Source organism: Phaenicophaeus curvirostris, chromosome 7 (genome assembly GCF_032191515.1).
Source record: "Phaenicophaeus curvirostris isolate KB17595 chromosome 7, BPBGC_Pcur_1.0, whole genome shotgun sequence".
NCBI lineage: Eukaryota > Metazoa > Chordata > Aves > Cuculiformes > Cuculidae > Phaenicophaeus > Phaenicophaeus curvirostris.
This window is the reverse complement of record NC_091398.1, coordinates 32,231,712-32,372,912: the sequence shown is the minus strand read 5'-3', so window position 1 is coordinate 32,372,912 and position 141,201 is coordinate 32,231,712. Positions and strand designations below refer to the sequence as shown.

The 141,201-nt window shown below is 44.5% G+C and overlaps 6 protein-coding genes across 10 annotated transcripts; 4 read left to right on the top strand and 2 right to left on the bottom strand.

Moving 5' to 3' along the window:
• The first annotated feature begins 6,819 nt into the window (after positions 1 to 6,819).
• STEAP3 (STEAP3 metalloreductase) lies at positions 6,820 to 31,699 on the top strand. Of its 4 annotated transcripts, none has more exons than XM_069861481.1 (5): positions 6,820 to 7,064; positions 21,742 to 22,225; positions 22,686 to 23,213; positions 24,712 to 24,876; positions 31,337 to 31,699. In XM_069861481.1, exons 2-5 carry the CDS (start codon positions 21,743 to 21,745, stop codon positions 31,625 to 31,627), a joined length of 1,467 nt encoding a protein of 488 aa, XP_069717582.1. In that variant the 5' UTR covers positions 6,820 to 7,064; position 21,742; the 3' UTR covers positions 31,628 to 31,699. The 4 variants fall into 4 exon arrangements, with proteins under 4 accessions (XP_069717582.1, XP_069717583.1, XP_069717585.1 ...); XM_069861482.1 differs by lacking the exon at positions 6,820 to 7,064 and adding an exon at positions 10,475 to 10,516; XM_069861484.1 differs by lacking the exon at positions 6,820 to 7,064 and adding an exon at positions 14,799 to 14,817.
• A 10,582-nt stretch (positions 31,700 to 42,281) lies between these two features.
• Positions 42,282 to 53,288, bottom strand: C7H2orf76 (chromosome 7 C2orf76 homolog). Of its 2 annotated transcripts, XM_069861485.1 has the most exons (6): positions 53,258 to 53,288; positions 51,381 to 51,533; positions 49,624 to 49,674; positions 45,724 to 45,761; positions 45,515 to 45,596; positions 42,288 to 42,506 (listed from the first exon to the last, which is right to left on the bottom strand). In XM_069861485.1, the coding sequence occupies exons 2-6, from the start codon at positions 51,511 to 51,513 to the stop codon at positions 42,430 to 42,432; spliced, it is 381 nt and encodes a 126-aa protein (XP_069717586.1). In that variant the 5' UTR covers positions 51,514 to 51,533; positions 53,258 to 53,288; the 3' UTR covers positions 42,288 to 42,429. The 2 variants fall into 2 exon arrangements, with proteins under 2 accessions (XP_069717587.1, XP_069717586.1); XM_069861486.1 differs by lacking the exon at positions 49,624 to 49,674 and having other exon boundaries at positions 42,282 to 42,506.
• A 273-nt stretch (positions 53,289 to 53,561) lies between these two features.
• Positions 53,562 to 58,040, top strand: DBI (diazepam binding inhibitor, acyl-CoA binding protein). The gene is made up of 4 exons (XM_069861507.1): positions 53,562 to 53,644; positions 54,147 to 54,264; positions 56,932 to 56,994; positions 57,749 to 58,040. The coding sequence occupies exons 1-4, from the start codon at positions 53,636 to 53,638 to the stop codon at positions 57,820 to 57,822; spliced, it is 264 nt and encodes an 87-aa protein (XP_069717608.1). The 5' UTR covers positions 53,562 to 53,635; the 3' UTR covers positions 57,823 to 58,040.
• Positions 58,041 to 71,663: 13,623 nt separating this feature from the next.
• Positions 71,664 to 75,716, top strand: TMEM37 (transmembrane protein 37). The gene is made up of 2 exons (XM_069861479.1): positions 71,664 to 71,721; positions 72,375 to 75,716. The coding sequence occupies exons 1-2, from the start codon at positions 71,701 to 71,703 to the stop codon at positions 72,945 to 72,947; spliced, it is 594 nt and encodes a 197-aa protein (XP_069717580.1). The 5' UTR covers positions 71,664 to 71,700; the 3' UTR covers positions 72,948 to 75,716.
• A 3,472-nt stretch (positions 75,717 to 79,188) lies between these two features.
• On the bottom strand, positions 79,189 to 101,902 carry SCTR (secretin receptor). Its single transcript, XM_069861502.1, has 13 exons — positions 101,818 to 101,902; positions 98,127 to 98,253; positions 92,773 to 92,883; positions 88,522 to 88,625; positions 88,142 to 88,239; positions 87,060 to 87,192; positions 85,963 to 86,116; positions 85,811 to 85,871; positions 85,213 to 85,282; positions 81,741 to 81,832; positions 81,508 to 81,646; positions 81,256 to 81,297; positions 79,189 to 80,237 (listed from the first exon to the last, which is right to left on the bottom strand). Exons 1-13 carry the CDS (start codon positions 101,860 to 101,862, stop codon positions 80,061 to 80,063), a joined length of 1,353 nt encoding a protein of 450 aa, XP_069717603.1. The 5' UTR covers positions 101,863 to 101,902; the 3' UTR covers positions 79,189 to 80,060.
• A 2,714-nt stretch (positions 101,903 to 104,616) lies between these two features.
• Positions 104,617 to 128,690, top strand: CFAP221 (cilia and flagella associated protein 221). The gene is made up of 25 exons (XM_069861492.1): positions 104,617 to 104,699; positions 108,464 to 108,648; positions 109,118 to 109,218; positions 110,238 to 110,324; positions 110,431 to 110,526; positions 111,478 to 111,578; positions 112,734 to 112,837; positions 115,192 to 115,351; positions 115,881 to 115,998; positions 116,076 to 116,187; positions 116,409 to 116,517; positions 117,100 to 117,187; positions 117,435 to 117,524; positions 118,872 to 118,967; positions 120,206 to 120,296; positions 121,481 to 121,608; positions 122,051 to 122,131; positions 123,115 to 123,222; positions 123,366 to 123,542; positions 124,846 to 125,004; positions 125,413 to 125,507; positions 126,055 to 126,144; positions 126,347 to 126,466; positions 127,009 to 127,038; positions 127,649 to 128,690. Exons 2-25 carry the CDS (start codon positions 108,510 to 108,512, stop codon positions 127,770 to 127,772), a joined length of 2,604 nt encoding a protein of 867 aa, XP_069717593.1. The 5' UTR covers positions 104,617 to 104,699; positions 108,464 to 108,509; the 3' UTR covers positions 127,773 to 128,690.
• Positions 128,691 to 141,201: the final 12,511 nt, after the last annotated feature.

The following is a 141,201-nucleotide window of genomic DNA, read 5'->3' as shown; positions in this document are numbered from 1 at the left end:
CACTATCTATTTCATAGTATTGATAGATATGAATACCAACTGTGTACCTGTTATGAATAGATTATAAAATTTAAAGGACTTTTAATACCCACGTTTCAGCTATAAATTCACTTTCCTACCAAAATTTAATGTCCTTTGAATCCTGTGTCACTGCTGACATAAACAGCTCCTGTTTCTCCATTCAAAAGAGGCAAAAAAAACCATCAGTAATAAGGAATATAAAGGGTAGATTCATTTTTTTTCATCATCAGGATGCCAGAGCCAGGATGTAGAAACAGGACCTAGTGCCATGGCATGGCCCCATCGCCTGTGCTGCTGGGAGGCATCACTGCAGAGCAGCATAGAAACATCTATCCTTTTTTCATATTTACTAGGAAATCCAAGGGCTTTACAGGCATCATAACCACTGGGAAGAAACCATACAGGGCAGTAAGGGGCAGTTTGCGACTTGGCAGGAGCAGCCCTGGAGAGCAGCAGCTCCAAATACAAACAACACAAGTTCCCGTTAGAGATGAAGTCAAGCAAACAGGACAACTCCAGGAATCCTCAGCAAGGTCATCCCAGGACACACCATAACCACCTCTTGCACCTTGTTAATGAGTTGGGTAAATTTTGAAATCATATACTAGCTTTCTCACTAGCTACTTGTAAAGCACCCAGATCAGGAGGAAATCTGGGCTTTGCAGCCCACCAGGGAGATACCAACCTGTTGGGCAGCACGAAGCTCATTCCTGATGGGGAAGAGGGAGAATAGGCACCGTAGGGGATGAAAGGATGTCCAGCAGCATGTTGAGAGCTGGGTGCTCAGCATCTTATGCTGGTGCAAGAACAGCCTTGTGGGCTGGGACATGGTCCTGGTCTGCTCTGCTACTGTTGAGCTGAGGACTCACTGAGGTGCTTTGATATCTGCTTGAAAATACTTTAAAGCCCTTCCTCTTGATGGACACATTTGCAGTATAAATAGTTATGTCCTCTTTATTTCACTCTGAGGTTTAATTAATATATAAATCAAACGCTTATAAAACTCACAAATGCTTGGGAAGATGTAAAATTTAATTAGTTTGCCCACACAACTCCATATGTCAACTGTTAGCTCAATTACTCTTTGCTATGATATACTGACTGCACTTTCCCATATTAGTAATTTCCCTCTATCTCACAGTCATGGTTAATCAACACCCTGAACTCAACGCACACACTCGTGCTAAATTAAATATTAAGCACGAGGAGCAAGAGCCTCCTTAATGAAACCACAGCTGGATTTTGCTCAGAAATGAGATCCTCATGCAATATTGGGGCAGGTGATAATCTCTAGGGTGCGAGGGATGTTATTGCCCTGCTCCAGGATGCGCTACTGGACCAGCTTGCAGGAGGTGCACTGCCACACTCGTCCTCTTACATAGACAGCTGGAGAAAATACATACTTGTCTGTCTTTTTGGGATGAGAGAAGCATGGGGCAGATGTCAGTTGTGCAGGGACCAGAGGAGACAAAGGGAGAGGGATGAAGCACATAGCAAGGATGGATGGGAACGGGCAGGTAATAAATACACTATGATCAGCTCATGCTCTTGCAGGTGTGCAGCAGTTAAAGACAGTGACGAGCCACTGGTGTATACATTAAATACACATTGAAAGCACGTTTAGGTCAGTCCCCCGCGCTGGCAGTGGAAGTCAGTATGAACAAGCACTGCCACTGCATTTATTCCTATTGCAACATTTTCAAGTGATGATGAAATGTCAAAATTATCATCTGGAAAAGAGCCAACAATCTCACCACCACCCCTGAGATCTCCCTCCTCTACATCCTCAGCCCAGGGGCTCTGAAAGGTTCCCTTGGATCACATGCCACAGGCAAGCTCCGTGCTGAGCCACGCCAGCCTGCATGCCCACAGCTTTGTCCCTGAGCAGATATTGCCACAGGGAGACTTGGAAGTGAACTTTGCTGGCTCAACCATGGCACTTGGCATGCTTGGCTGCTCCCCACATGATAGCCAGCCAGTGGTATCACTTGGGCTCCCAGAGAGGTCTACCCTGCTGAGGCCAGTCCATGCCCACCCATGGGATGCAGGGGGATGTGACCATGGCACCGCAGCCAGTGGGACCTTCTGGTGGGGGAGGATGGATGTGGCTGCATATGCTGTAGCAGAGAGTGCAGCAGCCCCGTGAAAATGAAGAAAGTGAGGGGAGGGATGCACCAAACCATTTTGCTGCCTTCAGGAGAATTCCCTTGGAATAAAGGTGTCTCTAACCCTAAAAACGCCGTAAATTAAACCCATACTTTTCCCATTTGTGCTGCTTGCTTGTACTTAATATTTCTGTTTATGCTGTGAATACAGACTATTCCTTCTACGTAAAACTGGTTTCTTACCCATTGTGCTTCCAAAAGGTGGTGCAGGAGCAGAGCCTCCCCATGACCACTGCTTATCAGCCATCAGCACTGCCCGCCCCTGGGGCTTCTGCTTGAGCTATTTGCATCAAGGCTTTACAGTCCTGGAAACATTTTCACCCACTGTTGCTCCCAAAATAAGAGCCTGCTTGCCACTAAACCCCTGGTTTGGCTCAGGGTCTGGACTTTGCTCCCCTCTCTGTAAAGGAGCAGCTGCAGATGTCACTACAAAACCTGAGGTGATGCTTGGAAGCCGCAAGCCTTGGATCAAGCCCTCCTGTTTTACTGCATGTGATTCAAATTCCCCCCTAAGCCCATGAGACTAGATGAGAGCCCTATTTCTCCATGCACTGTGACTGCCTCCAAAAAATTACAATTTCAAGCATAAAACTACTTTGAAGGAGTGGTTGTTGGGGGGTGGGGGGTTAAGCCATTCTGACATAAACAGAATTGGAATCCATATGCAAAAGAAAATCATTTTCATCCCCTAACTTTTTTTTCTTCAGGCCACCAGCTTGTTTATTCAGCTCAAATTAGCTCTTCGGATTCAAGTCTCATTTTATTTAATCTTCTTTTTTCAATTAAATTCAATTGTCTGTGATCTTCTTAACTTCCTATGCTTCCTTACATGGCTAACACAGACAGATTTTGCATTTGTTCCTTTCACTTCCCTTTCTTTTTCAGGCTGGTGGTGTTTGGTTAAATGAAACCATCTTCTGGGAAAGACAGCCAGGTAAGAGCAGAGCAATCCTGAAGCACATCTGCGTTGCCCATATACAAGCAATGGCTACTAAAATGGTGCTGCTGGGAAAGGGAATATGCTTTCCACCATCCAGCTGCTTCTGCTTGATGTTGGGATGCTCGTGATCCCCATGAGCAGGGAGGAAACCCAGAGCTATGGGATGGTGAGGCTGGAGTGGGCTTTCCCCCCTCATCAGCCAGCACTGGGTTAGGGGAAAAGGAGTGTTTCTCTGCTTTTTAAAGTATCCCTTCAAATCATGGCTTTTATTTCTTTAGCCTTTCTAGAGGGATAAAATGAAGCGTTTCATGCAAAGCATGGTGTTAAACACGGGCTACAAGTACCTGGGGGAGTACAGACAAAGCCAGACTCCTGATTAAATGTCCAATATTCACTGCCCTGCAATGCCTGCAACTGAGCCGCAGGGTAGCTCCAAGCTACATATGTTTTTCTCTCAATAAACCCTTTCACAGAGCCTTCCCTAGGATACTCAGCACTCCAGAGACATGAGCACAGCCCACTGCCCCGTGTCGGGTCCAGACTCATCCCTCCTGCAAGCCATGCACCAACTCTGAAGTCCTACGTGGGTCCTACCAGAGCCCCTGGTCAGGATCAGAGGGGACCTGGGGAAAACCAGGGCCATTCAGTAAAGATGAAAAGGAGCTGTCTGCTGGAATGGGAATTGGGAGGACAATTTTGTCCATAGTTGTGAAGCACCTACGAAGCAGAGTGAGGAGGCGATGCTGTGAGATCCTCTCCCTCGGATGTGATGAAGGTATCACCCATCAAGAAGACTGTTGTCACTTCAGGCAACGCTTAGAAAGGGACAAAGTCAGAAAAGATGCAGTAATCAAAGGATAAACCTCAATATGTAGAGGTGATGTGTGTTGTCAGCCAGTTCTCTGATGTAAGAGTGTAAAAGGCACCTGGGAGCACCCTGCTCTGCCCAATGGCCAGCAGACCTGGCATTTACAGAGGAGATGCTCCTGTGGGATTTGCTCGGTTATGACATGAAGGGCGTTTTGTTGCTTTTATGCTGCAGCAAAGCCTGGCCGTTTCACCATTGTTGTCATCACGATGTTTTCAGTGCTTCCGGAAAGGTTATAGGAACCAGAGGACCAGTGATCAGGTGAGAAATTCAGTTTCCAACATCTTTTTTAAACACTAATAAACGCTTAGTCTCTCTTGTTATGACAAAAAGCTAGAAGCAGCCCCCAAGAGCATTTCAAAGACGTAAAGACCAGAAGGCAAAGAAAAAGGGCCTCCAATTTTATTATTTCATATAATCAGAATATAATTGGAGAGCAGACGCTGTCTGTAGCATGCTGCCATCAGGGACTTTGGATTTTTAATAAGAAATCCATGGGGGAATTAGATGCTGTTTCAGCGGTGTTGTGGCTGATTTCCAGTGATGCACCTGGAGCCAGAATCCATGCCCTGAGTTGCTGTACTTCTCTGAAAGAAAAAAATTTAGACACCATTTGTAAATCCCTACAAAAACTGGGTCTGCAGTGGCAACAGTGATAGCCCCTTAATTATAGCAGTGCTTGTGGGAGCTGTGATAATTAGGAGTTTCTGGTGTTCTGGAAATCAAAGTGGTTTCTATTCTCTTCTTTAATTAATTCAGGCTTTTATCTATGGAAGTGGAGATGAATTAAGGTCCTGCTTTGGGCAAAGTGCAATGCTGCTTGTGCAGCTCCAGCAGAGTGAAACCACTGGACTCCAGGAGTTGGGCAATATCCCTCATCCCTGGCCTCCAGTTCTCAGTATTTCAGGAAAATGAAGGGGAAAGGCCATGGGGTTACATGCCCTAAGCAGGACTTGCCATGTCACACGCATATCACAGGGACCTGCTGCATGGCGACATGTGTCCATGTATCCACAGCAGAGCAGACTCTGCCAGCAGGAATTAGTGCACAGCAGATAACAGACACCCAGCATTATCACCTCCCCACACTGGAAAGGGCGAGTCAAGCTGGGTAAAAATCATAGGTTTGGTATATGATTTTTTCGTTTGTTTGTTTAAAGCAAATTCATCTTCTAGGTCCCTTTTATTTTGCCCTGGAAGGGGTTGATCTTGTGAGGTTTTGTCTGGGAAATCACACTGGAAATCCATGTGACTGTTAGAAAATGACAGCGGTATGGAATTTGTGGTAAAATCACACGATACGACCAAAGCAGATGCCCACACAGCAGGAAATCACACATGCATGGATGGCAGAGAGAAGTTTTTAGCTGTAACCAAAGCTTCCAGCTGGTGGGACAACCTTGGTGCTGGAAACAGGAGCATTTGACACCCACTGGAGCTGAAGGTGGCAGCCCAAGCTAGTATACTGCAATTAAGCCACACAGCTAATTAATCAAATCCAGCCCTGACAATGTTATCAAGGAACTTCCTGGAAATGATCCTTTATGTCAACGTCTGGGTTTAGATCCAATAAATCAGGATCCATCCTGGACAAGCCATGCTCCAGTCTGCGGCATCTCCATGCAGCATCACTTCCCACATAGTGAATTCTGCTGCAGGTTCCCAAACCTTAGCGCTAGACTTAGCACTTAGACTTAGCACTAGAGTGGTGCCACAGAGCAGCTTTGTGTTGGCTTAACTTGTTCTCCCAGAAAGAAACCGTATTTCAACATCCATCCTCATCCGGTTTTGGTCTTTTTCTCCTTTTCCTACTAGATGGCGCCTGCACAAGAGGCAGGGAAGAGTCCAGCAGCACCAGCGCGGAGCATCCCTACCAGGTCTCCTCCGTGAAGGGCTGATAAATGGCATTTTTCTCTGAAAAGAGAGGCAGCTGTGAAAGCGATAACCTGCCAGGAACTGATTAGCAGCAGGAGGCTGTTTTCTGGCAGCACCGCGCTAACTGTGCTTTCCGACCAACTTCCCTGGGGGATGCTGCATCCACAGGGTCCCAACCAGAAACTGAATCTGCAGTCCCTGGATGTGCATAATCCCTTGGGGACACTAGCAGACTGAGCATCCTCCTGAGCACCCTGGCTGCAAAGTTGTGCTCAGGTGCTCAGAAGGATGCTCAGGCTGGAAGTGTCCGGCATGGTTGTGCAGGCATTTGCTCTCAGCTACACCTCATTTCAATAGCCTGGTCCAAAACCCACGTATTTCACTAATATTTCTGGATCATCCGCAGGAGACACGCAGCCAGTGTCAGGGAGCAGCATGGGTGTGGATTCCCCATCGACTTCAAGCAGTGTACAGCCATCAACACTGCTGCGCAGCCCATGGGTGGGAGGAGGGCTGCAGGATGTCACACATCCCTCCCCACTGAGGACACTCTGGGAGGGACATGGCTGTTTTGTCCTGCTTGTTAACCTGCCCACAAGCAGCTCCCCTTTCCTTGCTCCCTTCTTGCAGCTCCATGAGGATACAGACAGGTCTGCCCCCAGCACTGTCAGGACTCAGCATCACCCCTTGTACTTCGAGATAACCCAAACAGAGTCAAGGGACAACTTCTTCACCAAAAAAGATGCTGGCTTCAGAGCATCCGTCAACATCCACAGCTTCATAGAGCCATTACAGCTCGCCCTGTGCCCACCTTGGCAGCCTCCAGTTTATTCCCCCTGCACGTGTTCTCTATTTCACAACTTCAAAAAATTCATTTCTGGCCTTGGCTCACTGGCAATAATTAACCACATGTTATCAATTCCACCTCGCCTGCATTGTACAGGCACCTTTCTAGTTTCTCGGCTCCTATCTGGTCCCGGCAGTTTCAGGACTGCCAGACCATGTGCCCAGATGAAGCTCTGTGCCGGGAAACCCGCTTAACGCTCCTTTTGTAATTACAACCCAATTTCTCAATCCGAAAGGTACCACTGAGCCACAAGAAAGCAGCTTCCAGCCCAAACCACAGCTCTGGAAAGGCCCAAGGAGGACTTACATTTACCGACTGCTCTGCCACATTAGGTTTGGTTTGCAAACGGTGAGTGTCATTTATTACCCCTGGATTTCAGTGGAAAGCGGAGCCATTCCCTTGCCATGGCATTGCGGGTGGCAGGGTGAGATGGTGTCCCCAAGCTCTGCTTTTGGCACCAACACCCCCGTGATACACCCAAGGGAGCCAGCAAGGGGGAAGAGCACAAGGGGGCACAGAGACCACCACCTTGATATCTGCGTACAGTGATACCCAGGCATGCCCTGGGACAGGGGACAGCTACCCACCTTATCGATTAGGTGTGGGACTGAAGGCAAGCCGGTGCACCCCTCTGTGTGGCCATCTCAAATGGCTCGAGCATCCCAGCAAGAGCCCCGAGATCCAGTGTGGGAGGAGGAGGCCCCCCATGGCTCCCTGGCCTGGCAAGTCAGGAGCTGCCAAGGTTCATCTGCTCGCCCGTTCCGTGCTGCGCTGGCACACGGGCACTAGCGGAGCCTGCCAGCTCTGGCTCTGAGCAGATCCGAAGAGGCTGCCCATCCCTGCAGGGGGAAGGATGGGGAGGAGGCAGTGCAGGTGGCACCGCAGCCAAGGGGACGGCAGGGGCACGGCCAGCTGGGCACGGGGACACAGATGGTGCTGTTGGAGAGCTGCGGTTCTGACCACCAAGTAATAGGCCAGGAAAGATGACTGCTGGGACAAGAAGGGTCCAGCTGACACAGGGAAAACTCTCGATCAGCAAGGAGAAATGGGGGAAAAAAACCAGACAAATACACGGACAGAACAGCCAAGTTCAGCACAAGCCTGGCACACTGAGTATCTCTGGGTAGAAGATAAATGATGCCACCGTGCAAGCCCACCTCAGGCCACCTCAGCAGAAAGGTGATTTCCAAGGGGTTTATTGAGCAATTAAGAAAGCCAGTCAAGGACTGGGAGCTGAGGAGGCTTTAGCTACTTACTGACATGTCAGCTGGAAAAATAGAGCTGCAGGACTTAAACAACCCAGCAAACGGGTGGCCTGGACAGTGCTGGCCACGGGTTTGAGAAAAGGGAGGCAAGAATAAAATGAGTTCATTTGAAGGTGCTTGTTTGGCACAGAAATGTGGGGAAAGTGTAGGATATTTTGGTGAAAATTATGGGGGAAAAAAACTCCAATGTTTGCTCCCTATGAAAAGGAAGCAAAATCTCAAAAAAAAAAAAGCAGATTTCAGTGCTTTGGGTGAAAAGAATCCTAGAAGACTGGTCATTACCCAAGGAAATGATGGCAAAACCATAATGACAGCCTTGTCCCATCCAAAGGAAAGGTACAGAGGTGCAACCACAGCTCTACAGAGACCTGAAAGATCAAAGAGGGATGAGGCAAAATGACTTGCAATGACCAAGGCGAACAAGGCAATAAATCCAGGTTTTATAAATAAACTAAAAGGCAAAAATTGTCCTTTATGGAACACAGGAGTGCAGGTAACAAGACACAGAAAACACAGGAGAGTTCAACAATTTCTTTCCTTCAGTCTCCACAAAGGGCTGATTGTGGTGTATAAATTAAGTACCACATGAGGAGGCAGGGACCACACCAGGGAAGAAGGGAGCAAGGAGTAATCTAGGTCTCTCAGCTGCTTTCATTCGCAGATGGAATTCATGCAGGCACGATGAATTTGACAGATATCCCAACGACCTTCCTTCTCCTAACCACACCAACAGGTTTTCTCACACATCTCCAGTATTCCTCAACACCCAGGGAACTCACAGCATCTCAAAGTTTGCAGCTTGAACGCTCCCAGCTTCTGCAGCTTTCTCTTATCCAAGGTCCCAGTGCAAGGAGCCACCAGTGCAAACTTTGCCCAGCAATGCCATGTCTTTGCTGCAGCCTCACCATATCTATGAGGTTCTGTATCTCATTTCACGGAGGCGAGAGGCAGTGGGCGCCCCCACATCAGCGATGGTCCCGGCTGGCAGCTACCCCATCTGCAAGCAGCACAGAGGCTGGTGGCAGGGGCATCCGCAGAGAACAGCTGTGAGAATGAGCTGAGATGGTTATAACCATGGCCTGGGAGAGGGGAAAGACGCGGGGCTTTTTCCATCCCAAGAACACACATCCCGCGTGCAAGGCAGACACAGAGAGGACAACAGGCAGCAAAGATCAGGAGATTAGGAAAACCCTCCTGACTGCAGAGGCAGCAAAGTGTGTCAGGCTCAGTTCAGAGGGGCTGCACATCCCTCCACGCAGGCTTCAAAAACGGATTGCACCATCATCTCCACGGTTTGGGGATGGAGGAGACAATCCCTCCGGGTCCCTCTCCTCCAGGCTCTTCTCTGCTGAGTGAGTGAACCAAAGCTCCAGAGGGATATTTTTTTCAAATCCTTGCGGGTTTGACCTAGAGTTTGTGCCCAAAGACACTACTTTTAGTGCCAGCTCTCGGCAGCCTGAGAGCACACTAGTGCTGGACTATCGGAGCGGGGCCCTGTGGCTGTACTAGGGGTGGTGGCAGCACGACAACCCCTTCCCGGTGTGTGGCTAAGAACCATTATCTGCTCCACACCCCGCGGCACAGCTTTTAAGAGCAAGTGCACGGCCCCTGATAGCGTGGAGAGAGGCGCACCAAGCCGCACCCTCCTATTAAAATGAAACATTGGCTGGCTCTGAAATTAACTTATAAATAGAGAATTAGGGTCTGCTGCGGACTCCTGTCTGTAAAAGATAGTGCATTCGCTGCAGCCCCTCACCACAAGGAGGATGTTGAGGCTCTGGAGCGAGTCCAGAGAAGAGCAACAAAGCTGGTGAGGGGGCTGGAGAACAGGCCTTATGAGGAGCGGCTGAGAGAGCTGGGGGTGTTTAGCCTGGAGAAGAGGAGGCTGAGGGGTGACCTCATTGCTCTCTACAACTACCTGAAAGGAGGTTGTGGAGAGGAGGGAGCTGGCCTCTTCTCTCAAGTGACAGGGGACAGGACGAGAGGGAATGGCCTCAAGCTCCGCCAGGGGAGGTTCAGACTGAACATCAGGAAAAAAATTTTTCACAGAAAGGGTCATTGGGCACTGGCAGAGGCTGCCCAGGGAGGGGGTTGAGTCACCTTCCCTGGAGGAGTTTAAGGCACGGGTGGACGAGGTGCTGAGGGGCATGGTTTAGTGTTTGATAGGAATGGTTGGACTCGATGATCCGGTGGGTCTCTTCCAACCTAGTGATTCTGTGCTGCCCCCCTGTCCGAGTGTCTTTGCCCTCGGTGTGGCCCCGGGCAGGTGCAGCCAGGCGCGGGGATGACAGGGCCAGGGCTGGCGGGCTCACTGCGCCGCGACCACCGCCACGCGGCGAGCCTGGCTGAGCAGAGCCGGCCGGGCCAGGCTGTGACGGGCCATGCCGAGCTAGGACAGGCCGTGCCGAGCCGGGCGGGCCGCACGGTGCCCAGCGGAGCGCTGCGGGCACACGGGCAGGAGGGCGGAGCTCTGACATCACCGGCCGCTCACCGCCCCGCGCGGCTCCGCTCGCCTCCCGCCGCCGCCGCGCAGAGGTGAGCACCGCGGGGCACGGGGGCGGCGGCGCCGGGGCTCGAACCCGCGGCGCCGGGGCTCGAACCCGCGGCGCCGGGGCTGCGCCGGCGGGGGCGCCTGGGCTCAGGTCAGCGGGGCTCGGGTCAGCACGGTTAGTCACGGTTTGGCTCAGTTCGTCATGGCTCGGCTTGGCTCGGCTCGGCTCGGCTCGGTTCAGCCTGGCTCGGCTCGGCTCTGCATGGCTCGGCTCGGTTCAGATTGTCTTGTCTCGGTTCGGTTCGGCTTGGCACGGCTCGGCTCAGTTCGCCTCGTCCAGGCTCAGCTCGGCTGGGTTTGGCTCGGCTCAGCAGAGCCTGCGGTCGGGTTTAGGGCCCAAGCAGGGATTTCCGAGGGGCCCAGGGTGTCCCAGGTGGGTCTGTCCCTGGGGTGCAGGGCACCTCACACACCTCTGCAGGTGCGGAAAACTCCCTGGCACCAGGCGGGTCCGGCTGCTCCCAGACGCGCCCCGAGCACGGCGGGCTCTGCTTCCCCCTGCGCGCTCGGGATTTGGTCCTTGAGGGTGCTGAGGTGCAGGTGGGTGCACGGGTCCCACCGTCCCTCAGAGAGTGCTTTGCGCTTTGGTTTCACTTTTTCATTCTCTGCTCTACAAATACTTCGAGGTGAGCGGCTTTTTTCCAGCCAGGGAGAAATCAGCAACGAGAGATGCAAAAACTTGGGAGAAATCTTGGCCCACGATCCCCTGGAGGCGAGTGGGAAGCGACCGTGTGGTTTCTGTGCTGATGCAGGAGCTTATACAAGGGACAAGGGTTGGATGCTCTATGGGGGGGACTTAAGCACTTGACCCGTATCGCAGTAATAAAGGGTGAAAGCTGTGAAGGAGTCGGAGAGATGACTTTGTAGCAGGACTGTCCCACAGGTGATGTGACCTGGGGCGGGATGGTCCCCGTCCTGTGACCCTGGACAGGGTGTAACATCTGCCTGAAGCCAAAACATCCCCTTTGCTGAACAACAGGGAGATTGGGACTGCTGAGCAGGGGACAGACGGGTCCTGAGGAGCCCAGATCATTTCCCTCGGTATAGTCTAAATAAAACCAATTACATGGAAAAATGCCACCTGTGGCAAGAAACCAAAACTGAGAGACAGAGGGAGAGAAACGCCATAGACTACAGTATCAATATTCCTGTGGGCTCAGGAGATGGAGGAGTAACGAGATTTAAATATTATATCAACTTTTCTCCTCTTTTAAAATCGCATTTGCTATAAAACAAATGTACGGTAATAGGAGATCCTGTAGTCGCTGCACATATTTGATTTCCTCCATAATTGTTATGAAGAAAATGTTGATGACTCAACAACCTTTTGTTTAGAAAAAAACACACCAGACCCCAGGAAAAAGGGCTTTTTGAAAGCCTAATGATTTTTTTTGTTTTCCTTAGCTTTTTGGTTTTGTTTGTTTTGATTTTTATTGTTAGGAGTTATGCTTCGACTGTAACCTTGTAACATCACACCCATAAACAGAAGCAGGTTTAGATTCAAGGGAAACACATTTTTTTCCGGTGCTGGAAGAACTAGGCCAGCCACGCCAACTCTCTCAAGAGGTGGGGAATTCACTGGCAGCTGTGGTAAGAGATGTCACATACCAGGAGTTAAACCCACTGATTTGTTATCTCTAAGTTTACCATTACTCATTGGAATTAGCTTTTTGTTAAACCCACAATGGAGGCAAATGCTGATTATGCTCCAATTTTAAGTTACTGCTTCTTCATAAGGTAGTTTTCTCTACAGCCCTCCAGTGGATTAAGCAGCTTCCCATATTCATATAAGTGAAAAGTGGCTTAACTGAAAGGGTACAACATTTTGAAAGCATGATGTGGGAGCTCACATCCCATTTCTGAAAGCCCATGGGTACTTTGGGGCCTAAATCACTTGAGCATGTTGAAAATTTTGCCCAGGATTTAGGGAACCGAGACAGAAATTCCCCCCATCCTTTTTCCAGGTTCTTAGATTTTAAGTGAGTCTTTCTAAAATCTTGATTTTGGAACCACTTGCATATGCATTTCCATTCCGTTTGTATCAATACATTACTGTAATCTTTGGGAAGTGTGCTAAGAGCTCCCCATGGACCACAGGCTTCAAGAATCAGGGTCTGTAGATAACATGTCCACCGCAGAACAACACTGATACCAGCTACTGGTCATGTGCAAACACTAATAGATACAAATACACGTCAGTTACTCAGAATAAATTAACTTCTCACCACGAGGATGTGTTTACCAGCGGTGGGTGCAGGAGGCAGCGCTTTAAGAAACACATTAAAGACTATCAAAGAAGGCTCCCAGATGGACAGAACCAACCAGGCAGGTAGCATCAGTTCCCTCTGCAGCAGCCAGCGTAGCTTGGCACAGGACGGCTCTCCTGAGCGGTGGTGAAATACATGGGGTTAGTACTCATCCAGCACACATGGGTCTCTCTAAGCCATTGGAGTTCTTGGGGGAAGGCGTGCTCTGCACACCCGCACGTGCACCACACTTCCCTCCTCTGCTGCTGCTTTATACTGAGGTGTTCTTCCCAGACACGTCTCCTGCCCATGACAGCCACTCAGCGGAGCAAGCGTGTCCGTGGCATGCCTTGAACATGCCCTCAGGAATACAGCATGCTCAGGCAAAACAAGTGCTATATTCACAAGGCAGCGTGATCACTGTAGTCATCATCCTTCTATGGTCTGTTCCAGTGAAGCCATCTGCTGCCTTCTCTTGCTTTTCCTCCAGCTCTCGGGTCAGTAACATGCCCTTTTCTTCCTCCTTTCCTGTCGGTCTCATCACCTGCTTGAAGGAGTAAAGAGAAATGTAAAATAGACAGCCAGAATGGTGCACACACAGCAAGATGTTAGCAGCTTGGTGTCCCTCAGCAGAAGGGACCAGGTGAATTCGCCTCCCTGGGCTGACTAGTGAGACCCCTGTGCTCCCTGAGCAAAGACAGCTGGCTCTGCTCCCTGAGGTGTTGGACCAAAGACACATTTCTGCCAAACACAGGCAAGCAGGCAAGGGCAGGAAGGGGAAAGCAGAGTGCTGTGGGGTCCAGCATCTCAGGACAGTGAGTTGACCTTCGGTGGAGAGCATCTCTCTCCCACCCACCTGGGTCCCTGACCAGAACTACCTGGTCAGCAATTGCATTTGCCCCATGTTTCCCGGTAGCTTCCCAGGAGCTGCTGGGAAAGGCAGACGAGGCAGAATGTGGCCCTGCACCGGCCTCGTTGCCTTTCCTGGGCAGCAAACCCTGTTTTCATGGCTGTGTGTATGTTTCCACGCCTGGCTCAGAGGTACTTCTGTGCACTGTGTGCAGTGCCTGTGCTTTGAGGGAGAAAAGCAAGAGATCAGCAGGACCTGAGCTGACCCCATGCCATCAGTTGTGTCATCCCCCCACCCCAACCTGCCTTCCAGGCTATCTTCTCCCCCTTCGTGGTCTTGTGTATCCTCTGAGTCACCGTGAGAGGCGAAGTCAGAAAGTGTTGATCTTGGAGACCCTTCTAACAAGCGCTGCACCGTGGGAGTAGCCAATCCAAATATTTTCATGCACACACAGCATGATTCCTGTGCATCTTTCCTGGAAAGAAATAAAGAGCCTGCTAGCTCCCTGCTGTGAGTACTGAAGTTAGTTTTCACCATATCCAAAGCCCTTAAGCTCATGCCTCATCTATCACATGCTGCGTGGACAGGAGCAGGAGAGATCTTCCCCAGTTTGGTTCAGGCAAGAGCACCTTCTCCCATTGTGTCTGGCTACAGGGTGTTAGTAGCTTTCCCGAGAAGCTTTCCCTGTCCAGGCTTTTGGCTGCTTCTGTGCTCTCCCTGCGCTTTGGGAAGGGAAGGCTCAGAAATGGATGAGGTAGTGAGATAGTTGTTAACTTAGTGAGAGCAGAAAGCCAATTAAGACCCAAAAAACAAGGCAAGAGAAACCACGAAGGACTATAGCACAGCACCCGAAGTTCTGGTAAAACATCCCTTTATGCCACTTAAGAACTGTGAGATGACAAGCAGGGAAAATAACCTTATTTATAGCCACACCAGCCAGATAGTCATGTGTGCCATGTCAGCATCAGCACAGCACAACCAAAACTCTGTCTTGCTTCAGGACTGCGCTCTCCACACTCTTAAAATGAAGCCTCTGGGTTTCCCAGACTTTCAGAATACTATTTTATGACATTTCATTTCCGGGCAGGTTCTTCCTAGGCCTCTCATTATTCTGTCAACACAGCAGGCATAGGCAGTAAGATCTTTTAACAGAAGGAGGCTCTTCAGACAAGGACTTCACTGCAGAGAAATGGTAACTGCAAAGGGAGACCCTTTACCTTTGGAGACAAAATTTAGGAGAGGAGAGTTTGGGGCTACTTGTAGCAGAACCTGTTGGTAACTGTGCTTAAAAGTACATCGATTTGATTAAAAGAGCAAGTTTGTTTTCCAGTTCCATATTGTAGGTGGGTGATTTTTCTGCTTAGCAGTGATGTTCCCATTTAACCTTGGGAAGGGAAATTGTCCCTGCAGAGTGACCACGGGCAGATGTATTTCTATAGGAAAACTGTAGCCAAAATGTCTGACCTGTGTGGGAAAGAGACTACTTTGCTCCCGTGGGAGGTTCTGGTAGCCCTTTCTCCTTCCTTTCCCCTGTTTTGAAAGATGTTTTTGAGTTTTGTTCATGGTGAACATCCTGTGGTCAGGGACAGGCCATTGGCTTCACTGCTGGCTTCCAAAAACAACATCCTCAATAGTTATTAATGTTTAAACTGGAGTTTGTATGGGAGTGGGGAGGGTCAGGGCCTGTCACCCCATGTTTTCATTAGTGGGTGATGGTGTTGGGAGGCATGTACTGAATTTGTAGGTGACACTGAGCTAGGAGGGACTGGAAATGTTTTAGACGAGGAGAGACTAGGAATTAAAGATTGTGACAAATTGGAGAGATGGTCTAAAAAAAAACAAGTCACGTGTTAGGACTCATTGACCCTGTGGACACGGGGTGGGTGAGCAACCAGTCAGGCAGTGGCTGTGTGGAGCCAGAGGATGGAGTGATGGGCACCGTGGCCCATGAGTCAACAGTCAGCAGTTGTGCAAAAGTAAACAGCCTGCTAGGATGAAGAAAGAGAAGTGGTACATTGGGGGAAGTAGTGTCTCTGATCCAGCCAGTGGTTTTTAGGGTCTTGGTTGGAAAATGCAGTTCTGGGCGTCCTCCAAGAAAAATGAGAGCAAGGAAGAGAGGCTGAATTGTCAGACGTTGGGCAAATATCAGCTTTGGAGAAAGAGTTGGGTTTCACTTGTGCAGGAAAAACTGAAGGGAGATGTGAACCCCATTCTCCAAATGCAGCATGAGTCTTCAGAGGAGAGGGCAAGTCATTTGGCTTTGGGGGTAAGAGAGGAAGAGGTGAGGTTAATTGGATTGAGAGATAAAGAGGGGAAAGCTGGGCTCTTGCAGGAGCTTATGGAAGTGCTTTGAACAGAGAAACACCTTACAAATGAGATAATCAGATAAACACCTGCCCTAGGAGAGGGCAAGGGATGGGGAACTGTGAATGCAAAGTGCAGTGCGATGGAGAGCTGCAGCAGGGGGACATGCAGGGCTCCTGGCATTTCCTCATTCTCACAGCCTGGCTGGCATCCCAGGTAGGTCTGCAACGTGGCTTTTCTGGCTGAAGTAATACCAATGGGTGTTTTATTCCTTTTGCCAGTTCCTGGTTTGTGCTGTTGGGAGTTAACTCTGCTTTGGAAGGAGAACAATGGAAAGAGGCAGCAAGATTGGTTTCCCCTTGCTCCTTCCCTTGCCTGCAGGGCAGAAGGTTTATTTCCAGTCAGCCTGGGCAGGGCTGAAAGGTCTCCTGAAATATGCACTAGAGCTGGAATTAAAGTAGCTTTGGATAAGCCTTTTTCTTACTTAAATCTGTTCAGTCCTAGCAGGTACTGGTACTTGCTGTGCTTCTCAGAGGGACGCTCTAGGTGTGAGGAAAAATATTTCAATGTTTTATTTTCCCTGGAAAATAAATATTTTCCCTGTAGAAAAAAAAAATAGTATTTCAGCTCAGAGCAAGAGCTGAATGGAGACTTAAGGTGTTGAATGCTCCTCTCCAGATGGAGCTTCTTGAGGGTTAACGCAGCAGGAGAAACTAGCTGGCATGGCACTGAGCAGAGGGCTCTGCAAAAAAGAAGCTGTAGGGCTTCAGCTTCGTGGTTCAAAGGTCGCTCCATGCAGACTGAAAGTCCCCTGGGGGCAGAGATCAAGCAGATATAGGACCATGCTTCGTGGGGCACCAGCTGCAGCTGGCAGAGCCCAAAGGAACCGTCCTGGTGCAGAAAGCAGGACATTCCTCTGCAGTGACTTGACCAAGGGCTCTGCTACATCATTTGATATCTCTTGAGGCTTGCTGGTCTTTCAACCTACGTGCTCATTAGGGGATGTAGATAATAATCATGTGCTTTATCTCAAGTAACCCCCGGTGCAGAAGCTGAAGCACAGGCTGTGTGATGACTTGCAATGGTTTGAATCCGCAGCTACTCGAGACTCAGTTGTGGTCTGTCTAAACAAAACCTGACCTCAGGGGAAGATACAATAGTGGTTGTTTTAGCCGAGGTACTGCTGGCTCAGACTCCGTACATGAGGCTGAGCCTTTGTGCAAACAGAAACCAGTTTCCTTGCACTGGACAAGACCAATTCTTCAAGCTCCGTATGAGATTGCTGCCCTATTTTTCATCACAGTTTGACTCAATGATAGGTTTAAGGCATTTTTTTATTATTAGAATTCTTGTAAAACTAAGTTGTCTTTTATCTGATAAATCTGAATACCAAGGTAGTGAAACGGGTCTTGATTTTTTTGGCCAGAACTGAAGCCCGTGCTTTGCTGCCACAGGTTCATCCTTCCTCAGGGTTTGCAACTCAAACGCAAACAGAGTTACGGGAACTAGCTAGGCTATCCTCCTGCATCAGAGGTAATGAAAGGGGCCCAGAAAGGTGGTCTTGTAGTTAAAGACTTGGTCAAGGATATCAGGATCTTCCCAGGCAAACTTGCTCGAGGCATGTTATCATTAGTATCTCGGTCCCCCATGTCTGTCGAATGAGGATAACGGAGGATAACGGCTGAGCTGGTTCCCCGTTAGGGGTGGGGGATGATTGCTTGGCAGATTGACTCTGCTGTGAGCTCAGAGACACCTGAGCAGGCTCCTGCAGCCTGGCTCCATCCAGAACGTCTGTCCTGCTGCATAACCTGAGTGAGGCTGCTCAGTGTGGATGGAGAAGCAGAAAAAACTTGTTTGCCTGGCACACAGCCTAAGCTAACAGCCTCTGCCAAGCCTCAGGTGCAAAATATGTTGAATTATCCATGTTTTTTCTTCTGTGAGAGAACCCCCCTCCCTCTGCCTGGGCAACACAGATTTGACTGCTTCATTTCACCCAGCTTTTGTCTGTCTGATCCCATTCTTTGGGGCAGGAGGGGCCTTCTGGCCAGTTTTGGTAGGGTGCCTGGCAGAGCAGAGCTCCCTGCCTTGCTTGTTGCTCATCACTGCTCTTGTCCTGCAAATAATGGCAGTAATTGTAATGCAGTCATAGAGTCACCAGGTAGGAAAAGACCTCTTGGATCATCGACTCCAACCATTCCTATCTGCCACTAAACCATGTCCCTGAGCACCTCATCTACCTGTCTTTTAAACGCCTCCAGGGACTCAACCACCTCCCTGGGCAGCCTCTGCCAGTGCCCGATGACCCATTCTGTGAAAAATTTCTGTCTGATATCTAGTCTGAGCCTCCCCTGGTGTAGCTTAAGGCCATTCCCACTTGTCCTGTCCCCTGTCACTTGGGGGAAGGGCCAGCACCCTCCTCTCCACAACCTCCTTTCAGGTAGTTGTAGAGAGCAATGAGGTCTCCCCTCAGCCTCCTCTTCTCCAGGCTAAACAACCCCAGCTCCCTCAGCTGCTCCTCGTAAGGCTTGTTCTCCAGCCTCTTCACCAGCTTTGTTGCTTCTTCAGTTGTTGAACTGCATGCAGGAAAAATGTGATAGAGCTGGATATAGCATCCCCATGCAGTGATATAAGGGTGTCATTAGTAGTCTAGCTGAAGGGCAGCTTTACATTGTATTAGATATTCTAATTAGGGAACTGCTTCCCGGTTAGGATTGAAACTAATTTACTTCCACTGGGCTGTGCTTTAAATAATCTTGTAGCTTCCTCAGTAAGAAACCGATCTCCTTGACTTGCACATGCCATAACTCAGCAGGGGTAGAGTTTCCTTGATAGGGAAGATCAATAAATGAGGTTTGTCTAGGGCTAGCACGTCTGAGTGCCATGGTATCCACTCTTGGCCTCCTCTGCCTGCTGCCACGGTGCTTTGCACTGACTTCGGGTGGGTTGACCTTGCCGTGAAGAATTAGCTCTTGGAGAGCAAGTTTTAAGCAGGTAACACATTGTTCATAGTTGCAGAAACAAGCAGTGTGAACAGGATAAGACAGGTGAGGAAGTGGGAGAGGAGTGTCTGCGCGCTCCACAGAGATACAGCAGTGGAAAAAACTGTCTTGGTGAAAGTAGGATTTTCTCCTCTTTCCTCAGGAGGATTTTGATGTGTGGCAGTGATGGCAATGCGACCCACAGTGGTGGGGACCAAGCTGCCCTTCCACCAAGGGCTGTGCAACAGGGACGTGTCCAGCTCCAAAGCCCCAAAAGTCGAAGTGCAACTAAAATAATCACATCAAAATCCACAAATTACATTTTGAGGCTTCTTACGTTTTAACTATCCTGCTGACTTCAAAGGCCAGTTAATGCTATCATCCTTTTTAATCAAAATAACAGGAGACAGCAAAGCTGTTTATCTCCAAACACTGCCGACATCTCTCCGCGTGTTCAGTGGCAGTTACAGGACAGAGAAAACACACTACAAGAAAATTTGCTTGCAGCAAAATTCTTGTCCCCGTGGGAGCACGGAGAGAGCTTTTGAGGTGCTTTAGATTGATTATAAAATGAGTCTGCTGGTAGCAACCGCTTTGTCACCCTGAATGTTGATTTGTCTCCCCGTGGCTGAGAGCCAGAGATGCGTCTCTCTATTTCAGGATAACATTTTGTTCATACAGGTGGTGGAAAAAGGAGGGGGGGGTGTAGGAAAGAAAGCTCGTTAGGCTGAACAATAGCATTGGCTCTAGAACAAATAGTTCTGGTCACAAATAAATTTAGGTGGAGCAAGGTTTCTAAATAGTGAAGCAGTGAGCTTTTGATAAAGCCTCTGATAGGAAAGGGCCAGGAAATAAAACATAGTCTTCTCAGACTGAGCTGCTTTACTTTGCCTTAGGGGTTTGCGGTATGGCTGGTTGTGGATGAAGAGGACTGGTCTGTCCATATTGCTCTCCAGCATCCCTATTGATCTGAGCTCCACTTGTGAGGTTGCTCTTCACCTTAAGAAATCCCAGGCATTCCCTTGTCCCTCTTCACCTATGTATTTCTTTTCCAAGCTGGCCCTTGTCATCTCTCTCACTCTTTCTCTATGGCCCTCTTCTAGTTTTTCTTCTAGTTTTTCTTCTAGTTTTTCTTCTAGTTTTTCTTCTAGTTTTGTGATGGTTGCTTTGTGAGAGAGATTCTCCCCCAGTAACTCAGGCTGTTTGATATGTGCCTGCCAGGGAGCACCGAACTGGTAGTTTCAGAGTACTGTGGCCTTCAGATCTTTTTTTCTGGGTGGTTTTAACAAATTTATAACTCATTAAAGTATAAGTGGAGTCAGGGGTGGCTATGCCCATAGGCAGGTCTTGCTGTGTCTCAGTAGTGAATTTTGTTGCTCAGGCACTTTGAATGAAGAGATCCTTCTGCATGAAGATTGACTGTGCTAAACAATCATCACCCACAAGTTCCATCTTCCCAGTATTCACTCCCTTTCCCAGATTACTTATGAGCTTGTTGAAAAACACAGATCCTCAGGGAAATCCCTTGATAACCTCTTCCCATTATGAAAATAATTTATTTCTTCTTACCCTTGGTAACTTCCCATTGGTAACTTCCCACATTCGGAAGTGCCCTTCCCCTTTGCACCACTAATGCTCCAATCCCAGAAAAACCTTGGGTGAAGGACGTTTCCAAAAGCCTATGAAAAACACAGCATGTGCCAGGGACCAGATAAGAGTGGTCACCTGCACTTTGAAAGAACATGACTAGCTATAAAGCAAGATTGTACTCCACCAAAACCAGGTTGTCTTGGTCCCTAACACATCATGAGTTTGTTAATTATGGTCTTTATTATAATCTCTACCAGTGTGTCCAATACAAAAGCCAAATATCCTGGTGTGCAAGTTCTCTGGGCCACATCCTGAACCTTTTAAAAATCTGTCCTTAAGGAATCTGCCACTCCCTAAGGGCAAATTTACCATTTCTTAAGCTGGGAGGCAAATTTGAGTGACAGTGGCACAGCCTGTGAGCAGGCTGGCAGTTCCCTGCCAGGGTTTCATCTGCCCTCCAGGGCAGGCTGATGTGCTGCCCGTGAATTTATTGATCTGCTTAAAACCTCTCCATGGCCTCAATATCTAATCTGTTACAGAGAGCAGAGTGTTACAGGGCAAAATTCATTAACGTTTGTAAAGCTCATCAAGATATTTCATGAGCAAATCCCATCATGTTTTAATATATTTTTTTAAATGTCACGAGTAAGTTCTCATTACTCATTGAAGAGCTGAAGCAAACAGTGCTTACCAGACCCAAATATTGGAAGAGGGAAAGGCTGCAACTCTCTTCTTTTACCGCTTTTAGAACAGTTTCAGCTTAAACTCCCTGCCTTGATTCTGCTGCTCAAGATCAGAAGCCACCTCTTAGCTTTCCCAAATGTGGGCTCAGGGATCCCCAGGGACTCCTGGCCCTGGGCTTTTCAGAGGATGCCTGCTGGCTCCATGGGGCTCTGAGAGTTGCTGGTCCTAGTCTGTGTTAAGATTGCACTGGTAGCATGAGAGGTCAGCATAAAGAGCAGCAAAGTATGGATGAATGCAGCCAGCAGATGCTGGACCCCACAAACACAAGAAACCTCCCTAAAACCCTTCGACTCAGTGTGGTGTTTTGTCCCTCTCCAATGGTGCTTGTTCATTACTGCACATTTACTGGTGGCTTTGGTAGATGGGTCCTGGACTACTGGGACCAAATCCACGTGCCCTTCTGTTCAAGTGGCCTAACTGGCCTGTATCCTCATGACGTGGTCTGGGTCTCTGTAAGAGCTTCACAATGAACTTGCACTTCCCCTTGTTTTTCCTTCCAGGATGTCCGGAGGCGACATGGCCAAACCCTTGCTGGGCCATCGAAGCATAGAGGGTGACTCCAGCACCAGGCCAGCAGCGGGACGCACCGTAGGGGTGCTAGGGAGTGGGGACTTCGCACGGTCACTGGCCATCCGCCTGGTGTGCTCCGGCTTCAAGGTGGTGGTTGGCAGCCGCAACCCGAAGCGCAAAGCCGGCCTCTTCCCTTCTGCAGCAGAAGTCACCTTCCAGGCTGACGCAGTGAAGAAGACGGATGTCATTTTTGTAGCGGTTTTCAGGGAACATTACTCCACCCTCTGCGATCTGGCTGATGTGCTGGAGGGCAAGATCCTGGTGGATGTTAGTAACAACACTGAGATCAACCATCACAAAGAATCCAATGCCGAGTACTTGGCTTCCCTGTTCCCAGCCTGCACTGTGGTCAAGGGGTTTAACGTGGTTTCTGCATGGACGCTGCAGTCAGGTGCCAGGGATGGGAATAAGCAGGTATTGTTTTCTTATAACAAAGGCCAAATCCCAGTTGTTTCAGCAGCGGAGGTCTGGCAGGATCAGCAAACAGGCTCCAGGAAAAGGGGTCTGAGTGCTGGTTGTGGCATCCAGAGACCACCCCACAGCTTCTGCATTTCTTTGCTCAGAAGTGCAGTACCTCCACTTACTTCATGCTTTGTAGTCTTTGGAGTCTCTGCCTAGAGGTGAAAAGTTTCATTTAATTGTCTGTTTATCTAAACGCAGCCAGTAAAACAAACTGGTGGTGCATACATGAAAGGAAACCTGTCCAGGAGGGAGGGCTTTGGCAGCCCTGGTAATCCCCATCAGAAAGCCAGCAGGAAGCACGATGCTCAGTGGAATAATGTAGGCTTCCTTTAGCACAGCATCCCTCCCAAAGCACTTGTTCCCAGCACCCTGATCTCTCTTTGCCCTTTGTGTATCTTTCTGTTCATTGCAGGTTCTGATTTGCTCAAATAACCAAGAAGCCAAGCGCACTGTAGCAGAAATTGCTCAAGTCATGGGATTCACCCCCGTGGACATGGGCTGTATGTTGTCAGCCCGTGAGATTGAGAACATTCCCCTGCGCCTCTTGCCAGCCTGGAAAATCCCCATCTTTTTGGCTCTGGGACTCTTTCTTTGCTTCTTCACTTACAACCTGATCCGGCAGGTCATCCATCCTTACATCAGGGAGCAGAAGAACAAGTTGTACAAGATCCCCATTGAGGTGGTCAACACAACGCTGCCTTGCGTGTCCTACGTCATGCTGTCTCTCGTTTACCTGCCCGGGGTGCTGGCAGCCTGCTTGCAGCTCTACTATGGCACCAAATACAAGCGCTTTCCAGATTGGCTCGATCAGTGGCTCCAGCACCGAAAGCAGATTGGTCTCCTCAGCTTCTTCTGTGCGGCTTTGCATGCCGTGTACAGCCTCTGCCTGCCCATGCGCCGCTCCCACCGCTACCAGTTAATTGAGATGGCTGTCAAGCAGGTAATGTGGGTGCTCTTCATGTAGTAACCTTCTACGGACATCCAGATGTTGGGTAGCAGGCTTAATATCTTGGCCTTTGGATTCACTTGCCAAAGCATGTGTGGGACAGCAGGAATAAGCTGTTGTCTGTATAAGCACTTCTTCCATGAAGCGACCACACACCATGTGGCGGGTGTGCACCCATCCATGCTGAGAACCAGCCATCTCAGCAGGGTGTTGGCCTTGCATTTACAGCCAGGGCTATAGGATCAAACTCCCTCAAGCCATTGCTCCCCAGAAGCACAGAGAAAGCTTTGAAACCAGCCTTGCCCAGCACCAGGTGCATCTGAGACTAGGGCAGGAAAAAAGCTAAGAGGGGAAAAATCCAAGAGTGGAGGGAGCAGAGTTCCCCTCAGCCTTTCTCCCTAGATTTTGCTCACAATAATGTTTACAGTAGGTGCCTGCTGAGGTGACCAAGTCATAACCCAGGGGGGATGTTGTGTAGAAGGTGTGTCCTCATCACATTGTGCCTCTAGTTTAAAAAAACGATGGTGAAGAATTGGTCATAGTCTAAGAGAATGAGGAAATGGAAAAAGACTTTATTGCTTTACTGAGACTCTCGGTGGTGTTTATCCAGTGTGAGATTGCTACCTTAGGGTGATTCAGCCAGCTCTGTAACTTGGCAGTGCCATAAGAAAATGTGATTCTGTCCTTCTCCTGCCCCTGGCTTCTCGCTGCTCACCCTGCTCCCTCCTGGGATAGCACAAGCTTGGTGCAGCTGAATGGGGGACCTGAACAAGTTGTCCCACCACCAGTCTGCTTCCTGCACTGCGGTATTTGCCCAAGGTGCTTTGTTTCCAAGTGCTTGTCACAACACAGAGGAGGGGAGCGGGACAGCTGGTTTCAGCAGCAGTGCCTCTTCAAAGCATCCATCAAATGACACCCCAGCTTCTCAGCTCCAGCCTTGAGCTGGTCCTTCTCGAGTGCCACAGTTATACATTAATCTCAGGCAAGCATCCTGTGTTCATTTCCCCTCTGCCTCCTGTTTTCTAGCAACATCTTTGTTTAGTAAATTAAATCCATTTAATGGACTAAAGAGGACAGTTCTAAATGTTGTTCTTTGCCGTGCAGCATAAGACCCATCTTCCCTTCCATTAGCAGGAACAATTTCCCCCTTAAATGCACTTAAAATGAAGGTTATTAGGAGACTACTGCATATTCAAACATCTGTATTTGTCTTTCCAAATGTGACTTGGGGGCTTGCTGCTGTGGTTACAGGCTGTGGGAGCTGAGAGGATTCAACAGTTATTCCCAGCAGGCTGCAAATCAGGTCTAGCTTTTGCCAAATGGTGGTGGGATAGAAGAGCATTTCCACACCTCCCAAATAGACAAATAGTGCTGGAAGTGTGAATAGGACCCAGAGTCCATCCAGAAAACCTGCTTCCAAAACCAAAATAAATACAGATAAAACTGAGTTCCTCTGTTCCTCCATTTTAACAAACCTTCGTTGTCATGCCAGGCTGTGGAGAAGAAGATGAATATCTGGGTAGAGGAGGAAGTCTGGAGGATGGAGATTTATATCTCCGTTGGAATAATTGCCCTGGGCTTGCTGTCGTTACTTGCCATCACTTCACTTCCATCCATCGCAAACTCTCTCAACTGGAGGGAATTCAGTTTCATTCAGGTAAAGTCGACATTTCCCAATACCAGAGAGTGATTCTGCCATTGGAGTCAGGCCCTCATGAAGACCACAGAGGGCAGAGGTTCACGTGCTGTCCCAGCCTGTCCCTGCTCTGCCATGGCCACTGCAACCTGTGCATCGGTGTCAGGGGCAAATCCTGCTGCTCCACAGCTCCCTGTGCACCCTGGAGCTGTGGATCCCCCACCTGGGAGGTGACACTGAGCAGCAGTGGCATGTGGTGTGTTCCAGGGGGGGCTGCGCTGCTCTCATGCTGATGTTTGGTGGGGGAAGGGAAAATGGAATGTGTCATGGGCCCCCACGTGAGGATTAGTGGCAGGCTTTGCAAGAGGGAGTCTTTAATGTCTTGGCTGAAGTTCTTTCCCAACCTGCATTTAACAGCATTAGTTAGAGATCCTGAGAAAAAAAAAAGCAGCCTGAGCTTTGCCGGCATGACATCCCATGCAAAGTCTTTTCCTCTGTATCCATGGGCAGCGCTGCTGTTCACAGCTAAAAAACTGCTGAAATCATGCAAGGCAGAAAGCGTTGGGGTCATTCTGAGAGCTCAGGGTCGTTCCCTTCCATGGGCAAGATCCCCCTGGAGCCGGTCACACGCGTCAGAGATGGTGTGGGGGGTTTGCAGCAGGCTGGGGAGGGCAGGCAGGTAACCCACTGCGGGACACAGATCTGTCCTTGCATTTCAGGGAGAGTGAGCTTCTGAAAAGACAACAGTTGGGAAGGCCCCTGGGAGAAGAGTGCAGTGGAAGGTCAGCTTTGGCAGAGCTTGCATGCACCCAAATGTTCAGCAGACAGTTTTGAAATGACCTAGACCGGTCCATAAAAATGCCAGAGCTCAAGAAGCACAGAGACGTGGCTGTGGTTTCAGTGAGAAGTCCGTGCCTGATTCTAAAAGGTGAATTAGGAGCGCAGGGGTAATTTTCATTCAGTGGTTTAGGAGCCTTCTTCCCACTTGCAGTGAGGTCCAAGCTCCCAGAGGCCAATTTCCCATAGTGACCTGAGTTGACCATGCAGGACATCTACAAACCCCAAACTTGGGGGCTGTCGCATCAGGGATGTACTTGGAGCCAGGCTTAAGGCTAACTAATGGGGATGGCAAGGAACGAACCTTCAAGAATTCCCTGCATATTAGAGTTCAGTTTGAGGCTCAGTTCCCCAGATTCCACTCACCGTGCCACTGTTGTGTCCCATAGCCCTAAAACCCCTTCTTACTTGTGCCTCCTACATCACTGCTGCACACTGTGCACCAGGCTTCAAGTCCTGCTGCAGTGACCCATGTAGTCCCTGTGGAACCCAGTTCCTCCATATCTCCCCTGCAGAACCTCCCCCGCACATCACCTCTAACCTTTCAAAAGGGGAGGACCAAGTTCAGGGTTGCAGAGGTGAATATCATCCGGTCTCTCCTGTTGAAGCTCTTCAGCAGCATATAAATAATTCAATATTCATTAGAGCAGGAGTTTGAAGCCTGCTCCCTCACTTCCCCCACAAGTGCCCCGATCACCAAGTGAGCAAGTCAGTTCGTCCTTCTTCCTCTCCTCCTGTGGGCTAGCGAGTAATTATTTACACTGAGGAGAAGAGCCTCACCAGGAGAGCTTGACCCTAAGAGACTGTCCCTCGGGGAGAAGGGAGACCTGGCTTTAAATCCCTCTTTCAGATCAGACAAGCAGGAGCATATTAATTCTTGACACCATGTATTAGGGGAGGGCTGCAGCTGCTGGGACATTGGACAGATCGATCCTGGCTTAGGCGCCTCATACCAGAAATCCCAAACGATGGGAAAAAATCCCTTGCAGCCTGGAAGGAGGCTTTGATAGCCCCTGCATTCCCTTTGGCTCCCCAGGCAGCCTGGCAGCTCTCCTGGAGGGTGCTGGCGTTGTGTCATGTAATATATACGTTGTCACGGCAGGTAGTGCTGCCTTCTGCCAGAGCATGTAACACGACTGTCGCATCCACCCTTTGGGACCCCTTCCCGCATCAGAACTAAGGGTATGTCAGCACTGCAAGCAGATAAATATGTGATGGTCGGCTCCGAAATAGCTCTTGGCTGCCCCATATGGGAACTGGCTGGCTTAGTTAATGGAAAAGATACTCACACCTATTTCTGTCCGTGTGGGATAAAGCATGACAGTGCGACTTGAGCTCCCAGCTGATGTGCATGAGAGCTCACGTGCATGAGAGGCACGTCTGCTATTGTGCCCTGCTGTGGAAATAACATATAAAAAGAGCAGGTTACAGGTGTCTTGCTGCATTAGCTTCCGATTTTGGTTTTGAAGACTCTCTGAAATTATTTACTCTTCAATAGGTTGGTCATGCCTTTCTTGGGGAAATTAAGAGCAGATACAGCTACTGCTCCCAGGCTCCAGATGTTAAAATTCATGTAGTGCAATGTGATCTTCCCTAAATTAATGCACAGCGGCACAATGTAAATACAAGGGGTGAAGCATGAGGCTGCTTTCTCAAATATTGAGATATCTAGCACTTGACCCTTTTACAGTGCATCAGAGGCATCAGGGCTTCCTGTGCCTGGGAAAAATGAAAGATAGGGAAAATGGGGAGTGCAGCCACCCCAGCCAGATGTCTCCCAGAAAATGCAGGAATTTGTTGCCATCTCAGCTGACCTGGCTGTGTTTGAGAGAGAGTGTACCAAAAGCCGTATTTGAGAGAGGGCTGGGGCTTTGGACAAGCACGCGAGCCACTTTATACCTGGAGCTTCCCAAATGTGACATTTAGCAGCAGAAATGTGTGTACCTGTATTAGTGTCATGGGATACGGCCACGCTCTGAAGATACACATCTGTTGCCTGAAGGGCTGAAAATCCAGTTTGGACTGTTGTTAAGGTTTTAGGAAAAAGAACAGTTAATTTTTGTAGCAATTTCTGCACATATACAACTTCCAATTAAATACAGTTAAATTGGATACACAATTCCCCTGTATGTCCAGATTTGATTAACCAAAAATGTACAAGATCGAGACACTGGATAACAGGAATGATTTGTATGTAATTCAACTTACAGGAAACATTCTGAACGTTCCCCTGTGATTTACAAATCAACTCTAATTGGCTGAGGAGTAAAAATGTGTACGATAGCCTTTACCTTCCCAACCTGAGAAGTCCTCCTGGAATCTGAAGGTTGGATTGACCTGGTTTCTTTCTTAGCTCATATATCGCAAGATGCAAAGAATCTGTCATCAGACCTTTTCTAACCCTCCTGTCGATGAAGTGCGAGCTAGAGCTGCTTTCACAGCGCTAATGACTTCACGGGACTGATGGCAGCAGAAGTCAGAAACATATTTGGGTCAGGAAGGGGCTGTTTGCTTTGATGCTGCCCAGACATTTGTAAATGAGCCACATGCAACTGAATCACCTTCACTGATACATTACAGTGAGCCTCACAGACACCAGGGTGACGGGGGAGATATAAGAGTTAATACAGAACAGAAAATAGATGCAAACTCTGCATGAGGAAGACAACATCTTCATGCAGCCATCTTTCAGAGGGCTTTAACACCACCTTACACGGGTGGTGGCCCCATATTCCCCATGCTGTGACAGTGGGAAAAAAAACCCTGCCACTATTTAGAACAAAAAAAGAAAAAAACCCCAAAAGTTCCATAAGAAGAAACAGCGTTGAGAAAATAAATGAGAGCAGAGCTTCAAATCTCAGTGCAGTATCAGGGCTAAGCATCTTGGCAAATCACCCCCTACAGGGTGCTCAGCAGGCTCTACATTGTACTGTACTCATAGAATCATTGAGGTTGGAAAAGACCTCTAAGTTCATCCAGTCCAATCATCAGCCCAACACTACTGTGCCTACTAAACCACACCCCAAAGTGCCATGTCTACATGGTTTTTTAACACCTTCAGGGATGGCGACTCCCCCGTTCCCATGGGCAGCCTGTTCCAATGCTTCACCACTCTTTTGGTAAAGATTTTTTTTCTAATATTCAATCTAAACCTCCCCTGGCGAGTATATACTGAGCTATACATACCGAGCGAAGCTGCCATCAGCAAAACTTGGTTTTCACGCGTTTGATCAACCTCTACCTAGCTGACAGCTTGTCTGGTGGGTGCAGCCACGGGACCTTGCTGACCACAGGTCCTTCAGCCAGCCAATAGCATTAAGAATCCTGCCTCCCCCAGGCACCCTGCTCTGCCCCAGCACCCAGGTTCTCACAAGACAGCCCGACGTCTGTGTTACAAGCAGCTCAGCCCATTGCTGTGGTCTGAGGAGTTGCCAGTGCTCTTTCCAGGCACCAGTAACTTACCCGTGTTTTTTGCCAACTAGCGTTTTTGTTTCATGTGTCCCACTGCACACAAAGGTGAGTCACTGAGCGCCTGGGATGGTTTGTCACCTTTTGAACTACTAATTTCCAGTCCTGCTCTCCCCCTGGTACCAGCAGTGGCTGAAAGAGAAACTGTAGAGGAACAAACAAATTATCTCCAGCTCTGACATCTCTGCTAGAGCCCCTCTTGGGCTGACTCCGAAAGCGCCTTCCACCCAGGGCAGAAAGCATCTGCTGCCCTTGAACTTCACTCTGTCTCCCTTCCCCTGCCCTTCTTTACCGATGAGTCTCAAGCTGGTATGTCCAACCTTTTGCCACCCAGGGATTTTTTTCCCTGTTGGAGAAAAGCTCAGTCCTGGGAAACGATGCATGAGCTATCGGTCAGGTCCGGCTATTAGATTCTACTGCAGTCGTGACATATTCCAGCAAACTCCTCCTTGATTTTCCAAGTGAAACTAATCTTGACACTCTTCAGGTTTGCTGCTTGTTACCACTCCAGCTTAGGAATTGCTGTGGCTTCTGGCAAGAAGGACAGCTATCCCTGGAACGTGCAGGGATGCACGCAGGACTGAAGACAGTTCGCAGGTCTGCTCCCGACTCCTGGCATGACCTTGAGTAATGCCCAACTGTTCCATAACTGAGTTCCGTAATTTGGCAGGGCTCAGTTACACCCACATGACTGCCTGATAGCTGCTGTAAAAGTGAAGTACCTGGACCCGATAGCACGTTTTAGAGCTCTCCTTTCCTCCCCTCCCCAGTCCTCTTAGCTGCCTAAACCATCAGCTCTGAAGGTTAGAGACTAGGTTGTTGCTAACAATGTGGTTCACTTTAAAAAGTTGTCTGCGTTTTTAGTTTCCCAACAACGAAAAATAGGAAGGGATGCTTTGAATTGAGTAGTTTTCCAGTTCAATTTATTTTTCCGAGAGAAAATGATGAAACCTTCCTCCTCTCTTGCCCTCATGCCTGCTTTCCCTGCTGTGTCCTCCTTCCTGGACATAACTTCAGGATGACCATGTTTCTTGCTCATCTCTGATCTGCTACACCAAGCCATATAGTTTAACTTGGAAAGGCTTTCTTCCCTAAGTTAGGGACATCAGCACCAAAGTTTCCCTTGTCTAGGCATCTTGAAATTTGGTTATCACAGGCCTAGACCTAGCATTCAAAGTAGGGCATCCAAGAAATACACTACACCAATGCTTTTCTTTGAAATCATAGCAGCAAAGGCTGCATTTGGGATGCCTCCGGTGAGTGCCCAGCTCCTGCCAAGGGCCAGCAGGCAACAGGAGCTTGCAAGTTGTAGAGCTACCACCTCTGAGAAAGGCAGGAAGCCACTGGTGAGGGGACCACAGTTTAAAACCCCTCTTGAGAGCAGCCTCAGAGGGAGTTGGAAATATTCATGCAAAATGCTTGGAAACCATGATTTCAGCTGAAAATGGGGAAGTTCTTGTCTGCAGAACAAGGACTGGGTCCTTGCTGCCTCCCCGGGTGGATAAAGGGATCTTGACTCCCTGTATCAAGGACTTAAGTCTGTCACACCACTTGATGGTCTGGCTCACAAACCAACACGGAGCTGTAGGACAGAGAACGAAAGCCCTCAGGGCTGTTGCTCACCTCAGACCGGAGTATTTCTGTCTCTGCAATCTCATTTTCCTGTAGGTGACAGCTGTTACCTGAAGATATCTTTGCTCTGTGCAAAGCTACAGCTTCACCGACTTCTGACAGAGACAACTGCTGGTCCAGAGCCACAATGCTGATGCTTCACCCCGCGGGTCAGCAGCCTCTCGCCAGCCACGGACCCGCAGGCAGCAGAGCTGGCAGCTGCGGCTTGGGAGGAGCATTTGCGAGCTGCCTGCGGTTCTGTGCTCAGCAGGGGCTGGGGGCTGCTGCTTTGCATGGAGGCAAGAGCCCAGCTCTCAGCAGACTTGGCAGCGTCTTCTGGGAAGCTCCTGCTGAGCTTCTAATATCACACTTAACCTCTGATTAGAAAAAGAAAAATGCAGTCTGGCACATTACCCAGGAAAGGTTTCCAGTCGTGTTTTATTCTGTCCAAGAAATGCAGGAATACTGATTGCTTTTTCTGTGCTATGTACACTTACAGAACAGACTACAAATAAGACAGGCACGAGGTCCTCTCCTAACCGATGTGTGTTTCTCTTCCTTTTAGTCCACCCTCGGATTTATCGCCTTGGTAATCAGCACTCTGCACACACTCACGTATGGCTGGTCGAGGGCCTTCGATGAGAACCAGTACAAATTCTACCTGCCTCCAACCTACACCCTCACGCTGCTCGTCCCATGTACTGTCATCCTAGCAAAAATCATCTTCAGTCTGCCTTGCATCCAGCACAGACTTCTGCGAATCAGGAGGGGCTGGGAGAAGGGGAGATATGTGAAGTTTGTTCTGCCCAGCGCAACAGGGGAATATTCCAGTGGGGAGACCTCTAGCAATGTCTAAAGGAGCCCCAGTTGTGACAGAGGATTTCAAAGTGCTATTAACATTTCTATAAAGGTGTTTCTTTTTCTTAAACATATGTTTTGGTATGATTGTATTGTGGGTAAAAAATAAAAGTTGGTTACTTTAGAGAATGGATGACCATGAAACTAGTTTAGACAGTAGTAGTTAAATTATAATGCTGATGTTGCCTTAAAAAGACCATGAAAGCTGAGCTAACAGCACTTATATGCATGGGAAACCGATGGACTCTGTTAGTCCTACCAGTCACCTGCGGTGCTGACTGGCAGCTCCCCGACCAGTCCTTCTCATTTGCTTCCCCAGCCGCTCTCTTTTTTTGTGGGGTTTTTTTTCCCCCCTTTTTTGTTTTTTTAAATATGAAGTTGCACAGATTTTCTGGGCTTTGTGACAGCAAAGACACCCTGCCTCTTGAGTGTCTGGATCAACCAAGGCAGTGAGGTTTAGAAAAATTAATTGCCTCTGGTTTTGTTCTCCTTAATGAACTCTGTGGACAAGTTAGAACAGCAATATCCATGTTACAGAATCACAGAATCACAGAATAACCAGGTTGGAAGAGACCCACCGGATCACCGAGTCCAACCGTTCCTACCAAACACTAAACCATATCCCTCAGTTACGTACCATCTACAGATTTTACTAGCACCATCCAAACCTGATAGTAAGTCCAATTATCCCTGTTTTCTCAAATACAGACAGTACTTCTGGTCCTGCAAGTTGTGCCTGGTTCACATTTATAAGCTGCAAAAATAAGGCACCTTTACCAGCAGTATAAAAGCATTTGAAGAGAAGGATGTCCTTAACATCAGACATCTGGTCTGCTCTGCTGTTTCTGAGGTGAAAACTGCTGCTGCTGTATATTCTCTGTTTTCCTAAGCCAAAGTTTTAGACAGTATTTGATGGAAATAGCGTGAAGATAATTATCAGAAAGACCTGCTGCTTCACAAAATTGCAGGGAGAAAACTAAGGCCTTCCAGCTGGCCTGACATCAAATAAAAGGGTGAAGCTTGTAGAAACCATTGTCACCTGAATATGCCCATTTACGCAGACAAACAGCAGCTCTAAACCCATTGGTTTCACCAGCAATAACAAGATCTCTGAACCATCTCATAAAGGGATCAGCAAGAAAATACAGCAGTTCTGCATTTTGGGCTCAGTGCCTTGCACTTTCAAAAGTCACTTGGCTAGATCACAAAGCAGCTCTTCTGACTTCACACACACTTTGGACAAGGTACAGGGCAATGAAGATTTCTGTCCTAATTTCGTTTTCCACCTGTCACTTTCTATCCCTTCAAGCTCTTGCTCTTTATCAGAATAATGCTTTAGGTTTCGGACATCCAAATCACCAAACAGAGAATGGACGGCCATTCACAAAAACTCATTTAAAAGCAAGCCATCAGGATGACACGAGAAGACTACCTCAGCAAGGTCAGACACAAGGATAGCTTCATTTTCCTGCAGTTAAGTAAAAGACACTACTCAGTGTCAGCATCAAATGAGGTACAGTTTGTGGGACAAGAAAGCACTTGTTACTAGACCAGTTATTAGAAAGGTGGAACGGGGAGGAATGCTCAGCTCTGGGGCACACAAGCCCTTCTACAAGCCAGCATTGCTGCTGTAACTTGGATGACTTCTACAAAGATAGATCTTAAGAATTCCCTGTTTAGCCTCAAATAACTGCCATGAGTAATGTTCTTCAATATTGTCCATGCTGCCAGTGATGATACTGAGGGGATTTCAGTTTTTGCCATAGGCTCACACTAAAGTCTCCAACACTTTTTTTCACTGAACAGAAAGAAACCTTTATGAGGAAAATGCCCAGATTTCATAATCGGCTGATTTTTATTTTTTGTTTCAGTTCTGGTTTGGCAACAAAGGGAAGGTACCAGTCTTTCCCAGCGTCCCCTTCAGAAAGCTGTTCAGGTTTCCCCATCCAACCCCGCAACCTAGCCCAGATCAGCACCTGATCAAATCACTCACTAAGCAGATGGATTACCTGGCACTATTTATTTGTGGTTGAGCAGTAGGTTAAGTTTCAACAAGGATTTGAGACAAGTTTCACGAGTAAAATGCCACCCACTCCAGTTTAAGTCATCCTTGGAAAACTAGATTCAACAAGCTTGTTTTCTCAGTCTTCTCTTCCATTTCATCATCAAGGAAAGTCAACACAAAAGGACTGGCTTACACATTTTCTGGTTATAATAATGTATCCCAATGCCTCGTTCTCCCGTCTAAGCTTCTTTTCACATCTTTAGGTTAGGCAAGACTACTGCCTGGTGGCAAAAAAAGGAATTGGGAGACAGAGAAAGAAGCTCACAGGCTTTATCTTCAAGGGGAAAGGTGTGGCTTTATTGTGAGTCTGCACAGTTAAAGACTCACTTTTCCATCCAGCATAAGTAAGGCTTGCACCTTTGCTTTGTTTACAAGACTTTCATGCCTACAGACCCTTTCCCATAGATAAGTTTTCATGAGAAGAATCAAAGTCAGGCACTCAGACCTACCTAAGGAGCTGGCTTTGTCACTGAGTCAGCACGGTGCTCTTCAGATGGACACAAGCCCAAATGGACAGATGAGGCAGCTCAAAATCACTGCAGATACTGCAATTCCACAGCATCGAGAAGAAGGCTGGTCAAGTATCTTCAGGTAATGCCTGTGCCAACATCCTGTCCAGTCACTTACCATCCCTCTTAAAGACTGAAACCAATTCCTATAAATGCAGAACAGCACTTCAGATGGCACCCTTTGTAGGCATCTGGTCCTTAAAAATCTTGGACACAAGTCTGAGGAATTTCTTTTGATTCTGGAACACTGAAAAGTAGTCTGAGGAATTATTCAATTATCATTTCCCTATGCATTTTTTGATGTGGATAAGGGGTTTGGTGAGGTTTGCTTAGATGTGACCTATTAACTGGTTTTGTACTTGGAGTTTCTGTATATATATATATATATATATGTACACAAACATATATAGTATTGCAGAATGTATAGCTGGAATGTAAATTCTTTATATTTTCTGTATTGCCTACCATGTGCCTCTGGGATATGTAAGAGCCAACTGAAAAACTGTAAGGCCAGTTTTAATCACTGGCACTGTAGTTATAGAAAAAGATATTCTGAACTTGTCTATATAATGATATTGGAACTTGTTTGGGTCTTTTTTCCCTCCTCCCCCTAAACAATACTATTACTTTAATGTAGTTGTGTGATTACCTAGAATTTAACCGCTAGGAAATAAAAACCCACTACAGCCTAGCAGCTGGTAGGGTCTCATTATCAAAGCAATAAGTGAAAACAATCATTGCTGTAAAACGTGGTGCCACGGCTTCAATTACAGAGTTCTTATGCATGTGTGAGGGTACAAGTGTGCACAGACATACATTTCATTACAGGAGGCTAGTGATGTTACACAACCATTGTAGCACAAGAACAAACAGGCTTAGTTCACTAAACAAAAAGTGCTGTTGATACAGAGTTCAAGGAAGAGGGAGTTATGGACGAGAGTGTATGCAACTAGAAAGAAAGAAAAAAAGAGTTATAACTATCAATTTGTTCTCCATTTCTTAAGTCGCTTCTTTCTAGAAGTGGCACACCATATCAACCAACTTCTGGATCTGCAGCACTGCATTTTAATGAGCTAATTTGTAAGTTGATTTTAATGACTTCATTTAAATTCCTGTGCTGAAGATTAACCTCTGCAGGTACAGTTCTCTCACTCCTTCTGTTTTATAATACAAAGCTTTTAGCAGTACAATCGGTTTCTTACTCTTCAGGGACTTACTTGCAAAGTGATATATCAAACTACAGTTAAATCTTTAGGGGGATGCACTTGCTTCAGCACCTCTGTGTCATATATTTTCTCCAGTCTCTCCAAGATGGCCAGCGCAGCTGCATGACCCCCTACAAGCAGCAACAAAACTCTGGTGTTATCCTTGAGCTCAAAATTTCACACACTGAGCTAGTGGGATCTGCAGACTGTGCCTCAGGTTTCAGGAATGAGATTTGTTACACTAAGACAGTTTTCTTTTATCTGTTTATTGTGCCTTAATAAGTAGCAGCAGTTGCGAAGAATTTCTGCACAAGGTTTTTTAGTGCAAGTCAGGACCATGCCTATTTTAAAGCTGAGCATAGAGTACACAGCAGGAAGATACCATCTACGATTAGGGACAGTTCTTGTTAGCAGAACATGTGCAGAACTTTCCTAATTAAAGACTAAAAATAACTCTTGTGTATGGCCAGTCTGGAGGATCACGTTTACAAGCCACAGTATTACAGGAATCTTTCAGAAACTTAAAGTAGTACTACTGCAGTCAGCCTAGGAAGATAATCTGCTTTAGATTTAGAAACCTCAACACGGGAGGATCCAGCACAGCTGCTGTTCAGCTGGTTAGTTACTCTTGTTATCTGTTTCCTATATCTGATCCGCAATGAGCTAGCTTCAGCTGCTGCTGCCACATGCCAGCCTGCTGAATTAAAAAGCCAGCTTCAATAAGATGTCTGCACTTAAGCAGCGTTCTCATTCACGGCTCTAGAAAACACAGGTATCTGTGCAAGATTTGAGGCTGTTTTCTGCAAAAACAGGTTTATTTGATTTGGGAGGGGTGGGACAGGGGAGTAGTGTGAAGCGGTTTCTATGATACTAACTGCTAAGATATAAGGCTTTCATCTGTAGGTCGCTGCTTTGACTTCCAAAACTGACTGCTGTCCTCCAACTGGATGGATACAAATATATGGATAGAGCCAAAGGTGTGACTTCAAAGTTATGTGAAAAACAGACCAATACCACACCTTCCATTTTAAAAAATCTCTGTTCACTGAAGAAAAGGGGCTTCCCAAACTGACCTTAAGGAATATGTTCCCTGGGCTTTGGGTTAGAAAGCAGAATTAAATCTTCTCAAGATATGAAATCAGAGCAGACAGCAATAGTCCTTACAGTACTTGCTGACATTCCTGGTACACAACAGTGAGTCACCTGCCAGAGATCAGAAATGGACATACAAAGGTAAATTCTTATATTAGTCTGTCATACTGAGCTCTTGAACATATTGACTAATAAATGAAACTCACACTCTTCTGGCCAGATGCTTTTAGCCTACTACAAAGGAAAGAATCTATTGCTATCAGAGACAGGATGCTAGGTAACAGAAGGACCAATCCGTATCTCATCAAAAGTCTCATTATCTAAGGGAAGATGAAAGCTTTATGCCCCATCCTCTCCCCTACTGCAAAACCAGCCCAAACAATCACCTCTCCTCTTAGCTATTTGCCAGACAAGCCATGCTCCAAGAGGGGGTCCTGGTCCCCAGCGAAGTAGAACAGGGTGCAGCACAGAAGGATGAGAAGCAAGAGTAATACCACCCAAATAACCTGCACCCATACACAGAGTAGTCTTTTTTCCCCACAGACAGCACAGGACTGCACAGCTGCAATCTCCCATGCATCACCTCTGGACTGTGAACGGTGTTTGAGCGTTATACCGATAGTTTGGAATCAATAAGGAGTTCTGAAATACAGCAAGCAGCGGCAAACCCCTAGCATTACACCAGTACTATGAGGCCAGAAGAAAGGAACTGAAGAAGCAACCAAAATCAGAGGAACAGAACACTTTAGGTAATCCAGGCTCTACCCATCACCTAAATTCTCTCTTTTCAATGTCCTCCCTGGCATCTGCAAGCTACTGCAAGAAAAATGACAGGAATCTCTGCAGAAAGCTCTGTCGCACCTCATCCCTGTGCAACAATCCAAATTTATCCTTTTAACCAGGTAGCATCTCGGTACACTTCAATCATTCACACTGTAAAGCTGTGCACAGTACTTGGGTTTGGGCTCTGAAACTCGTATCCCATCTCAGCTCATCACAGCTCAGAAAGCATAGCCCAGGCTCTCGTCAGCCCTTGCATTGCAAGGAAGAAACAGTAGGAGCTTAGGGTCAGAAGCATGGCAGACACATTTGTTGTGAGTTTAAGCTGTGTTGCTGAAGATGTTTTGCTCCACGTTGCATGTGTGTCCGTTCTGGGTGGCCTTCCTTGTGTTAAAAAAAAAATAAGCATATTTAAAGTCTGCTTTACAAAACCTCAGCAAATTAACACTGAATCTTTTCCAGACAATTCTTCAAATGAATGTTCTGCAAATGCCTCCTCAGAGCATGCAAAGATTTAGATACGCTGGAACTGGTTCCGCAAAGGATGCTCCCTAACAAGAGGAATTTAAGCACTGATACCAGTTCAATTTGCCGCTTTTTGATTTTAATATAAAAAGAAATACTTTCTGCAAGGAAGGATTCAGCTTTCATCACCAGAACCCTAGTACAGACTTTGCAGGCTAAACCAATTCACAGATAAGCACTTTTCATAAACATTACATATTTCTTGGCTTACACAGGTTCTGGAGAACGAAAGAACAGGCTGTGCTGACATCTGGTGGCTTTCTCTGCAGACAAAGACAGATTATGGCAAAAGGTCTTGGCTTTTCACTGCCTTTTTTTTTTTTTTTTTTTTGCATTCCCAACATAACTTCTCTAATTTTCCTCCAAGATACAAAGTATTTTGATAAAAACATTTTTATTTCCACTGACCAGCGGACAGTGCTGTCCTGTGCAAGTTCTCCTGTAAAATAACAAAGGATCTGTTGTTGCACACCATTAACGAGTGTAGAAAACGCCTCACCTTTCTTTTAAAGCACATTTCTTCATGAATACAAAAAAAAAAATAAAGAGTACATTCATTGCCACAGGAAACGCTGCTATTGCATATCAGATGAGGTGCAAACCCAACTGTTAAAGCATTGCCAAACAGCAGAGGTGGCAACAAAAGGCAAAGGGAAGTAGCTGGGAAAACATGCACGGGTGTGTCTTTTCCTCTAACTCAACAGAAAAGTAGGTGGTAGGGAAAAGTGAGTGTCCCAATAATATGAAAAGTAGCAAAGCTGACTGCTGGGCACCGTTGCTTGACTCAGTAATCATTTGCAAATCTGTGCCAAGCAGTACTATGAAAAGAAAGACATGGAAGGAGGATCAGGTGCCAACCAGCAAGACTGAGCTCAATCCAAACTGTTCAATAAGCAAACGTGTGCACTTGCCTTAAGCATTTGTAATGCCTCCAGCTGGCTCAAGTTCCTCTGGAACTTCCAGGATCGTATCAGTTATATGAGACAAAGAATGAATGAGTACTGCACGTTCTGTTTTCTCTCTTGATCTAGGGATGCTCAGGATTTCTGTGGCTGTTAGCTTGCAAGGACAGGACCCACAGATGTCCAGTCATGGCTATGGTAATTCCCGGACTGCTAGTAGCAAGCTTGTTTTTAAGTAATCTGTCAAGGGATGTGCTGAAATACTCCAAAGCAGTGAAAGAGAAACATCACAGCTTAGAACTTATCTCTACATCACCGCTGTGACAGAATGTTTGCATCAGATAAAGCAATTCCCCATCTTTAATGGTGTTACATATCAGATTTTTGATGACTCACTTATGCCACTGCTAACTGTCAACACTTAACTCAGCGACCTATGTTGGCAGTTTTCTTAGCTCTTCTTCAAGAGGCAACAGAAATACCTCTGGACAGAAAAATACACAAAAACTGTTGCATGCAGAAAGTATAACGTGACAGAGCCTGAAAAACCAAGATGCCTCTTCCAATGGTGTACGAATTTAATTAAAAAATTTATTAAAATGCACTCTTTTCATACCTTCAGTGGTATAAAAAACACTACTCCAGTGTGTCTGTGCCAGGAGTGTTGAACATATCTTGTGCATTTTATTACCTCCACTTCTTCCTCCTGGTATCTCCTTTCCTAATCCCTCTCTGCTCTTTTAGTAGCTATTCTTACACACCTCCTAACCAAAACTCCAGTCACTCTAAAGCAATTTTCTTTCTCCAAGAAACACCCAAGCCCCACCCACCCCTCCAGCCTCCAATTTGACTGCCTTTCCCTGCTACAATGCAATAGCCCAGGAGTAGTTGCATCTTATTTCAGTGTCCACTCTGGATGCTGTTCTTTTTGTTTTATACAAAAGGCTGGTAAAAGGCTACAAGGACACCATACTGAAAGATTAATTCTTATTAACCCCACGATGTCAAAGAACACCAGCAAAGCTGTACAATTTACCCTGCTTACACACTATGGAGAAGCCACTGACAGCAATTGTAAATGGACACAGCTCATGACCTCTGCCAGGGTAACAAACCACAATGCCAATTCTGTAAGTGGTTTCCTTCAATAGAAAGAGAATTTCATAATAACATGGGCAAAGATGTCTTAGACTTCAGTAAGCATTCAGAGATTTCATTCAGAAGTCATCGATCCCAGAATCTTTAAGACAAGGCTTTACCATATCCTGTAGAGAAATGGTAGAGAAGCACTCATCTAAAGTTCTCAGTTATTACCTACGGTTTTGTGGAGTTTATTTGAAAGAAGCATTATTAGAGGTCCAATTAAAAAAAAAACCACAGTAGAGAAACACTTCAGGAAGAATACAGTTTACAAGTATGGCCATTGAGAGCATTATAAAAGGCTCCACTGTGCTGCTGCAGAAAGGAGCCAGTGAAGTGTCATTGCCAGAATGAACAGAGCTCACAAAGCAGTAGTTTAACTCTTCCCTTGGAAAAAGAAGCTAATCTGGACTGCCATACACATCATTCTTGACTATTTGCATTAAAACATATATCGTTTTCTCCCTGAGCCCGTAGAAGGGCTCTTTCACTGTGCACTACATAGCACTGAACATTGGTAACCACCACCCCAGGAAAGACAGTAGTTATAATTTGGTGACTCGTTCAAACATAAATGCTTTTGAGAAAAGGGATCATAAATCAATCCAAATCTGTCTGAAAGGGCTGGAAAACAAATTCAAATCCCCAAAACAGAAGAACAACCGTGTTTGCTCAGTCTGAGAGCCCTTCCGTGCTGATGGATGTCAACCCTTGGTAGCAAAGTCCGAGACTTTGATCTCTGGTACGCCACCTACTTCTCAAAAATTACCTTCATTATTGTAAATTTGGCTGAACAAAGCTGGTGTACTCTGGAGCATAATGCATTAGATTAAACTGTCTGAGAAGATGAGCACAAACTCATCTTAGCCAGGTTAATCTGATAAACATGACAGACTGTGCAAGAAGGTAGCTGAGACATGGGCCTGTGTTTGGGGAGCAGGTGCCAGCAACAGAAAAGTGGCCTGTATAGAAAGAGGGATGTAGTAAGTTCTCCCTACAAATCCATGCATAACAGCATCTAAATCCCAAGATAACACAGGTGACTTCAGGCTTCTTAAAAGTTAAGGATGCAATCACCCTTTTAATCGTAGATGACAGTGTGGTACGCTACTTTCACAAGAGAATAAAACTCTGTTTGAAGCAAAGCTGTCAGTGAGTAAAACCAGCTACCGAAACCAGACTAAACCAGAAAGCTGTCAGGAAGGATGAGGAAAATGAAACGGGAACTATATGTAGAGGTTTCTGTGGCTCTACACCTAAAGCAAAGGGAACTTTTATTTAGATACTCTGGAAATCACACATCTGCTTTCACTATCACTTGTCAACAATTAAAAAAAAAATTAAAAATAAAAAAAATCAAAGCTATAGGAAATGGTAAGCTTACTGCTCTGGGAATTCTCTAGTGGATTTGGTGTTGTCAGCACTCACTCAGAGCTGAGGGCAAACGTGTGGGTTTAACACTATTGCACACCAGGTCTCATTTGACTTAGCAGAACCATGTCCAAAAAAACTGCTAAAGCAGAAAGCCACCATTACTTCTATTTCAGTGAAGAGAGGTTTCAAGGTATAGCATCCCATCTTAGTAACCCCTAAAAGGCAGTTTCATAAGCAGTACTTACCTAAAGGTACCTTATTGGATGCATAATTAATTTTTCTTAATTCTCGATTTCGTTAATGTAGTAGAAGAGCCAGGAATTACCAAAAACTAACATACAACAACAGAGTATTTGGCACTTGGAAACTAGGAAAGGATCAATTCCAGTCTGGAATACACGTGGCTCACAGACCAAACCTCTCCTCACAAAAATACAATCATTCAGGTTTTGTTCTTAAAACTGAAACCACAAGCTTTCACTCCATTTGAAAAAATGCTCAATTCCTATTTATGCACACCAATGTCCCAGCAGAATTCAGGTTGCTACCTCTTGAAGGAAGGTGTCTCCATGAAGCAAACCTAGAAACACAAGTGAGCTGGTCCTTAAGCACAAAAGCCTCCCAACAGTCATCTGTCCCTTTCAGCATGCTAAGGAAAGACGGCTGGGAGAGGGTATAAAGGAAAGCATTCACCAGTGAAGAGCATGAGACACTTGCCAGTCTGCACCATTTAAACAAAAGAGACCAAATATAAAATGAGAGAAGTAAAGCTAGGTCTTGAAATAGAGATTCTCTTCTCAGACTCTAAAATATCCAGTGATTTGGCCATAAAACGTTTCCATTTTCATTAGAAGTTAGTACTGGGATGGGATCCTACTGTGCATCATATAATCCCCATACGGAGCTGATGTCTGCTCCGGATCACACCAAGGATGTGTGTCACAGGCCAGAGGTTGTTTGCACTGATGGCATCGCAAGAGGCAAGCAAAGGAAAAAGAAATGCAAGAAAGAAAAAAAGCCATTTATGTCTCCCAGTTTTCCACCTCTCAGTCTTAGGGTATTGGCAGAAATTAATTTCTATAGGAAGGGAATCACACTGTTTACAAAGCAATCCTCTAGGATTTATTGATCTTTAAGAAAGATCTCATTAAGCAGAATAAAGAAAATTTACAACAGGTACAGGAAAACAATACAATCTCTTGGGATCTTCACCAGGCTGAAACAGGATTAGCTTTGTAGTTTCTGTAATCTTCCTCACAGAAGAATGCTAATTCGGTCTCATTTGCTAGAACGAATAAAAAAATTAAATATTTAGCACAGCAGTAAATGAACCACCCAACAGCTAGCTACTTAGAAGACAATTTGCAACTTTTCGGTCAAAAACAATTATAAAGCACCACACACTTTTTTTTTTACCCCCCTCATTTTTACTAAAGGGATTCCAGTGTTAAAGATGTTGCTTAAACTTGTTTAAAAAACCCATAAAACAAGAACTTGAATATATAGAAGTAAATATGTACACAAGACCCCCTCAAGATTTGTTTAACACAGGCTCCTGCATTGTTTGTATAAGCGTTCAGCAAATTAAGTGATTGCATTTCTAATGCTTTCAAATACTAGAAAAATAATGAAGTACAATTTTTTTCTTTTGTGCACATTCTTGTGTTAGGAGAGGGCGAAAGAAACTATTTTTTTCCATTAAATTAGCCTGTAGGTATAATAATGTAATACTTAGAGGATCAGTAGAATATTTTACAGATCACTTTACATTCTCCCTCATGACCCATCAAAATATGTGTCTGAAGAAGTTAATTTTTTGCCCTGCTGATGATTAATTCATGAGGCTTCAACAATATGCAAAGTGAAAGACACAAATTGGCTTCTCCAGCAATACCTTCAAATACCTCTAATTATTCACAGGGGATATAGCAGAGCTAAAGGACCCACAAAGGTTCAGAGCAGTCACAATTCTTTCAACCCAGTAGGTCAAGGACTTCCTCTTCTAAAACAATAAGTCAGCAACATTACTAATTCAGAACAGAGACAAATCTGATGGAAAGCCTTCACAATTATTAAACATGGAATTCTTTAAGGTGCTGAGCCAATAAGTTCCACATTCGTTTTTTAAATTAAACCTGAAGTTAATGAAGTCTGCCTGTCTTGTAAAAAAAGGAAAAAAAGAGCAGAAGGGGGTTTAGAATCTCAACTAGAAAACAGACAAGACTGTTTGCAATGAATACTGAACACTTTATTAACATACACCCTGTTCTTAAAAAAAACAGACAAGCATTAACTTTGCTGACTAGATAATAGCTGTAATAATAATCCCTACCACGGAGGCTTTCCCGAGGATACTTATCTAATGTCCTCATAATTCATAACTCTCTAGCCCAACCCTGTAAAGTGCCAAGGGCAATCAGCTGCAGCTTAGAAAATATGTTCTGCAGGTCTCAGAATTTCCCATATTTTCTAACAGCAATTCTCAGTTTTATCCTAGTAAATCTTGTCCAGACTAGATTGGAAAAACATAACAAGCCAATGGGAGATTTCAAATCTTCTTACCGATGTAAATGAAAATGTACAAAATGAGGACTAGTGGTCTACGCTATTATACTTCACCTTCCTTGGTTTACCCTTTTCTGCTTCTTGTGGAAGAAAGAGGGCTTATTCAAGAGTTTACTAGAAAGACCAGCCTCTTAACTCTGCTGATTTTTAATATCAAGATAACTGAAACATATCAAATTTCAAAATGGTTTAATGGCACACTGCTTTTTACAAAGCAAGAGGTTTTCTTTTCTGTCACAAATACCCACTACAGGTTAGTGACTAACTGCTGTTAGTTACTCTGAAAGAAACAAAAAGCAGTTTTAATTTGTTTTCTTCCCTGAATAAGACCCCTCTCTTTGTGTGGAGACACAGAACAGGCTGATCTATTCCGATTTCCTTTCACTATAATATTTACTCTGATGTTTTGTCATCTGTTTTGAGATTGTGTCCAACTGTTTCACTGCTGTAGCTACAAACCTAGCTTCAAAGACAGATAGTATATACAGATATTTACCAATGCCTTTTTTAAAGCTGGCAGCTTTGGACAGTACTGCTTCTAATCCAACATTTGGCACTGTCATCAGTCCTTCCCTGAACTATACTGCATCTTATGTCTTAGCTGTGTAAGAATCGCACTTAAATGAATCTTCTGCTAACCAAATTATGAATTGAACATCTGAGCACCAGTAATCCTCCTTCCCAAGGAACATTTTTTTTTTTCTTACATAAAAAGACCTGGTTTAGCGCAAACAGCTAGAGAATAACTATCATTCATGTTATAAGAAAGCCCACAGACCTTTAGGAAATATATGCTGAGGCCAGTTGCAGTGCACCCCACAGAACAACACTAAAGAGACATCCCCAGTCACTTAACACCAGAAAGTAAATGGCAGGAAACAAAAGAGCCAAGAAACCTATGAGAAAGAAAACCCATTCGCTAGCTGGGGAGCAATCGGAGGGCATTGGGAACAGGAGGGAGCTTTCTCTGCAACACCCCTGCACTTAGAGTGCAGGCAGTTATGTGTTCCAGCTAGGCAAATCAAATTCAAATGAGTGAATGTCCATATCAAGGTGGAATGCAACTACATCCCTGAAGTATCTCGCTGCCACAAAGTCATTCAGCCACATTTATGAGAAGCCCAAAGGACATTCAGGGACCATCAATTTTATCATGACAGACATTTCTTTACATTATTACCAAAAGACATGCCCTATATGTAGTCCCCTGTCATAATGTGAGAAATCAGGTCAAGTTTCAACTCTTTGCCATATTCAGCACATTCTCTAAATGATACTGCTTGAGCTTTCCTGAGCAATCTGGCTATCAGGCACTGCATGCTGCACATTAAACAAATCTAATCTTATTTCATTATTCCATGCTGGTTCCACTACTTACTTTTCTAACCAAAACATCAGTTTAAATGTTACTGATAAGACTAAGCAGACACGGTACTAATAACCTACCTGTCAATCATTTAAAATTACTCTCAGCAGAATTATAAGCATACCCTTTAAAAATCACAATTTGCATTCTGAACATTTGGAGTGCAGATACCTGCTGCCCCCAGTCCAATGATTTGAATGTACATTATCCCCTCTTCTCCCCTGAATAATTATCAAGTAGTGTAAAGAGCATCAGGAATAGCATTTACTTTTCAGTAGGCTATCCAAACATAATCAGCCAGTTATCAGTTTAATGACAACCACCATGAACAGCACCTTCAGTCAATACAAATGTACTCCTACCTACTCCAGCTGCTTTCAGCGTACTGTCTTCTTTCAAAATCAGTTTGTCATCATCTTCCAAACTCACTACGAGTTCACCAGTCTACAAATCAGAGAACCAGAACACAAAGAGAAGAATTTACTGTCTCTGCCCCAGTCTTGTTTGACAGTGCAGAGATCTGCCTGCATTAAAGCATGTAAAAGGAGAAGAATACAACTAATAACCATACCTTAGATTTGTGTGCTTGGTGAATAATCTTCATTGTATCTGAAATAAAATACAATGGTTTTGTAAAATAAGGTATAATAGGCAGGTAGCACTGAAAACTGTACATGGTGAAGGATATACAAACAAAACCGTAAGGTTGAAAATCTCTTATTGTTACCAATTTTGTGTATTCATTCCAAAAGAGGAGAAAACATCTTACTATCCTCAGTCTGCAGCCAAAGTTTTAAACTCGTCAACAGAACATTAAGGTACCATATCCTATTGGGGTTCTACCTGCCAGCTGAATTACAATAACTGACTAATGACCGTCCCAATTGCCAGTCAAAACATATAAATTTAAATGTCAGTTAGAGTGTTCTAATCTAACAGGTTTTACACATGCAACTCAGGCCGGACAAACAGTATGTATGCACTGTCAACTACTACAGTTAAGTTGATAGACAGCAAATGATTAAGACACAGTAACCAGACCACTTCAGATCATTTCTTAATGATCTTTCCTTCTCAGGAAGAAAGCATTCCTGGTAGAAATTTTATTAAGCAAGTCCATTTTCCATGAACAGGTACAGCCACTCCACTTTTTAATCCCATACTCCATCCCAATATTTTAATCCCATGCCAATAATATTTATCTCTGATTTGTTTGTGCAGTGTAGCACTTTAGGAAATTATGCTTTAACAAAACAAAAAAAAATATTGCTTTCTTCTGGCAATGTGGGCAGGGCTTTGTTAACAGAAGGGAAAAACAGGAGAAAATAATGTGGTCACTAAGGCAACCAGATGAGTGCAAAGATCCAGAGGGAATGGAAGTCAGAACATGCCCGAGCAGCACTAAAAAACAAAACAAAAACCAAAAAAACCCCAAATCAAAACAAAAAAAACTGCACCAAACTCTGAAGCCTCTTTGTTTAAACAAATTCAAAATAACACATCAATACCTTTCCAGCAAAGAAGCAAAACCCGATTCAGTTTGCCTGCTCCTTTTCTGTGCTAGCCTGTTTGTGCATTAACCGAACACTACATGTCGAAATAGTCTGGTAAGACAAGGATGCAAGAAAGTTAAATATAGGCTGAAACAGTTAAATATAGAAGTTAAATATAGGCTACTGTGCCTTTATTTGAGCTATTAAATGGTTCCCCTAACTCTGTTACAGAGATGAAATTACAGTCTCTCTGCATCCTAGCTAAAAAGCTTTAGGTCCTCTTGATTTCTTTTGCTGTTTCATCCCCAGAGTACTCAATCATATTCCCAGATTTTTATCTTCCCTTTTCCAGTAATAGATCCTCTATGACAATGGATAAGAATTCACTTTCTACATCTGATAGTGTGAAGTACCTATCATATTGTCCCATGGTCATGGAAGGGGGAAAAAAAATGAGAAGCAGCTTATGAGACAAGTTGGCACCCAGGCTGCCATCATCAGGGACAAGACGGCAATGGTAGGAAGATGAAAAAATTGGCCGAGAAGAATTCTAGACAAAGGGCAAGACTGATGTGTAGAAAGAAATTAAGAGAAAATGGAATTCATAAGTTCTGAGAAGTGAGTTAGAGCATCAAGCCACGAGCAAAAATACAATGGCACTGTATATGATGTCGAGGAAACAAAGCAGTGCTGGATTCTGGAGAGAAGGAAACCAAAACAGGCACGAGGTGAGAGAAAGACACGTCCAACTGAGATTTCTGGCACTACCACACAAAGCAGAAAGAAAAATCTGATTCTTACTATCACTATTACAGAATCACAGAATCACAGAATAACCAGGTTGGAAGAGACCCACCGGATCACCGAGTCCAACCGTTCCTACCAAACACTAAACCATATCCCTCAGCACCTCGTCCACCCGTGCCTTAAACACCTCCAGGGAAGGTGACTCAACCACCTCCCTGGGCAGCCTGTTCCAGTGCCCAATGACCCTTTCTGTAAAGAATTTTTTCCTAACGTCTAGCCTAAACCTCCCCTGTCGGAGCTTGAGGCCATTCCCTCTTGTCCTGTCCCCTGTCACTTGGGAGAAGAGGCCAGCACCCTCCTCTCTACAACGTCCTTTCAGGTAGTTGTAGAGAGCAATGAGGTCACCCCTCAGCCTCCTCTTCTCCAGGCTAAACAACCCCAGCTCTCTCAGCCGCTCCTCATAAGGCCTGTTCTCCAGCCCTTTCACCAGCTTTGTTGCTCTTCTCTGTACTCTCTCCAGAGCCTCAACATCCTTCTTGTGGTGAGGGGCCCAGAACTGAACACAGTATTCGAGGAGCGGTCTCACCAGTGCCGAGTACAGAGGGAGGATAACCTCCCTGGACCTGCTGGTCACGCCGTTTCTGATACAAGCCAAGATGCCATTGGCCTTCTTGGCCACCTGGGCACACTGCTGGCTCATATTCAGTCGGCTGTCAACCAACACCCCCAGGTCCCTCTCCTCCAGGCAGCTTTCTAGACAGACTTCTCCCAGTCTGTAGCACTGCAGAGGTCTCGCTGCCCTTTCATCACCAAAACACAAGATAGATAGCAGAGCACACAAGAAATGCCAATAAAACATGAACCTCGATGACTCACAGCCAGAGGGGAAGGTGAGGAACTTGACTTTGATTTTTCTGTGTGAAAATTTCCACGCAGCCAGCACCATCCTATTAAAAGTAGGCCCCCACTTAACCGGTGTAACAGGTTTTGAAGTTCACCCACACTAGGCTCACTCCTACACAGCACAATCAGGTGCTCAGCCACAGCATATGCCTTGGGAAAAACTACACTGATGCTCTAGGTGATGAAAGAACTGGCAGCAGGGACTGGCAGCAGCAGGAACACAACTGATAGCAGCCGTCCTCCACAGGACACCCTCATCTAGCCAAAGCCACACAGGAGAGGAAGGGTACCTCCAAATCCAATCTTAGAGCTACGTAGATTTTAAAATCTTAAGTAATATATTAAAAAACATTAACATCCACGTCCTTGCCACTGTAATTCTTAATCCCTAACTCTGTTTCACCATCAGCAAGAACACAGAATGAAGTGCTTGGCTTTTAAAGAAACAAATTGGCAAATACTGTCTATTACCATTCACATGTATTAAGTGGGCTCCTCATTCAAGTATTTGGACCACTGTAGAGGAAGGAGTTTGTCAGCTCCAAGAACATGGGAGACAGAGGATCACTTGCAACAAAACTGCAAGGGAACTTTCAGAATTGCAAGATTTAGGAAAAGATGTGTTACTGCCACCCAAGTAAACAAACTCTGAGAATGGAAGTAATGTAGTCCATTTTGGAAGCGCATTCCATCCCAAACAGATGAATTACACCCATTCATGTCAATATACAGGTAGCTTCACATTAGAAGATAAAGCCAGCCTAAATTTCACATCAGGTTATTTCATTCCATCAGCTTTGTATTTAAAAGCTTTCATTTCTACTTTAAGCAAAGTACCACTGCTTCTCTTTTGTTGTTTGTGTATATGAGTCATAAGGATTTTCCATTCATTGCCTTCAGCTCCCATTTCACCATCCTTTCTGACTTCACAATCAGTAATCAGATACTGAAATACAAAAACACACATAGAACTACAATTTCAAAGCATCTGAGATCACAAGCTGCTCACTAGAGTGAAAACAGACTTAAAAGGCACTTATAAAAGTAAGAAAATATTGATACCAAAAACCATCAGCACCAATTAGCAAATAATGTAAAACATACAGCCTAATTAAAAGATTAATACAGAACTTCAAAAAAATGGTCAGATTCTGTAAGCATGACCCCAGTGGCATAACCCCAGCTACAGGAGCTGGGTAGAGTCACAAATGTAGGTGGGCACTGCAACCAGCATGAGTATTTTACAGCAGTTGTCTTCTAAATAGTATAAAAACTGGTATAAAATATTATTTTTACAGGAATTAAAACAAGAAAAAAGACTCACGTACCATACTTGTAATTTTTAAAAGGAGGAGGGAGCCCTGCTCTTGAAGGCACATCTATTAAAATGAAAACACCAGGTTAAAACAAAGTTGTCTTTTTCTTTTATTTACAGTATTTCATTCTCCATTATTTTATGCATGCATCCTGGACATCCTTTAAATCAAAATAAATCCACAACACAGGAGACTCAAATACTAAAACCTTTGGCTCAGATTCTATAGTGCCTCCATATCCGATTAACTTCACTTGAGCATGAAGCCCCTCTGAACAAAATAATCCATGAGGACCGGGAGCCAATGCTATTAGGATATGATAATAGGAGCCTGATGCTTCAGAAATCTGCCAGGAACATCTTGTTGATGGTTTACACAGCATCTCTATAACCTACACAAACAGCTATCACTCATAACTGAATGAGTCAGTAAACACAGCCACGCAACCAGCCACAAAAAGGGAACTAAACTGTAGAAAATCAAATCTTTATCTGCACGCAGGAGACAGCCTGCTAACAACTTCCCTAGTGCCAGCGTTTCCAGCGACACCCAGGTATTTAACCAGGCTCTTGGAAGGCCCAGCCACTTATGAAGTGCTCAGCAGCAAGGTGCCTGAAACCATAATTTCACGAGTAATTTAGCAATTTATGTCAAACTCTTCCATCAAAATAGATTACAGCAAAGGAAGGAACACAGCTCCTTTTGGACCAGGAACAGTACTATCCATCCATCTGTGGAATGAGGTTCCAAAAAGTCTTGTTCAATACACTAGCTTTGTCTCAAGTAACAGCAAGCTGCAATACTGCACACATCCAAAGCAAATGTCTTAGCATCGTTTTTTTATCTTATTCTTCATAGCAGCAGCTGTACCATATGTTCTGAAAGCGCTTGCAGTTTTCTAACAGCATCCTAAGATCCTGCCATGCCTTTCACTTTCTAGAAGAACAGAAGTTGCTGAAAACACAATACAGCTGCGAGTCCCAGGGCAATGTCCTCGGAGTTGCTCAAATGTTATCAGCTATAACAGTGAGACTTGTTGAAGCTGACTTCATGCAAAAAATCAAATTATGTTATTCTGCACCCCTCGAATGTCTCCACGTAGGTGTGTAGAAATACACCTGTAAGATCAGGATAATACCTTGACTCCTGAGGTGTTGTGTGGGCTGATCTACAGGAGTTAGTTTTTAGACATACTGTCACTTGCAACCAGGCTTCTAAGACAAAACTCACAGATGAGTAAATCTGCACCACAAAGCTCAAGATGGAGACAGAAACTCAGAAGCAAACAAGCATAGTGAGACCTCACAGTGTCAGAAACAATTTTTCAAGATCCTCTCTTCTCACAAGTAGCAAACAGGCTTACATTCCCACATTCCACACATTTGAATAGTTCCTAAGGATCAAAGCCACTCTAAATTCTATCAATTTATTCCTGTTAATTTATGAATAGCTGCCTGACATCACCAAGCACCACTCGAGGAGTCTGAGGCACTGAGCCAAGTGTAACAATGCCCTTGTCTTCTTTGACTAGGCATGGGGATTTGGGCAGAGGAAGCAGTCTTCTCAAATTTAGGCATGGCACCCTGACCACAGAAGCTCTTAATAACTCCAGGCTTCTCATCCATGGGAGAAGAGCACAGAGGGGATGTAAACACAAACCTGGCATCCCTACCAAAGCCACAACATTCCCATTCATTTGCTCCCCTCCACTTTCTTGTGCAGAGACAGCAACACATGGGACTGAAACAAATAAGACAATGGTCCCTTACCCTTCCGCACAAAATTAATGAACTGCTTTACTGTCTGATCCAAGTTAACACCATGATACACGACAGGTCTGAAGTTACGGTGTTCAAATGAACGAACAAGACGGACTGTGATGGTTGAGCTTTCTGCTGACATGAGAATTAATTCTGAATAACCTGGAAAAAAAGTAAATAAAGGAATTATTGCCATTCCCCTGTGTACAGCTGGGCACAGCTAGAAAACAAGGTGCAGGTGGGCCTCATACAAAGATTAAAACATGGCAAGAAATTCAATACCATTATGTCTTTTGGGAGTTCACTGGTAGTATTTCTACAGAGGCAGTAACAGGCTCTCAAACCAAACAGGTTTACCTAGGATATTATTGGTACTGCACACCAAGCAGCCCAGTTTTTGTGTCTGTGGTGTGTACTACAGCACCAGACTCCATATCAAACACACAGAAACATTATCGATAAATGCAAGCATGTCATTTGGGTTTTAAGCAACTGAAGGCTTAACCTGCTGCTCTACAAGAATGTACTAACATGAACAACATCACAACTTTTTTTAATATACTTATGTCGGAGGGAGCATAACACCCTGAAAAATGCCTAAGCTCTTACACAATGCTCATTTTCACCTCCACACAGAAAGTGGAAAAACCTCCCCCCCCATACACGTGCAAATAATTCTCCTGGCTTACTACTACACAATTAAGGGGTTTAATTTAGAATAGCAGGTTGCCAGAATAGCTCTGCAGGGCTCATATTACTTTAAAAGAGAGCAGAACCTACAATGGAATTGCCTTATCAACCAGAGACCCCCTGCAAACAAACCCATGCATTGTTCAGTTGGGTTCTTTCTCTCCACAGGAAAATGAGCCATTTCCAGCCTCAGCAGTCTTCTCTAGTTTTGGTACCAGGCATTCCTCAACAGCCTTGCTTTCTGGTCACACACTAAACTGCCATGGTTACTGCAGCACTAAGCAAAGACTGCAGCCAAAGTGTTGCATCATCAGCACGACCTCTGCTTCTCCTATTCCTCAGCAGCCATTTCAACCACCATTTCCAGTCCTGCAAGGGCTTCTCTTACCTATACATCACTTCACTTTCTTTTCTTGTATCTCTTTTTTTTTTTTTCTCCCTTTTGCGCTGTGGAGATTATTTAAGCGCCCTGCTATCACACAGGTACCCAGCTACCTCCCAGTCTTTGCCTTATGTCACCTGGCTGTATCCTAACTAAGTATTTCATTAAAAACCCTCTGTAGAATGGAGACGCAGACCTTCCACATCACAAGGCAACTTGCTTCTAGAATCATAGAACAGTTGGGGTTGGAAGGAACCTTAAAGACCGGCTAGTTCCACCCCCCCTGCCAGAGGAAGGGACACCTCCCACTAGATCAAGGGGACATGTCCTTGCCCATGGCAGGGGGGTCTTTTACATCCCTAGTTACTAATTCACACACCTCTAAGTCCACTTTCATTGTAAATAAGCTGTGATACACGAATAAAAGAGGCCAGTGAAGAAAAGCATATTCCTCCGCACACTACACAGTGACGAGAGCGATTTTCCTGCTGCTATTCTGCACGGGATGAAGATGCAGAGGGCACAGTACAGAGTAAAGAAACGGGGAAGGCTTTCATTTCCCTTTCTCCCGAGCAGGGTGGAAGAGCAGTGCAGGAACACAGCTGCGGGAGCGCAGAGAGCTGGAAACCGCCGCTCTGCACCTTTTCCGCGCAGACCCAACAGGCCGATCCCCACGTGGGGACCTTCCCAGCGCCTCCCCGGGGGCAGCACGGCGGGTGCCCCCCAGGGCGGCTCCTCTGGGGTCGGGGGGGCGCTCCCTCGGGCCTGCCCGCCCCGCAGCGGCCCCCTCGCCGCCCGCTCTCAGCCCCGTTACCGGCTCCCCCGCCGCCACTTCCGGGTCCGTCCCCTCCTCGCCCCGCCCCGCCCCGCAAGGCTCGACCAATCAGATCACCGCCGCACCACAAGCCGCGCCTCGCGATTGGCTGCGAGGCGCGATGGCCCCGCCCCTTCCTCCCGCCCCGAGGCGCAGCGGGGATAGGCGGGGCCCGCGGAGGCCCCGCCCCCGAGGCGCGTTCCCATTGGGCTGTGGCCCCGCTCACCCGTCCGGCGCCGCGCTCCCATTGGGCCCCGCCGGGCTCACTCCGTCCCCCGCGCGCGGCGATTGGCCGGCGGCCCCGCCCCCGGGGGTGAGGCGGCCGCGCGGCGGGGGCAGCGCGGCAGACGGCGGCGGCGTCGGGATCGGGGTGTCACCATGACTGAGGTACGGGCCGCGCCGGGGCGGGGAGCCGTGGGTGTTGTTCTTCCTTCTCCTCCTGCCCCCCCTTCCCGCGTGGCGGCGGGGAGCGGGTTCATTCCCCCCCCTCCAGCTCCCTCCCATCCATCCCCTTGCCCTCTTCTGCCCCTTTCCCTCCCTTCCTATCCCCCCATCCTTCCCTCCTTCCCAGGTCCTCATCCTCCCGTAACTACTCCTTCATCCTTCCATCCTTCCCTCTTTTCCACCCACGCCCCCTTCCCCCTCATTTCCATCCCTCATCCCCCTCCTCCCCACTCTTCCTACCCCCTTCCTCCCTTTCCTCTCCCCCTTTCCTCCTCCTCTCCCCTCCTACCCTCTGTCCCACCCTTTTCTCCCTCTTCCCCTTTCACCTCCTCCCCTCCTCTCCCCCCTCTCCCCTCCTCTGCCCCCCCTTCCCTCCCCCGTTCCCCTATGACAGGGGCAGCCTGCTGGTTCTCACCCCTACCCCGGGGCTTTTCCCCCACCCCAGGCTGCGTTCCAGAAAGCTGCCGAGGAGGTGAAGCAGCTCAAGTCTCAGCCGACGGACCAGGAGATGCTGGACGTGTACAGCCACTACAAACAGGCCACGGTGGGCGACGTGAACACGGGTGGGTACTGCAGTCAGGCCTGAGGCTGAGCCAGAGGCACTTAGAGAGACAAAGACGTGCCCTTCGTCATGTCCCTCTGCTTGGTGCAATCCAGAGGTTTAGCAAAAAAAAAAAATGCCTCTGCACTGACTTGGCACGGGTTTATAGGCAGGCTAAGCTGGCGTGATAAGGGTTTGTGCAATTGTGGTTTTTAGATTAACCCAGCTGCAGGGGTCTGAATCGCAGAATTAGGGAATGGCTTGAATTGGAAGGGACCATGAAGGTTATCCAGTCCAGCCCCTCCTGCAATGAGCAGGGACATCTTAAACTCAGTCAGGTTGCTCAGAGCCCCATCCAACCTGAACCTGAGTGTTTCCAGGAATGGGGCATCCATCACATCTTTGGGCAACCTCTTCCCGTGTTTCACCACCCTCAGCATGAAAATTTTCTTCCTAATAAACAGTGTAAACTAATTCTCTTTTAGTTTAAAACCATTACACTTTGTCCTATTGGTACAGGCCCTGCTAAAAAAGTTTTTCCCTAACTTTCTTATAAGCCCGCTTTAAGTATTGAAAGGCTGCAATAAGGTCTCCGTGGAGTCTTCCCTTCTCCAAGCTGAACAACCACAACTCTCAGCCCCTCTTCACAGGGTAGGTGTTCCAGGCCTTTGATCATTTTAGTGGCCCTCCTCTGGACCTGCTCCAACAGGCCCACATCTTTCCTGTGCTGAGGGCTCTGGAGCTGGACGCAGTATTCCAGGTTAAGTCTCCCCAGAGCAGAGTAGAGGCGCAGAGTCCCGTCCCTTGACCTGCTGGCCATGCTTCTTTTGATGCAGCCCAGGATATAGTTGGCCTTCTGGGCTGAAAGTGCACATTGGCAATTCACGTCCAGCTTCTCGGAGACCTCGGTCAGTAAGGACCTGCTTAGGTCAAGGAATTCTGCTTTAATGCAAACACTTCTCAGTTAAGTTGGCTTTAACAGCAGGGCAAACTATACAAGTGTGGAATCGCAATGCTTTGCTGGGGAGTGGAGGGGTGCAGTTTGTTGGAACAGGATTGGCAGCTAAAAATAGTATTGGAAACTGAAACAGAAGGAAAAGATGCGGATGTGTGTAACAGGAGGAACTTTTATAGGAGCTGCCATTAAATACTACACCTTGGAACACTGAAGCAGAAATATCTCTGTAGGTACACTATGCAAAGTCTGTACTGCTACTTCTGTTGCTACGCTTATGTCACTGGCAGCTCAAGCTAGGAAGAGCATTGAGAATGAAGCTGCACCTCTGTTGACCTTGTGTAACACGTCAGTAGCTAGAATTAGAAAGGAAAAAGGTCATTTGTTTGGAGGGCTGGCCTCCTGACCCGGTTGCTGGGTGTTTACTGAATTCAAAGCTGGCAGTGAGGTGTTTGGGAAATGGTGAGTATGGGTGCTTGGAGTCTCCTTTTCCCAAGACAGACAGCACAGAGGGAGAAAAGAACCTATTCTGGTTTTCAGATATGATCCTTTTAGTGTGGCTGGACCTTAGAATTGTTAACATTTCCAAGGTAAAATAGTGCTATAAAGCTGTTAATACAGCAGCATTTCTGTAAGTCACTGTGTTCTTGTGAAGCAGTAGCCAACAGTAGCTGGCTAGAAAAGCAGTCTGTGTAAGCGTGAGCTAATAGGACTTTTTGTTGGAGAGAAGTGGAGCTGCCAACTAGTTCTGCAGGTCACATTCCCATGCCAGCAGCGCAAGAGGCTTTTGTGGCTGATGTGCATGCTACTGTCTAGTTCCATTTGTTAATACTAAGAACTGCCTTTAAGAAGACAGAGAAGTAAAATCACAGAGGGTACTTTAGGTAAAGTATAACCCCTCCATATCTCATTCATTTCTTCTCTGTTTGGCCGCAACATGGCCTATAATGAAGCAAGTTAGAATTCAGTGCTTATAACCCTGATGGCAGAACAAATGAAGAACTGTATGTTAGAAACATACCATTAACTTGGCAATAATGAGTTTTAAGCTGTATGCTCTTCTGATTTCATGTCTCTGCATGTAATGGACCTTAGGGCATTTCTGCTTTACTTTACAGCTGATGATGTTCTTTAATCAGATAGCCGTCATGTGACAGCAGTGTCTTCAGAAAGTATAATAAAACCAAATTATGCTATTTGGTGCTCTTCTGCTCAAATGCTGCAGTCTTAAGGGAGCTTGATAGCGAATATCTCTGATGCCGCTGATAGCATTCCAGCATGCTCCCTTCAGCATCAGAGGTGATCTCCTGGCTACAGGTTAGTAAGTTATAACTGCAGAGGTGAAGTTCTGTATTTTATCATAGTTAAGAGCTAAATAGCCTTCAGGAAAAGAGTAGGTCTACGCGCGTTTTGAACGCCTCCAGGGATGGTGACTCCACCACTTTCCTGGGCAGCCTGTTCCAATGCTTCATTACTCTTGCAATAAAGGAATTTTTCCTACTATCTAATCTAAACCTCCCCTGGTGCAACTTGAGGACATTTCCTCTTGTCCTATCACTTCTTACTTGGGAGAAGAGACCAGCACCCATCTCACTATAATCTCCTTTCAGGTGGTTATAAAGAGTGATAAGGTGTCCCCTCAGCCTCCTCTTGTTCAGGCTAAACAATCCCAGTTCCCAGTTACTACACCTAGACCACACCAACTAATTCTGCTGCTCATCCTGTCTTTCTTAGACCGCCCTGGTATGCTGGACTTCAAAGGCAAAGCAAAATGGGATGCCTGGAATGCATTGAAAGGTAAACATCTGCTTAAAAATTAATAAATAACACCACAGTCAAACTCATCAGAAAATTGTATGTGTTTCAGCAAGAAATAAAAGTGTCACCTTGTAAGACAAGAGTTCTAAGAGTTTGGTGTTCCATGATAATAAACTCTTACTTTTGATTACCTCTGCAAGGCAGAAGTAATCCCAAAAATGTGGCCTGTCTGAAAGGGAATTAAGGTGTGAAATGCCCAACAAGTCCAAGATGTTACACAAAGGACAAATGTCACTGCAGCAGGAACCTGAATCTCTTTTCCAGATCCTAGCCTGGTACCCCAGAAACTGAGCTGTCCCTCCAGTTACTGTGTTTCTTCTAAATCTTCCCTCACTAGAAGATGCAATGGGGCTCTCAGCTCTAAATGAAGAGCCAAATAAGTGGTCTAATCTATGAAAATGGGATTTTTCAGGTGTTTTAAGGAACCAGCACTACATCTAAATGCAGTCTAAGTTGATTGAATAGCTTTCCTGAAATAACTGTGAATGACTTTATGGAACTAACACACTCTAAAGTTTAGTTAGTTGCTGTTTATGGAAGCATGGCTTTGCTTCAAAGCACTGTTTCCTCATGATTGCTGAACACGTTTGTTTAAAACGTTAATGCTCGATTCACAGCCAGGTGACCTCCTTAGCTTCTTTGCTTTCTGGTAGCGTGCTGCTCCATGCTGCAGCCTGAAGTTGTGACTTGGATGTAAAAGGTATCTGACTGCATCCCGTGTTCTGTCTTTCAGGAATGTCCAAAGAAGATGCAATGAAAGCTTACATAGCAAAAGTGGAAGAACTAAAGGGCAAATATGGCATCTGAGGACTGGACATAGCAGCCACTTGCCTGAAACATGCCTTATTTCTAATACTGTGGAAACCCGATTTCAGAAAATAATTTTACATACCTAGAATATTCTAATCGGTTCTCCTCATGCCTGTAGTCCAGCGGAAGTTGTGTACCAGCCTAATGTACTGACACGTTAAAAACTCCTTCTGGGAACAAAATATGGAACTCATTAAAGTGTATTTGGTACTTGAGCTGGTGTGGTGGTCGTCCCTTGGAGAGTATTCTGAGCTCATCCCTAAATTGCCCTGTTGAAGTGTTTGACAGCTGTGTGAGGCGCAGTCATTGTGCCGCTAGAGGGGGCTCTGTAATCTGTTTCTCCAAGCGCAGACTTGTGTCCAGCCAAACCTGGGATGTGCGGTACTACTTTCCCTCCTTTCCCATGCAGATAAATGGCAACCCACAAAAGCTGGAGCACCACACAGATAATTGTGAAGTGGCTAGGTCTAATGCTGTGTATACCCAGAACAAGGTGCTTGATATTTGTTGCCTGGGCCTTTCAGAGACTTAGTCAACAATTGTCAAATTGTTGACTAATTAAACAGTTCCTGGAGATGTTATTCCCCAACAGCAATGTTGGGGTTCTGGAGAGAAGGCAAATACTCAGCAGCTGGATGCAAAACCATCCCTGTGAAAGAAAAGATTCTACAGAGTAGTTGATGCCATTGATCCTGTATTGCTGTTAACACCGAGCACTGGTGTTGCCTTGTACTGAGGCTACAGTGAGCGGTGAATCAAGTGTAAATTGGCTTAAGCTTACACAGCTGTTCAAATAAGAAGACTTGAAGTGACCATCAGCCCAAGTTCTATACAAAACCCACAGTTGTGACTGTCTCTAGTTGGCTTTTACCTGTTTTGGTCTGCCTAGTGTGTCAGCTGTTGGAGCTGGAGATGCTGAAAAGGGAGGCTTTGCTTTTAAAATGTGATGCTAAACTATTCAAGCATAGAGCATGTGAGAATGAAGTTGCAGTCTTACATGGGAATAAGGTATTCTAGTTCCTGCTGTGCTGGTTAGCATCTGAACAGGTGAGGACCTCAAATCAAACTGACTCCAGATAAGCAGTTGATTTGTAGGAACACATAGGGATAAAACAATTCATTTCTGTATAGGTAAATACATAGGTCTGTACTAGGTTACACAGGCTTTCCTGTCTGTGTTATCTAGAGTGTATTTTTGTATGCCACTGGTAAGAGAGGGAGGTGATTTTTACCTTGCATGCTTTCAAAAATGATAACTCTCCTTTGCTACTTTTAATGGGGCATGCTCTTAGAGCTGCTTGTTCACACTTCAGAATGTGTTAGGATAAAGAAGGTTCCCCATTCTCATAAGAAAAATGTTGCCTATTCTTCTTCTTCACCATTGTTCTGGTTAAGTCCTATAATCACCTGAGGGTTTTGCCTCCTTTGAATCCTCTTTTACTTATTTGAGATTGTTAATTACATTTACCTTGCAAAAGAAGGGTAAGAGCAGATGTTCAGTTTAAGAGATGATTTTAACTCTTTGCCAGCCCTAAATTCCACAGCCAGCTTTATCTTCGCAGCTGTATTTTGTGAAGCTGGTTGTCCCTGGGGGATTCTGCCAGCCTGTAGCAAAGTGTAGCTCATACTGGCAAATGCTTCCACTTCTCCTTGTTTGCTGGAAGCTGATGTACCGTGAGCATGCCATGCTTTACTAACGTGCTTTCTGTCAAAACAGGTGGTATTAGAATTTTTGATGGTTAAAACAGTGGAATTGGGTTCTGTCTAAAGAGTGGGTGGGAGTAACAATTTCTGCATCCTAGCCCTCATTGGAATTTATTCTCCCTACGTTACACTGCTCTCCTTTTTCATACCTGTCTGGCATTAGGAAAATATCACTGCATGCATAGTGCTTATCCCAGAGAGAGCTTGATCTTGGCTGGGCTTTTATATGTTGTTGTGTAGTTATAAATAATGCGATTTGCCAGTCTGTACAAGTGGCTGCGATCTCTACCGTAGATGTCTTTCTTTGGGTGCTTCATTTTTACTGTAGTAACAGTGTCTTCCTGCTTGCAGCTTCACCTTCCTTGGGAAAGTAATGACTGATCTTGCTATTTAGCTTGCCCTTTGGCATGAAGCTACACTTTGGCAATCAGCTGCATCTCGGGAGTAAACTGAAAAATTCAAGTTGTGGAAGTTACAGCTATGCAGTGAGAGACTGTACAAAAGGCACTGAGGCAGAAACAAAGACCCAAATGTCTTTGGCAGCAGTCATGCTAGGACATTGGTGGTTTAAAGATACCTATAAACAGATTTGTAAGCAGAGGTAATTGCTTTTACTAAACTAATAAAGCGGTAAAAACAGAGAATCATTAAGGTATAGAGCCTTGGCATCTCAAACTGCAGCAGCAAGCCTCAAATATAACTTCAGAACCAATGCCCTGTCTGCAACAAGGTACTCTTGATGGAGGAACAGATGCTTTTGATGCCTGGGCAAGGCTGCAAAACAGAGGATTGTTCTGACACGCGTTCAGGGAGTTGCTGCTATTTCCTCTGTATTAGATCAAAGAAAGGACATCAACATCCTGATCCTCGCAGGGCTTGACATGGGCTGAAACAAGCCCAACATGCAGGAGGTCAGAGGCCAGCTGGCACGCACACACTCGGGCCTGGCTTGCTGAGTTTGCAGAGTGTGCAGGATGGAATCTGGACTTTGGATATGGCAATAATAAATGTTAACTTGCATCCCTGATAAGAGAGTTCCTTCTATCACGCTTCTGCTATTAGTTCTTGCATAGAGAAACTAGTTGATTGGCGCCCAGTGCAATTAGAGATAAGCTGGAAAGGGGAGGTTGTTTTCCTTGGAGGGTTTTTTTTTATGTTTTGCTTGCTCTTACCAAGCATATGTGAAGGTGCAACATCCCTAGCACAGATTTAACGGATCTTTACTGGTGTGCTGCTTAAGGCCCAAAACAGACTTTTCAGCCTTGCAAAGTTAAGTTTTCTGTTTCACTAAAAAGCACGACGAGGGTGCCCTCAGTGGGCAACTGCCCTTCTGTCAAAATTCCTCAGTCCTCATCTGGACTGATCTTGTTTCACAATGCAAGTATTTTAACCTTTGAACTTATTTCACCCTGATGATACTGCTAAAAATAAGTGACAATTGTCTTTGCTGTTGTTTAAAATATTTGCTCTGCCCCCTGAGTGTTCAGAGCAAACAATATTGGGTAATACCACTTCGGGGTGACTGGGCATCTGAGCCGACTGGTGGGAAATGAAAAAGAAAACGCATTTTGGCTGGGATAGGTTTCTATAGCCAGCTGAATATAAGCCAGTATTGTGCCCATGAGGCCAAGAAGGTCAATGGCATCTTGGCCTGCATCAGAAACACCATGGCCAGCAGGACCAAAGAAGTGATTGTTTCCTTGTACTTGGCATTGGTGAGGCTGCACCTCAAATCCTGTGTTCAGTTTTGGGCCCCTGACTACAAGAAGGACATTGAGGTGCTGGGATGTGTCCAGAGAAGGGCAACAGAGATGGTGAAGGGTCTGGAGATCAAGTCTTATGAGAGGTGGCTGAAGGGGCTGGAGATCAAGCCTTATGAGAGGTGGCTGAAGGAACTGGGGTTGTTTAGCCTGGAGGAAAGGAGGCTGAGGGAAGACCTTATCACATTCTACAACCAGCCAAAAGGAGATTGTAGTGAGGTGGGCAGGTATGGTTGGAATCAGTCTCAAAGGTCTTTTCCACCCAAAAGGTTCTATGGTTATAAAAACCGTGGCTGTCACCCAAAAATTGTTATGCAGTCTTCCAAGTTGTCACCTCTTACAATTATCCTGCCTTCTGATGCAGTTTCAGAGTGATCTTTTGCTACCTGAAGAGGTACAGAGTTGTTCCCAAAATCATTGAATACATCTTGCCTCTAGTGTTTGAAAGCCTTTCTGTACTTTAGACTGTACAGACTACTGGAGAGGCCATTAAAAATACAGTATCGTTAATGAGCATGGGCCTGGGGAGGAACGGCTGGTCAAAACTCCTGGAGCTTCTTAAGCTTGTGAAAGAGATGATAAGATAAACTGCTTGGAAGCAGACTGAGTGGCTCAACATATCCCTTCCAATACCTATGTTAGCAAGAATTACTTTAGCTTTAAGAACTGCCACTGAAATCAGAAGCTCTTTTGTCCCACAGTTATTATTAACTGTTATTATTAACTCTTATTATTTTCTCTCCCTTTGCTGTTCTACTAAAATGTCCTTATCCCAACCCACGAGTTTTACCTTTTTACTTTTCAGTTCTTCTCCCCATCCCACCACAGGGTCGCAGGAAGAAGTGAGCAAGCAGCCACATGGTACTTAGTTGCCACTTGGTGTTAAACCATGACAGTCTTTTCTGGTGCACAATGTGGGGCTCAGAGGGTGGAGATAATGACAGATCTGACCAGAGTGTCTTAAAACAAATTTGTTATAAACAATCATTTTATTACTTGAATAGTTGCTGGACACAGTGTTGTATTATTTGTTCACAGGGTTGCATTATATTAAATCTTTACATGCAGTGTATGTTCCCTGCAGTGCTGTTTATTGTGCCTGAGAGAGGGATCAGGATCATAATTTTGCTATAGTGTGTAATATTGGTTTATGATACAATAACATCACTGGTCATAAGGTTAAGCTGGTATCTGTATGTGGCATTCATGTCACGTCCACGCCTCAGGTGGCATCCACGGGTGGACGAGGTGCTAAGGGGCATGGTTTAGTGTTTGATAGGAATGGTTGGACTCGATGATCTGGTGGGTCTCTTCCAACCTGGTTATTCTATGATTCTATGATTCTATGGTCTCTGGGAATTTATTAATAATCACACACAGTCTCTGGGGAGGACAGAGGTGGATACTTTTCCCCTGCTTTTTCACCTTCCCATTCATCTTCAGGCGGGTTATAACAGCTCTTGAGAAGTTCTAATAGCCTTGAGATGTTCAAGTCAGCATGATTTTATTGCTGTGCCTCCTGAATGTGTTTCAGGTCTTGTTTAGGGATATGGTGAAGAAACTCTCCCAAGAGTTCTAGCAATTCAAGGATATGTTCTACTCCATGCCTGCATACTTTCACTCTTCATAGAGGGAATTCTGCTGGACATGTTAGAACTTCAACATGAACCAGAGTCAGAGGCACCCAAGTGTTGTGCCACAATTGGTATTGCTAATGTGTCTTTATCATCCTCTTTGGCTGCAAAGTGCAAGGCACAGTTTGCTTTCACTTGGAGGGTGGTCCAGTACACCTGGATTTAAGTGCCCCAGGGATGGAAACAGCCCTACCATTTCCATGGACTGATCCAGACTGCATTGGAATAAGGTGAAGCTCCAGAACACCTGCAATACATTGACAACACCATTGTATGGGGAAACACAGTCAAAGACATTTCTGAGAAAGCGGAGAAAACAGTTCAAATCCTTCTGAAAGCCAGTTTTGCCATAAAATGAAGCAAGGTCAAGGGACCTGGAGAGGAGATCCAGTTTTTAGGGGAAAAAAAAAAATCACCTATGTCCCCATCAACCAGCAAAAAAGAAACACAAGGTTTTTTTGGTGTTGCTTGGTTTTGGATATTCCAAATCACAGTCTAACTGTAAACCCTCTCTATGAAATGACCCAGAAGAAGAAAGATTTTAAATGAGGCCCAGAACAACCACAAGCCTTTGAAGAAATTACACAGGAAATAGTTGATGCAGTAGCCCTTGGGCCAGTCCAAGCAGGACAAGATGTTAAAAATGTGCACTCCACCACAGCTGCGGAGAATGGACTCCACCACCTGGAGTCCCTGGCAGAAAGCACCAGGGGAGACTTGAGGCTGACCCTTAGAGCTCTGAAGTCAGGGATACAGAGGACCCAAGGCCTGCTATGCTCCTACTGAAAAAGAGATATTGGCAGCATATGAAGGAGTTTGAGCTGCTTCAAAAGTAGTTGGTACTGAAGCGCAGCTCCTCCTAGCACCCTGACTGCCGGTGCTGGGCTGGATGTTCAAAGGAAGGGTCCCCTCTATGCATCATGAGCTGATGCTACATGGAGTAAGCTAATCATAGAATCATAGAATCACCAGGTTGGAAGAGACCCACTGGATCATCAAGTCCAACCATTCCTATCAAACACTAAACCATGCCCCTGAGCACCTCGTCCACCCGTCCCTTAAACACCTCCAGGGAAGGTGACTCAACCCCCTCCCTGGGCAGCCTGTTCCAGTGCCCAATGACCCTTTCTGTGAAAAATTTTTTCCTAATTTTTTAAATTAAAATTCCAGCCTAAACCTCCCCTGGCGGAGCTTGAGGCTCAAATAGGCTCACACAATGGGCTCAAATAGGAAACTCCAGTTGCCCAGGAATTTTGGAAGTGATCACAGAGTAGCCAGGAAGCAAAGATTTCAGAATGTTGCAGAGGAGATGACGTGTTCAGAAGAGGCCCCACTGTATAATAAGCTAGCAGAAAATAAGAAGCTGTATGCTCTGCTGACAGATGGGTGCTGTCGCATTGTGGGAAACACTGGAGGTGGAAGGCTGCGCTACGGAGTCCTGTGCAACAAGGAGCAGAAGCTTGCTGCATCAAGTCAATTTGCAGAAGTGAAAGCCATCCAGCTGGCTGATTGAGAAAAATGGGCAGTGCTCTGTCTCTGTTCTGACTCATGGATGGTGGCAAATGCCTTATAGGGGTGGCTACAGCCACAGAAGCAGAGCAACTAGCAGAGTAGAGCAAACCCATCTGAGCTGCCACGTTGTGGCAGGATAGAACTGACTAGCTAGAGAATCTAAATGTAAAAGTGTGTCAGGTAGATGCCCGCGTACCCAAGAGCTGGGCCACTGAAGAACATCAACCAGCAGGTGGATGAGGCTGCTAGGCTTGAAGTGATTTGCGTGGATCTGGACTGGGAGCATAGAGGTGAATTATTTTTAGCTCCCTGGGCTCATGACACTTCAGGCCATCAAGGAAAAAACACAACTTATAGATGGGCACATGATCAATAGGTGGACTTGATTATGGACACTGCTGCACAGGTTATCCATGAACATGAAATGTTCTGCAATCCAGCAGGAAATTTGATTTTTGGGTGAGAAGAGCCAGTGAATCAAACTGTAAGATGTTAATTGCCAAATAACCCTGCCGCTCTACAGCTGTTATGTGCCATATCAATGGCATTATGGTAAGAATCACTGACATTAATGAAGAATGAACTTTGATGAACTGAGCAAAGCGCAGCAGTGATGGAACCAGAACTGGCTTCAGCAGCTTCCATGAAATGGACATTTTCAGCCCACAGACCACGGGCACGGGCTGCAGCAGATACGCCAGATGCAAGCTCCAGATGCAACATGCAACAATCCATCACCGCCCACACCACCCCTCCTGCTTTGAAAGACTGTAACAACAGATGGAGCCCAAAGTCATGGACTAAATGAACTCAGCGGGCATTGCAGAAGGACGGCCCGTGGGCTAAAGGAATGGTATCTGTATGTGAATATGTCAAAGACAGGAAAAGTGGTGGTGATTAATTGGGAAGTGTGGAATCTGGGCGTGACGTAGATGGTACAGGGGGTGGATACTGTCCTGGGTTTGGCTGGGATAGAGTTAATTTTCTTCAGTTTCTCATGTTTCTCATGCTGGCCTGCCAAGGAGAGAGTGGGGACTGCACGGGAAGCTGGAGGGGGACACAGCTGGGACAGCTGACCCCGGCTGGCCTAGGGGGGTATTCAATACCATCTAATGTCCTGGTCAGTGTATAAACTGGGAGATCACTGCTTGGGAATGGGCTGGGCGGTGGTTTCCAGGTGGTGAGCAACTGCACTGTGCATTACTGGTTTTGTTTATTCTTTTATTATTAATATTGTTATTTTTCTCTTCCTTTGCCATTCTATTAAGCTGTCTTTATCCCAACCCATGAGTTTTAGCTTTTTCTTTCCAATTTTACTCTTCATTCCACCACAGGACAGGGGAAGGAGCAAGCAAGCAGCTGTGTGTACTTAGTTGCCAGCTGGGGCTAAACCACAATGTTCTTTATCGTTATATAAAAGAGCCCAAAGCCCTGGCACACTGAGATATTGTGCGCAGTCAGTTCTAAGCCGGGAGCTTGCCCTGTTTTCAGATCCAGATTGCTTTGATCAGGTGATTCCACACCCTGGAAAGAATGCAAACAACACTAGTTGGCTGATACAGCCAGGAAAACACTTTGTCTCCACCAACGTGTACAAGACACCAACTTGTACCACGTTCCCCAAAAGGCTGAGATGGTGGCATGCCATCTCCTAGCAAACATTGCTTATTTGAATAAGCTCTAAATCCAAAAGGTGCATTTGCCAGTTAAAAGTATTTGGTATTTTAAAATCTTAATATTTAGCCTCATTGTTCTGTGGTTTTACTAAGAGAAGAAACATACACATGACAGCTGAGAAACTGAATAATAGGATTTCCCCCAGCTTATGTAGTGTTGAAATATAGACCCATTTTTTTCTAGTAGTGCTGAAAGTTTTATTTTCTGTTTTGAATGCATATTTCAAAGCACCAGTTTGTCACAATGGATGGATGCAAATAGTCTGAGTTATGTCCTAAGCCAGTGTAAATATTGCCAGAGGGCTCAATCCAAAGCAGAACCAGCAAGTACCAAGCGTAGGGGTTCTGCAATAAGATGCAAAGGTAGGTCTAGAAACTGATCAGAAGTGAAAAAAACAACTATATTCAGGATACAAAACAAATTCCTTTAAACCTGTCCTTCTGCTTAAAGTCTCTCTTCTAGTTCTTAGATCTAATTGGAGTGGGTGGTAAAGTCACTGTAATGATCTGGCACGTTATCAACATGTTTCTAACCTAGCTATGAGTGTCTTAATGCCATTTGATTTGGGTGAACAAAAGGATCCCAGACCTCTGGGGCAGCAGGTATTGCCATGTCCAGCAGCCCAGGCGTCCTGCACACATCCAAGAGTGGGTTGGCGAGCCAGGGGCTGCAGGGACGTGTGGTGGCCCCTGGCTGGGTGAGCAGTCTGCCTTCCAGTGGAACCAGAGAGGTGTCCAGGCAGGAGGCAAAGTGAAGCCATCTGGACCAGGTGCTGTCTCCACTTTACTGCTTAACAGCATCTCTTCTACATGCCAGGACCAGGCTGTCCACTTGGCTCTGGTAACCTACAGTGATGGGAGGAAAATCGTGAGCCAAAGCAGTTGTGACAAGGGGTTGGTCTGAGCTGTGCAAGGGCCTTCATGCAACCTAAAACCACCTTATGTCACATATGTCACCTAGGGCACTATTCACTGAAGGCGTCTGTGTTCCCAGAAGCTGCTTGTCTTGAGCAGCTTGTCAGCAACCTGCTGACTTTTTGCTCCATTACAGAAGCTCTGTTTCAGTGCAGCTAGGTTGAATCCACCTTCAACCACATTCTTCAGCTTGGGTTTTCAATCCACTGCTAGAAAAAAAACCCCACAAACTGTCAGAGAACACTGACGTGAGACAACTAGCCCCTTCCTCATTAGATTTTCTATGTGCTCAATACTGGGGGAAGACACAAAGAAAACCATTTTCCCTCTCACGCAGGCCTTGAGCACCTCCCAAAGTCTCAATCTGCAAGATGCTGAAGATCTGTTTGTCTCCAAAATCAGGTCAACTTCTGTCTGGAAAGCCACCTTGAAACAGGGATCTGATAAAAATGAGGGTTTAATTGCCTAGCCAGATGAGTTGGGATGCCCAGAGTTAAAGATGTGATCAGAAAGAAATCTGTTCAACAGACAAATGCATTTCCAGAAGTAATCAACTTCGAGATTCGATAAACCTGGACTGGTGATGACTCTCATTTGTTCTGCTTTACCTCAAACTGAAATACTTCATCCCGTAACTGTTCCCTAAGCCCCAGGTGACTCTCAGACTTCAGTCCTGAGCCTTCTCAGGCCTTCTGAAAAGCTGCAACAAATTCTTCAGTGCTAAAATTCTGACATTTCTAAATGGACCACATGAAACTATTCCTGTGTTTCACAACAATCTCTGGTAATTTCCATTATTTATTAACACATTTCCTTGAAAACATTCTCCCCAGGGATAGGATGTTAAATACCCACTTAAACAATAGAGAAAAGGGACTTTCTAAACAAAATAATGAAACTGGCGATATACCAAGAGCTCTGAATTAACACAGCTGAACCAAAAATACATCTGAAGTGCTCCAAAGGTCAGCTACCATGTTGTTATGATGTAGGTAACATTTTTCAGGCAAAAAGCCCCACATATTTTTCCTTTTAAAGTACTGAGCTTTCTATTGTAAAACACTGCTTTCACACAGTTTTCCAAAATAATAATCATCTTGAGGCATTTTTCCACAATTTGTCTTTTCTTCAATCAATTACGTTATTTTAAATTGAAAAGACAGAAAATATATTTGGCTTGTTTTGTTATGAGACAGTGAAGATAAACTCATTTTTCTATTTAAAAGACGTGCACAATTCTAACAGACTTCATAAATCCAGGCATCTTCACCAGAAGGTGTCTCCGGCCAAGCAACAGTGGAAACAACGAGCTCACAGACTGTGGGTAACTGGTTGATTAGCACAATGGTTATGTTCGTCCTCTGTGACTTTAAATCTGAAAGTATCAATTAAATTCTGGTATTAATTACGGGTCAAGTTTAATTCTGGTTTATATTTTATAGTTGGGAAAAGCAAATTAACTACAAAATATTAAAACGACTGTATTTGCTGCAAAATTACCGTCCCCAAACCATCCTTTTCCACGCTTGGCAGATAACTGTGTGTCTGCTAAAGGATCCAAGTGTGGCAGGGAGCAGTTTTGCTTTCAAAAGTAACCACTTTTAAGTTCCTCATTCTACAAAGCTTTTTAATGCACGTGTTTACTCACGTGAGCCTTACCACAGGCTTTTAAAAATTATCTCGTTCAGCAGGATACACCTCGCTTTCAAAAGTCACATTTTTCAAATCGCTGAGGTCATTAGGGTGACTCACATTTTAAAGGCAGATGCACATTTAATAATTTTGTTAATTGGGAGCCAAATTGCTTAATGCTTTGCAGAACCGAGCCTATGTTAGAGAAAAGCATAAGTCATGTGAGGTTTTTGCCAGATAAGAGCTGGTGTATTTTGTCTGGCCCGAGCCTACGTTTGCTCAGCACGGTGCAAGCCCTTGTTCAGTTCAAGCAGCAAATGAGAAAACAAGACCTGCTTGCGCTTTTTGAGCCAAAAATACATAAATATTGTTAAATTTGGAACTTAGAAGTGGAAGGGTGTAACAGCAAATGCATGTGATGAGTCTGTGAGACAGAAATACCATGCGACCCATGGAATAAATAGCCCCGGAATGCTCATTGAAGTATTCTATCATCTGAGAAAACTAAAATGAAAGGAATACCGCAAGCATCAAGTTTGTGAGTTTGGATAACATATTCAGAAATAAAAAAAATAAATGCTGCAGACCACAAACCCAGAAATGAAGTTTTAACAACAGATCTTGCAAAAATTTGCCATGTGTTGCAAAAATGGAAAATCCCAATTCAGTGTTTGATAGAAATATAATCTAATAATATATACAACTTCGAAGGGAAACAATTAAGCAAAAGGCTTTGCAAGAGGAGAGAAAGAAAAAGGTCAGAATTTATTGTTAAAACGTAGAGCGTGAAAACTGAAATAACTGTTTTGTTTGGAGAACTTGCTCTTCTCTAGAAGAAAAATACAAAACCCAGTATTGCAGAAAACATCCCTAAACCATAGCAGATATGGATAAGCACAAATTCTTTACGGAAAAATGGAAAGCCCTTGTAACAGCCCCTAGAGATTAAAATAATGAGACAATCTGTACAGACAACCAATTTGTTCAGAAATGGAAGCTGGAGGAAGGATAAAGTTATGATAATTTCTGCTACCCCAGGTTGCAGAAGGAGATGCTCCCAATTCCTTTTGGCTCAAAAGGGACCAATTCGGTTCTGAGCCCGGCTACAGAGCAGGGAGGCTCAGCAACAACCACCCTGAGTCCATCCACTGGAGCCTGTGGAGTCACTGCAGCCCTCGCCGCTGGAATCAAAACCAGAATTTGGCAGTGAAACAAGAGTTTTTGATGACACAGAAAAACTCAGCTTCCTTGGGCTTTTTTTTTTTTAATTGTTTATGACCCAAAATTTTAAATCAATCGGTAATTAATTAGAGAGTGGCAAAACATGAGCAAGGAAAAGAAAAAAGGCGTAAAACTTTATGAGCAGAGGTTTCTACTGATGGCACAGGAGTGATACCTAAGGCTACGGGCGCTGGTCCAGATAAGGGGGTGCAGCCCAGGGGGAGAGAGAGCCCGTGTCCAGGGGCTTCGGAACACAAACACCGGGAGCAGAGCAGCTCGGGGGGAGAGGAGAAACTCGGGGGAAAGCAGAGCAGCCCCGGTAGGGAAGCAGAACAGCCCTTGGAGGGGCAGAGCAGCTGGTAGGGGAGCAAAGTAGCTCAAAGAAAGGGCAGCCTCGGTGGCAGCAGCCCCAGGGGGGAGCAGGACAGTTCGAGGAAAAGCAAAGCAGCCCCGAGGGGAACAAAGAAGCTCGGGGAAAAGCAGAGCAGCCCCGGGGAGAGCAGCCCCGACTGGGGAGCAGGGCAGCCCCGGTGGGGAAGCAGAACAGCACCTGGAGGGGCAGAGCAGTTTGTAGGTGAGCAAATAATCTCAAAGAAGGGGTAGCCCGGGGGAGCAGAGCAGCCCGGGGAGGGGAGCAAAGAAGCTCAAAGAGGGGACAGCCTGGGTAGCAGCAGCCCCGGGGTGAGCAGAGCAGCTCGGGGGAAAGCAAAGCAGCCCTGAGGGGAAGCAGAACAGCCCTTCGACGGGCAAAGCAGTTGCTAGGGTAGCACAGAAGCTCAAAGAAGGGGCAACCTCGGTGGCAGAAGCTCCGGGGGGAGCAGAGCAGCCCCAGGGGCAAGGAGCAATTCTTGGAGGGGCAAAGCAGCTGGCAGGAGAGCAAAGAAGCTCAACGAAGGGGCAGCCTCGGTGGCAGAAGCCCCGGGAGGAGCAGAGCAGCCCCGGCGGGGAAGCAGAACAGCCCTTGGAGGGGCAGAGCAGCTGCTCAGAGAAGGAGCAGCCCGGGTGGCAGAAGCCCCGGGGGGAGCAGAACAGTTCAGGGAAAAGCAAAGCAGCCCCGAAGGGAGCAGAAGAGCTTGGGGAAAACCAGAGCAGCCCCGGGCGGGGAGCATAGCAGCTCGGGCAAAAGCAAAGCAGCTGTTAGCGGAGCAAAGCAGCTCAACGAAGGGGCAGCCTCGGTGGCAGCAGCCCCCGGGGGAGCAGCTTGGGGCGGGGTGGGTGGGTGAGGGGGGGGCAGAACAGCCCTTGGAGAGACAGAGCAGCTGGTAGGGGAGCAAAGAACCGCAAAGAACCTCAAAGACGGGGCAGCCTGGCTGGCAGCACCCCCGGGGGGAGCCGAGTAGCACGGGGAAAAGCAAAGCCGCCCCGGTGGGGAAGCAGAACAGCCCTTGGAGAAGCAGAGCAGCTGGTAGGGGAGCAAAGAAACTCAAAGAAGGGGCAGCCTCGGTGGCAGAAGCCCCGGGAGGAGGAAAGCAGCTCGAGGAAAGGCAAAGCAGCCCCGAAGGGAGCAGAGCAACCTTGAGGAGAGCAGAACAGTTCGGGAAAAAGCAAAGCAGCGCCAGGGGGCGCAACCCCGGGGTGAGCGGGGGGGGGGGGGGGGTTGGGGGCTTGCAGAGAAGCCCGTGCCGGAGCACCCCCAGGGGCGCAGCCCGGCCGGCATCACCCCCCGAGGGGGCGGGCAGCCCCGGCTCCGCCCGGCGCTGACTCAGCCCGGGGGGCGCCCCTGCCCGGGGCGGGTCTGCCCTCCGCCCTCCGCCCTCGGGGCCGATAAAGCGCGGCGGCCGGAGCCGGGACGAGCCTTGGGGCGCCGCCGCCGCCGCCGCGATGACCGCCCCGGGGCCGCAGGTAGGTGCGCGCCCATCGCCGCGGGGCCGCCCGGGGCTCGCCTCGGAATTGGACTCGAGGCGCTCTCGGAGGGTTTTGAAGAGAACGGGGGCTGCGGCTGCCCCCGGCCCTGCCCGAGCGGGGGGCTGAGCCGCGGGGGTGCTGCCTGCGCCGCCCCCAGCCCAGCCCGGCCCCGGCCGCGGAGGCGCCGTCGCTGCAGCCGAGGGGCCGGGGAGCTTCACCAACCCCCCTTCCCTCCTCGGCGCAGCCTGGGGCTCCGCCGCCTTCTCCTGCGACGAGGGCTTTGAGTTAGAACTGTAGACTCGTAGAGTAGTTTGGGTTGGAAGGGGCCTTAAAGATCATCCAGATGGTTTCAAAGTCCGCCTGTATCAGTCAATGTCCCGAGCTGTTCTTTCTGTGATTCCACAGAACATCTAAAGCGCTGAATAGCTCTTCACCATCTCTAAGAGTTCCAGCCCTTCAGCGTAGAATGGTTTGGGTTGGAAGGGACCTTAAACATCATCCAGATCGTTTGAAAATCCCACGGCCCCCGATTTGCACAAGCTGACTTCAAACTGCAGTCCCCCGGCTTTGTCCCCCTAGATTCATTTCACCCTAAAGTAACGCTGCTAACTCAGGATCTTTTTCTCCCCCCTCCCCGACTCTGTTTTAAGGCACAAAGGCTGCTGGCGCACCGGAGGCCGCGGAAATCTTTCTTCGAGACGCTCATCAGGAGCCTGATCATCTTGTGCGTGGCGATCGCGGTGGTCTTGTCGTCCATCTCCATCTGCGATGGGCGCTGGCTCTTTGCGAGGGGGCAGCTCTTTGGACTGTGGCACTTCTGCACCGTGAGCAACGGCAGCGTCCTCAAGTGCGTCACCGACCTCAGCCTGGCCCGGGTGGAGGGGCTGAGCGTAGGGGTGATTCCCATAAGGAGCATGGTGTCCTTTGCTGTTGTGGTCGCCATATTTGGCCTGGAGCTGCTGATGGTGTCCCAAGTCTGCGAAGACGCCAACGCAAGGCGGAAATGGTCTATGGGTTCCATTCTCATCCTCGTCTCCTTTTTGCTCTCGGCTACCGGGGTCCTAAGCTTCTCCATCCTCGTGAAGGATCATCTCAGCTTCACAGGCTTCACGCTGACGTACTGGTGCGAGTTCGTTGCCGCCTTTCTCTTCTTCCTTAATGGGATCAGTGGACTTCACATCAATAGCCTTACGCACCCCAGGAACAGGGTAGGCAAAATCTAAGTGCAAAGAGTGTACTTCTGCCTTTATGTAATCAGCTTTGCCAATTAGACTGGAAAAAGGGAGTCTAATGAAGTTTAAAAAGGACACCAGGACACCGTGACTTAAATTGTGTGCAAGGAGGGGAAGCATGAGTCAGTCTTGATTCCTGTAGAAGACCTACCCACCCAGCGGTCAGCATAAAGAGCTGTGGAACACAAGCAAAGTAGAGACTGAGGCTGACTGCTGCTGGAATGTGTTTTTCTGGAGAAGTGGATTAAAGAAGAGGGCATCCCGTTAAATGTGTGAAGGGATGGGTGACTGTGATCTATGCAGGAGCTCAGTTTTGAGGCTTACACAAAGCCTGCACTGCAGTGAGTTTGGCGTTGCTGGGCTTTTCCCTGTACTTTGCAGCCTGTGAAGAGTGATGTAACTCTGGTGTGTCTTATGGCTTTGCTCTGTCTCAGGGACAGATGATTTGTACCTGCCCATGCTCACTGTCATGGAGTACTGAAAGTCCTTACTGGACCTCACTCCCCTATTTCCCTTTCAGAAGAGAAGGCACACAGGTCTATTTCCTGCTGGCACGCTACCTGGGCCCATCCTTTCTTCTGTGAGTTTTTCTGAGGCTTCCCTGACAGAGGCACAGGGAGATGTAGCTTGCTTGGGGCCAGGGATGGGTGTTGGGTGATGCTGGTGTACAGGGAAGGGTTGTAATGCCGTCTGTGGGTAGCAGTGCGTGTTCCTGCACTTCTGTGGTGTCTCCCTGCTGTTGCCTGTCCGCTGCCCCCCCTGGCAGGACACATGCCAGTTGCCTCCCTCGCAGCCCTTGCAAAGTTCTCTATAGTGGGGCAATTGCTTGTCCAGGTTTCCTTTTTTTTGCCCCATTGAGGCAAGAAGGACAAGGTCTTGCAGGGCTTTAGGTGGGCATTTTAGCTGGGTGGACCTTGCTGAGACAACTGTACCTTCCAGGGTTTGTTTTGGTTTTTCCAAGTTTCCTGGTGAGGCAATGGGAAATCTCCTCATCCTGTTGCTGAGAGTGTCCTATAGCGTTTCTTCTGGGAGGAGAAAGCTTGAAATCCTCCTGACTAGTCCAAGTTGTTTTCATCCCTGGATTAACAGTAGGCCTATAAGGAGAAGCCGCCCATGATTGCATAAGGAGGGGCTGATGCGGCAGCTCTGATCTGTCCCAGGCGGTGGAAATGGAGACTTGGATGAAATTTTATTAAGGCTGGTCTTCCTCCTGCCAATGCCCGAGTCAAGATCTTTATAATTGTTGTAGCTTTGAAGTCCCCCATTGTGTTTGGTGTAAAAAGAGAGAAAACCTCAGCAGGAAACCTCAGAGATTGATTGTCCTACGTGTATTCTCTGTGTCCAACATACAAGCACTCAGTTGTCCACAGATAAAAATGTCTTTCAGGGTATTTCAGGGTTTGCGGTGTAATGTTTGTTATGTATCTGCTGGTAAAACTGCTTGTCTCTTTGTTTTAGGACAAATGTTTGTACATGTTTCATCTCTGTAGTTTGTATGATAGCTATTGAGCAAGGCTTTCATTTCCTGTGCAGCCAGTTTAACACAATTTTTCACCTGAAACAAAAGCATCGTAACACAAAGGCCAAGAAGGGTGTGTAGGCGAGCCACGAGTAAACAGCTTTGTGTTTGAAAGCTAAGAGTTGCAAGTCCTGCCTGATCATACAGGCATGCTTGCTGAGTGTGCTGCTGTGGACTCACTTGCCTTCACAAGGACAGTTTCCATTCTCACTCAGATTTCCATAACTTTTTAAGATAACGCTCCCAAGTGCCTGTTTTGTGATGCAGCTCCAGACCAGGCTTGCTCTGGACGGTGCCCATCTTTCTGGTGTGATAATGCACGGAGCTGTGCTACCCAGCCAACTCCTCAAGCAACGTGTGGGGCTCTGTTAGGGTTTATTGACCATTTTTTGAGGACAAGGACTTGCGCCCTTAACACGCCTCTGGAAAACTGTAGCGTGATTGTGCTTCGTGCTTTTGATTTGCTGAATTGCACTGTCAAAGATGTTCTGATGGGCTGGACTTGCAGATGCTTGTGTGAACGGTGCTATTGTCTTTAGCAGAGCCGCTTAGCCCAGAAAGAGTCTGCAAGATCCAGTCCCAAACTGTTGCACTTTGGTGTTACCTGATGGTAGAGTGCCTTAACTAACCAATAAATTGGTTATGGTGCCTAGGGCTGCCCGTGCCAGGCAGGACAGTTTCCCTACATGAGGCCAAGGGGGTCCATAGCTTGTTTAGAAATGTGGGTGTTAACTACAGAGTGCCTTCATGGTGACATCCAAAACTGGAAATCGGTTCCGTATGTACTCCCCTTCATGCCAACGGGAGGCTGTGCCCCCAGCCCTTTCCCTGGGGGAAGGCAGCTCTAATCAGACCGAGTCCCAGGCTCGGCCTCCAGCTCGGGTGAGAGAGAGGAAGTGGACAATTGGCCATTGAGTTCACCAAGACTTGGTGCAATTGTGAATGATTTTGGGATGCCCTCTGCTAGCTGAAGAAGAGGCCCTTTGTTGGGGTTAGGGAATCCTCTAGGGAAAATACAGTCACTTTTTTTTTCCAGCTGGCTTTGTATAGTACTGCTTGACCTACTAATGCTGGGAGAGGATGGAGTTTGATGGCTGAACACTACAAAACAAGGTCGATTGTCTCAGAGACATCCTTATATACAGCAGCCTGTGTAGCAATGGGTAGCTCTTACTTTCTGAAGCTTATGGAAGTGTCAAGCAATATTCCTTAAGTTTGTTAAATAAATTTCTTTCAAATAAGTGTAGTTCTCTCATTTTATATTTAGATATTGGGGAGCTGGTTTAAGGGGATGAGTGGGGTTTACATAATCTCCCAGGCACCGGTTCTGTGTGTTTACCCAGCTAGACCAATGAAGAAATGACTGCTTGGTGCTTTGCCAAGCTCTGACCAAGGGAGCTGAGGCCGTATAACCACTGCGTACTGCCCTCTCCTTTCCCCTCTGACAAGTCCACACCAGCCCCAGCAGCCAGCAAGCTTTCTTGTCTTGCAAAACAAGAGGGGCAGTCAGCTGTGCTGCTTGGTGGGAATTAGAGATAACCTTGTAGGTTCTTAATGATTTCCTGCTGTTGCATGCGTTCTGTTTACCAGCTAAAGAGCTCTTTCCTGTGTCCTTCATCTCCCTTTTCCCACACCACACCCTGTGTCTGAAGGATCCTTGCTATTTTCCTCAGCTTTGCTTATTTGGCTTGCAAGGGTACAAACTTATTCATACAGTTTTTTCCCCTGAGCTCACTGTACCAAAAGCTTTAGTTAAATGTCAGGAAAACAGATTTCCAGCTTCACCATTGAATTAGTTTATGTAATCTCAAGTAAGTTAATTAGCACCTGGTGTTCTCTTTCTGATGGGAGAGGTCATTGGTCTGTCTCAGACGGTTTAATATCTCTTAAAAGCAGGGTAATGAACATCACCTCTTGTTAATGAGCTGTTTAGACTTGCTCAGTCACTAACTTTAATTGGAAACTTGTGCACAAACCATTGCTTGCGGATAAGAATAAGGAAATAATGGTACAGGGCATGCTAGCTAGGGAGAGGTCCTGGACTTACTGTTAAGTCTACAGAACCTTCAACAGCAGTGCTTGCGGGGACACTGGTTTGGGGCTAAGCTTTGCTTGCTTTTGTCAGTCAGGAGAACGATTACAGGAAGATGTTTGTCCTCACCTGCCTTCTCTCTCCCTCTGCTGGAGCCTATGGTAGGTCAGTAGTGGCCCTTCTGAACTTTCCAGCCTCAGTTTGCATGTTTCTGGGTGAAGGAAAGCTCTGTACTGTCCTGGAAATGGTGTTGGCTGGATTCCTTCACATGGATGCAACCCCTCTAAATTGGCACCACACAGTGAGGCATTGCCCAATGTAATTATTCGCTGCTCAACAGTACTGCTTTTTGCTTCTGACCGTTTTGCAGGGAACTTCCTCGTTGCTGTGTTGGGAGAGAAAAATCCATTAATCACTTCCTCTTAAATTCAGCCTTAAGTCTCAGACCCCTGATGTTTGGGCTGCAGGAGCTGCTGCCTGCACTGCTGGATTGCAGAGTTGCAGCTGGCTTCTTGGGGACCTGGAGGGAATAGCCAGGAGCTGTCACCGGTGTCCCTGAACAATGATGACCACTTATCTGAAAGATGGTAATGAGGTCCCGTGTACTGATTACAAATGCCTGCTTTACACTGAATATGGAGGAGCAAGCATAGAGAAGGAGAAGTTGGTGAACTCTGGCTATGGAGTTTGTGTTCTGCCTGTGTCAGTATTTTCAGGCCACCAGTGCTCAACTCCGTGTGCCTTCTGACTATTCAGCTCCAGCTTTTTTGCATTGCTTGCTGAGCTTTACTTCCCTGTTCATGTTCATCTGCTCATAAACATGTCAATGTCCCTGGAGCTAAGTAGCTCTTCTCTTCAGTACAGCTACTCAAAAGAGATCCCCAGCAGGGAAGGGTGCTGGTGCATCACCCGTGCAGAAGATGGGCAAGGTGAGACCCCGTCCCACTATCATGTTGGTGTTTGGCAGCAGTTTTCTATGACCAGGTGACAACATTGCAGTGCCTGGGGCTGCCTGCTTCTGACACCTGCCCTAGGGACCTTGCTCTTCCCGAAGAGTGGAGGACTCCAAGCACCAGCTGACATCTGAGGGGTTTAATAGAGCTTCAGCTCTTCATGCAAACCAGGCCAGTACCCAATGCCTGAAACAAACATGTAATAGAGAATCTGGGAATAGTTACTTTTTTTGTTATTTCAAGAAAAAAAATCAATGCGGCCATGTAAAACATTTTTTTTAAATACAAGAAACAGCATGTGGTTTGCCCCTGTTTCACCTGTACAGGCCTCCTATACAAATTGGTATCACGCTCAGCCTGGGCTCCACCCAGCCTTGCACCATCGATGCTTGTCCTAACTACACGCTGCAGGGCTGAGCTCTTACACTGACTTGTGGGAGAGCCAATAATTGCATTAGATCTAATTAATGCCATGTTATTGCATCTCTGAATCTATATTTCTTCATTTATGCCGGAAGAAGGCACTTGCATTTAAAACAACACAGCTGCTTTGGTTTGGCTGATAAATGTTTAATTCTCAGATGGGGAAAATACAAGTTGTTCCACTCGGTCTTACTTGTAGGCCATAGAGAAAATCAGGCTAATGGTTGTTATTTTTTTCGGAAGTATCTGACTTATCAAATGCACTGGGACAGAATGAATCCCCTGAGAAGGTTGGAGGCTGTTTGGCCTGGGTAAGTGGGCAAAAAGTGAGATCTTTCACCCAAATGTACATGGAGGGGCTTTCACTCTTCCCTTGGTTATGGGACTGATCCTACTTCTGCTCTTCCTTCTGCTTGCTTTAGCTGATTTTTATGGGAAAAAGGCAACTCAAAACCTTGCTATTTTTAAAAAACAGGTTTAAAATTAATTTCTGGAAACGCTTACCAGTTCACCTTTTTTTTTTTTTTTTTTGCATGGTTGAATGGGGGTTCAATTCTCCCACTGCTGGGTGACCTGCATCAGTACACAGAACTGACTCTGGGGAAGGGAGGCCAGAGTGAACCTCCTGACAATGTGCCCTTTCTCACCTGGCTTGCCATGAGTGGTGCTGCTGCCCTCAATGTCAGCATCACCAGGGGAGATCGGTCTCCCACCTCGACACAGGCAGAGAAAAAAGGCATTTTTCCTGAACCTTGGGGCTTGAAATAGCGCTAATAGCACTCAAAAACCTGCTTCTCCACAGGGAATATAACTTTCAAAGAATCCTTTGAATTCCTCTCCACATTTGCCTTCTGGTAAAATGGTAGAAGTCTATCATAAGGGTCTGCTGTGAGTAAAAGCTCCTTAGAGCAGTTTTGGCAGAGTGGTTGGGGAATGCCCGATCAGTCAGCATTTGACATACCAAGCACAGTTTGCCAATGTCTTGTAGCTGACCAGCAGGAGGGAGAAGTGTGATAAACGACACTTGCTTTCTGTTGAGTCATATTTGCCCTTGAGGAAGACCAGACAAGAATTGCCCCAGCTGGGGAAATGCAGATACAAAATCAAGTAGGAGGCTTGATTGCATTTGTGGAATGAATTATTTTATCTCTTTTTGAACTCAAACCAGAGATATTTGCTTAGCAATTCTATCTTTAAAAACATAAAATTGTAAAAGAAGCTCGGATACCTTGTGACGGTGTATTATACTGCACAGTCTTGCAGATTTAGGCACACTGAGCAATCTTCAACTGTAAAGAGATTTTCGCAGCCACTATGGTGTTGTTTTTGACAAGATACCTTGTACTATCCACTTCAATTAAGTTTTAAATGTCCCAAGGGTTTTCATTGCTTCCCTTCAAAGTAGGAAAGTCTCAGAAGTACAGACACTAGAGTTTTCTTGGCCGCCCTTGGGATACTCTGTAATAGCTTTTATTACAATTTCAAAAAAACATACCAAACTCCAAACTGGACCACTGTTATCTCTGAGATCTCCACTGTTAGAAAAGGCAAAGGAAGAAAACTCTGAACCTGACACCATCACTGGAGCATACCTGAGCAATGGATATGCAGCTGGATAGGAAGCATTTGCTCAGCCATGCTTAATATTCTCAGTGTACATCATCCATCACCACAACAGAAAGAATTTGACCCTTGGTAAATTTTAGGGATGAATTAATTTTGTATTTCAAATCCATGAGTTGTGTTAAAGGATGGCACAGAACCTTCATCATACGAATTTGAATGTCTTCCCAGCTTCAACAGCAGAAGAAATAGAGAACATCTAAATCTAACATCTAAACCCTCCTTACCAGCCTGGTTGAGACAGGAACATGTTGGAGAGCCATTTGGAAAACAAGGTCACATTTAAGGTAGAAACAGCAGCTGAAAAATACTGATGTGGAAAGAAACACAAATGGCAGTAGCCAGAAACCCAAGGAAGAGCATAATTTTTTGGCCCATTTTGCCTTGCAAAATAGCTCTGCTGCTACACAGGATATAGACAAACAGATGTGCTTCGAGAACCATTGATCTACAGCCAAGTCTCGCTTTTGGATATATACACAAAACTCCCAGCATGGACCATGGGACTTAGCCATGGGCATCTGAGCATGGAGGTATCCTCCAGGCATACAGCGTTAAAGCATGCTTGATCTTTGGAGGGTTCCTCTCCTGTGCTCTGGTGGACTCGACCTCACCATATGTATCTCTTGAGTTAAGCCACTTCCTCCATTACTTGCTGAGGTGCTGAGATGCCGATGAAAGTGTTTGCTTAAATGCCACTGCCTCCATTTTCTCTGAACTTCCAGCTGAACCTAGGCAGAAAGGTCAGAAAATACTTAGTTCAGCTAGTTTATCTTGGAGCCCTGCATTGTGGAGGGCGGTAAAACAGGAAAAGAAGAGCGGATTACCTTTGCCAAGGTTTAGATTTATTTATTTAACCCTCAGTTTAAGGGTTTAGGGTAGGGCCTGTTTCTTGTCACTTCTAGTTGTACTGTTGTTGCAGCCCCACGATTTTCTGTTAACCTGTTTTTCTGTTTAATTGCAGTGGAATTCTTCACAGAGTCTAGCTGGCCTTAGTAAGTGTTTGGGTTAAATTTTTATATTAGTTATAAAAATGGGACATTTTGGCACTCTAATGTAAAAAAATGCAGATTTTCTTTTCAAAACAACTTTTTCTGAACCCTGTTAAAGGATCAGTAGAAGTATTTCAAAGCCATCCTCCATTTCAAAGAGACTTTTTCTTCCAAACTTTAGGCACTACTGTTTTGGGTTTTTTTCCTTCCAATAACCTCAGGATCTCCCAGGTTTGAACAGCATTTCCACCGCCACCTCTACCAGCAGCAGTGTTTCAGAGAGCAAGTTGTAGCCCAAAAGCCTGGAAGTTATACAACTACAAAGGAAATGTTCCCTCTTCAAAAAGCTTTGCCTTATGAAAGTCCTAATAAACTTGGACTGGATACAGCTTTTGATAAATTCCCTCCCAAGGACCAAGCAAAGAAACCAGCCACAGGATGACAGGTAATAGCACCACACGTCAGAACCAGCTGATTGTCAGCGTGACCCTGTGTGGGATGGTACTCCCACCCTCCATTCCCAGACAGTAATACTTCTATCTGGTTTATAAAAGGGCTGCAACAGTTGAGAGGTGAAGTTTGCAACTGGCATACAATTACGCAGGCTTGCCAAGTCTAGGGGACATTTCACGAGTGACGTTAGGTAACTGAGAAAAAAAACCTCAGATAAAATGTGCAGTTCATTGCAGAACATATCCTACTGATTAATGAGGCATGCTTGAGCAATAGAGAAGAATGTTATATACACAAAACTTACCTCACCATTAAGAAAACAATAGAGTACAGCCACGACAAAGCCCTAAAAGATAAAAGAACTGCGGTCACAGAATTAGAACTGCAATTTCAGCTTTTGAATGGGAATGAAGCATCTCAAGAAAAATCAGACAGGTTGGTTTTGCCATTGGGACTCCGTTCTGTTGCAGAGTTTTGGATTATAGAGTTATGCCTCATTTACAGAGTTATAGCTTTTTTTCTTATTTTAAAGAAATTAGAGCTTGTCAAATATTACCTGGAATGATCCAAGAGCCAATTCAAAAAACAGCTGAATTTCCATTGTGCCACTGCTTGCATCTTCGGGGAAAAAAGCGAAGATGATGTAATGGATCCCAAAGAGAGGAATAAGGAGGAGCGTTGACTTTGCAAGTCTCCTGATAGCAAAAAAAAGAGTGTAGCTGGTGCAGAGAAGCAAGAGGAGCTTGGGGGGGGCTCACGTGCCATAAAGTCACAACGTAAGGGACATACTTGTATTGATTGAAATCACTGCTCCGTCCTTCAGGCGAGCTAAGCTTCCTCATCAAGATTCTTAAAATGTTGACAAAAAGAATAAAATTAATCTGAAAAGAATAAAAACAAAACCAAAAGTAAGGACATGGAAAACAAACAAACAAAAAAAAAAGGAAGTAAAAAAGCAAATAACAAGACCAAATATCCAGTAACCACTTGCATAAATGCCAGGTATCAGCAGAGCCAGTCTGGGGGATTTGGCTGAGCAGGAAGAATAGACAAGCTTGGGCTGGCCTGCCTCAGTTCCTGTCCCCATCCCAGTCTCTGTCTCTGCCTTTGCAGCCTGCCTGGCCACCCTGGGCTTGGGTGCTGGCTGCTTTCCCTGCCATTTTGCGGCAGCTTTAGTTATGGGGGTGATCGAGGCTTATTATCTGGGCAATCACAAAAGGGCAGGGTGACCAGGCGCATGGGTAACACCCCTTCTGACTGTGGGGTTCAGACAGCTCTGCGCAGTCTGGCCTCAATTTGGATGCCAGCAAAAGGGCTACCAGTTGCTAAACACGACTGCAAATGCTGTTTGTTCCCTGCCAAAAAGCACGGCATGGTTTAGGATGATGGAGGCAAAGTAGTTAAAAGTGGGGATAGGAGAAAGTCTACACTGAAGTTCTTCTCATTCTCCCCCTCTCCAAGGGTGGATATCAGATAAAAATGCTGATCTGCTGCTCAGTTTGGGCAAGGTGAAGCAATAGCTGTTTCTGCTCGTTTTACCCTCCGGCAGAGTTGGAGAAGCATGGGAGGCAGAGCCGGCCTGAGCGTGCCTCTCTCCCACGGCCAGGGCACAGCACCGGGGAACCACCTTGGTTTTATCTGCCCTTGGCATCAGGGCTCCCAACATCACCCTGCATTCCTCCTGCACCCGCAGTCCTTTTCATAGAATTACTAGGTTGGAAAAGACCTCTTGGATCATCGAGTCCAACCATTCCTATCTGCCACTAAACCATGTCCCTGAGCACCTCATCCACTCGTCTTTTAAACCCCTCCAGGGAAGGTGACTCAACCACCTCCCTGGGCAGCCTCTGCCAGTGCCCAATGACCCTCTCCATGAAAAATTTTTTCCTCATGTCCAGCCGGAACCTCCCCTGGCAGAGCTTGAGGCCATTCCCTCTCGTCCTGTTCCCTGACACTTTGGAGAAGAGGCCAGCTCCCTTCTCCCTACAACCTTCCTTCAGATAGTTGTAGAAAGCAGCAAGGTGTCCCCTCAGCCTCCTCTTCTCCAGGCTAAACAACCACAGGGCGTTCAGCCATTCCTTGTAAGACTTGTTCTCCAGCACCTTCACCAGCTTCGTTGCTCTTCTCTGGACTCGCTCCAGAGCCTCAACATCCTTCCTGGGGTGAGGGGCCCAGAACTGAACACAGGATTCGAGGAGCGGTCTCACCAGTGCCGAGTACAGAGGGAGAATAACCTCCCTGGACCTGCTGGTCACGCCGTTTCTGATACAAGCCAAGATGCCACTGGCCTTCTTGGCCACCTGGGCCACTGCTGGCTCATGTTCAGTCGGCTGTCAGCCAACACCCCCAACACCTGCACCATGATGAGCCCCTAGCCCTTCCCCGCACCTGGAATAGAATCGTATAATCACCAGGTTGGAAAAGACCTCTTGGAAACACCATTGCAGCCATGCACCCTCTTCAAGGTGGCTTGTCCGTGCCTGTGGGTGTTGGAGCAGGGCACTGAGGGGGTGGCCTTCCCTAAGAGAAGCGGGTCAGACCCAGGATGTTCCTGGGTTCCCTAAATTATTGGGTGAAAAGGGAGTGACTGTGGCTGTGTGGTCTGTGCTGCTGAGGGTATCTGGAAATTTGGGGAGCTGGGGCAGGGTGAGGGAAGGAGCAGAGCTGGGAGGAGCCAGGGATGAGAAACACGAAGGAAAGACTGAAATATTTGGGGTGTGTGAGGAGAAAAGGAGGTTCAGCTCTGGGGATTCTGTTTTATTAACCCACTAGGCAAGGCATGAGCAGCGTAGGCTGAGCAGGACTTCTTGCTGATGCGAACTACTGGGGATTCCTGCCCAAGGGCAGCACAGCAGTGTTAGTTTAGGAGCACAAAAGAGTTTATCGGTGTTGATTTTCGGCCCTTTGAACTGCTAAAGACTGTGCGCTGTGAGGGATAAAGAGATTAGATCTGAATTCTGAAGGGCTGGCTGTTTGTTTGTCTGTGGCTACGGCCTTGAGAAAAGCCTCTTTTAGGTAAAGAGGCAGAGTCACGCCGGCGGCTCCTGCCCTTAGTTGGCTAAGCGGGATGTGATCGGGATTTTGAGGAAACTTGGAAGGAGATAGAGGGTGGCCCTCAAAAGATAAGATCCTGCTTTCCACCTTGCAGAATGCCTGGGCCTTGTTGACATTTAAATATTGCTGAGTGGCTCCTGGAGCATAAGGGCTGAATCAGTAAGAAAAATAAATGCTGTGGCCTCATTAAGCTGATCATGAATCATTTGTGTGTTCTTCTGCTTGTCCTGAGGAGGTGAGGGGTTGCTCAGTGATAAACAGGAGCAGAACTTTAACCCACCACCTCTGCTACTTGAGTTTCCAAGAGAGCATGCAAGCGTTGCAATTTGTATTTTGCAAATATAATGGCTCCTACTGGCAAACCAAAAACCTCAACACCCTCTTAGGCTCTCACTCCGAGTGTCAGCAGGTTATTTGAAAGTAATGAGCCACTCGAGTGTTTCTGTACTAACGTATCAGCTTGACCACTGCAGACTGAGCTGCCCCTGAGCATCTCAGTTGGGCAGAACTGTTTCCAAGAAGCAGCTCCGGCACTTTGGTACCTAAGGCTCTGAAAGTGAGCACCAGCAAATGCTCAAACCATAGTTGTTGAGTATTCTTTGTACCAGACCATACTTTACATTGCTGCTGCCTTGTACTGGGCAGATTCACACTGAGCTTCAATGCCTACGCCTTACTTGAGTGAGCAACACCATAGTCGTGTAATAGCAGTCCACAAACATACAATGCTGCAGCCTGTGAGCTGCTTTCATTGCTGAAAACAAAAGCTAATGGTCACCTAAGGCAAGTTGTTTTTGGCTTTGCTGAGAGGGGCATTGACCGGGAGACACAAAAGTGATTGTACTGACATGTACAACCACTTTGTTTCTCCTCTGCAGCCTTCCTTGAAACAGTCCAAAACAAGCTTCCACAAGCCAGCCAAGTTCATATGAAATCAACAGGATGCGGAAATCTGATCTTCTTCAGGCTCTTGCTTCTTGGGAGGACACTCTAGCTTTCCTTGTGAATTTAGCTTCGGGGCATTAGCTAGTGACTAAATCCTGCTGAGCAGAAGTTGCTTAAGCAGTAATTCATGTGTCACACCAGTTCAGGCACATGTCTAAGATCAGTTCATTAACACACTTCTAAGGCATGGTGAGTAGACGATCTCTGACTTCACAATATTTGAAAATACAGTTTGAATCTGCTTGTCGCAGAAAGGACTTACAAAAATAGACAAAACTACAGGCCCTCTGATGATCCACCAGGTATTGGCATCAGTATTAATGTCCCAACACCTGTAAAAATAGAAGAGAAGGCGCCGTCAGTTATCAAAACACTCGTGTATTTTCAAAGCAGTTTAGTGTGTTTTGCACTTCAGATAGGCCCCCTATTCCCTTCTACAAAACTAATTTCCTGTTCTCACTTAGCTGCATAGCATTTCTGACAGAAACCTGCCCACCTGCACAGGACAAAAGTGGATCCTGCCCTTGATGTACAATCACTGTTCAAAATTTTGAAAAGGAGAAGGAACAAAGTTTCGCTGATCAGAAAGTCAGATACAGAAAACATCATGGTCTGAATTCATACTTGAAGGCTACTCCCTACCCCTGAAAATGCTCAAATGAAATTTGAGGCTCAGATTGCTCAGCTGGACCTCTACTAGCTGGATCCCACACAAGGATCTAGGCTTGCACCACAGGAGCGTGGTGGTTGCCTTGCTTGGCTGCTAGTGGTTAGGAATGAGCAGGACCCTGTGGAGTAGCCTGCATGGGGGCTGCATGCTTCCCCTGGCATGTGATTTTTCTCCCCTCCATGCAACTTACCCAATATTTTCATGGAGTTGCCTAGCAGTCGCCCATGCAGCCACAAACACAGTGGGGGTACCTGCAATTGGAAAAGCTGGTTACTTCTCCACAAGTCCATCCCAAAGGCAAAACATACCTGTGGTTATTCTTACTGAAAGGAGAACCAGTACCCCATCCAAGGGCGATGAACCACCAGAGGAACTTCCTTTCCGAGAAGAAAGAAATAACCAGCAGAGTGTGGAGGTACAGTCCCTCTACAAGGAGCCAGCTGTAGTTAGACAAGATGCAATACTGAAAGAAGACCATGGTGAGCTTACACCCAGCCTGAGGAAAGAGAAGATAATTAGCTTTTGCTTGAGTTTGCATCTACCTTCTAACAGAGAGCGAGCTGTCAATAAATCTTGGCAAACAGAGATTTTATAACAATTAGGGGACTAAACTGGTGGCCTTGAGATAGGTGTTCACGTGACAAGAAAACAGGACTGGCTTTCATAAATGCAGTAATCAACTGCCTCACTAGCAAGAACTAAATGTTTCATGGACATATGGGTTTGGCTTACTGTCCCACTTAAAGGAGTTCCACTTTTACTACCTTATTAGTATCAGTAGCACTAACATCATATTAGAGAAGTATGTGAATGTGTTTGTTGGTCTTTTTTCCTGAGAAAAAGGGTTGATAAAGACAAGTTAAAATTTGCTTAAAATGTTCTTGTTCAGTAACAAAACCCCAGCAAAACTGGGGGGTTAAAAAAAAATGCCTAACAGGATCTAAAATCCATGTAAGAATCTCCACTCTGGTGGCCTATCCTGTGTTCACAGCCTGGGACACCCATTTTTAGGCATTTCTGGGGCTATGCTGAACTCCTAGTATCTTTTGTGGCCATCTAGTCAACACAATCAAGATGATGAATGCGAGTACCTACTTCAGATTGATCTGGATGCCTTCTTCTCCAATACTTACAAGGGCATCTATAGCAGGGAGGAACTGCACCTGGGTTTCTGTGTGTATGCTCCAGCCTGGGCTGCTTTTGTGTCTTCATGCTGTTGTCACTATCACAGAATGCCCCCAAACAGGAACCTCTCAGCCAGGAACAACCAACACGCAGGATCAAGCAGTGGAGAAGGAACCAGGTATACCTTTCCCTCCTATAACCCCTCGTGCTGAATGGAAAGCTGAGACAGTGATTTTCTTTCCTGCACACTAACTACTGCTGAGATCCTGCTGGGAAACTTGAAATGTGGGGCAAGCTGGAAGGCAGAGAGTTACCGTGTATGCCCCACAGTAATTTGTGTCTTCAGAGGAAAACAAAACGGCATCCTTGATGAAGTTGGATGAGGCTCGCAAAATGAATGATGTGAAGAGATGCATGTGGATGTAGTTCCTTGTACAGCGAAGTCTTCTGTTACAAAAAGAGAGAGAGATCCTGTGAAGTTACATTTCCAGCCAATGTGGGTAGCTTGCGGCTGCAAACAGCAGATTTCAACCCTTATTAATGCAAAACTGACAAATTAAGAACACTGTTTTACTGCCTGTGAAAGGAAGACTAATGCATTTCCAAAGAGGGATATTCCAGAGAGGACAGAGGACCTCAAAAAGTTGCAGTCACATCTGTTTCTCTCAGGTGCTAAAACACGCTGAACATCACTAGAACTGCGATTTCACACCAATATGCTTGGTCTAGCCTCCCTCCCTCTTTCTGGAGTAATACAAACCTATGGTATTTATCCACACCTGGGTGGATTTATTTGCTTTGCCTGAATAGTGCACTTGGGCCTGCAATATTTTCTGTATTAAACATCTGGGTCCAGAGGCTGCGCAGCTTGAAGATGAATCTGCAAAGTAGCTGGGTTCCTTCTACCCAGAGATGCCACTCTGACACTGTAAAGGAAATACTTTTTGCTGAATAAGCAGCGAAGTACAAATACCATATCATAAGAATACATGAAGATAAGCTGTCAGATTGCTGCTGTAGACCTGAAACACCTTCCCAGAAGTCAGTACAGCAGCACTTAGGGCAAAGTTTTAGGCACAGTCTCAAGTTGGGAAAAGAACAGCAGGGGGAAAGACACTCTGCCCTGACACTGAAGGTCATGGAAAGACCTCAGCAGGGAGGTGGTGCAAACAGTAGACTGCAAAACATGTCCAGCTACATTTTGGAAGGACAGGGGAGCATGATATGAGGAGCAGCCCTGATATTTTCTGGGAGAGAAGACTCAGAGATAATTTTTGTGAAGGTTTTCATAAATACTTCAATTTTTAACTTGCCCTGAAAGCCAACAGAAGGATCTGTGTCAGCTGAGATGACTAGAAGTCCTGGCCAAAAGTAAACCAGAGATGCTTCTCCTCACCTAAAAGAGCCTAGGACTACTAAGGCAATGATGAGCGTCACAAGGGAGGTGCAGTATCCAATGGTGTACATGGTCTTCAGAGTCATGAAATAGGAACGCTGTAAGGGAACATATATTCACATTTTTACCATTGACTCTCTGCTAGAAATCAGACCATATCAAGAAAAAAAAGTCTCCTCCTATTTAACAAATAAATTTTCTTGTAAAATCAGCTACTGAAGTTTTACCCTGAACAACCCTTTCTGATCATTTGGAGGAAGCATTTATGCTTGAAAACACTTGTAACAATAACCCCACACCACCATTCAGTCTCTCTTGAACATGCTCCTCCCCCAGAGCCCCAGACCAGCAGACCTGTGGTCACAGGCACTCAGACTCACTCTTGCCTCGTTGCTTGTGTCATTGATATTGTAGCCACAAGCGATATCTGGTCTTGGATATGGCTCTGACCAACCCTTGCTTGTACAGTTTCGGTAAACAAAACCTGTGTGGAAACAACAAGAAAGACAAAACCAGATGTGATCATTTCCAATTGTATCTGTGGTTTCCTCGGGGCTTTAGTCATCAATATGTAGAGTTGCTCCAAGAGCAAAAAGAATATTTTCCCCAGGCAGTGCAATCTGCATAGCTGGAGGTGAAATACAGCTGAGCTAATTATGTTGATACTTGCCCAGTGTACTTGTTTGGGTCATAGTATTGTTTGCCAACTCAGGAATGACTGTGATGGATGTGTTTTTATTAATTGCAACATAAATAATATTGTTTGGTACATCTGGTGTTTCTTGGCCGATATTCCAAGATCAGCAAACACAGGACTTTTTCAGTCATGGATTCATATTCTATACAAACCTGATACTTTCCTGAATGCTCCCCCCTCCTTACCGTGGTTTGTCATGGTCTGAAGAGAACACAAAACTTCAGATGGTCACAGATTTTTGGTGACATTTAAATGAAAACTAAAAGGCTTGTCGCAACAGCTAGGTCTGGGAATTATATTACACTGTTGATTTCCTTGCTTACTTGCAAATTAAACGCTAGGGTGGGATTCCCCTCACTTAAGTTAGCCTTCTGAAAGCTAAATGCTTGAGCCCAACCATGTCCCTCATGGCTGTCTTTCTAGTCAGTGTAGAGAAAGAGTCATTTGCAGAATTCAACTCATTTTCAGACAGATATCCACAGAGGGCAGTTTGTTTGACCAACTTCTGCTGGGCTGTCTCACTTTTAGACTCCCAAAGCTGAGTGAGATGGATCCCCAGCAAGTTGCACATGGTTGAACAGGACAGGTTTGAACATGTCCATGTTCATGTTTGGCACTAAAGCGGATGAGTGAAGTCCTGCCCTATACATCTTACAAACTCACTGGAAGAAAATGACCCTAGGAGGCATGTGCTGGAGAGAAACTTTTCCAAAGAGGTAAAATCACTGCCTACTGCCCTAATCACATTCCTCTGTCAGGTAGGAGGCACGCTTCAGAAACATGGAGTGAAAACCTAGTTTTTGCTGCAGTAACAGCAATACTAGCAAGGACTTGGAGAGGACATGAAATCAGCAGCCCTTCTTAGTAGAAGGTTTTCCTTGAGGGCATGATAAAAGTCCAGTTTTGCCCACACATTTAGTAACAGGGCCTCTAGGGCATCCAGTTCCTGAAAACGTCGCCACAGTTTTGGAGAGGGAACAAAGCAGATGCATATGGAACAGTGTTTGGCACTCGTTTATGTTCTTTGGAGCCCTGCTGGGACCATCAAGACAGTTGACTCCTGATATCTCTGGGCTAATTCTGATGACCTGACAGCATGTCTGCACTTGATTTGAACTCAGCTCTGCAAAACTGCAAGGCACAGCAAACATGCTGAGATCTTCAAGAGGGAAGAGCTCTGGGTGTGTCAGTAGCAGACTATTATTCTGATGCTTTTATGAACATCTTGTTCCAGCTTAGCATCTTTGGAAGGGCTAGGCTTGCTTTTCAAGCCAGGTTTTATATGCCTTGCTGCAGTGCAGCAACAACAGGAGATAAACAACTTTCCCCAACAGCTCTCCTCTACCTGCCACAGCAGCCAGCAAGGGACAGGTACGGTGGCAAATTCTCTACTTCAGCTTCAATTATTAAGACACAAGTAGTTAACTCAGAGCAGACTGTTGTGCTTGTAAACATGTCTTTAACTAGTTTTTTCCTGAGGATGCTGAAAGAGAGTGGATTTAAATTAGGCATTAGGAAGAAATTTCTTACTGTGAGGGTGGTGAGGCACTGGAACAGATTGTCCAGAGAAGTTGTGGATGCCCCATCCCTGGAGGTGTTCAAGGCCAGGCTGGATGAGGCTTTGAGCAACTTGGTCTAGTGAAAGGTGTTGGAACTGGATAATCTTTAAGGTCCCTTCCAACCCAAGCCATTCTATGATTCTCTGATTCTATGTCAAAGTAGATCACACAAGAAGAACTGAAGTTCTGTGTTGGTGTGTGCATGCGACTGAGTTATATGCAAAGCATGGGAGATTATGCAGGGCATGTTATATTGATGGATGTGAGCACAATTTTAACAACGCTGCTTGCCTATGGATGACACAGGCATTGGGGGAAGTCCAGCATGGTGCACTCAGAGCAGACTCAGGGTCTGCAGTCTGTCTAAGGCGCTTGGTGTTTGCTGGTGCCTAGGAGTCTTTTAGAGTTGCCTAGGCAAGGGGGAACACTGGCTAAAGGCTGTGGAACTGGGGACATTCGATGTGGCCTTCTCCACTGCCTCTGAATCCATACAGTCCTTACACCTTTCCTCATTCCTTGTCTGAGACACAATGGGCAGGTCTGGATGTGCATTTAGGTTACTAGTTTCCAGATTATTTTGTTTCTTTGGTCTGCTGTATTGAAAGGGGCCAGACAGTCTGGGCTGCAAATGCAAGCCTAGATGTCAGCACAAAGCTCAACAGCACAGAGACCAGGGTTTGGTCAGAGCTCAGAGTATCTGAGCTCAGTATCTGCATTCCTTAACGTATATGTGTTTGGCATTTGTGGCTGCCCATCTGCTTTGTAAGTGGTGAGGAGAGAAAACTTTTGCTTTTTTTTATGCAAACAGATCTTTGTTTTTCTTTGCAAAATTGCTTCAAACAGAGCAAGGGCTGTAGCAGTAATTAAACAAGAGTCACAAGCCAACCGCAGTATAAAATCAGAGCAGAATGTGGCTACGAGAATGAGAAGAAACTATTGGTGACTTTGATTCAAAATGCCAGATCAAAATAAGACGCAAATGCCAATGGACTACGTCTTGAGTTTCTGTTTGGAACACAGTCACTCTGATTGTTGCTTATCAGAAGTGGTTCAGCTCTCAGCTTGATAAGGAGGGCAACTAAAGTTTAAAGCTCTTAGACTATCTCCAAGATAATGTAATGAACATTTAAGATGTAATTATGACCTTTGGATGTACAAATTCCTAGTTTTGTTCTGGTACAAAGGCCAGAGGTCGGGAGCAGTTCCCTCTAGTGGTTGTACCGGCAGGAATTTCATTTAATACATTTAAAGGCTGGTATCACAATGCTGAAGATTCATGAGTGCATGCGGGACGGATTATTTCCTCAGTGATCCGTGTCTTTGTGTAATTTATTCCCTGTCTTTAAACCAGATTATAGGATTCAGTGGGTACAGTTTGTGTGTACGGAAAGTAGTACAGCATTTATTTTAATCTGAATGGCTCATGTCTGATTTTATTTAAAGAGCACTAACTGTTCTCCTCTGACTTATCTAATCTTTATTAGACAATCTAATGCTTTGTCTCCCATTACTCCCTCCATAAAATGAATGTGTGCTTCTCTGTCAGTGCTGGACCTCGTTAATCTGTGTCCTATAACTGAAGAATGCAAAACCCTCTTTTGATTTGAATCATTAACTTGCTGAAGAGAAATGTAAGCAGATTTCTTGAGCACTGCTGAAAAGCAGAACTGAACAGAAAGCAGGCAGAAACTCTTAGTTAATGGCTCATAATTACCGGGAATAAATTTCACTTCACTTCTATCTTAGAAACCCCAGAGAAAGGACAATAAATGTTGCTTAAGCTTATCTCTTTTTGAGTAAGTTGCTTGATGAGCCATGAAACCTGAGTTCCCATGAATTTGTGCCACCTGTGTGGAGCCTGTCACAGCCAAGGGATGAACCCCCAATGCAGATCTCCTCTTGATGGAAGAAAAAAAAAGGATCTTTCCCCCTACCTGGCTCATTTTTTTGCCCAAACTTGTATGAACTTAACACTGTGTGAAGTTTTTGTCTCCACCAAACTCAGCTGAGATCAGCCACTGGCTTTAAGAGTTCATAGAAGGGGAAAGAGACAGAAAAACATAAACACAGAGCCTGAGTGGAGAAAACTTCCCTAAAAAAGATGCTTAAAAACCCTGTTTTTCAGGTTAGCATTTATTTGCTGCACTTGTCTCTACCTTGCTTAGAAAAATAAGCATGTAAAATATCTTGCTACTTTAATTCCAGGCTTTCCCACATTTAGCTTAGTGTTGGAACTGATGCTGCTAAGTGACCACTGGTCCTTAAAAGAAGCAGGGACACAATTTCACTTTGAGTTCAAACCTGACAGTGGTACCTTTGTAAACAACACATTTGATAAAATCACTTGAGCAAGAAAAGAGTATTTTTAGTGTTACCTATTTTCCCAGTCAGCATCTGAAAGAATTCAGAGCAGCGAGCACTGACAGTCTGTCCTACAGCAGACGAAGGCCAACAGCTCATGTTATCCCACATTCCAGCGCATCTGCCTGGGGAAGCAACAACAAAACACCATGAAGCACAAAGCACCATCTCCCAGAGATGAAACGCCATGAAATGCTAACAACAAAATACTATGAAACATCTCCAAGCAATGAAACCCCATGAAACATCTCCTAAGGACCAAGGCAGCTACGGGAATAAAGATGCTCAGTACTCCAAAAAGCAAGCTGGATGAGACAGAGCAAGCCCTACTGAGATCATTAGAGACCCAGACAGAACAGAACAGGTCCTGCTTGCTTCAGCCCCAGCAAGCTCCAGGCACATCCCCTTCTGGTCCTTGACTCCACTGGTCTCTACCAGCCAGCCAAAGAACAACTTGGGCCATCATGAACTTTGCATCAAGTCCCTGGCTACCCATCAGTCTTCTGGTAACTATTGAATGAATGGCTCTGGAAAGATGAAGGAAACCAGATGTTAATTTTTTAGCTCACTTTCCAGTCTTTCTAAAGCTTTCATTTTGAGTCACTCTAATGTTTTCCTTACATAATCCTTTTGTAAACAGAAAAATATACAACTTGACTAGGAGTTTAAAGAGCTTCAAAACAATACTGGGGAAAGGGCAGAGAGGAATAGTATCCATGTCATCCTTGTACCACCATGAATATTCCTCTGCTTGTTAATCTCTCTCATTATGCCAAGTCTGTGCTGGAGTGAGTAGCACCAACAGAGCACTCGCTGGGCTTGGCTGCAGGTCTCAATAACTTCTTCTGCACTTGGGGCACAACAACCCTATGCAGTGCTACAGACTAGGAGAAGTCTGTCTAGAAAGCTGCCTGGAGGAGAGGGACCTGGGGGTGTTGGTTGACAACCGACTGAATATGAGCCAGCAGTGTGCCCAGGTGGCCAAGAAGGCCAATGGCATCTTGGCTTGTATCAGAAACGGCGTGACCAGCAGGTCCAGGGAGGTTATCCTCCCTCTGTACTCGGCACTGGTGAGACCGCTCCTCGAATCCTGTGTTCAGTTCTGGGCCCCTCACCACAAGAAGGATGTTGAGGCTCTGGAGAGAGTCCAGAGAAGAGCAACAAAGCTGGTGAAAGGGCTGGAGAACAGGCCTTATGAGGAGCGGCTGAGAGAGCTGGGGTTGTTTAGCCTGGAGAAGAGGAGGCTGAGGAGTGACCTCATTGCTCTCTACAACTACCTGAAAGGACGTTGTAGAGAGGAGGGTGCTGGCCTCTTCTCCCAAGTGACAGGGGACAGGACAAGAGGGAATGGCCTCAAGCTCCGCCAGGGGAGGTTTAGGCTAGTTGTTAGGAAAAAATTCTTTACAGAAAGGGTCATTGGGCACTGGAACAGGCTGCCCAGGGAAGTGGTTGAGTCACCTTCCCTGGAGGTGTTTAAGGCACGGGTGGACGAGGTGCTAAGGGGCATGGTTTAGTGTTTGATGGGAACGGTTGGACTCGATGATCCGGTGGGTCTCTTCCAACCTGGTTATTCTGTGATTCTGTGATTCTTTGCTGCAGGAGAACAAATCTTTGCCAATCTCTGTCAGTCCCTGGGGTGGTAAAAGAAGATTGTCGTATTTGCAGGCCAGGGCTAAACATGGATACACACCAGATGCTGGCAAAATCTGCCTGTACTTTTGTTCTTTCCAAGACCAGGCTTCTGACAGTGTGACACACCAGTTAGAAGACCCATCTCAGAGCAGCCATTGATCCTGGAGTCCTGCTGGGCTCTCTGCAGGCACAAGCCTGTGGCTCAGTTGCCCTCCCTGCATCTTCTGCCACCTGAGGCCTCCATCAGCTTCAGGGGCTGACCAATACTACCTAAATTCACCCCGTTTCCATCAGTTCGGTGTAGGGTCTACATATGTGAGGCTGAGCTTGTCACGGTCCTACATTCAGGGTAGAAGGGGAGTTTTCCATCTGTGCCCTTAGCTATGTTGCTTTCCAGCAGGGCTGGTAGGGATGCATCAAGGAGTCAATGGTCAATGAAGCACAGCATGATGGTGATCTCAACTTAGACATCTTGTTTAGGCACCAGATGCTCACGTGGATGAATTTTAGCCTGAAGTACAGAGTGTTAATAGAGAAGACCTACAGAGAAACTGTAGTCCTGGCCTTTTATTTTGCTCTTCTCCAGACATAAGCTGAAATAATTTAGTCTGCTTACCTTTTGCCTCCACTCACTCTCAATCATTTTAGCAAAGTTTCCTCTGTGGGTTTTGTAACATGACAGCAAAAAAGAGACCACTGGAGCATGCCAGGACCACCTTATGCCTGGTGGTTCCTGGTGTGTGCTGAATGCCCTGTACGCTCACTGAATGTGGAGGGGAGGAAATCCTGAGCACTCTCTTCAAACGCTTCATGCTTTTTAAGGCCAGCCCCCCATCAGCCTGACAAAAATGTTTACTTTTCTGGAAATGTATTGATTTCCCCCTGCACAGCAGTCCTAGTGCCTGGAAATATAGAGCTTTTCACAGCCAGGGCACCTCAGCATTAGTGTCCTCCCTGTGCCAATGTTTATAGACTTGGTAACCATTTACTTCAAAGCAATAGTTTAACTCATCTTGGGCAATATTTATGCCTAGCTGTGCTGCATTTTTTCAGTTATCAAACCTTTATGCCAAGACTGCTGGCATAAAGGCTCCAAGTCAGACTTGGTGCACAGAAAAACCTGGCAAAATTACTTTGTTGGGATGGTGTCCGCCCAGGGAGAGAAAACCAGCCGAGCCATTCCTCCTGCAGGTGGTCTTGTCATTTTTCATGGAGCAAAGACAGTGCCACCCACCCCTATCTAGCTAAACAGTCTCTTGGGTGGAGGCAGAACACAGCAGCACTTCCTTGACATCCCTGTATTTTTTGGGACCTCCCTCAAGTAGTAAATAGAACACTATCGTAACAGCAATATATGCTGTCACCATGACCAGAGGTCAAAGACCTCTAGTGGCTTCCCTCCCCTGCTCCCTGCCCCTGAGAGAATTATCCCAGCTTTTCTCATTTACAAAAAAGAACATAACTGTGACTGGGTTACATTAATGTAACCTGATTCACTCATTTTCAAAGAGATGTGGGCACCACAGCAGACATGGCATGGAAGAATTCCCCTTGCTTTGCCCTTCTTCCTGCCTGCAGCAGTCAAAGCTTCTGGGGTCAGTACAGGAAGGATGGGGTAAGGAAGGTGACCTAAACCTGCAAACCTACCTTTCTCTCTCCCTGCATGAACCACCAAGGGCATGCACTGAATCCCCAGAGGGTTTTTTCTCTGTTCTTCAAACCAAAGCCCTTGTATGGGATTTTCCGCATACAGACTTTAGACATGCAGATAATCAAAGGCTGGAGATATTTTCAGGTGCATTATTTCCCAGAATAAAAGCATTACTCCATAATTTACCAAGGTAACAAACCCTCTTTGAGTGAAACCCAGCAGAAGGAAATTCCTAGGCTATCTGTTTTGGAAACATTACTTCGGAAAGATGTGCAATTTACCGCTGTTTATTTTTCTGGGGTTTCACTGCCAGGAGAAAGTGTGTTTGCAGAGTTACAGAGACAGAGACAGAGAGGGGTTTAGTCACTCCAAGCTTTCTGCTACCTGGGAATCCTTGAGTCCATGGCAGTATGCCAGATTTGATCTGATTCGTAGTGTTCAAAGGGCAATTTTGACAGCCGTTGGAAATGCTTTCTTCTCAAAGATTTAGCACAATCCTATACTTCTAACGTCTCTCTCTTGTAGATTTGTGGAGAGGGGCACAGGGGGTAGAATTATCCTGTATAAAAATTTCCAGTAACAAAAGGCCTTGGGAGAGTGTTAAAATCTGAATCCAACTTAAAACTAGATTAAGTCTGTTGAGGAGCTACTATTTGAGATAAAATGAGACCATCTGTAAAATGGTACTGCCTGCTCATGCTAGTGCTGGTCCACACCTGCACAGTCCTGTGAAGTTTAGCTTGTTTGCATTTTTGGAGCCCTGGTGCAAAGGGAATGCAGAACTCAACATTAGAGCCATGTCACAGGATCAAAGCAGAACAGATAGCTTGTTGAACCACCCTCCTCTTCTGTGAAGGGCGCTGAGGAAGGAAGGAAACAGTACTGACTTACTCCTCATATAATCACACTTCTTATATGCAATGAGAGTATCTGGCAACCTGCCATAAGGTATAACCTGTCACTTCTACATGGGTGTAATGTCCTGGAGCTGTGCTCTCACCCATCAGTCTGCAAGGCTCAGAGGGATAAATCAGATATGGAGAAAAATGCTAGGCATGCTAAGCAACCAGACATCTCCCTTCTGAGTCCTACCCTAGGGCCAGGTTGTAGTGAAACAGTTCTGTATTTCCAATACTCTCTGCTAGAGAGGAAGGCTTTGAAACTAAGAAAAAGCCTCAACTCTTGCTCCCTGCTGTAGCTTATCTCTGGCCAGACACTCTGCTCACAGCAACTCCTTCACATTCAAAACTGGTGAGGACGTTGCCATGTCATGGTCCTCAAAAGTCACCCAGAAACAGTTCAGTCTGTGAGATGTGAAAGACACAAACCTAGTCCTTAGTGGTGATGGCTAGTCACACACAAAAAATAGTCACATCTGTTGCCTCCATGCACCATACTCTGTGAGATGCTGACCCAGCAGCTGCCCAGGGTGGGAACTAACACTCAGTTCATAGGCAAGCTTCAATAATTGCTTGCAGAGACCTCTCAGAGACTCCTTGCACATGAACACACTTGCTCAGCTGTGAGAGGAAAGCTGTCAACATGACAAGGACTCAGTACCACTAAGCCTTCCGAGCCAAACAACTCCTTTATATGATGATAAACCCTCTCTGAAATACAATTGTTCTGTTATGTGACAGTAAGATAGAGCAAGGAGGAAGCAATGGGGACCTTCAGGCCACATGATTTAAATGTTGGCTGCTGGTATTCATTGATTTTGAAGGGAAATACAGTTAAGTAAATTTGCACATAATGGGCTGACTTTATGAAAGAACCTTATCTAAAAGGAGAAGAACTCCAAATCCTGTGCGGTTTGCAAGATTTTGTTTCTGATGTGCTTCCTAGCTTTGAGAACTGCAGTTGAGCAGCTGAGTTAGAAGGCTCCTATGACTCCTGCTGTCACAGTTAGGTCAAAATCCCATTCTTGGAGCATTATAATAGATTTTACCTAGTTTTCTGCTCCTAAATGAGAGATGCATACAAGGTGCATGGCTCTTACGGAAAGGAATGTGGAAGTGTCTGATTTTGAGGTCACCCAGCTCACTTGAGAGCAGTTTTCATTGTGCACATTCATTCAGCCCTTACCTGAACTCAGGAACAGATCGTTTTCATGAGTTCTGTTCTTTGCCTCCAGGGACAGAGTCTCAGTACAGTTTTCTTCCTCCTTTTTCAGGATGCTCAGGAGGTCACAGACAGGTGGGACAGCTCTGATCTGCAAATTTCAAAAGCAGTAGAATCACTTCCTCTTAAAACTTACATCCCCTTGACAGGATTTACCCTTCTTATGCTCATATTCCCCACACAGCCCTATCAATTAATCATGGGCAATATTTCCCTGAAATACAGCCAATTTCTTTGAAATACAGTCAAATTTCATAATTAAATCTGCCTTTTTTATGATAGCAGCAGGCAAGCATAGACTAAGTTTCTGCCTTCTCCCTTTTGCTGATATTACTATTACTGAGAAAAATGAATGTGTTGCTCTGCTAAATCAGGTACATGAGCAGGATGCTTCTCCAAAAGACTGCAGAAGCATCCAGGACACTGCTGGACTCTCCTAGAGCAGCAGAGAATTAATTACTTGCCTGTGGCAGTGTTAAATAAACCATAGATCCGACAGGCCACTTTCCCAGGCACAAGTGATCTAAATATGTCCACTGGTTGCAGAACACCCAAGCCTGTTTCACTGCTACTGTTCAGGAAGCTGCAGGAGCCAACCTGAAAGCAGAATGTCACCTAGATTTTTGCAGCAATCTAAGTGTTAATTTGTCCTAAGGTCATTTTCTCACCTTCCCATCTTGGCCCATACACCTTTCCCACCATGCAGTGTGGAAATGTTAGTCTTAACTGAATCCTTATGTAGCAATTAAATGTGCAGTTCATGTTATATGACGCTGGACCAAAATGAATGTACAAAACGGCTACTGACCATTAAAATGGCATGTATTAAAAAATCATTGCAAAATGATTTGCCTCACAAGGTGTTATGACTTGCAGTAAAAAAAGTACTTTTACCATTTCTATTATTTTACCAGTTTCTATTATTTTTTGACAATAAAAATACTGAATGTAAGCAAGTTCCCATTATAACAAATTAGATAATTCCTCCCTCATGAACAAACCCAAAAATCTTTATAAATTCATAGGCTCATAGAATGGGGTTGGGCAGGGACACCTCTATGAAACTTATATGTGTATATGTATACGTATATGTATACGTATATGTATATGTATATGTATATACACACACATACTTAAAAGATGAAAAGCAACTCATCAGGTTGTATTATTTAGGAAGCATTAGGTAGAATTTTTTAACATACTTTGTGCAGGAAAAGTTAACTCCACAGCATCATACTATTACGCAACCTCATCAATCTTGTTACATTGCTGATCACTTTCAGATTAGATTTAGGAGAATGATCACTGAAAACCTTGTAATGACAAGTATTACTTTTCTACAATTAAATTTTAGCCTACCAGACATCAGTGACTACACTCCCACCCATTTTGTCTGGAAGTATTTTGTGTATTGTATTTATGAACTAAGTTTGATCTTTTCATCATGCCTCATCTAGCTGTGTTTAACTTCAGCATCTTTCTCCCTTATCTCTGTGCATCATGAATTAAGTAAACTAAAAACCATCTTTGTTTATGTGCTGTAATGAATTTTCTGGACTCACACATGAAAAGAATTCAGACAAAATAAACTATCATCTGATGTCAGGATTAAATGCATTTTTAATCCATTTAATATTTGAAAAAAATAGAAATGTCCAACTAGAGCAACACGTCCGAAGACATACAAACACAATTGCATTTAGTGATTTCAGTTGTTAGCTGAAGGCCGAATATGGTAATTTCTAAATATGGACAGATTTTAAAAATGTGCCTTATTTATCACTGTTGTTATCTATTTGAGTACCAAAAGTAAAGCAATTCAGTACATTTTCAGAGTTCACAAGTACAAATGTGACAGTTAAGACTTACAACATACTTCTGTTGTGGTATCTCTGTCTAAAAGTTGCCTTGAAAATGTTAAGAAACAGTATTAGTGCTGAGCATTTGAAGTGACCAGCAGAACTGATCTGGTTTGCATGCCGGTCATTCAAAATGATACAAAACATAAGTAAAAATAAATCGTAGCAATCACATTACTAATGACCTCAGAAACAGAAAAATTCTTTCTCCTAAGTAAGCCTATACATCTTTAGGCATTGTTTTCTTTGTAGGTCCTAAGAAAGTTTTTGTTCTAGAAAGAGATTTAAATGCTACGTTATTTCTTTACGGCTAGGATGAGACCACATGGTTTTAGAACATTCAGCTGTGGAAACTGCCCTGATGATCTGATACAGCACTACTTAACTTACATAAAATGCACTGCTCAAGCAGGAATATGGTATAGTTTATGCCTTGCAATTACTATTTTACCTCACCAAGTGGCGTCCACCCTACTCTTCTGATCAGACAGTTACCACTGCTTGGTAACAGACATGCAGGTAAAAGGGATTTCAACTCAGGGAAAGCAGAGAGCCTCTAGGTGATGGTTTAAAGACCTTGTTTTCAACAAACACTGTCCCTTAGTTGGTCTTGGCCAACACTAGCACCCAACAGGGCAGGCTGGTGCAAGCGAGGCCCACGGGTCCATCACAGCTGTTTATGGAGCAATGCGAAACTTTTGCTTCCCATGCCACAGCCAGATAACCCCGCTCCCAGTTTTGCTCATATTTACCGTCCACAGCTGGGAGCAAACAGCCTGCCTGCGCGCTTTTAAATCAAGGAGGAAAACGGGCTCCTCCATGTGTGTTTTCTTTGTCTCTTCCTGAACCGTTCACTGAAACAGCTCCCAGCTCACGGGATGTCAGATTTTGACGAGAGGGCAAGACATCCTCATACTTTGTTTAAAGAAAATATAAGACACCAAAACCATTCCAACGAGAAATAGTTGAGATAACTAGTTACCCAGAAAGGGCAGAAAGCTGCAGTTTGTGGTATTGATAGCAACAGCCAACTACAGTTTTTAACCTGTGATATGAATGTATGAATGAGTCTAAACTCTACATAATATAAATAATATTTGCAGTCACAGAATTCAGAGACGTTTAATTTGAAAGTATGTGGGTTTAGTTAAATTAGAGAATTTAAAGGAGAATGAAAGATGCCTGGTAAAATAAAATACAGGTATTTTGAAGGATTAGGAAAAGTGGAAGAAGATGCTCTCAGTGGCACCCTGAGCAATGACATCTATTCACAAAGTCCATTAGGTAATATATAAAAATAAGAAACCAAAATGACAAGAAATCCATCACAAAGGTATTTTTTTATTGTGGAAGATGATCAAAAGGCAAAAAAGTTTACAGATCGCATTGACTCTGTGATTAAAATGTCTAAGCAGAGCTCAGGTTTTCTCAGAGTTTGTCCCAAATCGCCTCTTGGGACAAATACATTGATTTTTCCTTTAGTTGCAATAAAACAATAATGTTTTTACATTTGCCGAGTTTGATCCTTTCCCAATTCCTCATACCCAGGCTGGACACAGTTCAATCTTAATTGTATATGCTTTCAAAATCAGAATAATCTAAGTGGGGAAACTGAGGCATGTAGCTACCTGTCAATTAGTCCGGGAAGCCGTAGAAGCAAGAATAAAATAAAAAAATCCCTGGTTCTACACACAGCTTTTTAAACAAAGACACCACGACTTCATGGAATAGAGGTGCGCTTACTCAGGCAACATGTGATTCCTTGCCATTAAGAATAAAAAGCTCTGTGCACCTACCAGGACAGTTGAATTCCAGAAGATGATCATCCAGATGGTCCACATAGTCAGTCACAGTCTGTTTCCTTCATCCTCATGCACCAGAGGTCACCAGGCTGTCTGTATGCTCTCCAGCGTGTCTCCTAGCTCTTTTCACTTCATCCTGTTCCCTCCTCACTTTTTTTCCTTTCCAGCTTTGACCGTCCTTAGCCAATGTTTCTTTCCAGCTGCTGAGCGCTAGAGAGCATCAGCAATGACAGGACCCCCTGTCCATCCTCCAGGCTCTCCTCCTCCTCTGCAGAAACCTCCTGTCCCAAGAATAGCAGCACCTCTGTTGAGCATGTTCCTACTATTGTCTGCCTCCCTTCCTGGCTATTTTTCACTGTTATCAACGGCTGTTCCTGGGGAATGATCATTCCTCATGCTCCCATGATAAAGGACCAAGCAGGACTCCTACGTAAGACATCAGCCCCGTAATGGCACAGGTAATCAATCAAGGGAAATACAGTCCTGGACTAAGCGCCCTGCTGAGAAACAGGATTGGAGGAATGTGATTCGGGCTGCCTGCACTGCTTCTGCTGTCGATAGTTCTGCACATGCCTCCCACAGTAAGTAAACATTCCTGAAAGCCAGGAATCAGGAGGCTGGCAGAGTCTGCTGCAGGAGAGCTGGCTACCTGTGCCTCACACCAAGCCTGGGAAGCGCCCATGTGCTTACCGTGAGTGTGGGCTCCCAGCTGCCAAGCAGGTGCCTGCTTACCAAGTTCACTTGTAGCACAATAGCGAATATCGCTTCAAGAAAGAGCTGAAGTTTGCTCTGTGCACTAGTGCCCTTTCTCAAAGCACTGCAGTCCTCAGCTTGGCAAAGCGTCTCAAAACATCTTTTACCACCTATTCCAACTTTCCACAGCCCATCACCCTAGACAGATCAAATATGAATGCCCAGAATGCAGGTGTGCTCCAGATCTACCAGTAAAATCAATGACTATGGCCATAAAACATACGGCTCGTTACCTGTGCACTGAAAACCCAGCCACTGGATTAAGCAAGTCAGCCACTGAACAGCACAACGAAGGAATCCGGGTTTGCTAGCGAATGCTGCCCTTTCCCGTGCCCAGTCTGACCACAGTAACTCCTGTTCATCTCTACATATGTTCCTTAGGACAGATGAATTGCAACGCTCTCTCTTTCCATACACACCCACCTCGTTTCTCCCCACCTCCCCAGTACAGGAGCCAGGCAAGCAGCAGCATTTACTCCAACCCCATGCTACGTCTGTCCTACCCGGTTCGCATACGCTGAGTGCCCAGCTGCCACACTCACACAGCCATTTCATTTCCCTTAGCAAAGGGCAGAAGGTTCGGTCTTCTCTGCCCCCGTCTCCACTAAACTTGTAGTAACTTTCTTTCTTGAAGAGCTCTGCTTTTCCACAGAGTTTGGTTGAAATTGGTCAAAGGGTTAAACAAATTCATAAAACGGGGTCTGAGACACAGCCAGACAACGTCATTACAGTAGTCTGAAGAAACCACATTGGCACTGCTGCACCATCTCAGTGGGGTGCCAAGTCACTCTCTCTCTCTCTTCCTTTGGCTGAAGGGATATTTTATTATTCCACTCACATCGTAACAGCTTCCCCTGAAAGCCACCACTCTTACTTGTGTTTGTGTAATCAAGGGAGCTTCACCCCTGAACGTATTTCTGAATGTGAGGCATTTTCTTAAATAAGTGGTGGTTGCCCAGGAGTTTCGGAGAGACGATGTTAAGGTTTAAACACCAACGGTGTGAATGAAGAGCCTCACATTTTGTGACCCTTCCATTATATTCATGTGCAGAAGACACAAAATAGAAGCTGGGAAATTCTCACCTGTTCAAAGCAGGATGGACACTGTGGGATAGGAAAGCTAAAAGCACCAGCAGACTATGAAGAATTATTAGTAAGAATTCACATATCCTTATATGAGCTGTTTAATCAAACAACATCGCATTGCACTTGGCTGTGTTTATCTGCCTTTATTCCTACTCAGTATATCCAATATAAATTTGTCACAGCTGGAATTTCTTTCGAGTCTGTAATCTAAACCAGAAGTGAGGTATCAGAATTTATTCATGCAGTCTTGAAAGTATTTTACTTGTAACTTTAGGAGTAAATAAAGCAACTTACTTTGCTTTGTATTACTCTGTAGGCTTTTTTACTTATCGCACACTTACTTTGATGTTAGAAATTTATTTAGTAATACTTAAATTTCGCATCAGTGCTTCAGTCTAATGATTTTCTCCCTCCTTTGCTAAATCATTAAAATGTTTGCAATGTCTCTATTACAGCTTGACAATCAGCATTTTTCACCTGATATTTGGAAAACAGAGACAAAACCGAGGTGAGACTCACCTATTTAAATGCTAGTTCACAGTCTTTATTTAGGGACATTGAAGCCCACCCAGTTCCAAGCCCCCTGCCAAGGGCAGGGACACCTCCCACTGGGTCAGGCTGCTCATCCAGCCTGGTCTGAACACTTCCAGGGATGGGGCATCCACAACCTCTCTGGGCAACCTGTGCCAGTCCCTCATAATAAAAATTTTCTTCCTAATATCTAATCCAAACCTCCCCTCTTTCAGCTTAAAACTATTACCACTTGTTCTACCCCTGCCCTCCTGATAAAGAGCCCCTCCCCAGCTTTCCCGCAGCCCTCTTTAAGCACTGGAAGGAAAGGAAGCGTAGTGGGGGGAAGGAAAGTGTATTCTTTTCTTCCTTTTTGTCCTTTTCGCAGCCAGCCCCCATTGAACCGCAGCGATGCCCCCGCACCGCCCCTGCGGGAATCCTCCCCCCCCCGCCCCGAGTCGCGAGTGGTGCCGCCCGGTCCGGCCGCCGCGTTGCGCGGCAACTGACGCGGCCGCCGTGGCGCTGAGGTGAGGCCGGGCCGGACCACGGTGGGTGGGGGTGGGGGGGTGTCCGGGAGCGGCGGGGTCAGCGGGGAGGGGGCGAAGGGCGGTGATGGGGGCGGTCTGTGGGGAAACTCTGTCAGCGGGGTTAGAAACGTAGAATGCCGGGTTGGAAGGGTCCTCAGGGGTCATAGAATCATAGAATAACCAGGTTGGAAGAGACCCACTGGATAATCGAGTCCAACCATTCCTATCAAACACTAAACCATGTCCCTTAGCACCTCGTCCACCCGTGCCTTAAACACCTCCAGGGAAGGTGACTCAACCACCTCCCTGGGCAGCCTCTGCCAGTGCCCAATGACCCTTTCTGTGAAGAATTTTTTCCTAATGTCCAGCCTAAACCTCCCCTGGCAGAGCTTGAGGCCATTCCCTCTTGTCCTGTCCCCTGTCACTTGGGAGAAGAGGCCAGCTCCCTCCTCTCTACCTCTCCTCTCAACCTCTCCTCTCTCCGAATGGGTCGGGTTGGAAGGGACCTCAAAGACCATCCAGTTCCACCACCTCCCACTGGACCAGGCTGCTCCAAGCCCCATCCAACCTGGCCTCGAACACCACCAGGGATGGGGCATCCAAACCTTCCCTGGGCAGCCTGTGCCAGTGCCTCACCGCCCTCTTCGTCAAGAATTTCTTCCTGATGCCCAATCTAAATCTCCCCCCTTCCAATTTAAAGTCATTTCCCCCGGTCCTGTCAGTGCATGTCCTTGTAAACAGCCCCTCCCCAGCGCTCCTGCAGCCCCTTCAGGTACTGGAGGCTGCTCTAAGGTCTCCCCGGAGCCTTCTCTTCTCGAGGCTGAACAACCCCAGCTCTCTCAGACTCTTCTCAGAGCAGAGGTGCCCCAGCCCTCGTATCATCTTCATGACCTTCCCGCGGACGCATTCCAATAGTTCCACATCCCTCTTATGTCGGGGATTTGAGAACTGGATACAGATTCCAGGAGTCGTAAAAGTGTCCAGTGTAGAGGAATCTACCACTTCCTTGAGGAGGTTGTTCCAATGTTTAGCTGTTCTCACAGTGAAAAATTGTCTTATGGGATCCAATCGGAATCTCCCTGGGAGCAACTTATACCCATTACCACTTGTCTTTTCCATGTGACTTCTTGTAAAAAGGGAGTCTCCATCCTCTTTGTAGACACCCTTTATGTACTGGTACATGGTAACAAGGTCTCCCCTAAGCCCTCTCTTCTCCAGGCTGAACAAACCCAGTTCTCTCAGACTTACTTTGTATGGTAGATTTCCCAGTCCTCTGATCATCTTGGTGGCCCTTCCCTGGGCCCTGTCCAGCCTGTCCACATATTTTTTGTCTCGTGAGGATGAAAGGTGAATGCAGTACTCTAGATGTGGCCTGACAAGCACTCAGTAGAGTGGGAATTACATTAATTAACACATAGTGGACCTGAAAAAAAGCACAATTTCCATTGCTCCTAGAGCACGTCAATGCTGTTGCAGATTTCATGCAGTATGTAATGGCATAGTAGCACATCTCTTACTGGTGATGAGGTGTGCTAGGAGTGCTGTGAGGCACCAAGGGATCAGAAAGCCCACGTGCAGACCAAAGAAGGGTAATACCCTGGCCTGAGGGGATTTGGGATGAGTTTTGCCATTGCCTCCAATGGAAGCAGGATTTAACAGCCCCAGAGTTATCCTGTTTGTGGCTTTGCAAAAAAAAAAAAAAAAAAAAAAAGTCATGTTGAAGATAGACATATATTCCCTCAAACTTTTGTTGATCATTGTTAATCTCAGTTTGATCTGGACAGGCTGGATCCATGGGTGTACATCAATTGTATGAAGTTTAACAAGACCGAGTGCTGTGGTTGTCTGGCACTGTGTGAGTTCAAATGTGCATGGATATTAATGTGACACCATCCTAAGCTGTGTGCCCACTTTTCCATTCAAAAAGGACAAGTTCAAAATGAAGTGTTTTCATCCCTCTTCTTGAAGGCTGAAAAATCTAGTATGGGTTTTGAACTTGGTACTTTTTCCACAAGTATCTTGCCTGTTTCTCCATGCAGTTGCCTGGTTCATAGGAGAGCCAAGGACTATGTCCTATATTTATGAAGATTGTTTCTTGTGGGTGGATTCTGTCTGGTGTCTTTATTGTGTAATATTTGCACTTGTCATTAGAGAAGTTTATGTTCTGATAACTGTGCTTACTTAACACAGGACCTATAATACCCATGGCGTATGTTTCCAGGTATCTTCACTAAACAAATAACCCAGACGATGCTATCCAAAGAAAAGATTCAAATGCCAGTTTTCTTACCCCTCGTATTAATATTTTAAAATTAAAGATAAATCTGTAAGTTAACAATTCAAACAACTGGGAGAGATTAGAAGAACATCTCTGCAGAAATCAGTCTGGATAGTGGTAAAACACTGTCAGGATGGACAGGCCCAAACAGTGGTGGTAGGTGGAGTTAAATCCAGTTGGCAGCCGGTCACAAGTGGTGTTCCCCAGGGCTCAGTGTTGCAGCGGGTTCTGTTAGATGTCTTTATCAGTGATCTGGATGAGGGGATCAAGTGGTCCCTCAGTGAATTTGCAGATGACACCAAGTTGTGTGGAAGTGTTGATCAGCTTAAGGTCAGGAAAGTTCTGCAGGGGGATCTGAACAGGCTGGATCAACAGGCTGACACCAATTGTATGAGATTCAACAAGGCCAAGTGCCGGGTCTTGCACTTCCGTCACAACAACCTGATGCAATGCTACAGGCTTGGCAGTGAATGGCTGGAAAGCTACCTGGCAGAGAAGGACCTGGGGGTGTTGGTCAATAGCTGGCTGAACGTGAGCATGCAGTGGCCCAGGTGGCCAAGAATGTCAACAGCATCCTGACTTGTATCAGAAATGATGTGGCCAGCAGGAGTGTGGAAATGATCGTACCCCTGCATTCAGTGCCAGTGAGGCCGCACCTCAAATCTTGTGTTCAGTTTTGAGCTCCTCAGTACAAGAAGGATGCTGAGCTGGTGAAGCTTGTCCAGAGAAGGGCAAGGGAGCTAGTGAAGGGTCTGGAACACATGCATCATGAAGAGAGGCAGAGGGAACTCAGGTTGTTTAGTCTGGAGAAATGGAGGCTGAGGGAAGACCCTATGACTCTCTACAACCAGCCAAAAGGAGGTTGTAGTGAGGTGGGTGTTGGCCTCTTCTTCCAAGTAACAAGTGGTGGGACAAGAAGAAATGGCCTCAGGTTGCACTGGGGAGGTTTAAACTGGATATTGGGAAATATTACTGCACCAAAAGGATTGTCAAGCATTGGAACCAGCTGCCCAGGTTGAGTCACCATCCCTGGAGGTATTCAAAAGACATGTAGATGTGGTGCTTAGAGATATGAATTAGTAGTGAGCTTGGCAATCTTGGGTTAAGGGTTGGAGTTGATGATCTTAAAGGTCTTTTCCAACCTCAATAATTCTGTGATTCTGTAGTTATAAGAAGAACTTTCTCTCCTCTGTGCAGGGGGACATGAAGGAAAACAAAAATGTTTTACATGGTCCTGAAAGACAAACGTCCCCAGTAAGCTCTAGAACAGATGAACATGCCCAGACTTCTAGGGCTTGTGGTGGGACCAAGGTTTCCTGCAATCACTTTGTCCTTGTACTTAGCACACACAGTGAATAATCTGTTTCAGTAAGAAAAGAAGGTATCTTCCTCTCCTAAATGTTTTTAGGCAGTATTACTCAACAGACGTTACCAGTACAAGGGAAGATGTTTTGATCATCGTTATTTTATTTTGATTCGCCCCCAGGTGCTGAGGAATTTTAGTGCCGTTCTGACTACATTTCTTTCCTAACATGGACATGGTTCAATCAGCGTCCACAGAAGTCACGATCAGTGATGAATCCTTCGAGAAAATACCCAGTGTCCTTCTGGACAGCCTAGTGGAGGAACCTAAAAAAAGACATTATGTCCCCCATCACTTGCTGGAATCAAGTAAGTTTCTGTTCTTTCACTGTTCCCCAACCTTGGAGCAATCCTAGCAGGCACCTTGCTTTTCTTTTTCTTCCCCTCACAACTCAGAGGCAAAACTTCAATCATGTTGCTTAAATTGCATCTTCCTGTGAGCCCAAATTTTAGGAGAGGTAGTTGGGAAAGAAGTAGTGGCTGTACAGCTCCTGAATGGCTCTGAAGTTTTGAGGTGGTTTGTTGAAGCCATGTGCCAAGAGATAAAGTGGTGACAGGATCATGGCTCTGCTGGGGTAGTGGATGCTGCCTTAACCTTCCTTTTAAAGAATCATGTCTGCTTAACAGGAGAAATAATCTCTGTCTCATATATATATATATATATTTTTCTGTATTATGTTAGGTGCAACATAAATACACTTAATCAATGTAAGAAACAACCATCTTGTGTGTTTCACCTGGTCTCCTTGCCTCCCTGTTTTATTATGTGTCTCTGTAGAGATTTATTCAGAACGTCAGAGGAACGAGGTTATACAGGCTGAGCCTGCTGTGTTACACTTTGGAGGATATGAGATTGGAAAACATCACCAACAGACACTGGTAAGTGTCAGAGCAGGGATCCTCCTGAGACTCATAAGTGGACGACAGAAGCTAAGTAGACTGCTTGTGGTCTTGAGGCCCTTTGCTCTGTGGAGAGCTGTAAAAAGCAGCACTTAAAACCAGTGGCCCTGTGGTACCAAAACAGACAAGTACCATGCTGTGTGCATCACTGTCCTTTAGTCTCTGTTTTACTTTTCTGTTGGTGAGCAGTGTTAGTGATATGCGGCTTGCAAGTCATGAACTAAGGATTCATGCTTTTACTCCTTAAGAAACTGTTTTTAAAATGATCCAAGATCATCATTATGTCTGCAAACATGTTCACTGTTTGGAAAACTTTGAAAGCACCTCTGGCCTTCTGCCACGAGCAATTTGATCTAAGGAAAGCAATTCATGTCACAGGTTTGATTACTTTTCCTTGTGAATAGTTTGGGTATTTCCTTTCCTTCCCTCTGTTTTCCTTTTGTCTGCATTCTTTATTGCTTTAAGGTGGAGGTTGGGTGATTATGGTGGACTAGGTCCTCCAGGTGTAATGAAATAAGAATGTAATGTAAACAAGATACAGGAGGCTTTACAGGTTGAACTGCCACCAATCAAGGGTTTATTGCTTGTGATCAAAAAAAAAAAACCCCATGGAATATTTCATGATTCCTGTTGTGTCAGACCTCTGTAAAAGTTAAGTCAAAAGATTGTGTCATCTTTTATTCCATTTGCACAATAGCGAAACAGAAACAGAAACAGAATTTGATTCAACAGTAGTGTCTTCTTTAGCAAGATTGTTATTCCTAGTTAAGGAATTAATTGAGACTTTGTTTCAAAGAATAAAAGTGCAAGTTTTACGTAATTTTCTTTTAAACTCAGAACATATTCAGAATTATTTCTACTAAAGTAAAAATTATTCCTTCCTTGTTTCAAACAGCTTCTTTGCTATGGATAGTCACACAGAAAGTACAGTCGGCCTTTTCAATTGACCTCTTATACTGCAAAATGTTTTGTGGTTTTGCTTCTCTTTTGTTCTACAGAAGCTGATAAACATTTCAGGTGATGTAGCAAACCTTCACATAATACCACCCCAGACAAAGTATTTTCAGATCAAATACAACAAGACAGTAAGTGTCAGAAAGCCTTCACACTGCTCTTTGCATGCACCACTGATTTTTGTGTCATATAAGCAGCTTTTACAGACATTCTATCTTACTTTGGATCATTTTTCAGCACCGGCTTGTCCCTGGCTTATCATATGCAGTTAGTGTTGATTTCTGTCCCGATGAGTGGCGGTATTACCATGACTGCATTCGAATTCACTGCCAGGTGAGAATTTATTATAAAATATTTTTACAGTTACAATGGAATGAAAATAACTATTAGGACATGATGATAAATGATAAAGTAAATCACAGAATGGCTGAAGTTGGAGGGAATCTATGGAGGTCAGTTGGTCTGACTCCCTCCTCGAGCAGGGCTGCATAGAGCCAGTTGCACAGGACCATATCCAGACAGCTTTCAAATAACCTAAAGGATGGAGATTTCACAACCTCTCTGGAAACCTGTGCTGGGGCTCAGTTACACTCACGGTGAAATTTTTTTTTTCTCTAGAAGCTACAGATACCACGTTTGAGATCAATAACTGAATTCCTCTAGTGTCTCCTCATAGGGCCTTAGAGGTGCTGAGCTGCCTCAGCTCTTGGACAAACAAACGCACAGGGCTCAAACACCTGTATACTCCTCACCAAGTAATGTTGGTTACTGAAAAAGCCTTGAAAGTTTTTCACGTAAGACTTTTCTTTTCCTTGAATTTAACGACACATTAGACGTGAAGCCCAGTATATGAACAGCATGCCCTGTTGTGATAAGAAAGTGGAATGCTAATTGTAAAGGTACAGTTAATCTCCTAGAGCCACATGGGTTTATTCCCAGTAAGTCTGGATTGGAGTATTTCACTTTAAGCATTTAAAATTCAACATCTCGGAGCTGTGGGTAGAATATCTTCCTTATTCTGTTATTCATTGCTAGTAGATCAGTCTTTGTGCCACACTGATGTAATGTCATAGCTGAGCAGGCTGGGAAGAGCTCTAGCTAGTTGCTGAGGGTATGGAAAGACACATGGATACTGAAAGCAGGTAGAGTATCAGTATCTTAAGAGGTGACACAGTGATGACCTTAGTTTTATGTCGACTTACTGGCCAGCTACTACAGAAACTTCTTCTTTCCATAACATTTCTCCATTGTAAGAGAGAACTATTTACCCCCTTTTTTTTGCAGGGAGAACATACATTAGTTGTACCTTTGCATGCTTACCCTGCTGTGAATGTTGTGGAATTTCCATCGTTTATAAATCTACCTGATGTACCAGTTGGTAAGAGGTGAGTTAAGGACAGACATTTGTCCACATTTGTAAGAAAAACTGAAATATCTCATTTTCCTCTATTTGTGCAACTTAACATCTTAGAAGCTTAAGAAGTGAGCTACCATCTGGACTGCAAAATAATTCCATATATGAACTGTTTGAAGCACACATTCACAGGAAATTAAATGTTGTGCATGCTAAACATACATAGGTGGAACTGGGTTTTTTAAGGCACCGTGGTTACTGTGGAAGCTGCACTATACCTTAAAACAAATTACTTCCTCAGTCTGCTGTTACATCTTCTTCATGAACAGGTCATATTAAAGCAGAGAGGAAAGGACTTTGATATGATTGTTTATTTCCTTAGGCATTTCAGAATGTGCTTTCCAAAGGAACACTGTGTATAATATGCGTTCTTTGCTAATCAGCGGGATAGGATTTCAGTCAGACAGTTTACAGAAAAAACAGAAATAAGCTTGGGTAAATTGGTCTTGATTTGTACGATGATGGATGGTGGTACACCAATGCTTTTGTGTTTCAATTTGATACGTGAAAATAGCTGCATACATAAGCAAGACAGCTTGAAAAGATGCGTGCTAATACCCCTCACACAACTGGCATGAGACATAATGGGTTTTTATGAAAATCAGGCCACGACATCATTATTTCTATAGTCAGTAATGTCCAGTCATTCTGGTGTGCTGGAATTTTCAACACTTCTGAAGACTGCACAGTCTTTTCTTGTTGTCTTCTATGAGGAGGACCACAGGAGGAGGCTGATAATTGGTGCTGTACTTAGTGTTCCTCCAGTTTGGATTGTTTGTACTTGCTCGATATTGCAGTTGGTAAGAATGTGAGGATAGAAAAGCAACTTCTAAAACACAGTTTATATAAATTTTTCTGTAATCAGTTTTTGTATGGGTAGGAGTAAGTAAGTCAAGATGTGAAATAACCAGCATTCAAATGAAGATTTAGCTCTCGTTTCCTCACCACGCAGAAGATCTGAAATATTATTTTGGAATGATGAGAAATTACTGTTTTCACATTAGTAAATAACCCATCCCTCTGAATGCAGATAAATTCAGTGCATGTTGTGTATAATATAATTTTCCAGCTTGTAATTGATGATCAACTGTAGTTTCATTAACTTCTGTCCTTTCTCTCTTTTCAGTAAGGAGTATGTTATCCTGTTGCAGTGCAGTTGTCCAATAGATTTTGAATTCCACATTGATTTTATTCAGCCTCACAGAGCCTTCACTGTCCAGCCAACATCTGGTAGATTGAATTTATTTAAAATTTTAAGGATTAAATATGCATTTATTGAGTGTAGTTATTTGTGACAGTATATTCAGTATTATGCAGAAAAAGCCTTTGCGTCAGAGTGTTTGCAGGTAAACACAGGCTGATAAATGTTAGCCATATGCAGCGTCATGGCAAATAGCCCTCTGTGCTCATAGATTTCTTTGGTCAAAGCTCAGCTGCAGACCTCTGGCAAAATATTGGGCACCCCAAACAACTCACCTGGCGTTTGTCTTCCCCTTTGGAAATGAGAGGGGGGAGGAAGCCCAGGATTCACCACTTTATCACACATTTCCCCACCGACTGTCTGGCTCCTGCCCGATTAAAGGAACAGATATCTGTCTTTGAGGAATAAATATGCATCATATTACTTGACTGAGAGCACAGAGGAAATAAAAGATGGCTTCTGCTGTATCAAACGTAACTCTGTCCCTGTTTTTCCTTAATGGTCTGGAAGAATTTGGTAGAATTGTGTCTGTTGGTTGAGGAGCTGGTACAGTCGTGGGCACAAAGCACAGTGCTACAGGTCAGGGGCAGCAGTGGATGTCACATTTAGTCTAGACCTCTGTGTATGGGTTTACAGGAGGCAGGGACTTTTGTTTGCTTTTGGCTAAGAGAGCGGGGGTTGTTTAGCCTGAAGAAGAGGAGGCTCAGGGGAGACCTCATTGCTCTCTACAACTACCTGAAAGGAGGTTGTGGAGAGGAGGGAGCTGGGCTCTTCTCCCAAGGGACAGGGGACAGGGCAAGAGGAAATGGTCTCAAGCTCCACCAGAGGAGGTTCAGGCTGGACATTAGGAAAAAATTTTTCACGGAAAGGGTCATTGGGCACTGGCAGAGGCTGCCCAGGGAGGTGGTTGAGTCACATTCCCTGGAGGGGTTTAAGGCACGGGTGGACGGAGTGCTAAGGGGCATGGTTTAGTGATTGATAGGAATGGTTGGACTTGATGATCCGGTGGGTCTCTTCCAACCTGGTTATTCTATGATTTGCCAGATGCCAGCAGAAGCTTGTGTGTGCCCAGGTGTTTTGATAAAATTATGTGAGTGAGTGAGACTCAGAATTATTCCACGTAAATACATGAATATCTAAATAAAGAAATAAGAACCTTCATAAATCTGCGGCTTAGTGCCATTTGTCTCACTGGAATTTAAACTTTGATATTTTTTATGCCCTTTGATAAAAGTACCTGTTGTTCCTATATGTACAATGATATGAATTTGCCCTGTCTCGACAGCTGAATTTTCATTCTTCCAAGACAGTAGTTGGATTCTCACATGTGTGGTTCTCAGAGATGAACCATGCTGCTGCCTTGATTTGGGTTATTCTTTCATAATAATATTCTTTCTTACTTTGTGCTTAAAGAGGTTTTGATATATCAGGAGAGGAAAGAACCAATATTACAATTGAGTAAAACTACAAAGAAGGTGTAAAATTTATCAGGAAGCCTTTGGGTATTTGCACAGTCATAGACAAAGTGGCTGGTACTATTTCATGCTTTCTAAGTTGGTTTCATTCCTGGGAGAGAGTGGAGAAAAAATACCCTAGAAAAAAATCAGCCCAGTAAAAGTTGAGTCAGAAGTCATGGCAGCTAGAAACTCTGAGTCACTGAAGGCCATCTAAGAAGCACCAAGAAGTTTCAGCTCCTACTCAAGCCATTATGCGCTGAGATCAGTAATGATGACATACTATTAACAAATTACGCACATGAAAAAAGTGCACCCTCAATGAAACTAACTGCTGCTTAAAACTGCAGAAAACCAGGCAGAGGTAAGAAGTTAATATTACTGATGAGTTGAATAAGCTTCTTGGTGCAGAAATGGTGAGGAGCATCAGGGTCTGTATCCTGGGATTGCACTGAATATTTGGGGATATAAAGGGTCCTAAAGTGGTTGAAAAAAAAAATCAAATAGGTAAATAAGGAAATAAGACCAAGTACAGATAAGTACTGCATCAAACCCAGATGATTCCCCAAACGTGGAAAGGCACAGAGGAATATGTTTATAATGCTTTGCTCATGAAAGCAGGAGGTGCCTGAGACTTAAGACTGGCAGGTGCAAGTGAAGAATTTCTACATGTAGTCAGTCAATTATTTCACATCAGTAGCAAATATTTAGTCTTGCTGTTCACTCTCCTCTTTTGCAAAATATCTCCCATTATCTGGCAACCAGAAGTTCTTGAAAGACACTTTGAGACCTGAAATATTTTCCAGGCCTACTGTCATCCCTTCAAACATGAATGTTGTTTAAAAGAGATGTACTCCAGAATCAATTTCAGCATACTTTAGCAGGCTAACATTAGATGAACTCTTATTATATTTCTCCTCTAATAACAGGAATCATTCCAGGCAATGGGAAAGTGGAAGTCACTGTGAAATATTCCCCACTTCAGTATGGAACAGCACGAATGACAATGCGGTTATGGATTTCACAGTTTCACTCAAACCCCTATGTATGTGTATTCACAGGAACATCAACACCACATCTGGGTCTAATGTATGTGCCTCCAACTGATCTTTGAGTGTTCTTATCCACTTCTATAAAGTACTGATGTAATAGGATTTCATGTCAATTTGCTGTAATTGTTTCAAACATTTGTATCTGTGGAGACTTAAAACGCATTCATGTCATTCAAGTGTTAATATATGTACCTGCTCTCTTCCATCATTTGCTCAGAATGCTCTTTATCTGTATGAGGTGAAACCATAACAAAGTAAAAGTAAGAAGAAGCTACATATCCTTAAAGAATTAGTGAACATCCTGATCTTCTATCATGCCCTCTTTGTTCTTGTTGCTGAGGCTTTGCACGATACAGGATGTTTTGAGCATTAAGGCCTTTTGGGCTGTACCTAGTTTTTCATGAACTGTGAAGCTGGCAAGATTAGAAAGTTTGGTTCCAATTGTAATTTGGGAGAGAAATGTCCAGTCTCCGTGTATATCTAAAGGGGATGTTAATGCATGTACTAGACTTCTGTGCCATTTACAGAGTACTTATGAGAGCAACATCTGTCTTTCTGACACCTAGAAAAGAACATTTTGACAAACAACGAAGTACTCTAGAGAAAAAAACTGCAAGAAAATCCATGGTGTGGAGAAGAGACCAGTTCATCCAACCACGACTGAGGCCTATTCAGAAAGTAAAGGTGTGAAGAGATAATAATCACTTTTCTGGGCTGAAAATCTTTGTTTCTATTTCTTCCTATTAATTTATGTCTCATAGGAAATTGAATACCAGAACCTCAGATTCCCCACAGACTTGTCAAATCCGTATGCTGTTGCCACTGTTTTGAACCAGGAACCTGGCAAACTGAAGATGAAGGACTTGAAAGAAGGTAATGTAATTGAGCAGGATAAACTTGGTCTTAGCATTAGTTGTAGATTTCTGATGAGGAACTTGGCTTCAGAATTGCTGAGTTGATGTGACTAGAGTTTCTGTAAGAAATCTCACCTTAGCTTTATGAATTAATAAGTTCAGTTGTCATAGCGGGTGGATTTCCCGATTAAAAATTCAATCTGTTTGGAGGCGTGATATGGCTTTCTGATATCCCTGCAGCCCTTTGCCAAGGCAGTGAAGAGATAAAAACAAGACAGATGAAGGAAGCCATATTTCAACTAAAAGTTAAACAAAATATTCAGGAAGAGGAAGCAAATAATCTGAAGCGGTAAGTGTCAGTTATCCACAGTAACAGCTCTGGGGTTTGCTTAACTAAGGCCTCTATGAATGATGTATGCAATGTCCATTAGTGCATAACACTGCCTTTGCATGTCCTGATAGGTTTGGTTTTCAGCTGAGTTAATGTAGTTTTGCTCTTATTTTTCTCTCTTCTCCCTGAGCACAGTCTCAGTAGTCAGCCATAGAAGTACCCAATGAGGTCTTTGACTGTCTTATGTTTGCATTCAGAAGGAAGCCTGCTGAAAACTTTGTTCGCCGAACCTTGTTCTCAGGCATCTCATCTTGTGCCCTTAAGGGCAAAGGAAGCGTTTGTCATGGTTGTCTGTAAATCAAGGCTAAAATATATAACAGGGTGAACAGAATGGCATTGGAACATCAAATAGAATAAAGCGAAACCCATAGTCGTGTGTAAGGACAGCTTGATTTCATTTGCAATCCACAGATCTGCTCTTATGCTGAATATTATGGACCCCTTGGTACCTTAGGAGAAAAAAAATAAGTCTGTTAGCCTTTAAATAAAGCAAACCGTATATTAAGTAAAGCATTTTTTTTGCTTCCACTGTAAATGCAGGCAAGTTCATAGGGGCAAAGATCCAATTTCTGTGAAATGTAAAAAAGAGATTATTGAAAACCGACAAAGGGAAGAAGAGCAATACAAGGTTAGTCTTTACTGATTTTTCTATAAATTTGATATCTGATTGAAACTCAGACCCCAAAAGACATGATTTTAGTTTGTTTGACTTGCTCAAGGGTTGCAATAAACACTCTTTGAAGGGAATAAAGTCAGTGTGTTGTTAAGCACCTCCAGAATGTTACACTGTAAATGAGTTCCACTAATTGTAAGGGAGGAAAGAGTATACTGAATGTTTTATACTAATGTGATTGTTCTTTCTGGTGACAAATTAGATCCAAAGAGGAGATCCTATCATAGAACAGGAGTTTCAAAGGAATGAAGTAGAAGTTTCTTTCAGGCGTGTTATCCAGCCTGTTGACCAGGTTTGTTTATATGTTATTATCACTTGCTATATGTTATTATCACCTACTAAGCTAACAAACACTGTAGATATTTGGCACTAAATACTTTTCCTCCTAATATTCCTACTTCTATGTCAGTGTCTTGCTTGCCTTTTTACTTTTAGTGCAGTAGGGCAAGTGCTGTGCACAACTCATCTTATGATGTTCTGATCTAAGGAGAGAAAAAGTAAAAATCTGCAGGCCTTTCCTCAGATTCATGTTGCTTGTTTCTGAAAGTTCTCTCAGAAGTAGCTTCTCATGCCTAAATAGAAGGTTAAGCATATCACAAGATTTGCAGCCTTTACCTACAAGACCTTTCTGGTACTTAGATTGTTTTGTCCATCTCTGAGGTGTGCGGTATTTCCTAAGATCCATTTCCTAGGATTATTGGAAGCTTTCTTTAATAGATAGCCTGCTATAGGTAGAGATACTGAAGGAACTTTGAATATTAGTAACATAAACTACCTCCTTCTTGAGGAAATAATCGCTGTGGGAGCTATTATGTGCTCTTAATGCCTGTAACAAAGGGCTGAAAGTTGTTTGTTGAGGTATGGCATGAGGTCGTGTAGAGCTGATGTTCTGAGGACCTTCCTAATCTAAATGGCGTTTGAGTGGCTTTCCTCCTGCTGAGAGGTAATGCACTCTGGGGCCACTGGAGTCTCTTCCAGTGCCACATTCTTCTGTCACATCAAATTAAAACTGAAGAAGAGATTAATGTATCAAGAAAGAGATTTACTTATGTTCAAAGAGTATTCTGACAATTTAAGCCATTAATTATAGAGACATCACCTCTGCCTCAAGGAAGTCTGAAGCCAGAGATCACTAGATGTGGGGAGGTTATTCTGGGGAATTACCACTCTTTTAGTAAGTTTCTTCTGTAGGTATGTGCTATCAGCCATTATTGGAGACAATATTCATTTTGCTGGGCCCTTGATTTGAGCCCATAGAGCTATTTCAACTTCACATCTGTGCAAGTTGAAATGTATGTTTGGTAGACACCTAGTCCTTCCTCTCCACTGTCTGACTGCCCATGTATTGCGCTTAGTATATGGTTGTCATTTGTGTAAATGCAGACCATGCTACATTATCTCTGCATTCCCCACATTGCATCTGCAAATATGTGGTGATTACTTCCCATTAAGCTTTGCAGCAAGGATTTCTGGTTAAATGCCAATACTGCAGACGTTTTGACGTGATTTCAGTGTTTAGAAATAACATGGATTCACGCCAAGGAATGGCTTGGGCTGGAGGAAATTTCTCCCTCGCCTAGTTATAAAAGGGACGTCCTTTTTCTTTTTTGTTTTTTTTCTTTTAAAACATACCATGCAGCATCCAAGTGTCCATCCCACATTTAACTTGTTCCATAATGACCCTTGGGACAACAGAAAGAGGATGTTGAGGCGATTCCAACAAGCAGCATACAAGGTATTGTGAATAACAGGAATGCAGTGTGATTGCATGATGCTTTGGAAACAGAGTAAACGAACATGCAAACTAGTGTGTAAGGAGTCTTCATAGCTATCCAGGGATTTGATAGTTTAATAAATATTTCCTTACTTCACCAGAAAATAAAGAGTAAGTTTTGTATTCAGCTGGTGCTTCAGCTGGTGCTTCTGGTGATGCAGTCAATAGTAAACAAAAGCAGATGAATTTAGATTTTTTAAAAAGTAAAAAATACTATTGCACAAAAAAGAGAAGATTTCAAAATGCATATAGGATACAGTGCCCAATTTTGGGCCCCTAGACTGGAGTGAGTTCAGTGTAGAGCCACTAAGATGGTCAAGGTCTGGAGTGTTTACTCTGTGAGGGGTCTCTGTGAGGAGACACTCAGCCTGGAGAGGGAAAGTGGAAGAAGAGCAGCACCTTCCAGCACCTCTGAGAAGGTTAGTGATGATGGAGCCAGGATCTTTGCAATGGTACATGATGGGAACATGGGAAACGGTGGGCATAAATTCAAATAAGGGAGGTGTGGACTTTTCATAAGAAAAGAGTTCTTCACCACAAGAACAGTCAATCACTGGAGCAGGTTGCCCAGAGAGGTTGTACAGTCTGCATCCTTGGATATTTTCAAGCCCAGACAGGATAAAGCTCTGAGCAACCTGGTCTGAACTCATCACTGACCTTGCTTGGAGCAGGAGGTTGAGAGCTTCTAAGATCCCTTCCAACCTGGAAGCTAAAGACTAAATCAGTAAAATGACATGGTCGTTCCTGTTTTGCACAAACAAGGAGGTGGCTAAATGGGCTCTTCCGGAATTAAAACCTAGGACTTTTCTCTGTTACCCTGTGATATTTGTTGCTACTTACTCTCCTCTTTCACAGAGCTGCAAATATTCATATGGCTCTGATCAGGTGGCTGTTCACCCATTGGTGAATATGTATATGCCAGTAGACACAGCTGAAGTATTAGGACCTAGCCAAAAACCATCTAATTAACCTTTAAGACTAAATGCAGATTTGAACTGTTTTTGTTGTGAAGTGTCACTGTAGAGTTGAGATCTATTCTACATCTCTCCTTCCCTACTTTCTCTCTCCTAAACGGAAATCCAAGGCAAAAAATCTGCAATAGAGATGTCTGAGTGAGCTGTGTAGAATAAATACAGTTTTAATGGCTGTAAATCTTAGAGTGTTCAGCTTAATATTGAACTTCAATATCATACTCTCAGATTGTGATGCAGATTCGGCTAAATCATTTGCTGCTTCTGTTGCGTGGGCTAACCAGAGAAGCCAGAGGTTTGGAGAAAGGCTCTGTGTCTGGTAAGGAGTAGAAGAACAAGTTGATATTTGGGCCATGAGTTATGATACTTCAGGTTGTACTGCAGTGTGTCAAGTATTTTACATATATATTGACATGTACATGTAAAGAAGAGAAGTGTGACAAGGTAGAAATAGCTGTATTTAAAATACATCTATTTTTCACACACATTATTTACCACAGTTAAAAAATGTGATTAAGTATTCCTAGGAGCCTTGCAGTTTATCTACCTAATAATAGGGCAGAAGTTGTGGATGCCCTGTCATTGGAAATGTTCAGGGTCAAGTTGGATGATCTTTTAAAGGTCCCTTCCAACCCAGACCTTTCTGTATTTCTGCCTATAGGCCTGAGGAACAAGGAGAGGGCAGGTGGGACTGTATGAGAAACACGGGTGGGTAAACAGACCAGGTGGAGCCCAGGAGGTTAGAGACAGAAGATAAGAGGAGCTTATCACACGGGAGATGGAAGAGGGAAAGACACCCAAATGTGATGAGGCAAGATATCTGAACTCAGTGAACTGGGGTGGCAGGAACCATGAGATACATTGCTAGGTATCCAGTACTGGGATGAGTTCTCCTCCTTATCATTTTCCCTTACAAGTGCTTTCAAGAAATCACTACGGTGAAATGAAAGTGCTGGCCTAGAAACATTAGTTGTGCCTTGGATGGGAGTCACATTTGGGTGTACTGAGGACAGAAGAGAATTTGTCTCTTATTTCCCACCCCCTCATACCCAGATTTGACAACTGATGAAATGCCTTTCCATATCAAGTCTTTTCCTGCTTCTGCAAGTGGGCGCTTTTAATTCCCAGTAGGCAGGAGTTGCAAGGATGCCTCAAGTAGAAGGCATAATGGAACTTACTGTAAGAGAGGCCCTCTTGCTTGTCTCTGCCTTGCTGAGCAGAATGAGGTAAAGGTCCACGCTGGAATGAGATGGCTGTAAATGTCCTTTTAGCAAAGAGGAAATTAGATATGTCTGCTAGTCAAGGTATTATGCCTGCTGTTTTGTAGATGTGGCCTTTAAAGCATTTAGGAAATATTATCTTACTTTTTTTATATTAAAATGACTAGATACTACCTGTCTTAGGAAGATGTTAGGAAGATATTTTGTGGCTTGATTCTGTTGTTGAAACAGTATATTAAGATACATTACAAAAATCTTAATATTTGCTTTCCATTCATGACAGAAAACAGGAGTTTCAGCAAACCAAAGGAGAATGAAGAATATAAGAGCATTTCTTCCAGGATATCTGAAGATCGTATATTGCCTTTTGAATTCCCCTTTTACAGTTCCCATGAATTGAACCGTGATTTGGTAGGTATAGTCACTGAAATGGTGGCCAACATCAAGATAGAATGCTGCCTAAGACATTGGCCCCAAGCCTGATACTGCCTTTATTAAACTTTCACAGTGTGAACAGTGTTCTGGGGTTCTGACACATTAATTCAGGACTTCAGATTTGCTAAGAGTGCTGCCAAAAACAGTAAAAAAAAATCTTTGCATTCTCTTAACTGCATTCTAAAATTCTGAGTAATACACAAGCGAACAGTGTTACATACCATCCATAATTTTGCAGAAGAAAAAAAATGAAAAAGAACTGAAATGCCAAAATCCAAGAAGGGACAGGAGAAATATCAAACAAGGTGTTTGCATGATTATTTCTATATGCTTTCAGGTAGCTGTGCCGATGGATTGTTGCCGGAACAGAACAAAATGCTCACCATACAGCTAGGTTTTTAATACTGTATTTTTACAGGCACCTGATGCTCTTGGCCTAGTTCCTATCAAATCTGTAGATGTGAAAGTCCGACACATTCTTCCTTTTTACGACTTGAAGGTGAGTCAGTTCAGCTCCCTCAGCTGTATCACATTACTGTCATTCACTAGTCATTAGACATTTTTTCTGTCTGATTAAGTGGCCTCAGCGTGCAGCCCAGTAGAAATGTTGCCTTGATATGGCTGTAAGATCAGCATGCTTTTATTAAAAACAAATCTCACCTGTTTCCACAACTAATAAACTTATAATCCACAGTGGTCCCCTCTCTTCAGGGAGAGATGAATCACCTCAGCTGAAAACGTTATATCTTAAACAACAAAATCTTTCTGTGAATGAGGGTACTGCAAGCCTTGCGTATCACACAGTTTTCTAAGAGTTACATTATTGAAGTGGCTTCCTTTTGTAAAGTAATGGAGGTCTTATGTTTATTTGGCATCCAATTCTGTGTTCCTTCATTCTCGAAAAGGAAATGCAAACACTTCTTGAATTATGTAATGTTTTTTTTTCAACTTTGTAAGTATAGAAACATTTTTTTCTCCTGGCTTTTAAACCCTTTTCTTTCCAATTTTTGAACAGCAAAAGATCAAATTCTGCACCCCATCAAAGTAAAAATATATCCTCGAGTTCAAATCAGTGCAGATTTTGGCTCAACGTTCATTTCTAATTTTTTTTCAGGTGATGTAACAAACTTTCTTGTAGCATCTTTTCCCCTTATTACACATTGGTTCATTTATCAGTTATGTGTATTACTTAACATAGCTTTTCTCTACCCCATTAAGTTCGGTGTATTTGATCAAGAAAATGTTAAATCAATGAGAAAAGCAAGGCTGGAAATACTTTATGCACTCCTTCAGCTTGTCCTGGTGAAGCATGGCTTCTCAAAGTTTTGGTCATATACCATGTTCCAGAATAGTGATCCAAATATCTTTTACTTCAGAGATGTAAACAGTCTGTGATAAAGCTGGAATGTTCCATTCCATCTGTGGGTTAATCAAAAGTGGTTATTGTTACCTCCTGCAGCAAACCTTTTTCTTTGCGCTTAGGTTCCTCAGCATTTCAACATTATGAAGTACGAGCCATTTTGTACACACCATGCAGCCACAAGTTACAAACCTCGAAAAATTTCCCGACCACTGCGGCAGGGAGCCCAGGTAACAAATCATCTCAAATACAAACTTTGATGAAGTCACTCCAAACTCTACATTCCTACAATTATTTGATGGATCTTATCTCAGCTTTTTACAGCAAAAGGCCTACTAAACTCTGAAAATCTTTGATGTCTGTGTTTTTCAAGGATGAGTTGATTCAAGTAATTGCTTCTCCTGCGGGGCAGCTTAACCTGGACTCCCAGAGGATGGATTTTCACAAACCATCCCCAGAAGAAGTAGCAGAAAGAGATATCAGCCTCTTAAAACTGGTTCCTCCCCAAGCTTTAGTTGACCCTACAGAAAGCAACCCGCTTCGCATTTTTGTAAGTAGAACTTGATTTCCACAAAGAACCTAAGAAAAGAGGGGCAAAGGTGTTTGTTTCATCAGGAGCCTAATGTGGAATTGGCAGGCAGTTTTCTTGAGCGGACGAAAACTATCCGGAGTTCAAGGTACAAGCTCTGGTAGGTAGGAATCACAGAGCTCAGACCACTGAGAGTGGCATCATTTCACTTTAAGGTGGAATTTGATCAGTTTAGGGGAGGCCCTTCTAAAAACCTCCAGCTCTCCCAGAGGTAGGTAGGACAGATGCAGTCTTTTCTTATGTTCAGTTAGAGGATTGCAGTTCTGTGTGATCCTTAGATAAACTGAGAAAAGTGAAGTCAAACTCTTTGCTTACATTCTGTTCTGCTGCCTTAGATTTTCCAGTAGTTCTCGCAGCACCCCCAAACCACACTTCCAAATTATTAGAATCATAGAATCATAGAATCATAGAATCATAGAATCATAGACACAGAGGTTAAAAAAAAAATCACAAACGCATTACTTAATTGTCACATAGATTATGCTGCTTGGCACCAACTACAGAAGGTATTTCCCACACAGTGCAGCGCAGCCTGGAGGACCCTGAGGTGTCCCAGAGCCAGCAGACAGCTGTGTAGCTCAGTGAAGTGCTGTGCATGGGTACAGACAGCATCTCCAAGCCAGCATGGCCCTGAGCCTGACCTGAGTGGCTCTGTCGTTCAGTATTACTTAGTTGCAATGGCCCTGAGCCCAATGAGCTCATCTGGTGGTCTTGGCATAACATATATGTCATAGACTTGTCTTCACTGCACATGGCCAGGGCTCCAGCGGACTTACTGATAAGACCCTCTGTGCATCTCTTTAATCCCCCTGTCATGTCAGCTTAAGATCAGGCAAAACCTGATCCCACACTACCCAGCATTAGGCTGCATTCAGAAATGGATGCTAATGCAGTGAAATAGATGCCAAAATGCTCCCTAGCTTCCACCAGAGCACAGCCAGTTCCCATTCTTGGATTCTGAACTGTTCGGAGAATCAGCAATGGATTTTGGAGTAATCAGGCAATAGCTTCTTCTCCCAAACTTGTAAACAACACCTAAATTGCTATATTTTAGACAGCAGAGAGCATGAATAAACCAGTCAGATAATGGCTCTGTGGTGAGAGAAGAGACAGGAAATGGAGGGTCACTGAACAGAACAGTCACAATGAGACAAAGGTGTGAATCTGGGAGACTACACTAATTTTAAGGACTGAATTTTCATCAATTTAGCTCTTTGTGGTACTCAGAATGATTTCCTAAAAATAGCGTCATCTTTGTTTTTAGAACCCCACTCCAGGATTAGTTCCATTTTTACCTCCTTTGGCCTATTGTGAAACAAATATTGAATATCATCTTTGTCCTCATCCAAAATACACCTTTACCAAGGAATGCCCCAAAGGATCCAGTATTCCAGTCACACAAAAGAAATTTCTGCATCATGAGGTATGGCCTTTGGGGTTTATTGTGTGAGTACCTGGCTTGGGGATGTTCTTTGCAGAGCATTTGCTCCAAGGAATCAAAAAAATGAAGAATCATCCCAGATAGAAGACATTTTCAAAGATAAATTATGCAGACACCTAAGTGGAGTCAGTACATGGATCAGAATAACTTGTTCTTCCTAGGCTTTATCCATGTTTTTTATTTATTCCTGAGTATTTCTCTGTTCTCTCCTTCTTTTTATTGTCTGTTGTATTTTCATGACCTTGCAATGGAGGAATCTTTTAAATACAGAGAACTGCAGCTCCCCAGATTCAGTTGTCAGCCAAGAAGTCAGATGTTCTGTCCTGCAAGCCCATCTCTCCACTGCATTATGTGTTCTTGGTCTGATCACTGTAGCACTTGTCATTTCAGGAAGTGATCTGTGGAGTAATGGAATGGAGAAGATCCTTACCAGTGGTTTTTTCCACTTTTTCTAACACTCCCACATTGACAAGTACACTACCTAGGTAAGAAAGAATTTGAATATACAGTACCTCTACCCTGCTCCAGTTTTTGTCCTCTGTAACTACAGTGGCCAGTAACTAGTCCCACAAATAAAACTGGGCCTATGAGTGGAATGAATTGCTGCTCAGAAATCCAAAACCAATGGGGAAAACCCCTACTGACCTTCTTGAAAGACAAGTTAAGAACAATATCATTAGAGAGACTACCTAGCCCTAAAAGGAGTGTTTCAGTCTGGACTTTCAAAAACATCTCTCCTGAATGCTTTTTCATTCACTGCTGGGAGACCCTGGGAGGTACAAACTTTGTCTATGCTACAGAAATATGAATGATAAAACCTTTAACATATGGGCACCTGCACGCAGTGGTGGCCAGTAGCTGTCAGGCTCATATTCCCACATATCACAGCAGTTTCTGTTATAGTCAGACTTCCTACAATATTTAAAAGTGCATCAGCTTCATTGTAACTACAACTACTGTGAAGCTTCGAAATATAAGCATTGAGTGCAGTTATTCACTGCCCATTTTAAACTAATGCTGTTTCCATCACAGGGATCCGTACAGTTTAGATATGCTTCCAAGAGATGTTCCACCAGTGCTGTATGACTTACCTGAGAGAGACAGGGAGAACATAATTGATGAGTAAGTTTCTCCTCTATTTTGTATTCAGTGTGATTGATTGTGTCTTAACCATGTGCATGGATGTCTCTAAACCAGTCCCAAGAGAGCCTCAAAGACAAAAGCACAACATCCCTCTTGCATGAGATGTACTTCTGTTTTTGTTGGCTAAGAGATACTTCTAAAAGTATAAAGTCCAATTGGTTTTCGTCTTACTGATTTTTAGTGAGACAGATGAAACTGAGTTCGAAATGATTCTTACTCCAGAGATGGTGAGAGCTGAATTTCCACAGATTGGAGAGGCTTTCTCAGAAGAAAACAAACAGAAACCAGCACAAGAAGAAAGGTAGATATAATTTGAAATTATGGGGAAAGAATGGGAAGGAAACTGAAGACAAGCATCCCCTTCAGAGTTGCATAGAAAGTCCCAATGAGGTGCTCTAGGGGCTCCATCATGAGTGGGATGCAGATCTGGTACTCTGAGCAAACTTGGAGCAAGCAAATCTTTCTGTCCAGCAGTTGCTCCCTCTTTAGTCATGATGTGACCTAGATGTCAGAATGTGTATAATAGCCTGAAACTTTCAGAGACATCAAGAGATTTGAATGTCTCATTTTCTATAATTTTAGAGGGAAATTATCTGATTGACATTGAAATCCTGTGCAACTATCAGCCATTAAACTGTAAAACAGTGCTGTGTATTATGAGCTGTCTGACAAAACACTGACTGCTGTATTGTAATTACTACAGCATTGATTGAAAATAATTTGCTGTAAAAACACAGGTGTGTCGAATTCAGTGCTGCCTTTTGCATTTTATGACAATCTGTTTGTCAGAACATCGGGATTCGGGATAGCTTGTTTAAAAAAGAGTGACCTTTTTCTCCACAGAGATACAATGCTGGATGGTGCTTTTCCTGGGTAAGTAGTTTTTTATAAATATAAGGTTCTTTGCTTTTCAAGTTTTAGATGTTTTCTTAAAAAATGAAAATACTTTTCTATATAAAATACCTGTGGGTATTGACAGTTACTTGTTGAAAGCCTCCCTACTTGTTTGGCTTTGTAAAGAAGGGGTAAAAGATATTAGCAAACAATGATATCCCAATCCTTTATGCTGTTACTGGAAAGTTCTTTGTTGTTACTGAAGCGGCGGTGTTTCAGAAGATGACAGAGAATACATTGCTCCTGTACAGCACTTTCAGAATTTTATCCTTAAGCAAATCAGTTTTTCATGCAGATGCTCTCATTCTGGCCATCACAGCATATGTTCCTTCATGGATGAAACGTAAAACTGAGTCTAATGTATGTTTACCTATCAGGTGGTTACCTTTCCTAACAGCCCAAGGCAAAAGTGAATGTTCTTTCAGTCTCACTGCTTTTCTAGTTCTGCATAAGTAGTGGAATACCCTCTGTGTTCATTATAAAAAAGAGAGAAATTATGTGCAAGTGTCTCTTCCTTTGTTTTGGTCAGCGTTCCTGAGTAGCTCCCCTGGCTGTTATGAATGCAAATAACATTTTAAACTCCTTGCAGAGACCTGCACAACCATCCAGATGGACGTTTTCAACTCCAGACCAGCGAGCTCAGAGAGAAAGTTCAAAAACGTGTGGAAGAAATGAAGCTGAAAGCCCTAAATAAAACCCTTATTCTGGGATAAGAATAATTTTACAAAATCCATGTCTTGGCACTGCTTATCCTCTTAATGCATGAGGCCTTCTGTGTCCCAGCTACATGTACTTAGGTTCAGTGAGGTTAGTGACTTCTTATGCAAAGAGAAGAGAATCACCAGTAGTGCCACCTCTGTCAAGGACTCTCTGTGACCATTGCCTCGAACACAGTCATTGCTCCAATGAGAATCCTCAACCTCCTCGTTTTGTGCTGGAGTGAAGGACCAGAAAAGCACGGTACTACCAATGTACATAATTTGGAAATTAATATACAGCCCACTATTTTCAAATAAAATGTGAAAAATCCTCACGACCAAATTCTTCTGATTTTGTTTTTTCAGTTATGACCTGTCCTTGACTTTTTGCAGGTAAGTCACTAAATCTCAGACTTGACTGTAAACGACACACTTGAAATTTTTAATGAAAGGTAAGACTTGAACACAGTTACTGTTCACAAAGAGAATGTCCAAGCAGATCTCATTAGCTGTTCAGGGGGTTAATTAAATGCATAGCTCTCTTGGCAAAAGGGTGCATGAATTGGGTTGATGAATTCCAGAGCCTTGTGAGGGATGTGTAATGCTGGGGGTGTATTCCCTAGGAAAGGAGATTTTGCAGCATATCACCTTTCAGCTGAGATGTTTCCTCCTTTCTTGCGGGCAAGCTGGACATCAGGTAAATGTGGTTTTATCCATAGTGAGTTGATGGCTCATTTTGAAGAGTGGTCAAGGCAATTTGTGGTGAAAAGATCATATCTTCTATACTAAAAAGCATGGGAAATGTGGCAATACTTACTACATTCCCAGGAGCCACGCTTCTTTCCAGACATACTTAAAACCCCTAAGAAAAGAATTTTATTTTAGGGAGAGGAAATCAATGTAGACAAACTGTAAAAAGCCCAGGAACACTGAAAGTGGGAAAGTAGGGTGAAAATAAATAAATAAATAAAAAGCTGTTAGGTTTCTGTGAAGTGTCTCATTGGCAAGAGATTGTTCAGAATGCAGTCTGGGTATCTGCAGAGTTTCTCTGACTGCAAACAACTGCTTAAACAAGTACACATTGCTTTTTTCAGCTAAGGTTAAATCAAACTTAGATAATTCTTAGGAACAGCTAAATTTTAGTGTCTAGTAAAGTTGGAGTAAGAGTTCAGAAACAATGGAGATTAATGGAAGTTGATCTCATTTTCTTAGAGCAGTATCCTCTTGCCGTCTGCACAGTTTCCTGGTCATCCCAATGGAAATCGGTCATTCTTCTCCCTTCTCCAGTGGCAGACATCAGCTTTCAATGAAATGAACCTCCTTTCTATTTTAAGTAATCCTCCTTTTTGTGTTTCAAGGGTTTTATGGGTCAGGTTTCCATGTGCAGAGAAGGGAAGGAAAAGCTATTACCTAGCCCTAAATTGTTCCTAAAATCCAAAGGAACAGCTAGCAGTGCACAAATCTCTGTGCATTATATCCCTCCAGAATACCTTGTAATATGAGGCCGACTCTTCTCAAGGTCATCAGAGGAAATCCAGCTGTGTCTGAGAACATGAAATTTGGCTAAATAATTGGACGTCTTACATTTTCATATATGAGGCCATTTAAGTATTCTCCTGGTTCACTGTAGAACACTTTCAGAACTGGGACATAAACTATAAGAATTATAACCTGCACCTGGTGGTTATTCACAGTCCTGTGCCTGTTCAGTGTTTCATGAAAAGGACTGGGCTATGTCTGAAAATAAATTGGAATAAAAAGGAACGATGTAATGGAAATTGTGCTTTCGGTGTAACATTACCGAGTGCACTGGAATATTTCTGACAGTTGTTTGGATCTGGATTATTATTTATGATGTACTGAACTAAAGAATAAATTTTGGAATGTGCTTTTATGTATAAAAGACATATATAGTTGTCTCTAGCAGACTGCTAATGCCTGTTAATAAACACTTGGATGCTTTATAGGGGTCTTTTTTAAAGATTAGCTGGCAGGATTTAGTAGCAATTGTGTGAAATGTCAACACTTAACTTCAGTGCTACTTAAAACAGCATTAGTTCAAGCTTCAGTCTTAAGGTTATGTTTTTACAAACTGTTTTATGTGGAAAACAGTTCATTAAGGCGTCTTTTAGTGTGTTTTTTTATGCCTCTTCTAAAGATGCAAATCACACCCCATTGAAGGAAATGTAGATTACATCCACAAATATGCAGATCGAGTACACATACAAATTGCAAACTAAGATCAATTAATATGTTATTTATAACCATATTTCCATTCTAATATTATTTTGTGGATTGCTTTCTCTTGTGAATCAAGGGGTTGAATTTCTGCTGATTTAAGTGAGAAAGTAAGAATATGTAAATTGATATGAAGAATGTGACAAGTTAATTTCCATTCACTGCAAATAAAATCACTGCTGCTTCCCTTGTTTGGAAAGGATTAATTGGCTAAATGACGACGCAACAGTTTTACCAATTAAGATATATCCACCTTGCCTGAAAAAGCCTGTCTTATTAGCAAGGTTAATAAACACTGACTCACACTTAAGCTTTTCTCCCTTTTATTACTCAAGAAATTAGCATTAACCTCTAAATCAAATCAGACATGCATTTTAACAATGAAGGAAATGTTAATGTTTTTATATGGAAATGATCCACGAGCTTAAGTGCTCAGTAACTGGGTTATTAATCTCACTTACCATTCCATGATGAGACAAAACCCATCATAGTCTTTAAAATGTAAATTAATTATATTTTATAAGCAGTCTGGGAGAAAAATAGCAGTATGCGCCTGATGTAAGGAAATGGGTGAAATTGTATTTTCATTTCATAAGAATAGTTCCATAAATCCAAACTAAAGAAATCTTGTTACCTTTGGATTTGTAAGGCAAGGTTCAGTAATTCCAAGCTCCAGTTGAAGTTTTTCTTGTGATCTGAGTAGTTATTTGGTCTCTCTCCTGCATAGGTTTTCATGTGTCTAATAAGAGCTACGCTCATGATACTGAAAATACTGGCAAATAAACTCTCTAATACCCATTCTGGAGTTTTAGAAAGCAAGAAGTTAGAGAACTGATTCTACTTTATCTCAAACCAGGATATTCCACTTTTGCAATAGTAACTACTTCTTGCATGACTCACACTGCATCCTTTGCCTTATGGAAATACTGAGAAGTCTTGTTCCAGCTATTGAACCAAGGAGGATTTTAACTCATGCTGAGACCTCTCCTGCTCCTTCAGTTTGGTTGGAAATAGTCAGCAGGTTTAGAATTTATCAGCTGAGATGTACACAGTGTCATTTCCTTAGAAATCTGGATAAAGGTAGAGAATGAGAACTTCTCTGTGTAGTGGTGCGGGTAAATTTATTTGTAAGTATACAATAAGTTCATAATTTGTGCAATCAATAAGTTCATAATTTGTACAGTGCCACTTAACACCTGCAGAAGCTAATTGGTCGTGAGGGACTTCCCAGATTATGTCTGTATGACCACAGCAGGGACTTGAAAATTAAATCAAGGAGCTCTTCAAACACTCCAGGTGATTTCAGAACACCTGAGGAAGTTTTTTTCCAAAGCACTGATACATCAGAAAAACATCTTCTGATGAGCTGCTCATTGTGCCAGGCACAGTTTAGTTCCAGTTCATGCTTTACCATCCAAAGGTTAAACTGTGTTTAAGTGAGAGAGGGCTCTCCAGGGTGAAAAGCAATAGCACGTCCTTCTGTCTTTAAAGAAATAAATTTTCCACGACCCAGTTCTACTGTTGGTTGAGAGCGTTTTTCAATGGCTACAGCTTTTGCTTCTGTTAGGTGGCTTTTCTAACTATTTCACTCAGCTTCTGTGAGTTTTTAATTGCACAAGGGACTGAGTTAACAGCGCATTATTTTTAATCAGTTGATTTTGTCTGGCTTCAGAATTCTGAACCAAATTACACCTCCATCACCAACTAATTACTGGTTTATAATCATTTCACAGTGTGGAGTCTCCAGTAATCCAATATGCGCTGCCTAAAAATCAACAATGCACTTTGTCACCTCAGGGATATTGGTTTTATGCGTTGTTGGCTGAGTTTCAGAGCACCAGATGAAGAAACCAAGGCTTATTTCCCTTGAGTTTGGATTTGCATGATTAGTTCTCTGTGTGTTACCCTGAAAATGGGCAGCAAGTATCAAGACAGAATTGCTTTCAAACAATTCTCTCTTTGCCTCTCTGCCTCTGAAGCACTTTTCCCTGCAGGCAGGATCGTGTTTCAACACACTTGCTACTTTGGTAACACAGTAGGCACAGATGTCCCCATGCAGGTGCTGACAGCGATCACGGATGGATGTATATTGGTATAGGAAGGCCAGATACTGCTCAGGGTGTTTCTGATGATCCACGTCCAGCACCAGAGCTGGTAGCTGAAAAGATTCCGATTCCCCTTCTAGCTAGCAGAACGGGGAATCTCAAATTTCTGAAGTTCAGCTCTTCCTGCTGATAACCCCACAATGTCAATGCGAGAAGTATTTCCATCCCCGGTTGGAACACAGAATAATTTGCTGTAGCTGTTTGGTCACACAGTAGAACAGCTGAAAAGGAACAGAACAACTGTATCTGCTCTGACAGCAATACCTACCTTGGTCACTCGTTTATCCTTTCTGCGAGCACCTCTCCAGCTGTTTGTATACATTCTTCCTCAGTGGATCCTCCCTCCAGGAAAGTCTTGAAGATCCTGCTAATGAATTGTCTTTCAAATCTGCCTTCTAGAAACACAGCGCTGGGGTTCTAGCCTAGCAAGGGTTTCCTGTCCACAGCCTTTCCTTTTAATCTATGCCACTAGAAATACTGGTTTATGGAACCGGGGAAATTTCAGTGCCATTTCCAGTGCATTATCCATCATTTTGCTATTGGTCAATTTAGTACAGTCTACAAGCAGGTGATAAAAAAGCCGTGAGCTTCTATTCATGCTACTGATACAGGTGTTCACCCAGTTGCAGGGAGGAGTGACTTAAGCTAAACTGGACAGTTAAAATCCTGGTAGCAGAAAAGGCAGGCGTTAGTGCAAACTCATCAGTGACATCAATGTCCGGCATCCAAGGAGAATCACAGTGCCCACATCTAAATCAACCTTGATTAAAACTAGCATGGGCAGATTTTTTGTGCTTCAACCAAAGCTCCCACCTCAGCAGAGACATTCTGCATTTTAGAGTGCAACTCTGCTTCTTCAGAATTAAAAGTTACCAGTGACTAAAAATAACAATTATATGTAATAAATCATCCTGATTGATTACTCAATTATCCAGCAGAAAAACAGTGGAGATCTCAAAAAGCACCCTTGGGTATCAGCATGAATCTTCACCTGATGTAAACTGATCCAGCTGTGTCCTGAGAACATACAGAATTTTGAATGTTGTGTTGTTTGCAGTTCATGTTTAGGAAGTGAGGGAAGAAGAGGTTCATACGATTTCAGCACTGGGAATGAGTGTCAAAAGGCAAGACTGTGCCAAACACAGACATTTAAAGCTTGAGACAAATCTCCAGAATATCTGACTTATTTTTGATCAATCTACATTTCTTTCCCTTTTTTCTTCTAGTTTCTGAGCTCTAGGTTATGCTTACAGTACATTCTCAAGCTTTTTCTGAAATTGTGAAAGCTGGAACCTTAATTTCAAATATATGAAGTTAAAAATCATGTTGCTTAATCATCCGCAAAACTGTCATTTCTAACAGCATCAGAGTGAGACTCCAGGCTGTTACTGCTGGTGTCCTAAATCATATCAGTAAAGAAGAATCAGCTTCACCTGAAGACTGGTTTAGGATCTGGTCCTGTTTTTAAGGGAATAATTGAGCCTCTGAAAAGTCACCAAGTTTAGATACGTTTGATTCTTTCTGGCTGCCAGTCTTGTTTGGAATCACTGGCTCTCATCCTTGATGCTTTCTGGTCCAAAGAGGGTGCAATAAGGGACTAGCAGCCCTCAAGAAAACTTCCGCAGAATACCTCTGTAAGGATCAAACTGTAAACAGCAGAGTCTGTGTTAACATTAAAATGACTTTTGTGCCATTTCCTTTGGAGACTCAGACGTTCTGTTGGTCGGAAATTCCTGGTCACATCTGGGCTGGGTGCGATAGTTGTGGCTATATCTAGCTATTTTTGGATTCATTATCCTGATGTATAATTTAGAAGACTCTGTTTATACCAATAAGCAGATAATAGCAAAGTTAGTTTTGCAGAAGTGGCATACTGAATTTTCTTTGAAGTTTTGAGTTTTGGCCTTGGCTGAAAAGTCACTTTGTCACTGACATCAACGACATTAGTATTAGCCCTTTTGTAGGCAATGATGTTTCTTGCTACATTAAACGTTTTCCATTGACATAATCCTATATTTAAGCTGATAGATTGGAACTTAGTGCCTTAGAGACCACTTCATCCTGCTGTGCTGGGGCCTGACTAGCCTGCTTTTCTTGGAAATCCTTTACTTTGTTCTGCTGTTAAATGCTGTTAAATGTTCTCTGTTAAATCCTGTGTGTTTATAACGGCATCAGATACTGCTGTGAATCACAGAGGGAGCAGATGGCACAGAATTCAAGTACCTTACCCTCTTTGATGCCCCAGGCAGTGAAGCATCCAAATATCTTCATAGATTTGAGCCAGAAAGCCATGCCAGAATGCAAACAAATTAATCTTTAACCACAGGCACTGCAGCAACTTGCTGATTGTGGACAGTCCTCCTCTCAGTCTCTCAGACCCCACAGGTTGTTTGCACTTATTGCTCTGGAGTGCGTTAGACTCCCACAGGGTCAGAGCAACATTACTAATTTATACTAATCACTCCAAAAATAACACAAAAAACTGTAGAAATATATCAGGGAGGAGGCAATGGAAAAGCACAACTACCCTATCAGCTCTTCCAACCCCTCGAACGTACGAGATCACAGTGAAAATTTCCTTTCTAATGAAACATGGTGACATAACTTTGTAAGGACCTTGAAAGATGGCAAAAATTCCTACTCTGTGTATTGATGACATCTCACACAGGACAAGTAAAGCTATTCATGTACTTTCAGGAAAGAAGTGATGGATTATTACTGTGATTATCGTTATTATTTAAGAGAGTATCTGTTCCAGCAGTTGGAGATTGATGTACAATTGAATGTCACTGCTGAGTGTATTTTGTGTCTTAGATTAAAATAAATATTCAAGGCAGAGACGACAGATAGTGGAAGAAAGTGCTTCCCAAAAGAATGAATTGAGAAAAAATAAAGTCCATGAGAGTGGCCCAGTTGAAAAATATTTTCCCAAAGAGTCTCTTCATCAATTCAGAACAATCCAAGTCTGATAAAATGTTGCTAAACAAAACCAAAGCAGGGCATCTGTGATGGAAAGAGGTGCCTGTGCTTGATCACTGGATTTTTTTGGCTTCAGGCAAAAGTTACTGGATGAAACTGAACACATTGACCATGCAAGAGGTCATGATAGTCTCTCTTATCCTTAAGACAACTGAATATACTGGTCTGCCTCTGTTAAAGTATGCAAATGTGAGGAATAGATGTTTGCAGTCTGATTTCAGGCCCTTGAAAATAAAGAAATCCAGACACGATGTCACAGAGACAAAAATAACTATTTATATCAGCTATTATGTGTCTAACCTGCAGGCAGAACTCAGATCAGTTTGAAATCATTTATATAGAGCTCATGACTGGAAAGCTTTGCATGTGTCCTGGCTCTTGTTTGGTTTTGTAACATCTATATTTGCCTATCTCTTATCTTTTTCCCTTTGAGTGTTTGCTGCACTTGCTATGTCTAACAGAAACAGTGTTCATAAATACCAAGCAAAGTCTAACACAGAGCTTTCCACTGATACCAATGAAATACCTTCTTGGCATGGAGCACTCCTGGAAGGCCTATTTACAGATAATATACCAGAGGTAAATCCTTACACTGCCAGTAGCAGGACAGTCCTGGAGTTTCATGGAGAAGACCCTGATAATGTTTTAATATTTGAGTTACTGGTCCTTTGTCTTCACCCATGGTAGCCAGATCTCAGAAAGCTACTTGGCTCTAGTGGACTTTTCTTCAGCTGGCAAGATTCCTGGTCACTTATGACACTTGAACCATTGAATGCCATAAGGAGTGCTGCCTTTTAAAAATATTCCCCAAAACAGTCTTTTTTCAAATACATTCTTCCTGTGACTGAGGTGTAACATGACAGTTTTGGTTTTTCTTATGTTATACCAGATGCTGCCAGGGAGATACTTCATTTCTTACGAGTCTTTCTCTGTTTTCTTTTTACTTAAAGATATGATTATACTTCTGGTTTTCTTCAGCAAGAAAGGCCTGGCTGCTTCTCAGACTCACATGGTCAAGATAGCCCGTTTCCAACTGTTTATTTGGGGACTTTACTGTTTGCTTGAAGAATTCTTAGCATCTTCTCTTTGTTGAGATTAACAGCAGCAGCTCAACTCTAAACAAATCACTTTCACTGCTAATGAAAATATCTGGATAGACTCATAGAATCATGGAATAGTTTGGGTTGAAGGGACCTTAAAGATCATCCAGTTCCACCCTCTGCCATGGGAGGGACACCTCCCACTAGGTCAGGCTGCCCAAGGCCCCATCCAACCTGGCCTTGAACACCCCCAGGGATGGGGCAGCCACAGCTTCCCTGGGCAGCCTGTGCCAGTGTCTAACCACCCTCATTGTGAAGAAATTCTTCCTTATGTCTGGTCTAAATCTTCCCCTCTCCAGTTTATACCCATTCTCCCTAGTCCTATCACTACAAGCCTTTGTGAACAGTCCCTCCTCAGCTCTCTTGTAGGCTCCTGGATATCATCACCTTATTCACACCTGCAGGTAAAGCTTTAGTTTACATTACAGGAAACAGGTACTGATTCACATCAAACCTGCAGCTGAGCTGTCTCAATAGCTGTTGGCAATCTCTAATTGGAGTAATTTTGATTTAGATCCCGATTCAGAAGAGCCTTCAATTACTGAAAGAATTTCTTTAGCACTGTATTAGTTTCTATCTAACTTTACTAGCTGCATTCTACATGGGCAAGATTATAAAAAAAGGCAATAGATATTTTGTATGACCAAGATTAGACAACACAAGAAGCATGTGAACTGATGGACTCCATGTGATTGTAAGGTGTCTCCAGCCAGGCACAGAGAATTTCTAGTCAATTTTAGAATTTGGTTTGAGATTTCATTAAAAGGCAGCGATTTATATCAGAAGAGTATTTGATAAGAAGCTAACTGACTCTGAGCTATGTATCTAATGCATTTTGAAAGCTTTTGACTTAATGTATTTTAGTTTATTTGTAGCTACTTGAGTAATACGAGAGGGAACATCTTGTCTCCTTTGGAATGGAGATACTATTTGTGAAATAGTCTTTCAAGGAGTGAGTCACTAATGAAAGGAGGAAGTTCATTTAGTATGCTCCTATGAAAACTGCAAAGAGAAAATTGAGTTTTCAGTTTGTCTTAAAGAAAACTGGATCTTCAGCTGTCACGTGACATAGACTCTTTCCTCTTGTTCTGATTTGATGGCACTCAAAGCAAAAGATGATATCTGGATTGTCAGAGCTCTAGCATCAAAAACTGCTGCAGCAAACTCAGCCCTTGCTAGAAAGAAGTATAGTACGAAGTATTTGATCTGTTCACATGTAATTAATGCAGGCTGAGCCGTCCCCACAGTAGTGGGGGACCTAGTGGTGGAGAGCTCGCAGACTGCAAGTCCAGGGAGTGGAACATCAGGTGCCCACCCAGAGCAGGTCTTCCCTCAGCATGACCAGGGTCTGGTGTGGCTGTGAATCTGAGGTGGAGCCAGACATCACTTCTGCTTGTTCACATCAAATGTGCCTCTGGACTGTGGCCACAAGCACAGAAAGGACCGCCTGTGAGGCTCCTTTCAGCCCAAGGAGCTTAGATGTCTGATCCTCCAGTGCCCACGCTGGACGATAACGCTGCTCTGAGAAAGCATGAAGCCGGTGGGCCAAGTTCAGCCCTGGAATTCATCTCCACTGAATTAATTTGGTGGTTGTCAGATCAGCACTTTGGGATCAGTCCTGTTGGGATTTGCTGACTTTAATTAATAATTGTCATGATAGGTTTATTTTACTTATAGTCAAGGTCAGGGTCTTCATCTAGGGCCCTTCTTATTAAACATGAACTCTTATTAGACCCTTCTTATTAAAGCCTTTGTTTTATGGACTATACATCTGATGCCATGAAAATATTCATTCAGAAAAAAAAAAGATGGTCTCTTAGTTCTTGGCTGTTGATACCTGATTGACTCTTGACACCTCACATTCAGCAGAACATAACTTTATTATTATTCCTTCTAGACCTGTTCTGCCAGAGTCAGGCCTGCCCTCCTGTGAATGTGTTTTCTGTGCTTTGATCTGACTTAAATTTTCTGCAAGAAAAGCATTACTGAAAACTACCAACCAAAATCACACATTGGAAAAGCTGACCAGTTTCCAAGGACATAATTAAGTCTAGTGGGCCTTAGCTCTGCTCCTTTAAACAAAAGATTTTATGGCAACAAACATATTAGAAACAAATGTAGGACCTGGAAAGAAAGGTATTTTTCAGCTTAAGCTAATTTCTGGAAAGAAAACAGACGCAAAAGAGCTGGGACAAAGAGAAGGAACAGGGCTACTATTGTATTTCTAATTTGAAATCAATCGTGACTTTATTGGCCACGGTGTTTAGAAGAGGAGCATTTTCACAGTAAACAGAATGTTTGTCTTTTTCACACTCACCCAGTTGTGAATGTCATATCCCATCTCACCAAATTTTATGAGTAAATGGGGTAGCACAGGCTTTTGTTACTACTATTGGCCTACAGGCTACACTGCGACCCTGACCCTGGCATTGAAGAAGCATCCCCAGATGGCACCTTGTTTGAAACAAATGGAATATTTTAGCCTTTTGTGAAAGACCTCACCTAAAAAGCAATTATGCAGAACTCATTTTTCACCTGTGATTTCTGTCGCCACCACATGAAAAAGGCAGCAGAGCAGTTCTGCTGATGGAGATCTACAAATAGCCTCGGTCTGGCATCTGCCCCCCGTGAGTGCACGGTGAGGCACCGTGAGTGGGAGCGTGAGGGAGCGGGATGTACAGCTGGGATGTCACTGCCCTACAGCCCACACTGTACTGAATGCTCTAGTGGGGTGGATTTAATCCTTGCCTTACTCCTGTCTTCCAGCCCCTCAGCAATATATAATGAAAGCACCAAGCCGTGATCATATCCTGCAGGGGGATTGAGAGTCTTCTCACCCCACCCTCTTGCCTTGCATCGTGGGAACATAAGAATGGACATAAGCGTTCAGGCCAAGAGTTTTCCCAGTATTCATTAGCAACCACTTAGGAGAAAGTTAGGACAGGCTCTTAAAATACTCCCCCAAAACTCTCACAGCCTCCGACTGTTCTCATCTCAATGATTTCCTGAACCTGATGTGCTGAAGTTCAACAAACCTTTTCTCTCAGTATTTGTCCAATCTCCCCTTGAAACCCATGTGATTTTTTTTTGCCATTCCAGTTTCCTTTGGCAAGGGGCTCCGAGTTCTGTTACCATAGCATAAATAACCTTCTCTCGTGTTTTCCCCAAAATTCACAAGTTTTCTTTTACGTGGGAGAGAACGGTAGGAACATTCCTGCCTTGGAGTTTTTCTGATTCTTCTTTCTCCTTTTTTTTTTCCTTTAATTTTAAAACATTATGCTCTCACACCTCGTCTTTGTTTACATTTCCCAGCAGATATATTTTTGACTACAGGTTGGTTCTCCACCAGCCCAGTGTGTTCTGCTCTGTTACATGTCATATTCCTATGCAAAATGCTTGACTTACAAACGTGACTTTTCATTCTTTGTCTTTGCTGATAATGGCTTTCTTGTTTCAACTTATTTCCAGCTTACATTGACACCTTGCATGTGCTGTCTGCCAGCAGTACAAGCCTCAGTTGCTTGTTTTTCCACTTTTCTGAACAGTGTCCTAGCATGAACCATTTTGACTCCTGTTTCCCACTGAAATTGTTCCTGTTGGGTACACAGATGTGAAACGGTCTGTGGGCTTTTGTAGCTCAGTGTTCATCCAGAACATGACTGAATGCTTGCCCTTGGCCCACCGCCAGGCCACTTACACTGATCCTGACAGCATTTTAGGCTTTAAATTCTTTCCCAAGGATATTTCGTAACGATATTTTATCCTCTTCCTCTTTTTGTTCCCAAGACCTATTTTGCTGGGATTACTCATGTTTATTGTGTACGTATTTTTAAAGGAAGGTGAACTACCTCTCTCACATGGCTGAGGTTACTATTAAACATACTTTAATCCACTTAATTATTTGTGCACTTGTTGCAAACCCACTTGTTGCATCTGTCTTTAAATTAGATCTTCAGTTCTTCAGGTGGAAGAATGTAAACAAATGAGTTCAAGAAAATATAAGCGATGACTATCAATTCTTTACTTTTTAGTTTACTGCTTGCTACAGTTTGGAAATAAAGTTGTGTCATGTAGACCACAACAACCATGAGCCAGTCAGCAGCAGCAGCACATGGGTTGCGCTGAAAACACCCTCTGTTTAAAGGAAAAAAATGCTGACTGCTTTGCTAATATGAGAAGCTTCACCTCCGCTAGGTTTTAAATCTGTATATAGTGACAAGCAGTTCATCAGAAACGACGGCTGCTCTCTAGGCAGGTGAAAAACTGGTACCTTAGTAGTTGTGCCAAAAAGGGACTATAGTGAACAAACCCAGCTCCGAGCCACAAAACTGAGGACACCAGGACCAAAGGATATAACATCCTTTCCCCCATGGTTCCTTCATAACACACTGTACTTTAACACAGTGATACAAATTCCTATTTTCTGGACATCAGGTAGCTCGTTTCTTTATGGATTTTATTTCCCATTCACAAGCCCTTTCAGACTCTGCTAAAATATATACAATAGGACAGCATTGTGCAACAAAATCGGTGGAGTACAGCTAATAGCATTCCTTGTCTGGGCTAAGGAAACTTTGTTGGCCTGTTAAGTGTCCTTCCTTTCTTCCCAGCTTGTGGGAAACTACAGACACTTGTGCCTTCTCTTTGCAGGGGGAGAATTTCATCTCTCATTGATGAAGACTGCCGCAGAAAATAATGTTCCATGCCTTAAATTTTCTGTGTATTAAATTTGACCTGGTAAGGGACGGTTGTAAATGAAGGCAGTGAGCCTGAAATTTTAGAAATGTGTGTGGCAGACGTTAGCTAATTTTCCAGACAAATGCTTTTTCTAGTGCAAGTACATGGTGAAAGCATAAGAATTTGATGTCCAAAGCTCCAAGTGGTCACAGCAAAATACTTACAATTCTAAACACCTGTTTGTGAGCATTTAATATGCAACAACCGAATTTACCTGAAAATATTTGCAACCTGAAAGGAAAATCAGAAAAAAAAGCAGAATTACACCAACTGCTACCTTTTTCC

What these genes read in the sequence shown, in the direction of transcription:
- C7H2orf76 (XM_069861485.1), bottom strand. Translation starts at nt 51,513, where the DNA reads ATGTCAGCAGAAAGCTCAACCATCACAGTCCGTCTTGTTCGTTCATTT. An exon ending in CATTAATTTTGTGCGGAAGG is followed by an intron (nt 49,675 to 51,380) that starts GTAAGGGACCAT and finishes TCATTTTAATAG; the next exon opens with ATGTGCCTTCAAGAGCAGGG. An exon ending in TTTTAAAAATTACAAGTATG is followed by an intron (nt 45,762 to 49,623) that starts GTACGTGAGTCT and finishes ATTTTATTTCAG; the next exon opens with ATACAATGAAGATTATTCAC.
- SCTR (XM_069861502.1), bottom strand. Translation starts at nt 101,862, where the DNA reads ATGTGGACCATCTGGATGATCATCTTCTGGAATTCAACTGTCCTG. An exon ending in GATGCTGACTGGGAAAATAG is followed by an intron (nt 88,626 to 92,772) that starts GTAACACTAAAA and finishes GTTTCCACACAG; the next exon opens with GTTTTGTTTACCGAAACTGT. An exon ending in ACACAAGCAACGAGGCAAGA is followed by an intron (nt 88,240 to 88,521) that starts GTGAGTCTGAGT and finishes GTTCCCTTACAG; the next exon opens with CGTTCCTATTTCATGACTCT.
- CFAP221 (XM_069861492.1), top strand. Translation starts at nt 108,510, where the DNA reads ATGGACATGGTTCAATCAGCGTCCACAGAAGTCACGATCAGTGATGAA. An exon ending in GGCCTATTCAGAAAGTAAAG is followed by an intron (nt 115,999 to 116,075) that starts GTGTGAAGAGAT and finishes TATGTCTCATAG; the next exon opens with GAAATTGAATACCAGAACCT. An exon ending in GAAGCAAATAATCTGAAGCG is followed by an intron (nt 116,518 to 117,099) that starts GTAAGTGTCAGT and finishes CTGTAAATGCAG; the next exon opens with GCAAGTTCATAGGGGCAAAG.
- STEAP3 (XM_069861481.1), top strand. Translation starts at nt 21,743, where the DNA reads ATGTCCGGAGGCGACATGGCCAAACCCTTGCTGGGCCATCGAAGCATA. An exon ending in CCAGGGATGGGAATAAGCAG is followed by an intron (nt 22,226 to 22,685) that starts GTATTGTTTTCT and finishes TGTTCATTGCAG; the next exon opens with GTTCTGATTTGCTCAAATAA. An exon ending in TTGAGATGGCTGTCAAGCAG is followed by an intron (nt 23,214 to 24,711) that starts GTAATGTGGGTG and finishes TTGTCATGCCAG; the next exon opens with GCTGTGGAGAAGAAGATGAA.
- TMEM37 (XM_069861479.1), top strand. Translation starts at nt 71,701, where the DNA reads ATGACCGCCCCGGGGCCGCAG. An exon ending in TGACCGCCCCGGGGCCGCAG is followed by an intron (nt 71,722 to 72,374) that starts GTAGGTGCGCGC and finishes CTCTGTTTTAAG; the next exon opens with GCACAAAGGCTGCTGGCGCA.
- DBI (XM_069861507.1), top strand. An exon ending in GGTGGGCGACGTGAACACGG is followed by an intron (nt 54,265 to 56,931) that starts GTGGGTACTGCA and finishes TGTCTTTCTTAG; the next exon opens with ACCGCCCTGGTATGCTGGAC. An exon ending in TGCCTGGAATGCATTGAAAG is followed by an intron (nt 56,995 to 57,748) that starts GTAAACATCTGC and finishes TCTGTCTTTCAG; the next exon opens with GAATGTCCAAAGAAGATGCA.